This window comes from Pempheris klunzingeri, chromosome 5 (genome assembly GCF_042242105.1).
Source record: "Pempheris klunzingeri isolate RE-2024b chromosome 5, fPemKlu1.hap1, whole genome shotgun sequence".
Taxonomy (NCBI): Eukaryota; Metazoa; Chordata; class Actinopteri; order Acropomatiformes; family Pempheridae; genus Pempheris; species Pempheris klunzingeri.
Window position 1 is genome coordinate 27,757,638 of NC_092016.1, and position 134,863 is coordinate 27,892,500.

A 134,863-nucleotide genomic window follows, 5' to 3' on the forward strand; every position below is an offset into this window, starting at 1 on the left:
TTATTCCCGATGGATTTGTTGGTCAGGGGGCCTTGCGTCAATTGGGCTGCTGTCATTGAACGCAAATCAGATTTTCTTCTCCTGACCACATCGCAGCGGTCAATAATCCGATCCACACACTGATGTCAGATCTGTCCTCATTCACTTGCGGCGCCCCTTCCGCGCCTTGTCGCATGTTGATGACGTTGAGGTAATGGCCGTTCTCGCTGTGCCGTGCCGAGTGTTTTATTTTCTCTACCATAGCGGTTAAATTAAACCATATAATATTTATTATAGACTGTACAAAACAATACCAACGGGAGAAGACAGTTCCTAACGCAGCAGTGCCGTCTTTAAAGAGCTCCGGGTCGGCCAGGTGAATGAAAATGTGTGGTTGTTGGCAGCTAGCAGAATGTAGCTCCGCTTTTAGCTTAGCTTCAGGAACGACTGCATTGTTAATTGAAAGACTGGCGAGTAAGGTACATTGTCCGCTCATTGCTAGCGCCGCACTGTCCGATCGTTATTTCTTTAACTTAACCGGTTTATTAGATGACATTCGCCCGGAAAGATTTGCTGCTCAGTGAAGGCAGTATGCTCGTTAGTTAGCCAGCTTTCTCCCCATTTCCAAGTTATGGGCCTAGCGTTAGTTGCCAACTAGCGCGACCCAGCTCTTAGAAGTGATACCAGTAATGCTACGCTTTAGGTGAACTTGTGTAGTATTTACAGACTTTGACATGTTGTCTCATCAGGTACAGACCCGCACCTGATAACTTACACCACAGAACCCTTCCGAGATATTTGAACATGAGCTTATTAGCTCCTACCGTTGACAAATAGTTGGTAGCTAGCTTGCTACGGCTTTTTTTGGCTGTTGAATTAGCAGCGCCGGAAGCTAACTTTAATTATTCAAAAGTAAAGAAGTTCTAGTCTTCTCCGTTTATGTAGTCAGATTGTTAGAAAACGTGTCAGATTTTTTTTGGCAAAGTCCAAGACAACCAAAAACAAAAGTTAGCCGTCTTACATTTTGTGTGTTGTCTAGTCCAATGTGTGTCGTACTGTACTATGTAGTCTTGTATGCTCCTCTTTTCTCCTTTTTTAAATTAAAGATATGTGTAATATTAAGTTGAGTATTTGAGAACAGTCATGAATATGGAGCACCTTTACTGAAAATTGTTTGTCTGTTAATTTCCTCTGTATTTTTTTCTCATGCTTGGTCTCAGTTTGAAACTTCTAAAATGGGTTTTTATCAAAATATTTTCTTTGGGTGAGTTAGTTATATTTTGGCTTTAGACTAGAGACAACGTTATTGCTTGGTTAATGTTCTGAAATCTTATTCAACCTGGTATGTAACCTGGCTGATATGTTGAGTTGTGTTGTTGTTGAATTAGCATATGACTATTTTACTGTTTCTGACTGCTGTTTTTCTGTTTTCACCAGAATATTCTCTAATGGATACTCCTGAAAGCCCCACCCAGTCCCCTCAGTCCCCTGAGGAGGAGGAGAGGGCCTTTTCTGACAGTGAACTGCTGGATTCTCCTGTTGATGAGGAGGACAGGATCATCTCAGACAGTGAGATAGTCCATGAAGAGGAGAATGGAGAGCTAGTTGAGGAGGATGAAGATGAAGATGCTGTGGAAAGCAGGGGAAGAGGTTCAGAATTAGAGGATGATAGGGAAGAGGAGGATGAGGTGGTCCCTGATTTTGTCTCTGATCCAGAGGATGAGGAGCTTGTAGGAGGGATGGAAGGGATGGTACAGGAGGATGGGGCCATTATGCTGATGGAGGGGGATGAAGATGGTCAGCAGGACCAGTTGGACCAGGAGGAGGAGGATAAGGAAGGAGAGGAGCAAGAAAATAGAGTCATTGACACTCCACAGTCTCCAGACTCAGATCCAGAACAGGGCAAGAGCTTCATTGCTGAAGAGGATGGAGAAGATGGGGAAGAAGTACATGGTGGCTACCGACAGCACACGTCAGCAGAGCCTTTGACAGTTGAGGCTGATGATGATGAAGAGGAAGAAGGCAAAAGCAAGGCTGAGGAAGATGAAAGGATGAGAGCGGAGGAAGAGAAGAGGAGGAGAGCTGTCGCGGTGAGGGAGATGAGGGATGACTCGGTGTCTGTTTCCCGGGAGCTGGATGAGCATGAACTGGATTATGATGAGGAGGTCCCTGAAGAGCCCAGCATCCCTGCACATGAGGAAGAGGAGGATGAGGAAGACACAAAAGCAGAGGGAGAGGAAGAGGAGGAGGAGAGTGAGGAAAAGAGCAGCAAGAGGAAGGAAAAGAGACCAATCCTCCCCCCATCTCCTAAAGACAATGAATTCAAGAGGGCAGAGGACTCCAAAGGGCCTGAGAGGGTGCGCAGAGATTCCTTCAGAGACAAGAAGAAGGATGAGGATGACGGAGAGATTGATGAAGGAGAGATTGATGTAAGTGATTATAGTTTGGCTGGTAATAAAATGTTAATCAGTGTGAGGTCACATGATTGGCTGGGCGCAGGTGAATGGGGGAGAAAATGCCTTGCATAATTGGATGTTTGGAAGCCTGGAACAGCTTCTTATTGTGTTTTTATTGTATTTGTTAAATCAAAACTTCGTAAGACAGAAGTTGTTGAATGTATAGACTGTATTTATTACTGGATAATCGAGAAGATCCAAGTCCATCCAATGGATCAGTGTCTGGACAGATTTGACCTTAGGGTCAAGGGTTGTTGTCAGCTGATGTAGCTGGAGTTGATCAAATGCTGATCCTTTCTTTACTGACTTTTACTGAGTGTGTGAATGTGAAAAATTCTTTATGTGCACTGGACATCTGAAATCTGGTTGGCAGTATATTGTTCCAATTTGCAAAGGTTTGACTAAATCTCTCTTTTGCATTAGCTAAGAGCTCTGCAAAATGTTCAGGTAGCAGCTTCTCATTCTCGGCCTGCACTGATGGTCACTTTTACTGGTTGAGATGACAAACATTGTCAGCAACAGGTCTCATCAGCAGTTGCTAATTAAGGTTAATTTGGTAAGTAACATGCTGACAGGCTGAAATTAAACATTGATGTGTTGATGAGTTGTGCACTATCTGCAAGCGGAGTCTCCACTGCCAGGGAAGAAGCTCCACTCTCTAACACCACTGTGCAAGTGTGAGTTGATTGAGTGTTTCTATAGTTCCCACAACCCCAACGGAATCATTTGTCTTCTGTTTAAGTGATAATGTCGTGTTAATTTCGGTTTTATAGTTTCCTAGTTGAACTTTCATTACTATTATATCAATAATTTAACCACATAAACGTAGTAGTTTTGACCGTGCACATTTGATATTTGGATTAAGTAGGTTGTGTAAATTCAGTTTTCTGGTTCTGGTCCATGCATCGTGTCCATGACATGGTAGTATCATCTGCACATTTGTCAGCTACATGTTTATGCTGTAAACCTCCAGTTCCACCACAACTCAAAGGTCCTCTATTGAACTAAGATCTGGTGACTGTGGAGGCCATTGAAATGTGCTGAACTCGGCTTAAGATGATGTGTCTTCTATGAAACGACACGTTATCCTGCGGGAAATAGCTATTAGAATCAATAATGGGATGCACATGGTCAGCAATACGCAGCTAGCCTGTGGCATTCAAACAATGTTTATTAAGGGGCCTAATATTTGCCATGGAAATATTCCCCACAGCACCACCACCATCCTGAACCATTAACACAAGGTTGGATGGCCCCATGGATATTGTTCAAACTGAATTCTGACCATAGTCTGTATGTCACAGCAAAAATTAAGAGCAGGCAACATTTGTCCAATCTCCTACTGTCCAGTTTTGTAGAGCCTGTGTAGACTGTAGCTTTATTTACTTTACTGTCAGTCCTGTTCTTAGCTGACAGGAGTGAAACCAGGGGTGGTCACCTGCTACTGTTGCCCATCCACTTCAAGGTTCGACGTGTTGAGCATTCTTCTGTATAGCACTGTTGTATCATGCTGTTATTTTAGGTGAGCTGGAACCAGAAGTGTGACCACTCATTTGTTAATTTCAGTTCATGCTTTTCAAAATGATGCAGTCATTTGGAGAGGAGTGTGAATTCATTTTTAAAAGAAACAGTGTTTCACCTTTCGCTCTGCTGCACATAGATTTAGATTTGATTTAAAATAGCTTGTTCTAAAACTGTTATGTAGGCTGACCTAATGTAAAGAAAAATGATTCAAGGTAATGTAGAAAGTGCTTGATTTTATTTTCCATTCCATTCTTACTGCAACTTTCAGACTAGTTGGGAAGTTCAGGGGAGACTTTGTTTTTGTAGCCTCCTTCACTTAACCTGGGAAGCAAGACGCAAGTATTTCCTGGGATCCTGGTTAGCTGCAGCGTTGCTCAGCCATCTAGGTGCAGCTGTCTGCAGATGATAACAAAAAAACTTAGGTGAAGCAGAGTTAGTATGTTAGTAGTATGAGTTAGAGTGCAGACTTTTCTGTTTGATGTGTGCTGAAACTGAAGCATTTGGTAGTGACAGTCCATAGCTGTGGGGTATTATCCTGTCTTACACTTAATGTAATGAAAACATGTTGATACAATTCAGCATTTTGCAGGAAAATATATCAAAATTGTGAATCAAATCCATTTGAAAACAATTGAGATTTTATTGTTTTTTGCCATATTGCAAAGTGCTGAAGTAACTACCAGACCTAGCTTGGAATTGTCCTAGGTTTGTGAAAAACATTTATAAAACTCGGCGGCTGCTCGCTGCTGTAGAGTGGGTCGTCCATTAATCGGAAGGTCGGTGGCTCAATCCTTGGCTCCTATGAATCCAAAGGCCACTGTTTGATCCCCAGCTCCTATGGGTCAGCATGTCAAAGTGTCCTTGGACAAGACACTGAACCCCAACTTGCTCCTGAAGCAGCTTCAGTGTGTGAATGTGTGTGAAAGAACAGTCTCCTCCAACTTCAATTCCTCCTGAATGAATGATGTGTGAATGGGTGAATGAGGATGTGATGTAAAAGCGCTTTGCATAGTCGAAATGACTAGAAAGGAGCTCTCCAAATACAGACCTTTTACCATTTGATAGATTAAAGCTTGCAGTCTGTCTGTGAGCTGTAGGTTTCCTGATTCCCCACCCTCGCTACAGTGTCAGTCAAAGGTTTTGACCTTCTCACTCAATGGGTTTTCTTTATATTCATTATTTTCAACATTGTACAAAAAAGTGTTAAACAAACCAGAATATGTTTTATATTTATAGAATCCACCTTTTGCTTTGATGCCAGCTTTGCACACTTGGCATTCTGTCAGTCAGCTTCATGCAGCGGATAAGTTCATTAGAGTTACCAGCCTCAGAAACCACAAATTTACAGAACATCAGATTAGTGCCCACATAAATGCATCTCTTGCTGCAAAGAAGTCATGTCAGAGGAGGAGGAAGAGAATTGTATGGGGCCAAAAAACACAAGGAGTGGACATTAGACCAGTGGAAATCTGTACTTTGGTCTGAGTCCAATTTTGAGATTTATGGTTCCACCCCCCATGTCTTTGTGAGAGGCAGAAAAGGTGAGGGGACGGTTTCTACATGTGTGGTTCCCACCATGAAGCATAGAGGAGGAGGTGTGATGGTGTGTGGGGGGGCTTTTGCTGGTGACACTGTTGGTGACTTATTCCAAACTTAAGGCCCACTGAACCAGCATGGCTACCACAGCATTCTGCAGTGACACACCATCCCATCTGTTCGTGCTTAGTGGGACCATCACTTGTTTTCCAACAGGACAATGAGCCCAAACACACCTCCAGGCTGTTTAAGGGCTATATGACCAAGAAGGAGGGTGATGGAGCGCTGCATAAGATGACCTGAACTTCACAATCACTCGACCTAAACCCAACTGAGATGGTTTGGGATGAGTTGGACCCCAGAGTGAAGGAAAAGCAGCCAACAAGTGCTCGGCACCTCTGGGAGCTCATTCAAGACTGTTGGAAAATCATCCAGGTGACGAGCTCATGAAGACGACTGGAAGAACGTCAAGAGCGTGTAAAGCTGTCATCAAAGCAAAAGGAGGCGACTTTGAGGAATCTAAAATATAAAACATGTTCTAGTTTATTTAACACTTTCTTGATCACTACATAATTCCATATTCATTCCTTCATAGTTTGGATTTCTTCAATATTTATATACAATGTAGAAAATAAAAATAAACAAAAACCATTGAATGACAAGGTGTGTCCAAACTTTCGACTGCATTCCTTCATCCTGGTGGAGGTAGATTAGTCAGCTGCTGCCCAATCAGTTCCTCAGCCGCCCAGAGGCAGGATGCTGTTTATGGAAGATGGAATAAATGTGGACTGAAGGACAGACCGCTTACATGCCACTCGTGTCTTGTTTTCTATGTGGTTTAAGGCAGACTTTGGTTTTAAATCTAGCAAAGAGCATCTTAGTCATTGAATGCTGAAACTACTTGCTTCTGCTGACCAGGAAAGGTTCATTCATTCAGCGGGCTATCAGTAAACATATTTTTTTGGATGTACAGATGACGGTTATATGCTAATTCATTCAGTGAAGAAGCTCACAAAGAAGAACACAGAGCAGAAGAAGAAAATGTTTTGTTTGTTGACAATGCAATGTAGCGGTGGAATACTCCTCCACCCTGTAAGGACACGGAGCAGAATAAGTTTGAATGCTCTAGAGACTGTATATGGTATACAAGCAGACAATCAGATAATTATTCCACCACTACGCTAAGAAGAAAACGTGTATTTTGACACTTCTTTTACCCTCTGTTCTTGTGGTCGCTCACATCAGTCATTCCCTTCAGTCCTCCACTAGTAGCAACTTGCAGTACTGTGGCATAATTAAAACATTTAAAAAAATGGATTCAAAAAAAAATTCTCTTCATGAAAGTAACACCAACAATTGTCTGACCAATGTGAATTTAGTTGGGAAAGAGTGTATCAACCAACTGTCCGCAACACGCCTGTCTTACAGGTTAGATATGAGTGTTTGGAATGAGCTGTACAAAGGTTATCCTGTTTGTTTTTCATATGCGGTTCTGTTTTGCCACAGTTCGTACTCAAAGTTGTGATGATTCAGCAGAGTTATTCAATGAAAATCACTGGATATGATCTAGGGTCATATCCAAGGTTGGTTAGAGTGGGTCGAGTTCAAGGGCTGTCACTAATATCATTTTGGCCTCCACAGCTTCAGTAGTAGTCAGCCAGACATCTCTCTGTTCTCAGCTGTGATGGACGGTATAGCACCAATAATATTTGGTAGAATAGTAATGGCTTTTGACAGTTTTCTTATGGATACAGTATAAACCAGTGTAATAACAGGCTCAGAATCCTAGACACTGAATGACAAACCAATGTGAAACAAGCAAAGAAGTGATCAACCTTGTAAAGAATTCACTTATGGTATTCAAGTACAGGGTTTTCTCTCTATTTTTTTTTTTTTTTTTGAGGCGAAGGTGGCAAAGGTTGGAGAACAATTTCACATGTTTTTGTGCTTTCAAATCTTAAGTTGCCATTGTACTTCCGTAACACCCCCATGATATGGTAGACCCTCTTGTATGTCTATGCAGGGTCATATGCTGTCGATGGTTCCTGATTTGAAGATTAGGGTTAATTGTTTTTTACGTCTAGATGATGCCAAATGCCTGCCCTAGAATATTGTGTCAACTTTATAATATGAAATACAAACGAGATGCTCTCCAAATGCCTTATTTTTAGCATGATTAGTAGGTAGGATTCAATTCTCTAATGTGTCTAATCTTTCTATGTGTGGGCAGGATGATGACCTGGAGGAGGGGGAGGTAAAAGATCCATCAGACAGGAAGATCAGACCACGTCCCATCTGCAGGTTCTTTATCAAAGGTGAGTTGTGAAGAGCAGATCCAAACCTAGAATATATTGTGGCTAATATTCTAGCTCTTATGACGTATCGGTATTCGTAGGTAACGCCACATTGGCAGAGACATGTTTCAGGTGACTTAGAAACAGTGTACATGGCGCCTGTGTGGCTCACTTGGTGCAGCACGTGCTGTTGAGTCCTTGCCGCAGCGGCTGGGGTTAGAATCTAAAATAAAATATCCTGTTTTATTTATGATATAGTGGATATTAATGTAGATCAGAAGTGTGTGTTCACACATATCATGAAAAATGACATTTTTTAACTGTTTGAAACACGTTGGGCTCAGGGGATCTCTGATGGGATGTTTGAGTTTCCTTATTTTCTGAGATTTGTCATGATATATTCCAAAGGAGGATGTTGCCATGGGGCTGTTGTGTCATTTTATTTGTGGTGATAGCCTTGACTAGGATAAAGGTAAAGATATCATGCTTTGACTTGTTTTGATGCACTAACAGCAACACAAATAATGTTGTCGATAGGTCATCTGTCTGGTCACTGACTAAATTTGTTCAATAATTATTGTCATTGAACTATATAGCTCTAGAATCGAAAATAGAAATAAAATTCTAATGTTGAATTATAGAGGTTTGACAAATGGACGTTAGATTGTAATAATATCTGTCTTGTTATCAATGTGAAGAGCATATGTGGAATGTTACCTTATTATGTGCTTTTACTATGTGACATGTTCTACAGCAGGGGGAGACATTGTATTTCTGTTCACTGCTGGTGTTTTATCAGTTGTGCAGTTTGTTTGCACCTTAGTGTGTCACCTAATTTGCAAATGGATTTTTACCAAGATATATACAATAATGCATATTTGTCATTTAGAATATCTCCTATTGTTGCATCCGTAATAGAAAACATCGATTGGACTTTTGCTATTTATTTGAAAAGTACAGTTGTACTTCTCATTTTATGATGTAATACAAGAAAGTACCACTGTTGACAAAAAAAAGAATCTTCTGCTACTCTGCTTGTGTTACCGACTGCCTGTGTATGATATTAAACCATACTGTTACATTTTTTCTCTCTAGGAAACTGTACTTGGGGTATGAACTGCAGGTTCATCCACCCCGGAGTCAACGACAAAGGTAACTATTCTCTCATCAGTAAGCCAGACCTCTTCCCACCTAATGGAGCACCTCCTGGAGGACCACACCCGCTCATACCCAATAATCCCTGGGTAGGTTTCTCTCCCACTACTAATGATTTGAAGACGCTATCATTTTCGTACCTTTGTGAAACAGTAAAAAATGTGTATAGTATCTGCATGCTTTTGAAGTAACTGTGTACAGACTGCTGTGACATTGTTACAATACATAAATACTTTTAAGTAACAGAAATTTAAAAAATGGAACCGAGTACAAATGCTTGGGAACTGGATCTTCATCATCTGCAACTCTGCTGACAGTATCACTGGGCCTCTGCATCTCTGTGTGTGCCTGGTTACAAATATAGAGAAACTAATGAACTAATTTGTCACTGTTTCAGGCTGGACCTGCAGTGGAAGAGCTCCCTCCACCCCCTCCTCCAGTGGAGCCTCCTGTGGAGAGCGCCTGGGAGAGAGGTCTGAGGCATGCCAAAGAGGTAAACACTTCCTTTGCTTCACCTGTTTGACCCGATGACAATCCAGATCAAATGGAAGAGTGATTTCTGCTCTATTACCTTTTCCTTTCACCAGAAAATTTTATCCTGATATATTCTTAAAGCCTGTCTTGCAAACTAAATTGGTTTCAATCTCTATCTTGTCACAAAAGATTCTCGGATGTTCACTAAAATAATTCTGTTCTTTCGCCCAACCTCATTGACATAAATCGGGTGGACAAAATAATAGAACCACCCATGTATTTACACACACACTGAAATAATACTGAATTAATGGAAAATGAATATTGTTAATGAACAACACACATTAAAAGTAGCATTGCGTGCAACACAGACACCTTACTTCTTTTCTGTTCTTGGATCTGGTGTGGTGTCCCATAGGTGCTAAAGAAGGCCACCATCCGTAAGGAGCAGGAGCCAGACTTTGAGGAGAAGCGTTTCAATGTAACTATCGGAGAGGACGAGAGAGACTTTGACAAAGAGAATGATTTCTTCAGAGAACGCAGCTACCGCATCATCAGAGAGTATGACCAGTCCCACTGAACACATTTTGCCAGTTTTACCCCTGCCTCCCCTGTTCTCCTCTTATTATTACTGCATGGGTCACTTTATTTCTCTTTTCTGTCTGTCTCTCTCACACTACTGATTCAGATGTTTCTTCTCAGAAAAAAACGTATCACTGCACCCACTGCAAAGATGGCATCTTTTCTACCAGCAGACCATACATGAGACGAACACCACTATACCTTTGTTATTGTGTTGTTATATTTGATTAGCCCCCCATGTTACTAGGACCAGTTTATCTGCAATTACTGATATTCTGAGATAAAATGTGCACATGATTATTTATAATGCTCATGCCCTGCATTCTTCCCGCAGCAAAAAACATATAAGTTTGTCTATTAAGTATAGACAGTCTTGATAGATAGTGATTTGTTGGATTTGTTGATACTAATCTATTTTTCTTTTTTAGTGAAATGGACTTCAGAGATCCTATATATGGGTAAGTGTAGACTAACTTACACAGCATTAATGAGATGCTCAATTTCAGTCAGGTTTTTGTTCCTTATCAGAACCTGAATCTTTACTAGACCATAGTGTAGACAGAGATAAAAGTATTACCCATCTGAGTGATATCATTCCTAAAACAGTGTTTTATAATGTCCCTTTTTAAAGTGTTCCAACCCTTATATGATAATAGCAAAACAATAGCCCCTTTTCCACCGCAGGAACTTTTTTCATTTACCCGGGATTTTGAAAAACCTTGGCGCGTTTCCACCGAAATTACCCGGGGAAAAACTTTCCGTCAATCCCAAACTTTCCCTGAAAAAAGTTCCTAGAAGGGAGGTAGAACAATTCAGATTACCCAGAATTCTTGAGGTGTGCTGAAGAACGCTGATTGGTGGAACACACAGCGTTCTGCACTTCCGTGTTTAAGCCAGTGTGGCTGCAAACTTGTTTATTTAATTTCTACAAGCTTCACTTTGTTTGTATTTTGATCAGTGTTTCCCAACCATTATATTAGGGGGGCACCCTGCCCCCCAACGGCACCATGGTCTACATGGTGGCGGTTTACAATTCCCCTCTGCTCTCTGTATCACGCTACAAGAAGTGGACAGACGGCGAGGTCCAGGCAATTTTGAGCTTATTTGTCGAGGAAGAAATTCAGTCTCGATTCGAGTCAGCGACCGAGTCTACGGAAGAGTAGCTGACAAGCTGGTGGAGCTAAATGTAGGGCACACGCCGAAACAAATTTGTGAAAAGTTGAAGAAACTTAAGCAACATTAGAAGTGTGACGATCACTGATAATTAATTTGCATTCACTGGCTTCAAATTTGAACAACGGAAAGCATATCTACACGGTTCTGTATGATTCTGTGACATGTTAGGTCTTACAACACTTTGTAAAAACACCATAACAAGGATATTAACAATAATAACAATTTATTTTGCCCAAAGTGCTTATTAAACATCTTCACATTTGTAAAACGGGAATACAATTTCTACAATGTTTTTATTTCTGCAGTGACCCATATGCTGATCCATACTATGATTATGAAATGGAGGCCCTGTGGCGAGGTGGCCAGTATGAAAACTTCAGAGTGCAGTATACAGAAGCCCCTCTTCCTTACCACTACAGTGTGAGTATCATCCACAGTCTGCTCAGTTAATGCTGTCCAAGGTTTCCATCACCAAAATGAGCCCTTCGACAAAAATAAAGTAAAAGTCTAAGAATAAAGTCCAAGCAGAGGACAACCCTTGAACAGTGTAGTGATTAGCGGAAAGACACAGTGTCATTCCAACACAGTGGTAGGTCTTTCATTCTATGTTGCTGAAAGAGCATATGAAAGCATACAGTACCAGTCAAAAGTTTGGACACACCTTCTCACTCAGTGGTTTTTCTTTTATTTTTCCTAAATTGTAGATGAATATTGAAGGCATCAAAATTATAAGATAAGATAAACCAATACCACAATTCACTTGTCACAGCAACTCAATAGTATGATAAAGAGTGACATAGATGACATGAATGTACTTTAAACATAAATATTACTATATACAACCTCCATATATACAGATATAGGATAAATAAACTGCAAATGATTCATATGAATAACTGAGATAAACAAATTGCACATGATGAATATGAATAACTAAATTGTCACATTGTGGATTATGTGAAGTAAAGTAATTATAGTAACAAAGGTGACAAATGGTGATGATAACCAGTAGTGCTATGTTATGTAGAGTGTTATTGGGGTTGGGGTGAAGGACCTGCGATAGCGTTCCTTCTTGCACTGTGGGTGTAGCAGTCTGTGGCTGATGGAGCTGTTTAAGGCCCCCGTAGTCTCATGCAGGAGGTGAGAGGTGTTGTTCATGATTGATGTCCGCTTGGCCAACAGCCAACATCCGCCTCTCACCCACATCCTCTACAGAGTCCAGAGGGCAGCCCACGACAGAGCAAGCCCTCTTAACCACTTTATTGAGTCTGTTCCTGTCCCTCTTTGTGCATCCTCCATTCCAAACAGACCACTGCATAGAAAATGGTAGATGCCACCACTGTGTCATAAACTATTCAAAGGACCTCAGTCTCAGCAGATGACGACAACTTTGGCCCTTCGTGTACAGGACATGCTTGTTGTCTTAACAGGCCAGTTTATTGTTGAGACAATGTCCAATTTCTGGATGTTCACCGGTGCAGGGGCTTCTTCCCATGGAAGTCTTCTAGTTTTACTGCTGTTGATGTCAAGGTGGTTCTGCCCACACCAGTCAACAGAGTCCTTGATAACCCCCCAATATTCCTCTTTGTTCCCTTCTGATATGCATCCGATGATGGCTGTATCATCAAAGAACTTCTGAAGTTCTGAAGCTAATTAGGAGAATACCAAGAGTGCGCAAAGCTGTCATCAAAGCAAAAGGTGGCTACTTTTTCTCATCGTCCCCACTCGGGGGGTGGTGGGTTGTCTTCCTCAAGCTCGAGTCCTCTACCAGAGGCCTCGGAGTTTGAGGGTGTTGCACAGTATTTTGGCTGTGGGGTTGCGCTCTTCTGGACAGAGACCTCACATGTTTTACCTGGAAACTGCTGGAGTAGTGGGTCACAGCCCTCAGTGCTCTGATCACCTGTGGCACCACTGTTGCCTTTACTCCGCACATCTTTTCTAGCTCCTCTTTCAGCTCGTGGTATTTTTCAAGCTTCTCGTGTTCCTTCTTCCTGATGTTGCTGTCGCTCAGGATTGCTACACCTATCACCACTGTCTTCTTCTGTTGCTTTCTGTCGTTTGTCAATCAACACGATGTCTGGTTCGTCAGCCATTACCAGTTTCCCAGTCTTTTCACAGAATCTTGGTACAAACATTCTCAACCACTTTGGAAGGTGTCTTGTATTGAAAATGTGGGACTTCCAGCACATACTCTGCACAGATGTTCCTGCACACCATGCCAGCCAATTGGGTATTTCCCAAGGTATTTGTGGCTGCCCTGAATATTTGGAATATTGCCTTCTGGTAGTTTGACGCCCTCAGTTCTGATTATCTTTCCTGTCTTTGATACTATCTGATACCTCCAACTGCAAAACCGTATCCCTTTGTCTTTTTCCTCTGTGCATAGAGCTCCATTGATGTCAAAGACCTCACTGAGACAAGTCATTGTAATGGCTGACATTCCCTAACTCACAACTGTTGTTTATTTTGAGCTGCCAGAAATAATCAGTGGAGCACCAAATGTGTGTTAATTAATTGCTGAGAATAGTCCCCACAAAATTTTCACTTTACCCCTGTTGAAGGTACGTTTACTAAAAGCTACAGTCCTGCATATCTATTTTTTAGAAGATATCTGAGCCTTTTCTTTCAAAATGAAACAATATATTTGAGTTATCGGAGTCAGTAAGAATTAAAGTAATGCTACAACAGGGTACGTAGGTCAAAGTAGTTCTAACACATTTTTGATTTTAGAGATTTATTTATCATAACAAAAATGAAGAACAATGTCAGTTGGTTTTGTGCCATCATAGCAAATTCGTCAGTAAATAGCAAGTTTATTGCTAGAAAACTCAACACATACATGGTCAACAGGAACGTGAACATGACCGTGACCCTCGGGAGCGGCACCGGGACAGAGAGAGAGAGCGGGATCACCGTGAAAGGGAGCGCCGGCAGAGAGAGAGGGAAAGGGAGAGAGAGCGGGAACGTGAAAAGGAGAGGATGCGGCGGAAAGAAGAGTGGGAGAGGGACCGGATGAAGCGAGACGATAAGGAGAGGCCAAGGATGCGTCCTCCTCGAGACACCAGGGAGAAAAAAGACGAGGAAAAACTGAAACCACGCTCTCCCCTTAGCCTGCCACCCAAGTAAGTGAAATTTGAGGTCGCTTTAGAATATGATTGTTTTATTTGCCGAATTTTTTGTCACATCTTGCCAATACTTATATCAATGTTTGGGCGTTTAAAATTCTGACAACTGTATATCAGCTGAAGATGTATAAGAATTGTGACCAAAAAAATCCATAACATTTTACAGTTGAAAAATCTACCTGGCAGTACTAAATCACCAAAATAGGAAGTGGTTAACAAATGGACTCTAAATGGTCAAATCAGCACCGAACTTCACGTTTGATATGAGTTTAGCCCTGAAAACGTCTACATTTCAATATTCAATTATTAGCATAGTGCCACCTACAGGCAACAGGAAATTACACATTTTATGCTATGGTGTCGCCGATTTAGGTTGACCATATCCACCTCAGAAATCGTCAGAAAAGCCTCAAGACTTTGATTATTCTTCACAGTGGAAATTGTGAATTTTTGTCGAAGGCGTCGGTGTGGCGAATTTCAACTGTTGTAACTTGACTACATGGTCAGATCAAATTTCACATGTTTGATGGCAGTCCAGATCTGAAGAAATCTACCGGCCAAGTTTGAAATTTTTACGCATTTTTGGCCATTTACAGGGGTCGTAAAGGAACAAACTAGTCAGAGGGGTTTAATCAGACCTTAATGATGAGAAGTTGTTGAAGTCCTTTACAAAACACAAACGGCATGGCCGTGGCAAGGCATCGACTTTTCATGTTTCGTACATTGTCCCATCTCCCCAAATTTCAGATTTCAGATTCTCTGTAGCACCCTTTTAGTTTTTAAACACCTGCTCTGTATTGTAAAAACAAACCGTGGGTTTAGGTTCAAGAAACCTTCAGCTCCAGTTTGTATAATTGACTGCACCCCCTCCCACCAGACAAGGTTATGCTTATCCTGAAGGCACTTCAGGCTGATTCATTAAACCTACAAAGGTCTGCAAACACTGGATTACATTACTTTCTTTTTTACTCAGTGGGCCTTCTTCCCTCAAAGGAAACACCCTGGTGTGATTACATATTAAGAGCTAATGCCTAGCTCCACCCTTCACCAGACAGCCACTGACATAGAGATACGACTTTGAAGCATTCATTCAAAGTTTTGTAATACAGGACAGTTTTATTCACTGTGGGAATATCCGCTGATGATGTTCATTTCCTTCAACAAATATTTGGAGACCGACTTTAAGATAAACACTTGAATCTTGCTATCTTTTTTTTTTTTCTTAATAAACATAAACCGATCTACTGGGGAAATACCTACATGTTGATTGTAAATGTCGAAACTGGATTACTGAAATACGATTCACTGTAAATTAGCTCCTGTATGTGTCTGTAATGTGTCACGTCAGGAGGTTATTACTGTTAATCCTTTGCACTAGGGTTGAGTGATATGGGGATTCATAACTAAAGATTATAGGAGGTGAAACTGTCAATTAATTGATAGAAAATTATTCAGCAAATTTGTCACATTTTTAAGCAAAAATGCCAAAAAAAAATACTAGTTCTAGCTTTTCAAATGTGAATAGTTGGTGTTTTGTGTTGTGCTGTGTTAAAGAAAAAAAGAAGGGCATAAAAAACATTTAGGAAATTGAAAAAATAATTGTTTGTTCACAAAAAAGCACTTTAGCCTCTGTTTCTGGAAGGGGTTTCGTTCTGTATTGTCTGACCTTAAGCTAACCTCTGTATGCTGTAAAGTTTGTCTTAAGTCATTGATGTATGCAGAAGAGGTACGTGGCTCTGTGAGTTACATGAGACAGGGACAGTCCTAAAAATGTAGGTTACATTAGCAGAATCATTTTATGATTTTATTTTTATCTTTAATTTACTCTTATCACCTGCTAGATTTACATTTATTATTGTTATATTATTCCACTATCATGAAAACTATTCCCATGGTTTGATGCGTTAAGAAAAATGCAAAAAATGTTGATAATTTATCAAGAGAAGAGGAATGAGCACTGGAAAATGAGTTAGAAAAAGGATTCTTGTATTTTATTAAGTTCTTGGCTGTACCGCAGCAGAGTCAGCCCATAAATGTGACAGTCTGTCCCTGGCTGAACACAGTTATTTTATTGGTCATTGGAGTGTTTGAGGTTCCCTATTGGCCGTTATCGTATTGTATTTGTGATAACAGGACAATGGAGATGGGATTGAACATGTTGGTGCCCTACTTTTTTTTCCCTTTGGATTACCCTCAAAGTGAAGAATTTTCAGGATTTGGATGCATTTAGTAATATTAATAAGTATATGAATAAAACTATATAAACTAAACTCAGTCTTAATCACCAGTGTCTGCATGAAGTTAAAGAGTGCTGGCAACTGTGAACGTGTAACTGACAGAGCAACTGAGGGCGAGTTGTCCAAAATCATTGATACTTACTTGAAAGAGGCTAATCTGAACTGGAAGGACTGTGTGGGGACCTGGACAGATGGGGCTCAGGCAATGGCTGGGAAACGAGGGGGCTGCAAGCGCGATGCCCCTGACATGCAGTGGACGCACTGCATGAGAGAGGCGCATGCCTGTAAACAGTTGAGTGCCGAACTGAACAATGTAATGACAGACGTCATTGCCACAGTAAACTACATTACAACAAGACCCATGAAAGCCTGGATTTTTTGCCGTACTGTGTGAGGAAATGGGATCCGATCACACAGCTGTTTTGTTCCACAGCGAGTCCCAGTGGCTGTCACATGGTACACACACACACACACACACACACACACACACACACACACACACACACACACACACACACACACACACACACAGAGGGGGTCGCTGCAAAAAAAAGTTTGGGAACCACAGGCTTAACCATTTAATGTGATATGCTACCTCAGTACATTTCAAAAAGGTTTCTTTGAATTGTTTGGAGTGGGGTTATATGAGTTACTTATCCATAGTCAGTGTATTACCTACAACAGATGGCAGTCAGCATGCCATTAGTTTGGAGAAGCTGGCAGGATTAGCCAAAATTTCTCAGTTCTAAACCAATGGATGACATTTACCACAGTTTCTCTACTGTTTGTACTCCATCTGCCCAGTCTGTTTGAATCCTGGAAGGTCTCCCTGCAATCTTAACTGCCGTAGGAGTAGATATGATTACCTGGAATGGTCCAAGCCAGCGTTCCTCCCTCCACATACGTCTCTGAATATTCTTAACAAAAATCCAGTCCCCAGGTTTTAGTTGTGGTTTTGGCTGGTCCTCTTTTCCTGGAGATACAACATGGAGACGGAGAGTTTGAATGTTTTCTTTTGTTTGCAAAGTTTGGAGCATGGAATACAGAATTAACTTTGGAACACACCCCTCCTGTCGACACGTAACATATAAGAATATTTCCTTACATGTAGATCAAAAGCCCATGGAGTGTTAGAGCGAAAAACCTGTCTGGCAGAACAATCAATCTTTCTGGATAGGAAAATTCTCTTACGGTCCCGCTGCCCCGGCGACCGCACTATGGCACTCCCAGAGGGTCACAATAATGTCAAAAATTAACTGCACACAAACAGTACACAATGAGAATAATAGCTGTTGTCTACTCTGGAAACTTTGAGTGTGGGAACATCTACAGAATGCAGGATAGTTTTGGAATAATTAAGAGGGGTGGGATTGTTATTTAGACAGGAGCGCGTAGCTCCAGAGTCGCAAAGAAACTCTACGTCATTGCCTGCTACAGTCAAAGTGATCAGAGTTTGACTGCAGCATGCATTGAATACCTCCAGTGGTGGTTCAGGGTCATGTCTTTGTCGTCTGTGAGTCATTGCTTCCTCCAACAGTCTAGTCTGTTCATCCAGGGTCGCCTGATCTGTTGGGGAAATGTCACTAACGGCTAGTCATGTTGACTTATATTGATTTGGATAGAAAACTTTTAGGACGGTACTGCGTCCACGGAAAGGTAGAGGACCATAGATCATATTTCCATGTCTCTGCTCTTGCCTTTTAAGGGGACAGTCTCTAGCAAAATGTCCAGGCTGACCACAGTCATAACACACCTCTTCCTGTCTTACATTCTGTTGACCATAATTGTCACCTGCCTGATCCCATCTACGTAGTCCTCCACTACCTCTTCCTCGGCCTCTGCCTCTACCTCTGTCTCCCTGGCTGTGATAAGGCCCTCTCTGTTCAGGACCACGGTAAAAGAGTTCTTCAGAGCCCAGGAAAACCTGAATAGGCTGCTGTTTTGTCTTTTTTTCCTTTGCCTTTTGTTGTTGACCATGAACACGGATTGCATGACGCAAATGATTGCAGAAAACATCCTCTTCACACGTGGGGAGTTCAATGCATGTGGTTTCAATGGTTTGTCTCACTTGTGGGTGTACTGTATTCATGATAGCATTTTTGTAGAGCTGCAGTCTGGCAGGGTTACCTGCAGCCAGACCACTGTTGTGTGCGAAAGATTGATTAAATCTGTGTTCGTCTGATTTCATTTTAAAGTCAGTGATCGCACCCCAATCTTGTTTGGGTGTGAATGTCTGTCTACAGCGGGTGAGGAAGTCAGCCCACTGTTGTCTGAACTCATTAGTTTCTCGTGCTAGGGGGTCGTCATTAGGGTCTCTATCAGTCAGTGGTCCCTGCACTCGGTGAAGCTGTCCACCGAATGCACGGCGACAGATCCTAAGAATTTCAGTGGGAGTCAGAGTCATTGAGGCACGTAGTCCCTCCATTTCCCCGATCCATCCCTCAACATCTTTTCTGCTGTTGTTGTGCATCTGTTCTCTTTTTAACATCCATAGAAGCAGTGGAAGCCCACATCATGGCACACTGAACTTCAGGATGAGCACCACCTTTCTTCTTATGCTTATCTTTCAATTTAATGAGAAGCGCATCGCATTTAGGTTTATCCAATGTTCCATCGAATGGAGTGTTAGGATCTTTTATCCATGGTTTATAATATTTACAGGCTTGCGCACCGTATTCACTTTCCATACGGTTACGGTCATGATCCTGTTTCAATTTTAGTATATGTGTTACATGTGTTCCAATTTGGATTTTTTTTTTTTTTTTTACTCTGGTTTCTTATTCTTTCCCGTTTGAGTTCCCCATTACAACTGTCCCATGTTGAGTTCACTGGCACGAGAGAAGAGGAGGTTATTGATCTGGCCTTCTACACCGCAGACACGGTGCAAGATCAATTTTACGGATTGAAACCAACCCCAGGCAACAGCCGTCAGCCCTCTTCTCACCAGTATAGAAGTCAACACAAGATAAAACAACAAACTGTAATTCCGATACCACCTATTGTGGCTTCAAACCTCAAGGAATTACCACATTTACTCTCACATTTACTCACAAATGTATGTATGTGTGCAGGCCTTTGTTGTATTCTTAGAACACAAATCTCAAATTAGGAGGTTATTCCCCTGTCCAACTTGAGAGGTTGGAGTACCTGTTAGGAATCAACACAATTATTAGGAGGCTATTCCCCTGTCCAACTTGAGAGGTTGGAGTCCCTGTTAGGAATCAACACAATTATTAGGAGGTTATTCCCCTGTCCAACTTGAGAGGTTGGAGTACCTGTTAGGAATCAACACAATTCACCCGGTAAATTCTCCTAAAATTCTCCTAATCAGCGTATTCCTGTCCCGGCGTCACTGCGTCTGCCGGACTCACAAACTATTTTATGGGACTCAAACCCTTCTAGGAATTTCAACCTATCTTGCGTAACTGCAGTATCAAATCTTCCATGTGCTGTGTCTTTATGTGTCTCTGTACTCACCATCGAAGTGGATGTGCGTCACCGGGCACCCTCAGAGAGCCCTGTCAGCCATCGTGGTCCCAGAAAAGGATGACCAATACAGACCGTAGTCTGACCGTGCACAGATTTTGTCCTCTCAGGCTTCCAGGGCTTCCTCAGGCGTCCAGATATTGCACATCCGGCTCGAAGGACCAATTATGTCAGGAAATTATTTCTATAAGACAAGAACTGTATTTTCGCTGTTAGCTCGTACCGCAAAATTTCCCAACACACAAGATAAACTCTCAGAGACAGAGATCTCAGTTCAAAGTTTTACTTGCAACAAGCAAGGAGTACAGGCAAAGATCTACATCTGCACTGAGCAGTCTCAGTGTCTTTCAAGCATATATGTAACATGTATAAGCAAAGTTCCTCCTCTCAGCAGTCCTCCGCCGCACCCCGCTCCCTCTCCTCCTTGCAGGGGCGGTTGGTGAGAAATGCAGGTGCACTGACTTCTCACTGTTCAAGGCCTTCTCAAACTCTTCTTTATCTCAAGAATCCAAGCACAGTCTGATACATCATACACCAACACACATCTCTTTGGTCTGTATAAAGGTCACAGCAACTATCACACAGTCCTGCATCAGGCTAAAACTTAATGATAATAAAGCATAAATGTATTAACATAAAAATGTATTAACATAAGCGTGCCTGCACATTTTCTATTTCCTAACACCAAGGTTCAGGGAATATTGATTTGAAGGTGTGAGGAAAATGTCTACAGTAGTTTTTCGAGTCATACTCGTGTTACATGTTGCAAGCTCAAATTCTGATACTTTTTCCAGTTCATATCATAGTTCATTCCAATCATAGAATTACTTGTTCCAGGTCTAAAGATGTTAAAAACTTCAATTCAATTCAAGGGTTTATTAGATGTTGATCATGTATTTTAATCTTCTCAGCAGGCCGATGGAGCCTCCATCAAAGAAGGATGTTGTTCCAGTCATGAGGCGACCAGATGAGTGGAAGGACCCATGGCGTCGGTCCAAATCCCCTCGTAGACGCCCTGGGCTGGGGTCACCACCACGAGGTCGCCGACGACATCGACCTTCAGGCTCCTCTGTCTCTCTGTCCAACTCCTCTAGGTAGGAGCCTCCTTCAAATCAGCAAATCCACTGTAATCAGTGGGGAGAGAATTTTTCATTCTTTGATCCCCGGCTGCTCTAAGTCAGCATGTTGAACCCCTTAGCTTCAGTGTGTGGAAGAATAGTCTCCTCCAACTTAAATTCCTCCTGTATGAATGATGTGTGAATGGTTGAATGAGGATGTGATGGAAAAGCGCGTGTCCAGTTTTCCACTGGGCACTTGAACAGCTCTTTTCTCAGCTTCCATCTCTGAAGTGACTTATGCATATATGACGTATTTTGTTTTTATTGAAATATAAACAAAATACGTCAAGCTGATCGCAGCCAGAAGAAGCTGTCTAATAATCTTGTGCTGTGTGTGTGTTTATGTGTTGCAGATCTTCGTCTCGCTCTTCATCCTACACAGGCTCCGGGTCGTCTCGCTCACGCAGCCGCTCTTCCTCGTTCAGCTCCTACTCCAGCCACTCTTCCCAGCGCAGCTCCTTCAGTGGAAGCCGTTCAAGGTACACAAGAGTGTGAGTTGTGTGTGTACGTGTATCCCTTTGTGTGTCTCACTCGAGCTAGCGGTTTGATTAAATGGTATAAGTACTTTCTTGGCATTAGATCATAAAAAAAATTCAGTATAATTTACATTTCTGAAGCATCAATTCCAGCAGTATGACAATATAATCATGTCATACTCAGGAGCTGTGTTTTGACGTTTGGCAAATAAACCTATTGTTGTTGCTGCGAGTTTGATGAGAAGATCAATACTGCTGTCAGCCTAAATTTTAACCATAGCCTGTTAGCAGTTAGCTCAGCAGAAAGAGGGAAATAGCTAACATGTAAAGGTATCAGGAATCTCATTGTTTAATCTATACAAAAAGAGAACTGTAAAAAAACAACAATGTGCTGGATTTTTGTCTTCACTGTGAAGTAAGCGGGTAACCATGTGAGACTCCAAGACGTTGCTGCTCCTGGCAAGTAATCGATAACAGAATCATTTTCACAAATTAAATAATTAGTCAATGGTATTAGTCAAGTAGATGGTAAATGGATTCCATAAAACTCCCAGATTCCTCACAGTGGAGATGGAGGCCAGAGTAATGCTGTCCAGAGTAGCTATATTGTTAGAAAATGTGTCTCTAAGGTGTTATGGCACGCTTGGAGTTTAGTAAACTGATTTGATTCATCTGGCTTTATTGATAAGTATAATTGAGTATCATCTGCATAACAGTGGAAATTAATGGAGTGCTTCCTGATATGTCAGAGTACTAGACTACCTCTGATCAGAACTTTTGTAGTTTGGGCAAAACCAAAGCGCCTTACACATAAAGGAGATACTGATGGATAAATTCAGTGTAGGTTTGTAGATTTAATTTAGATTTAAAAATTAGCTGCTTTCCCAGTAAAATACCAATTCCAATAAAACAGTGCATAGGTTACATATATGTGGTTATAGGAGAATGCTTGAAATGTTTCTGAAGGAGCAAATTGTTTTTATTTGACACCCAAGTTTTAGAGGACTTTTATTAGAGAGAAATAGTAACACACAGGCATATCTTACTCACTAGCCACTAGAGTTGGGCCAGTGGATGATGCCAACTAATAGTATGCCTACCTAGACACATTGATACTCCAGCTACACTATGTATTATGTAAACATTAGGATGTGCAAGTAATGTTCACATCAGCTCACAGGAAAGAAAAACAACATCAACCACAGATGTATGTGTGTAAATGCTACTCGGGAGTTTGCCCAGCAATGCTCCAACCTGCTGATTAAATTAATAGATAAGCAAGTATTATTATTACGGCCCTCATAGGATCATTTTCGGCCACTGCAGGCACTGAAAAAGCTCTAAATACCCACTGTACACTACCTGCTCAGCAGACAGCGGCAGAAAGACATGTTTAGCAAGTAGCTGCTTTACACTGATCATTTTAGCAGCAAAAAATATTTTTCGTGCAATAATGGGACTATAACTTGCATTTCATTGAGCTACCCTGTGTTGTTGAAAGTCAAATAAATGAATCTTGTCCCTAAAGGATGTCTCATGAGTTGACAGTGACTAAAATCAAAGCTAAAAGAAAGTACATCGATCAGGTGTCCTGAAACATGACCCCAAATGAATGATAATGTTGCTCTGTAACTGCCTTAAGTGTAAATCAGCCTGTAACTGTTGGACATTTAGATAAGCAATTGTTTGCTAACAAGTTCAGCATATTAACAGCAGTTATTTTTATTAACTGCTGGTATGTCAGTGTTCTGCTGTCCCCAGATGGCCAACAAAAAAAAAAGTTATTGCAGGTTTAAGACTTAGCAACATCTCCAATGATGTTAAGGAATTCAGAGTGTTATTTTTGAGTTCTGTATTCCTCCACTCATTGAAATACAAGTTGTAGATAACAAAACTGCACTGCAAAAACATTAAACTGGACAATTTTCTGTTGTCAGCATTTTTGTTGACGACACACGAGCTATACTTCCTAGATTGTTTTGTTGCTCATACTTAAAAATGAAAACATACCGAACTGTTATGTTCTGTCTTTTCTGAATAACACAATGCAGCATTAAAAAACAAATGCATAGCTGTTTGATGTGGTCTAATTTTGAAATTAAGATGCAAACTAGCATTTTCATGACTCCTGTTGATTCGTAGGTCTCGATCATACTCTACATCTCCCTCACCGAGTCCTGCAGCACAGAGGAATGCTAAGAATAAGCCAGACCTTCCTCCAGTGTTAGCTAAAGGGTAAATTTTACATCCATTTAAACCATAGTCAGCCATGCTTATTTTATCTCTTTCCACCCTTGTTTTTTCTTAAAACACATAATGTTCAACTTTTTTCTTTATAGTAGTAAATAGATCTATAGATAGTAATTAATGTAACTCATACATACATTGTAGAAACAAGGCAGTTAAAAGACTTTGGACTTCTGCCAGCTTCACATTGTATCATGTCTATTTACTGATGTTATTAGTTATTGATCATTAGCTAGAACATTGCATATACTCTGCTAGCATGCCCATCACTGTCTGCATGCTTGAAAAAACAAAAAGTGCTTTTTTCCTCCCTAAGCATGCCACTGAAGCCGGGTGCCATGCCCCCTCCTCGCAGGGACAAGCCTCCCTTAAAGAAAGCTCCCAGTCCTCCTCCACCTGGTGGACTGCAGGGCAGGCCGTCCAAATCTCTGCCAGAGGGTGGGAAGCTTCCCACCAATCCCCGGGAGCCCGGAGGTGCAGGTAGTGGTGCAGGCAGCGGCAGTGGAGCAGGGAGACCCCTGCCACCACGGGAACCTGGAAAACCTCCAAACCCAAGGGAAGACAAACGGAAAGAACGGCAGCAGCATCTACCCCGGAGGTAGGTGTATCCCCTTCAAGTGCTATAAAAGAAAAATGATACATTCCATGTTAAATTAGTTGCTATGAGGGTCAGCTTTGACTGAAAATCCGTTGGATTATATTACATTGGAGAAGGAATTTGACTTATGGCTATAATCAGGAAAGGGAAAAGGTCTGTTCCACTTTGTCTACTCAAACTTGAGTTTGAAGGGTTTACATGGTCAAAATGCCAGTCTACTGTGAGATGTTAAACACAACACCTCTTAAAGGCATTCTAAAGATGTGACACTGTCACATTTTAGTTGTCATTCATCTCATATTTGGTAGGAAACCAGTTACAAGAAAGTAGCCAGCGTCTTCTGGCAGTAACTTAGTCAGTGTAGATGACCAAACGAAGAACCATCCTCTCAACACAAAATGTGATAAAGCTTGGGTTTTTAAATACAAGACAGTAGTGTGCATTAAAGAACTCTTTAGGGACTGCTATGGTTCATTGGTGAAGAAGAATTTTATTTTCAGGGAAAGTAATCAAAGCTGTCAAAGTTGTTGTTATATGTAGAGTTTCAGGAGGATTATTATTATACAGTGTTGTGTGAGCACAGTGTGGGCATAAAGGAAAAGTGTCTGGATGCTGTCCAGCAACTGTTTGGGCGTGTGTCTGTGGGTGGGAGAGCACTGGCAATGGATGACATGTTTTGCCAGATAAATTTGCAACAAGCAGAACTGACACAACACATGTACATTTGCATATCTGTGTATGTGTTTGTGCCTGGAAAGTGAGACTGCAGGTGTATCCCAAAGCTGGGGGAGAGCAGATATTGTGTGAGAGAGTGGGTGGATTGCTAAACTGCACTTTTGTGAGTGTGTGTACACATTGTGTGTGTGTGTGTGTGTGTGTGTGTGTGTGTGTGTGTGTGTGAGTGTGAGTGTGAGTGTGAGTGTGTGTGTGTGAGTGTGTGTGTGTGTGTGTGTGTGTGTGTGTGTGTGTGTGAGTGTGTGTGAGTGTGTGTGTGTGTGTGTGTGTGTGTGTGTGTGAGTGTGTGAGTGTGAGTGTGAGTGTGTGTGTGTGTGTGTGTGTGTGTGTGTGTGTGTGTGTGTGTGTGTGTGTGTGTGTGAGTGTGAGTGTGAGTGTGAGTGACAAAGAGCCAAATCAGCCAGAGAGGAAGAACAGGTAAAGGGCAGGGAAGAACAGTAAGGGTGTGTGAGACTGTTTTATCTCAGTGTGTGGGTGCGAGCGTGGGTAGATTGGGTCACACCGTGGAAACTATCAAGGAAAACCAGTTTGTTATTCTGTTTGGAAACTACTTCCCTCTGTTTGTCAGATATAATGTGATATGATATGCGAAAGGGTAGTGACACTTGCTGAAGCAATGCAAGAGTGGACATTCTGAACATGTTTGATGAGAGAGCTGTAGTCTGGTAGTGTTTTTAAGGAGTGGTTCACCACAGTGTTACAGTCCAAAAATAAAAATTCATCCACTGTTTTCTTAGCCTCATGTTAGTTGAAAGAACACTTATTTTTACAGATACACAAAACACACAGTGTTGCCAGGACACACATGATTGCTCCATCCATAAAGAGGGATAAAGACCATGGCCTTGCACACCCATAATTGTGATTTCATTCATTCTGGCTGGTTAAACCTCTCTCCAGCTTGAAGTCAGGCAGAGCTGTACCAGTAATTCAGATGTCTATTCACACAGTCAAAGCAAGTGAAAACCCTTGTGTAGGTGAGCAATGGGTGAGCAGGAGCCGCTTTGACATCTGTCTTTCCAGTACTTTTTAAAGTCATGGCAATGTAACAGTTATCTTTTATGAACATTTTTCAAGTAAGTCATTTTTGTAAGATACTGCACTTTCTACACTGTTATAGTCTGGATTGTATCTCCAGTGTTGCAAAGTGCTGATAGAATGATAGAATATTCTGGTTATGTTTGCTGATTTTCACATCACCTGGATAAGACATTATCCATCTAAGTGTTAGTTGGAGCACCCTTATTGAAATTGGGATACTGGCATGCACCTTATGCAGATTCTCTGCCATGTTTGCAGTAGTCACATACTAGTTAGTCAGTAAAATCATGAGATTATATTATAAAATATAAGATGATAAATGATGAAACGATGGTCTACATTCTGAACTAAAAGTGAAAGTCTGACAATGGAAATGCAAAAGCCACTCGCCAGAAACTAGATTAAGATCATCCTCAATTGTTGAGGAAACTCACTCAGTACAAGAATGTCTGATTTCCTGTCACACCTACACCAGTACAGACAAGGAGACGCGTGGATGCTGTTGTTGTCAAAATGTTTTTGAATCATACTGAATTTATTTGATTTGACAGTCAGTTATTGATCACATGCAGACGTTGATACAACCACTAGGCTACATCTATATACATCACACTAACTCAAGTTAGACATTCTGATGTTCCGGACCTTTGCTTTAATACATTTTCTCTGACTGGACCTTTCTGAATTTTAGTTGAATAACCCTGTACTATAGGTTTGACACGGCAGCCAGTGTCTGCCGTGCCCGTGATGGCACAGCCTCACCCATCCCCCCTTCCACCACGCCATCTCCTCCACTTTGTCACAGCCCCAACAGTGCGGCTGCATCTCCTCTCTCACCTAGGCCCTCCCTGTCCCTCACAACAGACAAGGATGGTGGTGAAAAGCACATGCACTTCACAGGTTCTATCTCTGTTCCAGTTCACCCTGTGCGACTTTAGTGAGAACCTTTAGTGACTGCCGTGAGAAGGATGGCATCCTACTGAACACCTTAAAGACCAAGGAGATGGTCATGGACTTTCGCAGGTCTAATCCCCCAATTCATTTATTCAGCATTTGTTGTTGCACCTCAACAACAAACTGGGCTGGTCCCTGAATATAGATGCCCTCTACAGAAAGGAACAGAGCGGGATATTTTTCCTCAGGAGGTTCAGGTCCTTGATGTCTGCAGTTAAATGTTGCACATGTTCTACTAGTCAGTTTTATGCTGCAGTCTCCTTCTCCTCTCCTGCTGTACTATGCCTCAGTTGAAGGCAGTGGCTTACTCTCTCTGTCTCTTTCTCTGTCTCCAAGCGCTCCACTGGACAATGTGCAATATGTCAGTTATTTCAGTTTTGTCTGAAGGGGATGCCATAGTGTCAGACTTGAAAACGACCTGGTGTAAAGCTGAAATGTTTTTTGCTGTTCTGATTCAGATATGGCTGTGATCCTTGAAGCTTCCTTAGTGGTAAATGGTCTGTATTTGTACAGCTCCTTTCTTGTCATTTCGACTACTCAAAGCGTCTTTACATCACATCCTCATTCACCCATTCACACATCATTCTTACAGGAGGAATCTAAGTTATAGAGGTTCGTACTGATTGGTCAGGGCTCCTGCAAAGTAGAGCACTGTTAAGAAGCAGCTAGTGGCGTCCCCCTCCGGCTACAGAAGAGATGTGATGCAGAGGGCACTGGACATTTAAGTTAGGAGAGAATGGGGCATGTAATGGTTTACAAACCTTATGGGTTAATACCTAAAGCTCATATTTATTATTATTGACTACTCACTTATCCTTTTTATTTTTTTGAAATTTGCTGATATGTGTGATAATTGCTGAACAAGGAGGTGGGTAGTACTACCCACTGTGCTCTCAGTTCTGTGTCTGTCTCTTCCAGGCGAACTGTAAGTGGGAGTGTTAGCGGCAGTGGTAGCAGTTACACTGGTTCTAGCTCCAGATCCAGATCCTCCTCCAACTCCTTGTCACGCTCTCGCTCAGGATCCAGAAAATCCAGGTACTTGCCTACCTGAACATCTCATCAGAACAGCAGCTTGCCAGAAGCTTCCTTTTAAAGAGATTGTCAAACATGTGTTACGTTTTGTTGGCTGTGTGTCCTGTGGAACAACAGGTTTGCAACCTTTCTTCTGCCCTCTCGACTCCTGCTCCCTTTACCTGTAAACTTTCCTCTCCTTGCCTCCTCAATTCTCTCTCCTATCTGTCACTCCCCAAGTTCTCCTGTTTTCTACCACCCCATGTCCAATCCATGCCCCCCTGTCTATCAAGGTAACCAAACACTTCAGATTTGTATGAATTAATATTCTTATTTTTTAGTGACCGTTATAACAACTTTTTTAACAAGCTAGATTAGTACACCTACTGCTTAACTGCTCCTGTCTTACCTGTGTATTTCACAAAATCTAGTCTCTCCCAGGATGTGAGAGAAGAACCAACATTTAAAAAGACTTTTTAGAGACTGTGATAAGCTAGTTGGCAGATACGAATCAGTTTAAAAAGTTCATTAGAATATCCTAAAACGTGGTCTCCTAACTACGATTTAGAGTCCCTGATCTGAAAAGGTAACATATGCAACCACTTAATGTAGGCCACATGATTTTCTCTCTCCTGATATTATATGTATATATATATGTACCTCGACTGCTTTCCTTTTCCTGGAAAACATCAGTTATAAGCTAATTTTCTTAAGTTAGTGCCGTGAACTTAAATTCTGTAATTGGGGGCGAGGGTGGAAAGGCTTCCCAGGAGAGGTGGATTGGATGATTGATCACGGAGCCTTCCTTTTTTTGTGATCACAAAATGTTACCAGGGAAAGCTCTGGGGTGGCATTTATTTATTTTCATAATGTTATTTATTAATAGGAGCTTTTTTTTTTTTATCTACAGTAACATCACACTTTTGAAAAAAAAAAGTATATACATGATATAACTAATAAGTCATCTCAACATCTGCCCCCATTTTCACTTTTTGGAACATTCCATCTGGGAATGTCTCTTTTTGTTTGATTTTATGAATCTTGTAAAGAGCTTAGATCTTGTGTGAAGGACGGGCATTGTGACCCTCACAGTGATGGCAATTACAATTGGCTGCTATTAGGTTTTGGTACTCTCAGAATTGTAGCTTATTTATCTGTAGCATTCTACAGTCATTTTGTTAGTCTGTAAGCTAAATATCCAAAATATGAAGGTATTTAAAATGTACATATGATGGGTCATTGCGATTAAACTGATTTCATCTCTCTTGCTTTCATGTACTGTCTCTGTTGGGAAACCCTCCAGGAATTCCAGCTGAGATAGTTATAGATATTCATGGTGTTTGTGTGTGACTGACAATCAGCAGCTCATGGTCAGACTTTTGTTTCTCGCCACAGATCGTTGAGTGTGAGCAGCGTGTCGTCCGTGTCATCAGCGTCATCCAGCAGCAGCTCGGTGCGCAGCGCAGACTCAGATGATATGTATGCTGACCTGGCCAGCCCAGTGTCCTCTGCCAGCTCCCGCTCACCCACACCAAGTCATCCCCGCAAGGATCGAGGGGCTCCGCGGGACCGGCTTCCACATGGCAGAGACAAGAACAGGGGTTAGTGAGGGCAACAAAGCTTACAGCACATAGTTGATACACAACAGTTAACATAGCTAGAAATTCTCAAATAACTTGGTATTGAAGAAATTGGAAAGTCAAATGATAGCCACCGCATACAGTTGCACTCAAAACTATTCAACCCCAATTGCAAATTAGGTGTATAGGCAAAATTTACAAACTTGCAGCTGAGTTCAATAAACTCAAACATGAACAATTGTTATTGGTCAACACAACTGATATTACAGGTGTTTTTTCCAAATTCAACACAATATGCTACTTTTAATTACTACTGCTGTCTCAAAATGATTCAACCCCTTTTTGACAAGCATCTTTAGTACTCAGTAGAGCACCCTGTTGCTGTTCTGACCTGGCACAAACGTGATGCATATCCAGATACCAGTTTTGACAGCGTTCCTGAGGAATCTTAGCACGTTCATCATGGGCAATGGCCTCCAGCTCTCTAATATTCTTGTTTTTTGTTTTGTACTGTAACTGCCTTTTTCAAAAAGTTTTGGGTTTTGAAGTCAGGTTTCAAGTCAGGTGACTGTGATGGCCACTCTAGTATCTTCAAGGACTTTTTCTGAAGTCCTGCTTCAGAGAACAGAATTCCAAAACGTCTGTGCCTTATCTATATGGCTTCAAGAATATTGGAGCCAACATGCTTTTTTTTGGCCAATACATCTCATTTGCAATGGGGGTTAAATCATTTTGACTGCAACTGTACAATAAAGGTTGGGTAAAGAAGTATTAAGGGGGGTGAAATTACCTGTATCCCTTTATGGCTCATGGTAAATTCAGCACAAAGTGTATTTCCCTAGCACTAATTCAATCGGTGCAACAGGAGTCATGTAATACTCACCGATACTCACTGTTTCTCTTTTTAACAAACATACTGGTTTCATTTACCAATTACTTCTAGTGACTTCTAGTTTCCCAAGAGGGTTTTTTATGATTGCTGTGATTGTATAGCTATTGACAATAAAACTTGTTTTCTGTAGGTGTTTCAAAGTAAATGCCTACTAGGAAAGGTACTGTAGCAATTATTGCCATTGCGCTACTGGAGTACCTGTAATATAGAATATCTTTGAGGAACTTTGAGTTTCACTGACAATAACTTGACAGAAATCAAAAGACAGGAAGAGATTTGACACACAATTAACGTTAGGTTTTTCTTGGCTTAAATGAAATTAAAACTACCATAGTTGTGTATTGAAGACACATACTTCCACAATTGTACTTATAAAAATGCCAAGGCTTTATCTGAGTACAAGTTCCTTTGTTTGCCTGTCGTCATCACAGAGAGACCATCAAAGAAAGACGAACCTTTCAGGGACGACCGCAGGAAGCTCGACCCATCTGGTGCCCCACCTAGAGGAGGAAACCCTATGCCCAGATCAGGACCAGCTAGCAGGGGTGCCCACCCTGTACATCCCCCACCCAGCACCATGGGTCCCCCGGGAAGCTACGGAGGTTCAGGTTCCCACAAAGACATCAAACTCACCCTTCTCAACAAGGTTACTATGACTCCTCTTTCCATTTTTCTGTTCAGGTGTGTTCATCCAAGTCAAAAAAAACATTTTTCTCACTTATGTCTAGTAGTGCCAAGCCTTGCAGATGGTTTTGATTTTATGTGCTCGAGGCATGAAACTTCCTAGAGAAATTCATTGGCACCTTTTTTTTGTTAAAGTCATGAACTGACCCTTTAACACTGATCAAGGTAATATATGAATATACAATAAATCACAGTGAGTATTAACTCACTCAGATTGCCTGAATCTAAGGAATAGCCCAGATATGTCCAGTTATATCCTCAGTAACAGCTGAACAGCTGACTAGCATCAGTAAAACAGTCTTGTTTTGAGTGAACGCTAACTAGACAAACGTCAGCATATTTAGTTTTACAAAATGTGAAAACTTTGACCCACTGAGATCTATAAAGTCATTGTATAACAGAACTTGCTTGAGAATCATCATAGGTTTTTTTCAGTATCAAAGTAATCTAGTGATCTCTGTACAGGAACTTCTGATAGTCTATTGGCGTGCTTTTAATGGTGCCAATTTGGCAAAATGTAAACATATGAAGGCTAAAAAGAATCAAACTTAAGTTTTAGTCATCAGCTACTAACTCTCACTATTGTAATGCTATACTTCCTGACAACAAGGCTAGCTGTGCACTAGCTTTGTATTCAGCATAACTCCCTGAGAATATCGATCGTGCCACAGCAAATTTGTGTATTTCCTAAAATGTTACACGGTTCTTTTTAATGCTCCCTGGGAACTTGTATGAAGTAGGGTTTTACATCACTTAGTTCCATACTTGCATGAAACAGTGTGAAGACGTATTTCCTCTGAAAAGCACCAGGTAAATCTAACTGCAAATCACTAATTGTTATTGCCAGAGTGATTTTTTTGCACTCGGATGTGAAATAAATCATTTGGCCGCTTTTCCAGCAGCAAGGAGATAAGGGCAACAGGAAGAGGTACCTACCTTCAGAGAAAGACAGGCCAGGCTCCCCACTCAGCAAGAGAATGGCCATGTCTCCAGACAGAGGTGAGTAATATGTTGACAGCATCAGCTCCTGTCCACATCATTTGCGGTTTCCTCACAAAGCTAGAACAACGTATGGGAACGATGCTTGGCTTTTTTTAAGAATCAGGTAACTGCTCTAGTCCTTCGCTGACATGATGGACGTGGTGCAGTTTGTATGATACCTTCAGCATACAATATATATAGGAACGTCTTCCCCTTAATTAATTGTGAAATTTTGGTCAGATTCCACACCAACACACATTTATAAGTATTGTTAGTAGTGTCAGTATTATATTCTGGATCAAGAAACCTTTGTAAACCTCAACATTTTGATAACAGATCCCATTTCTGGTCATTTTTGTATGTTGTTTGGTGCAAAATTAATGCCAGATTTGTGTTGAAATGACTATTGGATTGATCAATAAGATGGTCCACAGAAAATGTTAGCAAGTAGGGCTGAAACTAACTATTATTAAGTTTAATTATATTAATTAATGTGTAGATTATTTTTTTAAATGAATCAATCATAGATAAAATGGCATCAAGTAGTTTAAAAAGGGGCAAAGCTGAAATGATGGCATTGCTTGTTTTGTCCAACCAGCTGTCCACATTCTAAAATACCCTATACTACAATATAATACTATTGAAACCTAAGAAAAGCAGCAATAGAAAAAGCTGAAACCAGTGTATTTTTGCTTAAAACTCATATTAAAAGGCTCATGCACACCTTCAGTTTCTTGTGTACAGGTGTGTAGGAGATAATGTCCATAGGCAAGAGAAGAGAAAGCTCCCACACACACTTCTTTGATTAGCAACAAACTTTAACAGCAAAACACACACACATCAGGGTGGAACTCCGCCGTGCACGATCCAGAGAGCAGAGGAGAATTGTAAAAGCTATTTAGATTGTTTAATAAAAGAAGAAGGTACAGAGCTATTCTATAGGAAAGGGAACCGTAAATGACTTCTGTTGTGATCTGGCTCTTTATGGAAAATAAAATTAACTTGACCTTCAAGGGGAGGAGCGGGGTGCCCCCCTAATATAATGGTAGGGGAAACACTGAATATTAAGTGACTCATTGGGGGGCGCAAAGAGCTGTACATATGAATCAGACAATCACGTCACCAAGGTCTCTGTGGTTAGATTACTTCTTGTTCTATTTCTCATTTACATGTACAGGTTTGTTGTGAATAATAATGCCATTCTGTCCTTCATTTTTATTACAAAGACACAAGTTCACATTCTAATTTACCTAGCCCAAGGTGAAAGTTGAGACATTTCATGACAACTTTAAGTGTTCTTAAAAGAGACAGCTTTTATGCTTTTAAAGAACTATTCTTAGTCAGAAGCTACACATCAAAACCATTCATTCTTAACAGCCTCACTAACTCTGAAATTGGTGTTTTTCAGGCCGTGATAAGAGGATACCTGGCAGACCCCCGCTCTCCCCTCGTATGGATCGCCCCAGAGGTCAAGGGCCCCGCCCCATGCCCCCCCAGGGAGACAGGTTGGTACAATATTCAGTTTTCAATATTGTCTCCCTCCCCCAGGGAGACAGGTTGGTGCAATATTGAGGATGAGGACAGTGATATTTATCCTATAGCACTTAATCAGACACCAACAGTTGTCCAAAGTAGAAATGAAAAAAGGCATTCAGTTGGAAGTCTGGAAATTCTTCAGTCAGCTTTTCTTTCTCACGTCATTTTTACCACCAGCAGTGGCCGTGTTACTCAGGACAAACACATCAGGGTTTTAGAGCAGAGTGGTTTGCCTAAACACAACTGCATGTCCAAAATGAGGAACATGCCACACAAGTGGAAGCACATACAGTTGTGGTCAAAAGTTTACATACACTTGTAAAGAACATAATGTCATGGCTCTCTTGAGTTTCCAGTTATTTCTACAATTCTGATTTTTCTCTGATAGAGTGATTGGAACAGATACTTCTTTGTCACAAAAAACATTCATGAAGTTTGGTTCTTTTATGACTTTATTATGGATCAACTGAAAATGTGACCAAATCTGCTGGGTCAAAAATACACATACAGCAACATGAATTAGCAATTTTGGTGACTTAGAAAGTTGTGTCAATGAAATGAGCTTCATAGCATGGCCTTCTTAACTTCTTGTGAGTGATTATGAGTGACTACAGCTGGTGACTTCTCTGAGGCCATTTAAATAGGGCTCATTGGATACAAACGCCCACAAACGCTACAATGGGAAAGTCAAAGGAGCTCCGCACGGATCTGAAAAAGCGAATCATTGACTTGAACAAGTCAGGAAAGCCATTTCAAAGCAGCTGCAGGTCCCAAGAGCAACAGTGCAAACAATTGTTTGTAAGTATAAAGTGCATGGCACTGTTTTGTCACTGCCACGATCAGGAAGAAAATGCAAGCTATCACCTGCTGCTGAGAGAAAATTGGTCAGGAGGGTGAAGAGTCAACCGAGAACCACCAAAAAGCAGATCTGCCAAGAATTAGAAGCTGGTGGAACACAGGTGTCAGTGTCCACAGTCAAGCGTGTTTTGCATCGCCATGGACTGAGAGGCTACCGTGCAAGAAGGAAGCCCTTGCTCCAAAAGCGGCACCTTAAGGCTCGACTGAAGTTTGCTGCTGATCACATGGACAAAGATAAGACCTTCTGGAGGAAAGTTCTGTGGTCAGACGAAACAAAAATCGAGCTGTTTGGCCACAATGCCCAGCAATATGTTTGGTGGAGAAAAGGTGAGGCCTTTAACCCCAAGAACACCATGCCTACCGTCAAGCACGGTGGTGGTAGTATTATGCTGTGGGGCTGTTTTGCTGCCAATGGAACTGGTGCTTTACAGAGAGTAAATGGGATAATGAAGAAGGAGGATTACCTTCAAATTCTTCAAGATAACCTAAAATCATCAGCCCGAAGGTTGGGTCTTGGGCGCAGTTGGGTGTTCCAACAGGACAATGACCCCAAACACACATCAAAAGTGGTAATGGAATGGCTAAATCAGGCTAGAATTAAGGTTTTAGAATGGCCTTCCCAAAGTCCTGACTTAAACCCCATTGAGAACATGTGGACAATGCTGAAGAAACAAGTCCATGTCAGAAAGCCAACAAATTTAACTGAACTGCACCAATTCTGTCAAGAGGAGTGGTCAAAGATTCAACCAGAAGCTTGCGAGAAGCTTGTGGATGGCTACCAAAAGCGCCTAATTGAAGTGAAAATGGCCAAGGGACATGTAACCAAATATTAGCATTGCTGTATGTGTATTTTTGACCCAGCAGATTTGGTCACATTTTCAGTTGACCCATAATAAAGTCATAAAAGAACCAAACTTCATGAATGTTTTTTGTGACAAAGAAGTATCTGTTCCAATCAGAGTTGTAGAAATAACTGGAAACTCAAGAGAGCCATGACATTATGTTCTTTACAAGTGTATGTAAACTTTTGACCACAAATGTAAGTATTATGCCATCGCTGCACGTGTCATAATATTCATGTGCTCTCGCAAAAGTTCCCCATTATGAAACAGGGCTTTGTAATATCAAAGAAAGTTTATTTGTCCCATGTAATCATATGACGTGAGTGTCCTTCAATATGTAGATAAGAAAATATACGTGTGTGTGTGTGTGTGTGTGTGTACACGTTTTAGGTAGGTGTGAAGAAATGCTGTAAACTAAGAATGCTTTCAGAAATATAAAATTGAAGTTGTTTATTTCTATCAAGTGAGCGAACATCCTTGTTCTTCTTTACGCTGAAGACAGTTCCTGATGACTTTGGCTGGGTCGTTGTCCTGCTGCAGAATACATTTGGGGCCAATCAGACGCCTTCCTGATGGGATTAGTATCTGCCTGTATTTGTCAGCATTGAGGACACCATTGATCCTGACCAAATCCCCAACTCCATTTGCAGAAATGCAGCCCCAAACTTGCAGAGAACCTCCACCATACTTAACTGTTGCTTGGTGGCACTCAATATTGTACCGCTCCCCAGTCGGTGGGGGGGGGGGGGGGTCGGTGAACAAACTGAAATATTTGGTTATAGCAGAAGGCAAATTTTGACTCATCAGTCCAGAGCACCTGCTGCCGTTTTTCTGCACCCCAGTTCCTGTTGTCGTGCATAGTTGAGTCGCTCTGTATGGCTTAAAGTGCTTTTACTTCACATCCTCATTCACCCATCAGTAGGTTGGAGGAGACTTTTCTTTCGCACACTGAAGCTCTGCTTCAGGAGCAAGTTAAGGTTCAGTGTCTTGGTAAGGACACTCTAAACCTTTTAAAAGCCATGGATCAAACCACCAACCTTCTGATGGAGGGACGATCCGCTGTACCTCTGAACCACAGCCACCCCGTACCTGGGTCCTTACCCGTGTCTTTGTGCTTTTCCAAAAGAGCTTGAACAGCACCTCTTGAAACCCCAGTGTGCTCTGAAATCTTTGCCTGGCAGAGACCTTGCTGATACCGTGTAACCACCTTGTGTCTTGTTGCTGTGCTCAGTCTGAACATGATGACCTGTGCCATCAAGCTGTCTTCCACAGCCTCACCTTGGTAGCAGAGTTTGGCTGTTCCTCCCCCACCTTAAAGCCTCCTGCAGCTCTTTCTGTTTCAGTTAATGACTAATTTAAGCTACATATGAAATTATCATCAGCACCTGTTTGGTATGTAAATGCCGTTAATACAATAGTTAGTGTGAACAATGGTCCTTTCACACTTAAGCACCCAAATCTGACATCTTATTTTGATCCTCATGGCGTTTATAATAAGTCCTTTTCTCTTTTTGTTTTTAGTCTCGTCATGCTGTCTGCTTAGTTTTGTCATGCTATCTGCTTGTATGACCCCAACTCTCACTCCTCTTCCTCAGAAAACGTCCTCTGTCACCACCCCCGAAGTCATCTGGGAAAGGCCCAGCTCCACCAATGGGCAAGCCAGCCACCCCAAGCTCCGCTTCAGTGGCTGGCTCTGGCTCTGGCTCTGGCTCTGGTTCTGGCTCTGGCTCTGGCTCTGGCTCTGGCTCTGGCTCAGGGTCCAATAAATCCAGCAACACACTGTCCCGCCGTGAGGAGCTGCTGAAGCAGCTGAAGGCCGTGGAGGACGCCATCGCCCGGAAACGTGCAAAGATCCCCACCAAATAAACAGAAGCCCGCTCCTCGCCTGTTCGCCTGCCTGCCACTCTGCCTGCCTGTTGGCCTTGTGAGCCAGAGAAACACTGATGGAGTGTTTTTCCCCTGCCTTCAATGGACGTATAAAAATGTTGTATGGTTCATGTATAATGGCTATTGTGTAAGTGAACAGGAAGTGGCTCTTACAAAAACCATCTTCTGCTTGTTTGCCCTCAGAGGAGGTTTGGCTCTGCTCCATTCTAGAGTGTTGTTCACTCCCATATGCCCGACTGTAGCGCCCCTTAATAGCCTTTGAATGTCTCAGCTGCAGTTTACCTCATCAGTGAGAGACAGGAGGAAACCTTTAGGCATTTGGTGAGGGAGGGACGTCTCAGGAATGGAGTGTGTAGGCTTTACAGTACAGAAACAGAAGAGTAGTAAGGTACACTCGATCCCTTGCTTCTCACTCTGTTCCTTCAGTGAAAAGGAAGCATCTTCCTCATTCGATGTGATGAATAACAGATTTATACACATTGAATCTACTACTTTCTGTCTTTCTCTGCCCCATTGTCTCATCTTGTTCTCTTACATCTTTTCTTGAGTTTCCTGTGTGTGGAGCGATGTGTGCTGGGTCAGCTCTACAGGGTTCTGACAACCAGGGTTTCACAACGCTTATTTGTAAAAATCAATACAATTCTTGATTATTCGTATTCAGCCCCTGTAAGCAATCACAAGCTTTTTTCTCAGCGGGCCCATCTTAAACCAATGACTCGTCTGCATTCTGTGTTTTAGGGCAGTGTTCAATGTCACTCCTTGTACAATAATAGTAAGTCATCAGATTCTTTCAAGTGTATGATTATAGACAACAGTGATGTGAAGTATTGCTTTTTTTTTAATCTACAGCATTTTGTTTTCTTCTTAGCTCTTCTCAAGTGATAAACCAATGTTTTATTTGTGTTACATTTTTAGTTGGATGAGTATGAGAGGTGGAATGGGGACACTTAGAGACAAGATATGTCTTGCTTTTGACAAAAGCCTTCTAAATAAACTATTTTGATAAAGAGGTCAGTTGCCTTGTTTTTCTCTGGTGTTGTGGGTGTTTAAATACTGATGTCATGTTTGTGGAAGCATTCAGACAGTACAGTTTGGCACAAAGAATTTGGATTCTATAAATAATCAGTGTGACTAGGGGCTCTTTTAGACCCCTGTAATATGTTGAACCAGTCCTTTGTGCCAGCTTTGAATGGTTCAGTCCAAACCTTCGTAGCATTGCAGCAGCGTGGTAGTATTATAAAATGTCATCCACTTTACAACCATCTGGTTTCATAATAGCACCCAGCAGTAGTTTCCTTTGGATTTGTCAGTGTTGCCACACTTTGGCCACAGCAAGTTCAAATTTGATCTTGTAATTTTCAGCCATGCTAGCAGCATCTGCCATGGTACCGGTCACTCAGTCCAGACTGAAAATGACATTCATGGTCCTCGGAGGATGAACGCTCATGACTTTGGTGGTCCTTCGAGACTTCCTTTAGGCCGTCGTGGCGTTTTTACTCAAGTCACTTTACAGCTACTGATTGGATTGTCATGACATTTGGTTCAGAACTAACGTTCTTTGGAGGATGAATTATCACTTTGATCCCCAGACTTCTCATCTAGTACTGTTCTTGTCAAAACTTGAGTTTGTTTAGCACTTTGGTTTAAGACCATACACCTGCAAAACTAATAACTCATAAGCCTCATCTGCTAAAAGTGCAACAGGCTTTAATGTGCAACATGTTGAATATTCTATCTGTTTAACATCAGCATACTGAAAAGCATTCTGGAGTCTCCACACATCATTTAAGGAAGCAGCCAGCTGAGGACCAGGAAAGAGTGTTTCTCAAACAGCACAGTCTGGTGTTCTTATCCTCCCAAGCAGAGGTGAATGTGGACCTTCCTCTTCTTTTGTAGAAGACAACTTTGGATCAAATATTTGTATATTTTTATATATTATCTGATTTGTCACACTTGAGCACAAGTGAGTAGTAATTTCTGCTGAAATGTAGCCAAGCTTTGACCTCCGTGAGGATCTCCTGTAGTCAAGCTGTATTCCAGGGGGGAGACGAGTAAACGTCATGTTTCAGTCTGTCAACTGGTGGAAGGGAGGAACAAATTAACATGCAAGTGAGGTATAATCTAAATGCACAAGGTGTTTTGCATTTAGGAATTCCTTTCCCTCTAAACTGTGACATTTTATATGAACCAGTAATTTGCTTAGTTTTCCATGACTTGGACATGACTGAATAATCATCCCCATCAGAGCAAGCACACTATTCCTCCACGGAAAGATATATTTACCTGCGGGAACACAGTTGTTCTAACATGAAGAAATGTTACTTATGATATTTAAAGGAATCCTTTGGGTTTGGAGGACAGTGTTCTCAGCAGTATGCCGGCTTAGAGATGCAAACCAAAAAGCAAATGTGTAAACATCACTGATATTTAACAGCTAAAATGGTCCTTTTTAGAGAGATGGTGGAAGTAAGGCGTCACAACTCTGTGTGTATGGAAAGAAACCAACAGATCTACTGATGCTAATTGCTAACCTACCTAGGGCTCAGTCATACCACCATTTCTAAAGGGTTTGCCCCCCCCCCCCCCCCCCCCAGTCAGCGGATTCTTTGGGAATGTGCAGTAAATTCATGCTGTGTGTTTGTGAAGTTCAACGTTGATGAACTTTGACATGAAAATTTGGAACACTGGACCTGATCTGGAACTGAAACTGTCTTGAGGGTCCTGTCGTTGCTGACTCAGCCCGTGTGACTGATTCTGATTATCGATATGTGACATTATTAGATTGTTAATACTGATGCAGCTTCTCGAGGTATGACTAATTGTAATTACTTTATACACATTTAAGTATTAAATCCAATGGTTCTCGATCCATGGGTCAGACTGCCATATTAAATTCATTTGTACAGCACCTTTCTAGTCATTTCAACTACTCAAAGCGCTTTTACATCACATCCTCATTCACACATCATTCATTCAGGAGGAATCTGAGTTGGAGGAGACTGTTCTTTCACACACTGAAGCTGCTTCAGGAGCAAGTTGGGCTTCAGTGTCTTGCCCAAGGACACTTTGACATGCTGACTCATAGGAGTCAGGGACTGAACTGCCAAGCTTCCAACTGATGGATGACCAACAAGATGCATCTTGTAGGGTCGTGAGATGATTAACAAAAAACAAAGTTCTGCTAAGCAGGCTTATCTTCCTTTTACACTTGATAATTTTACTTCTTCAAGTCTCAAACTGTTACTTTGATGGTAAGTGGTCTGTATTAGTATATTTCTAGGCATCTACATTCCATCCTCACACATTATTTATTCAGGAGGAATCGTTCTTTCAGGAGGAACTGTTCTTTCACACACAGTCACACACTGAAGGAGTGACTTGGGGTTCAGTGTCTTACTTCGACACGCTGACTCATAGGAGCAGGGGATCGAACCACCGATTGAGGGACGACCCCCTGAGCCACCCATGAAATCATGTGAGGATTTTTTTTTGAGGACAAATTGCTCTTTGGTGTAACTGCTATACATTTTATTGGCAGAACTCAAAGACACTTTACAAAAGGTTAAAAATACACATTAAAAGCTTCGGTTCTGAAGAGGTGAGGTTCGATATGTTTTTGCGGGATCGGTGCAGTCTCTAATGGGATCTGTTGTTGGGTGGAGAGTGGAGGTTCTGGAGGACAGGGATGATGTGGTCTCATCAGGTTAATTGGCGACACTAAATTCCCCGTAGGTGTGAGTGGTCTTCTGTCTCTATGTGTCTGCCCTGGGACTGACTGACTCAGCTGGGATTGGCTCCAGCTCACTAGGCTAAGCAGTGTAGACAGTAGATGGATGGATGGATCACTGGTACTTGGTGTAGTCCAGTGGCTCCCAATCTAGGGGCAATGAGTCAGGCTCCACCAAAGGACCCCCAGATAGGAAAGAAGAAAAAACAATGCTGTCACACTACTCCTTTTTTGGACTTTTCTCAGGCCCAACCAGAGACTGATTCTCTGTACGGGATCACACTCAAGTGTTTTTACACTACAATCACTAGTCATACAATGATGAGACTGTCAGTGTGCCATCAGGAGGTTAGTAACCATTCACTCACACTCACATATTTTGGGTTTTCTGAGCCACAGCCACCACATAGCAATATATTTAAGGTATTTTTGTTCATTTTATGAAATCTTGTCATCAAGTGTTTGGTCAGATATTTTGTCAAATTACTTTTTACTTCAATCAAAATCAAATGTTTCTCCTTTTTTGAACTGATGGACTCAAAACAGAGGGTGTACTGCACTGTCCTGGACATTCATTTTGGCCGTGGGTATCCATGATCTCGTTCTTTTGGTTGTTACCCAAAGTTCATGACGGTGTTGATGAGGATTCAAACAGATTATATATAATATAATATAATATAATATAATGGGTCTCTCTCTAATTAAAGAGTTTGGTCTAGACCTGCTCTTTATTCAATTCAATTCAATTCAATTTATTTTGTATAGCCCAATATCACAACAGAGTTGTCTCACAGTGTTTTACAAAGTTCACTGAAATAAACAAGAAGTTTATGGAAAGAGTCTTGAGATAACGCTGTTGTGAATTGGTGCTATATAAATAAAGATTGATTGATTGATTGATAGAGATTGAAAAGTGAATCCCTCTCCACCACAGTGATCTGGTAAAGTGCCAGTATGACTGCTGAAATCTGTCTGACCATCTCCTGCTCTCTCTAGTTTACCCTCACTCGTGAACAAGACCCCGAAATACTTAAACACCTTCACTTCACAACTCATTCCCAATTAGGATGGAGCCATCCACTGTTTGAACCACGGCCTCACACATGTAGGCGCTGACTCTCATCCTGACCGCTGCAAACTGCCCCAGTGCATTCTGGAAGTCGCGGTCTGAAGGAGCCAATAGAAACCCATTCTGTGCAGAAAGCAGAGACGGACCCTAACACTCCTTGAGATCCTGTCCATGAATATGAAACAGTTACAAGAAGACTGGACTGCCTTGACAATGCTAACTGATTTGAGCCTGTTAAATCTGCTTTCCAAGTCTTGCCTTGTGTTGTGTGATGAACTTGCAGACTAGCGTAATAACTGTTATAACTTGTAATGTATATTATTACTAAAACTTCTATCGACATAATCCTTAAATGTGGTTTTCAAAGTCTGATAAACTAGAAGGTTTGTTCTCATGAATATTCACAAATAGTCACATTTTACAGGAAGGAAGGAAGAAATATGTCACTAGTCCAACTGTAACTTTAACTATATTAAACCATATTAACCATAACTATGCAATTGTTTCTGAGAAGTCCCGGTTATGCATAGAAGCACAAAGATGTTGGTGTTCACACCTGCAGTAGCTTCGCACTGTTGAACACACTCAAAGGGGACTGACCAGTGGAAACTTAATCGTGAATGCCCGACACATTCCTGCTGATGAGAGGACATTCCCCTCTGTTGAAATTTAAAAGTTACGGTGCCTTTTTATCCTATGTAAATACATTATTAATCAATAAGCAATAAAGCTATGCTGAGATGAATTTACTCATACATACACACACACACACACACTCATGCACACACAAACATGCACACACAGACACTGTAACACCACGTCACCGAGCAACAACAACAGCAACAACATTTCTCTTAGTTTTCTAATCTGTAGTTTTCTACTAAAATCATTAAAAAACAACATGTAATATGAAAGGAGCCAGGAGCAGGGATAAGTTAATGTTTCTTACTTTATTCAGACATGAAGGGACAAGTTTTGAAAGAACCACAGTGCTGGAGGACGACAGCATTTTGGATTTTCAAACTATTATGTTGAGTTCCAAATTAATCCGTCATTGATGCTCACACCTTTCTCCCCATGTGTCCACAAATGAATTTGCAAATCGAGTTCATCGTTAACATCATGACATAAGAAAGTCTGCTCTCTGTTGAAGAATACACCTGAACCATTCTCATTCCTGCACAAGGCACACACAACCGATGTCCTTATTTTGACCCAAACCATCATCCTGCTTTTGTTGCAACCATGTTGAACCACGTGTTCATTATTGTTACCATGACAACAAAGGTGTGGGATGCCTGCCGCAATACAGTCAGGGGCCGTTGCGTCTCTTGTAGACGTGATGCCTTCTCCCTCGTTATCAGACTGAAAAGCCAATGACGACCTCAGACCAGGTTCATCATACAGCGGCCAAGCTTCGAACGGCAGGATATCAGATTGCCTCTTTGTTGATGACATGATGTGGTCTGTATCATGCATTGTTTGGGATATTCATCTTCGCAGTTGGCCTCCGTTAAAATAGAGACTGAATTCTTGTCAGTATTATTTTGATTGTGCAAGGATTTTTATTTCAAGCTTCTCTGCCATGAACCACCATGAAGGGAACAACCCTTTCTACAGGCTCAGAAGATTTTAATGTCTTTGTACATAGAAATGATTTTTGAGACAACAAAGTAATTACAGTGATCTCAGAAAACGGTTCAAGACACACGTTTAGTCTCTCTGCATGTTTAACTTAGAGCTGCTGCAGCCGGCACACTCTTATTCTCAGCACAGACTGAAGCTTCAGTGGGTGAGCATGTAAAAGCAGGACCTTTAGACCGTGCTGACCTACAGTAGTACGGAGTACAGCAGCTTGCACACTGGCCAGACACATTCTAATTTGAGCTGTTTTTATTCCATTGTGCTGGTGTAGCAGGTCTGTAGTCCTGGTTGTGTTGCTAAGATACAGCCCAGGCCTCTGGGTATAGCTAACCTGCTAACAGGATAAGTTAATTAGATCATTTCTGTTTGCATAGCGGCATCATTCATGTTGTTAATGAAACCAGCTCATGAGCTTCCATCATATCCTGTGTGCTCATGCTTGTTTTAGTGTGAGCTCACCGTGACACTGTGAGATTTTCTGTTGATAAAGTTCAACAGTTGGCGGCACGCTTTCCGCCGGCAGGTCAGCAGTGCCGATTGTTGGTATTCATGGTAACTACACAGATCTTATCCTGTGCACTAACACTAAACAAGACTGCGTGGAATCCTCGTACATGGGCCATATGGGAACTTAGGGGTAATTCCTGGATATTAAATGTTCATGTGCACTTTTCTGCAGGTGTCCCAGTGATATTTTATCATGAAGTGTACTGAAGTAGATCACGTGACATGATTAAGCGATATCTTTCTAATGCTCATCTGCTGCTCAGTGCTGGACTGTCACAGCACATTCTGCCACAACCAGAGACTGCTTCTCTGCGAGGGGTCACAAGCTAAAGGAGTCAGGAACCACTTGTTTACTCCTGAACATTATATGTTTTTAATGTAAATTCTCAACCTACAAATGAATTAGCAAGAGAGCGGTAAGAGGTGCTCCCTGTCTTCCTCTAGAGTGTTACAGTGTGGGACCACACAGCCGTGGGCTTTACGCCTCGTGCCCTTTTAATCAGTAACATGCGTTGTAGTGTTTCTATGTAGTCTGTTACAGAATGACAGAGTCTGGACTGGACAGACATCCTTATCTCTCACCCTTAGGGAAACAGAATACATTGTAGAAAGCAGTGTTGGAGGTACACTCCACACTTTGAAGCTTGCACATTCATCAGTACTTTTGTTCCCGTGTGACAAAAGAGTTGGTTGTAAAATTCTGGAAGTTTTACACAGATGCCTTGAGACTTCTCTCGAGGTTTCTAAATAAGGGGAACATTGGAATACACTGAGCCCATGTTGGCGTGTACTCTCTGCTTTCTCTGTTCATTCACTGTCTATGGTTGGGCTAGGGGAACGAGTCCAGGTCACCCTTTGGTGGGTGAAAGTGTGTGTATTAATAACATGACAGTCAATAGTGCTGGAACAATCGCTGGGAGCAGGATACAAAGACAACAATGAAGACTCTCCTGAGCCTTGGTGCCACTGAGCTATAATCATAAAGGTTGTTTAATAATAGCTGTCATTCTATCTCTGGTATGTCTTTTATCTTTGGGATAAACTCAGACAAGTTGCATTACCTCATCAGAAGTGGCCTGAGTCAGCCCCGGAAGGGGGGGGGGGGGGGGGTGGACAGACCTGGAATTTTTACTTTCTTTCTTGATCGTACCCTTGAAATGTTTTCACATTTCTAGTCATTTATCTACAGCATCTAAAGAGACTGCACACAGCACTGTGCATGTAGACCTGCCATACAGAAACTCAACAGTGGTGTTGTTGTTACCTTTTCTATGTTTACACTGTGTGTGTGTGTGTGTGTGTGTGTGTGTGTGTGTGTGTGTGTGTGTGTGTGTGTGTGTGTGTGTGTGTTGTCTATGGCTAAAACTGTCATGTATGTTTCAGAATGAAATGAAGACAGAATAGAGCATTCTGACACAAGCACATTTCATTCTGTCCTTTTGTTTCTAAATGAATGATGTAATTAGTATGATAATAATTATTAGGATCTGTGCCCACACAGGAGTAAGAAGTACACACACACACACACACACACACACATATTGAGTGTGAGTTTATTTTTCTATTGGTGTGTGTGTGGAAAACTCCTGGGCTGTGTGTGTTGTCTCCTGCACACACACACACACACACAGTTACTTGCATTAGAAAAGAGGAAGTCCAGGAAATAAAGCGCGTTTCCATTTCCTCATGCCACTGGTTTTTCCCAGGGAGGCAACACCGCTCAATAAATAGTGGACATGTGAGCATGATGGCAGGTAAGAGCTCAGTAGATCCCCTGGTTGGCAGACTGTCCGAGGAGAGACACAGAGGATGGACGTGAAGCAGGTGAGTGACACCGGACCGGACCGGACCGGACCGGACCGGACAGGTGCTGGTGCTCTCTGCCTTCTCCATCGCTTCAGCTGACTGTCTGTCTGACTGTCTGTCTGTCTGTCTGTCTGTCCGCCCCTCCACAGATTCTCATCTTTAGCCTGTTCTTCGTGCCCGTGTGGAGCCGGTGCTATGATGCTCAGGAGCTGGGGGAGGCGGCGGGGAGGAAGCTGCGGAGCCACTACCCGCAGCCTCCGCAGCCTCCCTCTGCGGCGGCGCCGGACTCAGCTGCGGTCTGCCCCGTGGAGCTGTACCTGCAGCAGCCCCCACCTCCGCACGTCAGCGGCAGGTCCCTGTCCCCCTGGAGATATGTGTGAGTACATGGCGTTGCGAGGAAGGGGGGGGGGGGGGGGGGGGGGGGAATACCTCCTTGTGATTGGTCAGCACGGCAGCGTCCCAGACCGTTGCTATGGGCAACAGCGCAGACTGTAGTGGGTCCTCCTTTTCCAAGTTCCTCTGCTGTCACTAACAATCCATCAGTCCAAAGAACTTCTTCAGTGAAGTAACCTGAACGTTCTAACTGTGTGGAGGTGAAGGGTGTCAGTGTATCACCACCATGTTACAGGCAGCACTGACAAACATAACCTTCAAGTGCTTTAAGTGTCGATGACGTGCTCTGAAAGAGGAGAAAGTCCCCCCCCCCCAGCACCTCTTGCTCTCCAGTGCCTAGATGTGAAACTGCACTTCCATGGCTGGTCTGACCTGTCTAACCTGCATTGTTGGATATTAAACCAGTCATCCCCATCTTTCTTGGCTGATTGGACCGATGTTGACTGAGAGGCTGTCTCTGGGAGGGAGGGGCCCTCGTCATGTCTGAAATGTCTATGAGCTGCTCGCAGTTTCACCACAGACATGATTTCATTTAGATACATGTTTGATGCCTAAAGAGGTGAAATGATCAAGTCCAAAGGAAGGAAGGTAAATAAGTGTAGCAGTACTTTATATCACTGGATTCATGTAGTGACTCTTCACCGGGGGGGTCTGAGCCATAGAGCCACTGGGTTTAACACCTACTGGCATTTAGGCCTAAACCAATTACAATTAGTTGACTGGCTGAATCTGTAAAAGACATTCACTTATCAACAAAAGAATTTTATATTTACAATACTGTGTGAATCAAGTGCATTTTCAGGAAAGCGTAATTTTATGGGATGTCTTTGGAGAAGCCGCTCACTGAGTCGTCTTATTCCCTTCCAGACTTCGAACAAAGCAGGATCACTTTCCTTCCACCTATGCGGAGGCCCAGTGCCTGTGTTCAGGATGCATCCTGATTCAGGACAGCTCAGTCCAGCACAAGAAACTACCAGTGGAGAGCCACAATTACAACTCAGTCCCCATAAAGCAGAGCCGGGTGTTTCTCAAGAGGGAGCTCTGCAGCGATGGAAAGAAGTACCAGCTGAAGCCGGTGACTGTGGAGGTAACTGTGGGCTGCACCTGTGCCAGAGTGAAGACCTCCGCCTAGAGGGGATCTATCAGAGCCACGCTGCAGTCACTGTGGTGATTCTTCTTCCTGAAAAGTCATTCCAAGCCGGTCCAGCTGGTCTCTGAGAGTTTCATCTGAACACAGCCGACATCCCTTCAGACGTCACAACAGCCTCTTCTTATTTATCGTCCTAATGATGACATCATGGGTGATACATGTGTATGTGTGTGGTAGGCCCTTAGAGGCCCTTTATTCTCATTATTACGACCTCTTACAGCCCTGCATAGTGCAGCTAAGGTAAAATGGGTATTTACTATGTACCTCTTTTCACATTGATGGCCTTGTCATCGAAAAAAATGGCTATTGTATAGTTCTTGTATAGTTTTCTGCTTTTATTTAACTACTACTATTTAACTATTACTATTGTAATAATTATCTATTTATTTGGTTTGTTCTGTCATGAGTGGAGGAGGACTTTGTATTCATTTATGTTGGATATCTTATCACTTTGTCCCAGTGGGACTCAAAGACTTAAAAGTTCAGCTTCTTTGAAGCAAAATAAAGACAAATGTTTCGTTTCAAAGTAGTGTGTTTCTACTGTGATGAGACGTGTGAGCATCCCAGGTTCACTGATCCATCTATCATCTATACCGGTGCTCTGGGGGGGGGGGGGGGGGGGGGACATGGCTAACATAATAAAGTCTATAATAAAGACTTCTACCAAATGTACCAAAGATTCACAATTTAATGACTTGGCTCCAAGTCCGGAATCCATTTTAGAAACTATTGTGGTGGGTACATATTGTTTTACAGCCATAACATGTAAATACACTATAGAGACACTACATAATATAGTAATTGTGAATTATGATAAATACAAGTGAGAAATAAAAAAGTATAAACACAAACTAGACTGAACATTGTAGCCATGTGGTTGCTTTAACGGTGGCTAAAGGTAAAACAGAGGGTGGAACTGCCAGAGTGGAGTCCTTGTGACGCGTGGATCTTTGTGTAAAGAATTATGTGGCAGTTAAGTTGAACCTGAGACCTGAGAGTATAGTTCAGCATCAGCAGCTCATGTTGTGGTTCTGTCTTGCATCACGATCCACTGATTATTTTCATTACTGGACTTTTTTCACATAATATTTGCTGACATGTCACGGGTGTAAACGTAAAATGAGTAATAGCTGAACTCTGGTCAGCCGCTTCTGTTTTTAGGTTTCAGGGTCCTGGCAGTGTGCGTGCTGGCTCCCCTGTCACCGTCATGTCGTTTTAAGCACTTGTGTTTTTCCTACTGTGTACAAGTCATAAACGTCTGTCACGTAGAGACCGTCAAATGATGCAGCGGTCATGAGCAGTCTGCCACGTGCAGCATTGTGTGCTGATGTGAACTTGTGTACATGCACAGTGCAATGTGAGTTACAAGATCAATGGGGGCTTCCACATTTCAAAAACTTCCCCTGGGTTTAGACCTGGTGACTGGAGATTCTGGACATAGGATCGGGTTCCCTTCTAATGGAATATAGAGCTCAAAATCATTTAATATCCTTGCTATATGAGATAAGATGGGATCCCCAGAGAAATCTGATCCTATTTTGCTTACTATGACATTCAGAACATGTCTGTTGATTTGAACGTGATGGCTTTGTATTAGTTTGAGTGTAGTCTTCATCACCACAGATGAAATGAGGCAGCAGCTGTGTAGATATAGAGGAGGCTACTCACACCAATCAAAAAGGTCCACATTTATTTTAAGCTCGTGAAACTGTACTTTGTAGAGCTCTCTATCATCCATGAACACACTCTCTAAGTTTGTTCTTGGAACACAAATTAAATACACCTGTTGGTCGAACATGAACGACAGTAAATGGTTCTATTTATTATGTCGATCAAATCACTTTACACAGAGTGGTGACACACTTTTAGAGAATTATTTCAGATGTCGGAGTACCAGTCAGTTAACACCGTACAGTCCCTTCCTCCAACATGAGCATCTGGGCTCCAGCACCTCCAACACCTCCAACACCTCTTCACTTCATTTATGTGGCAAACTTCTTCTGCCGGACAGGTGCAGGCAGCTGAGACATGATGTCCAGCAGGGGGCGCTCCACCACAACCAGAGAATGGTCCTCCAGTAACCTCACACACAGGAGATGCTGGGGGACAAATCAGAACACATCACCGAGATTACTGGAAAAAAATTTGATTGAAAACATCTGTATCATTTAGTTAAGTGTGTTCTTGACGGGTTAGCGTGATAACAGTCATCTTATACAGTGCACCACAACAAACAGACTTTGGATAATGAAGAAAATAGTGAGTAGGTTCCTGACCCCCCCCCCCCCGCCCACTGTCCTGTTTTAATGTACGCCTCTTCTTCATCTGAATCCCCACTTTGAAGCAGTGCAGCAGTTAACGTGGAGCATGGATGTGCTCAGACTCATCACGGTACCTGGAAATTCTTGCATATCTTAAAAGCGTGGCTGTGTGTGCTCCTCTCCGCCTCAGGGAGACTCCTCATTGTCATCTGGTTGTACAGCAGAGTCTTTGCTTCAGGGAGAGGCTACATATGGAAAAAGAGAACAGAAATATAACCATCACCGCTCTGCTTTCACTGAGAGCAAGAGAACGAACACACGCGTGGCACTGACACAGAAGCTGGTGTCACTAGTGTTAGCAGGGCGGACCGTCGATATACTGATCACATACCAGACTCTGGTCAATGATGCAGAACATGTACATGTCGTGCAAAATGATGTGAGCGGGGTTTTTAGGATTGAAGGCGATGTGGGTGACCGGTGTGTCTCTCTCCAACCACAGAGAGTGCAGTCCTCGTTTCTGCAGGTTCCGACTCCAGTCGGTATATTCCCTCTGCACCAGAGAGTACTCAAAGATCTGCACCACACACACACACACACCAGGAAATACATTGTAATGATATCTGTAAAGCATATCCATCTCAGTGTTACAGAGAAAATGTATGCTACGCTGGTCTTGTCTCGGCCATTAGAATGGTATTGTAATGTAGAGTTTACCTGCTGGTCAGCATACACCACCACCAGGTTGCTGGTTGTTGGGTGGATGGCTATGGCGGTGGGGCATGAGCTGTACACTGGAACTGTACAGTGAAGCTGCAGACATACATTACAGAGGCATTAGGAATTTACCGTTGTTTTGGCTTTTTACTTTCTAAGAACTATCAGGAACCGACAGACGAGGAAAACATGAACGCCATCCTCACCTTTAGCTTGTGAAGGTTGTAGATGTGAATCTCACAGCTCGTGTTTGCCGTAGCGAGCCACCTGCCATCGTCACTGACAAACAGCAAGTGGACTGGCTGTCTGGAGCCTGGACATCACACACAGAGACTGTTTGTGCACTGACAAATACAAGAGCTACAGGATGGCAGGTTAAGGTAGGTGTGTGTGTGTGTGTGTGTGTGTGTGTGCGCACATAAACATACATGTCTTTTATAGTTATGAGAACAAATTGTTGCACACCATTGTTGTGAGGACAGTTTTAAGGTGAAGTATATAATCAGGTTACAGTAAAGGTTGGGGTCAGGACTTAGTTGTGACGGTCACAAAGATAGAAAGTGTGTGTGTGTGTGTGTGTGTGTGTGTGTGTGTGGGGGGGGGGGGTAAGGCTTTGTCTGACAACATCCTACTGAAGTCCTGCTGTCTAATTAGCAAAGCAGGCATGGAAATCAATCAGTCAATCAGTTTCCACCCTGTAGTTTGGTAATAGTGGAGTACAGTGCGGCATCATAGACAGAATTACAGGATTTTCTGTGGAAAAGGGGAAATTGCTCCTGTTGCAGTCAACAACATAAACAAGAACCACGATCAACTGATAGTACAACACAGTGACTGAATATTTAATGTTCTTCTAAGGCGACTGTCTCAGTGGAATTCGCTGCTCACAATTCTACAATATCTTTAAAAAAAAAATCCCAGGAGCATTCTGGACTTGGACTCGGACTGACCTGACTTGGATTTGAGAGTTTGAAGGTATTTGCACTCCAGGTGGCTGAGGGCAACAGCAACGACTGAAGAATGGTTGGAGGAGGCAAAGAGTTTGGAGGAGTCAGAGGAGAAGCAGAGCTGGTGGGCTGAGCGGAGTTCTTTAGGTAGTTTGGGCACCTGGGGGGAGTAAGAGGGAGGAGACGGGGGAGGGCTGAGCGTCATGGTCGTCATTACCGACACACAAACCGTCTACAAGAACGGAACACCGAAGCTCTCAAACAAACCCCAAATGTTTACAGGACTTAGCTCGTGCTGTGAGCTGATCTAGAATGAGTGAGCTGGGGATGTTTTACTGTCTGTCTGAGCCAAGTGGCTCACTAAAGTTAGAGAACTCATATACACAACATGATGTTAGGGGACAGTGTTGAGGAGCCCACCTTGGTGATGTTGATGTTGTTGTACTGTAACCTGTAGAGATGGACCCTGGATACAGTCGAGTATGCAAGCCAGCCTCCACATGGAGACAAAGCACTGCAGCAGATGTGATCCTCTCCCTGCAAAAGTCGGCACGCTGTCAGTTCAAAGATTCAATAAACGGGCACAACATGGTGAAATGCAGTGAGGACAGCTGGCAGGTAATATGGACCTCCTGCAGCACTGACACACACACACACAGGTCAGGTCTCTGTCGTCAGAACACACCTTGCTCTTCAGCTGGATCAGTTTCTCTGGCTGTCTCTTCACAGGTAGACTTTCCCCAGGCTTACCTGTCAACACAGTACCAGCCAGCACAATGACGACACTATACAACTGTTCAACAGGACATAGACGACGTTTCACTATCAGATCTCCTTTATTTCACACAACAAGCTTTGCTGTGAATGTCTAGTATCATAAATGCATCTCTAGGATTCTGTGTGTGTGTGTTTTCCTCACCATGACCATCACTCTCCCCTACTCTCCACAGCTCTAAGTGATCGGGGAACTGGAAGAGCAGCAGCCCTGCTTTCTTTGCACAGCAGACCAGGTTTCTCTACATGAGACAGGCAGAGGTAAGCATGTCACCACGACAACAGTCCTGCTCTACAGTGGCCTTACAAGGAGCTTTCTTACACACTAAATAACTAATACATCAAATAAGACACATCAAATCACATTTTAAGCCCTTTTCCAAATATTGCTCATCAACTCTAATGATCTGTTTAAGGTCATTTCTTTTCACTAAATGTATAATTACATGTGGGAAAGCTATTCTGCGCAGCGCTGCCTCCTGGGTATTCTTCTCCACCTTGTCCAGCAGGGGGCGCACTACGAGCTGGGTGTCCATTCCTGACAGGATTACAAACATCAGCGCATGATCACCTTCACATCATGTAGAATAAAGTGTGACTGACTGTATAACTACAGCAGAGTACAGCACAGACTCCTGCGTTCTGGACACACGGGATACAAAGCGTCTGGATTAATACCAGAGATGAGCACTTGCAGGCATCATTGGATTAGCCAATGAGTTTTTGCGTGGCATTGGAACATATTATTGCACAAGTTGAGCCAGGTTCAACTTTTTTGTCAGAGCACTGTTGTGGTCTCACTGAAATGAATGAGAAGGATGTGATTTTGCACGCAGTTCTATCGCTGGTCTAAATAAAGTCTTATAAAGAGAAAAACCAAGAAATACACAATAAAAGAGTGTGGCAACTTCCCCCCATGATGCAGACTCAGACTCTTTGTATATCCAGCTGAAGACAGCACTGTTTCACTGCAGCGATTACAATATTATCCAGTATAACACTATGTTTCATGGTGCATGCAGACAGCAATGGCTTTGCATTAAAATACCACCAGATAGAATTATCAGTGTCATCTTGAGTCTTAATGCTGAGAATAGTGTAAACTAGACTACAGGCATGCTAGCAGCTCTGTAAGCAATATGTTCACAATGACAACGAGTGCAGTAACTGTAACATTTACAAAAGAGCACCATGTCAGTTTAGCTTTAGCCTAACAACATGAGCACTCAACACAAAGTAAAGCTGAGGCTGATGCAAAGACTGCAGGTGTTTGATTTGTCCGGTTCTTGGCTTCATGACCAAAGATTTGACGAGGAAGGAAATGTTAAGGGATCACCAAAGTTATTCCAAATTCACCCAGAGAGGAAGCACGAATGTCGGTGCCAAATTTCATGGCAATCCATCCAAGAGTGGTGATCGAGTGACCGATGAACAGTTACTGAAAGAGCCACGACTAAAAACATGTAACATGGCCGACGTCACTTCCTGAAACAAGAGCTGGTTAAAAACCAGACGGGAAGGATAGAGCGGTGAATGTGTCTTGTATTTCGTAGATTTTATTAAAGTATGACTTCAGGGCTTACTTACTTACTTTGTTGCCACAAAATTTATCACAAAAAACAAATGGCAAATCCAACACTGACCTCCAGACACCACAGCAGTGTCGGTGTGGGCGAGGGCCCTCACATCATGTGTGTGGTTTTTAAAGGTCCTTGTTCGAACCCATTCCTTATCCTGCTGGCCCACAGTGGAGGAGATGAACTGGAACTGGATGACGGTGCCCTCAGATGTCCCAGCTACCAGACTGCTCTCATCCTGTTAAAACATCACAGACGTGCACCTTAAGCCGCCTTTAGCCTTAATGTGAGCTGTGACCTACTTCTTGGTTTCACACTTACCTGTGAAACAGACAGAGCCAACACATCCCACCTGGTGACCAACTGAGTTCTGACCAGAGTTCCCGTGAGTCCATCCCAGAACTGGACCTTTCCTGCAGAGTCAGTACTAACGATGGTGTAGTCAGACAGGAAGGCAACGCTCCAAACCACCACCTCTTTGCTCTTGGCTGCTCCAACACCTCTCTCCACCAGCAATCTGTGTGTTGCGTGGCCTGAAATAAGCAAAAGCAAACAGAAAGATCTCGATCGTATCATTGGGGGACATGAAGTTATAGATCTAACAGTCACCAAACTCATCCTCTGGTGTTCCATTTGAATATTTTAACTGATGTTAGGTTCTGTGCTAATCACTTCAGGATTGAGCTGCAACTGCTTACCTGTCTCAGCATCAAAGATTCTGATCATGTCCATCATACCAGCAGAAATGAGTCTCCCAGAGGGATGCCAGGACAGACATATAATACGACCTAGAGGTTGAAGACACAACAACAAGTTTTGGACTTCAAAATGTGCCACCCACAGCAAAACTGATCAAATCTGGAGGAAAACAATCATCACCAAACAAAGTTCCAACCACTCCAGGCCACCAGACCGTCTGAGCATGAACACATCTCTTCTTTAGTTTTCAGATTTTCATATTTTTCCATTAAACATGTGATCCTACAGTTACATTGGTCACATCAAGGAAGTCAAATACTAATATAATAAGTGTCTGTAGGACACAAAGTGCTGTAAACACAGGTACGTATTTAGGAATAGAACTGCCAGTTACTGCCAATAACTTGGAAACAACTCGCTCTCATACCTTTCTGCCTGTTGAGATTTCTCTGAAACTGAATTCTCTCCTCCAGTATTTCAAACATTTTCACTGTCCCGTCCTCACACCCGACCTGAAAGAGAAGACATTCATGTCAACATTCAGAGAGCAGCTTCAACACCAGGTTCTCTGTTCCACAGCCGATCGGTTTGTTCTATCAACTCTGAGTCTGTTGAACGTGACAGAAGCGTGTTCACAGTGAACAGAAGAAGCAATCAGTGGAGCTCTGATACTACTATTCACCATGCTAACGGGGGAATCAGTTTAACCAGGTTTAGATCCAGTGGACTTCAGAGGTATTAATGTATGTATATGCAGACGGTCACTTTGAAAAAGAAACAAGTTCACACAACATTTTATTGTGTTATCCATTCATTCATTCACCACACCTACATTTCCTTTAAAGATCGAGGATCAAGACAAAACAGAGGCCAGCACCTGAAGAGTTTAAAAGATCAGAGACAGAGACATGACTTTAAGATGACAATCTGATCCAGTAATAATGTGTTTGGTGATTTGTATTTGAGGGTCGAGGGAAGGTAGGCACGCTCTGTGTTTGGTGTTCGACATCCTGTGTTTGTAGCCCTCTAAGGCTGTGGTGGTTTAGTTATCTCACCTCTCCAGTGTTTCCCCTAGATTTACAGAGCGAGTGTTTCCAGCTTCACCACCCTGGGAGTGATGAAAAACGCAGATATTTTTCTCTGCTTTTCATTGGGTTGACGTGACATACTTTCCGACACGTGCTGTCTGTCTGCTGGTGGGAGTGTGCTCACCTGTGTGTGTGTGTGTGTGTGTGTGTGTGTGTGTGTGTGTGTGTGTGTGTGTGTGTGCATGCGCACATAGGGTGGAACTCCACTATGCGCGATCCAGAGAGCAGAGGAGAACTGTAAACGCGCGACCATGTAGAGACAGAAATGCCGTCATGTAAATAAGATAAATAACATGAGGCTATTTAGTTTGTTTAAACTACCTGGTGCAGGGTGCAAAGAGACATTGGTCTCAGTGGTAGAGTGGGTCGTCCCTCAATCAGAAGGTCGGGGGTTCGATCCCCAGCTCCTACATGTCGAAGTGTCCTTGGGTAAGACACCGAACCCCAACTAGCTGGCTTCAGTGTGTGAATGAGTATGAAAGAATAGTCTCCTCCAAATTACATTCCTCCTGTATGATTGATGTGTGAATGAGGATGTGATGTAAAGCGCTTTGAGTAGTTGAAATAACTAGAAAGGTGCTATACAAATACAGACCATTTACATATCCACTTTGTTTACTGCCACTGGAAACCATAGTTACAATCTTAAACTCTAACTAGTCACTAAAATGCTGTTAAAACGTGTTCGGATGCAGCCTATTTTAAAAAAAGGAAAAACATCACATTCAGACTCACTCAGAAATATGAACAAAGTGCGACCACTCACATCATGAGTGAGCTTCAGAGCGATTGTGTCAGCAGATGTATTCAAAAGCAGTGCCTATAGATAGTCCTGAGTAACAAATATCCAACCAGGAGTTTGAACCTCCACTAATGATCCAGACTAAATCAGTGAGAAAATAAGAGGAAGGAGACAGACAGAAACATGCAGATGAGCAAGTTAGATTCCTGCGGTAACTGATGGAGTTAGTAACCATAGCAACCTCTTCCTGCAAATGAAAACCGAGAGTTTCTGCCATCTCAGGATTAACAAACTAAAGCTGCAGGGCCCGAGGTAGATCAACGTTAGCATGTTTTATCTACTCAGTCTTCACCCACCGCCAGCAGTGTTCCCTGGCTGTTGCCACTGATGGTCCAGAGGGGTCCTCCATAGGCCTCCACAGTGTACCTGGGCCTCAGGTTCTCCAGGTCGTACTCTGTGATCTCTCCATTCAAAGCAGCACTGAACAGACGCTGGCCCACCCAGCAGAGAGCCTCCACAGCCCTGCCGTCCTGTCCTGGGATGACCTGTGCAGCAAGACAAGGGGGGGGGGGGGTTATCCCTCCACATCTTGAAGTCCTGAGTACTTCATCTCCTGCCTCAGAGCCTCTTCAGTAGGGCACAGTTTGACTGTTCACCGGTCATTAAACTCTTACTACCACAGCTTTCATCAATCACAACACAGCCCTAGTGAGTGACCCACGTGTCTCTGAGCTCTTACCTTCTCTTGGAAGTAGTTGTCAGAGAAGTTGAAGACCTCCAGAGCTCCATCAGCGCGGCAGACAGCCAGCCGCTCCGTGCTGCTGCTGAACGCCATGGCGGTGATGGCGCTGGGCATGTAGTCAAAGAAGCGGACACGGTGCACCTTAAACTCCCCCATGTCTACCGTCCAGGACAAGACCCACACACGGAGGGTCCGGAGCAGAAGCCCAGCTGCTCTCCGTCACTAGAATGTGGAGGTGTGAGGTGAGACCCTGGAGATAAACAGGTGAGAATGTGTTTAACAGCTTCTTTCACTACTTCCGCTCCCTGGAAACACTGTTCACCTGCTGGTTGCTAAACTCTCGTTGCTGTTAAGTCCACACGCTGGAAAACATCACGAGCCACGTTGGGAACCTTTGAACCGGTAATGATTACCAGGCCAGAGGAAACGGAAATACGTCATCCTACTGGCAGCATGACAACTGGCGGGAAATCTGGAATCAACGCTACACTCACAATCCGAACGGAGACAGCGCGTGCTGGCTGCTAGCAGAACTGATGTGGTGGAAGCTTTAGAGCATTTCTCCCACTTTTAGTTTGTTCATGTGCAACGACCACTTTGGCTCTCTGACAGGACGATGGTTCAAATTCTGCTACGGTAAGACTCACTTCATCTGACGTCACCGTTACTGGTGCTGTCACTGTTACTGTTACAGTCACTGTTACTGTTACAGTCACTGTTACTGTCACTGTCACTGTTACAGTCACTGTTACTGTTACAGTCACTGTCACTGTTACAGTCACTGTTACTGTTACAGTCACTGTTACTGTTACAGTCACTGTTACTGTCACTGTTACAGTCACTGTTACTGTTACTGTCACTGTTACTGTTACTGTTACAGTCACTGTTACTGTTACAGTCACTGTTACTGTCACTGTCACTGTTACAGTCACTGTTACTGTTACAGTCACTGTCACTGTTACAGTCACTGTTACTGTTACTGTTACAGTCACTGTTACTGTTACAGTCACTGTTACTGTCACTGTCACTGTTACAGTCACTGTTACTGTTACTGTTACAGTCACTGTCACTGTTACAGTCACTGTTACTGTTACAGTCACTGTTACTGTCACTGTTACAGTCACTGTCACTGTTACTGTCACTGTTACTGTTACAGTCACTGTTACTGTTACAGTCACTGTTACTGTTACAGTCACTGTTACAGTCACTGTTACTGTTACAGTCACTGTCACTGTTACTGTCACTGTCACTGTTACAGTCACTGTTACAGTCACTGTCACTGTTACAGTCACTGTTACTGTTACAGTCACTGTCACTGTTACTGTTACTGTTACAGTCACTGTTACTGTCACTGTTACAGTCACTGTTACTGTCACTGTCACTGTTACTGTTACAGTCACTGTCACTGTTACTGTCACTGTTACTGTTACAGTCACTGTTACTGTCACAGTCACTGTTACAGTCACTGTTACTGTCACTGTTACTGTCACTGTTACTGTTACAGTCACTGTTACTGTCACTGTCATTGTTACAGTCACTGTTACAGTCACTGTCACTGTTACAGTCACTGTTACAGTTACAGTCACTGTTACTGTCACTGTCATTGTTACAGTCACTGTTACTGTCACTGTCACTGTTACAGTTACAGTCACTGTTACTGTCACTGTTACAGTCACTGTTACAGTCACTGTTACTGTCACTGTTACAGTTACTGTTACAGTCACTCCTGGCGGCCTGTCAGCAGGCTACTTAGAGTTAATAATGTCCTCGTTGTCATTAGTAGTACCTATATTAAGGTAGCTAACACTGACTGGGTATCAGGGGAAAAGTGCTTCTAAGAACGGATACTGTGCTGAAAAGTATCTCCTGTGATTCTGAAGTGTTTCATCGTATTGTGCCCACTTTTCTGCTCCCTCCAGTATGGGTGGTGTACATTGTGGAGGCTAAAGCTTGAGCTGAGAGCCCCTCTCCTTCAGTTTTGACGTGTTTCCACTATGAAGCCTTCTGTGAATGTGCCCCTGCAGAGGCAGTGCGGACGGCAGCAGTCCTCCGGAGTGGCTGCTGGTGGAGCTGCAGGGAGAAATGGTGTCCAGACACAACTCAGGTCTGGGAGGAAATGTGATGGGAGATCTGCTTTACACCAAGGAGGTAAACTAAAGCCATAGGAAGAGAAAAGAAATACTGCTGCTTTCCAAATAGAGTTTGTGGCCAAGCGCAGTGACTAGTTTACTTCGGATACAACAGAGTTTGTATTTGAGCTGCAGCTAACAACTATTTGATCAAATCATTTTTTGGTCTATAAAATGTACAAATGGTAAAGATGCTCATCCCAGAGCCAGAGGTGATGTCTTCAAATCGAATGTTTCATCCAACCAGTCCAACAATTGGAAATACAAAGATGTAAGATTAACACACACTTCTCATTAGAGAAGCTGGAACCAGAGCCTTTTGGGTGTTGTTGTGTGACTTAAATGATAAATCATTCATTAAAATAGCTCTCAGTTAATGTTCTGTTAATCAACTGTTGAGTATTTCTACTGTCTATGTAGTGTAGAGTATATCTACCCTCCTCTAAGAGTGGGCTGTGGATTTGTATTCTCTGTAGACTCTAGATCTTGTTTGGAGAAACTTTACCTCAAAGAAAACTATTTAACTTTTGACCAGAGCCCTGATCTAAAGAGGCCAACAGGGTAATTTGCAGTTACTCTCAACGTTTTATGTCTGCTGTTAATACACTGAGTAGTGATTTAATATACTGCACTGGGCAAATGTTTTAGGCAGGTGTGAAGAAATGCTGTAAAGTAAGAATGCTTTCAAAAATTAATTATTTTTATCAGTTTGCAAAATGCAAAGTGAGCGAGAAGAAAAATCTAAATCAAATCAATAGTTGGTGTGACCTCCCTTTGCCTTCCAAACAGCTTCAGTTCTTTCAGGTACACTTGCACACAGTTTTTGAAGGAACTCAGCTGGTAGGTTGTTCCAAACATGTTGGAGAACGAACCACAGATCTTCTGTGGATGTAGGCAGCATCAGATCCTTCTGTCTCCTCATGTGATCCCAGACAGACTTGATGCTGAGATCAGGGCTCTGGGGCCACACCATCACTTCCAGAACTCCTTGTTCTTCTTTACGCTGAAAATAGTTCCAAATGACATTTGCTGCATGTTCGGGGTGGTTGACCTGCTGCAGAATACATTTGTATTGTAATCAGACGCCTCTGATGGTATTGATGAGGGATTAGTATCTGCCTGTATTTCTCAGCATTGAGGACACCATTAACTCTGATCAAATCCCCAAACTTGTAAGGAACCTCCACCAGCTTCACTGTTGCCTGCAGACACTCAGTATTGTGCTGCTCTCCAGCCCTTCAGTGGACAAACTGCCTTCTGCAACTATTTCAAATTTTGACTCAGTCCAGAGCACCTGCTGCCATTTTTCTGCACCCCAGTTTCTATGTTTTTGTGCAAAGCTGAGTCACTTGCCCATGTTTCCACATCGGAGCTATGGCTTTTTGACTGCAGTTCTTCCTTGAAGACCACTTCTGGCCAGACTTCTCCAGACAGTAGGTGGTTACCTGGTCCCACTGGTTTCTGCTGGCTCTGAGCTGATGGCACTGCTGGACTGCTTCTGATTTTAAAGGGAAGAAAGTATAATAAGTTTCCTGTGGTCTACAGCCCTCAACGTTGCCCGTGTCTTTGTGCTTTTCCAAAAGAGCTTGAACAGCACCTCTTGAAACCCCAGTGTGCTCTGAAATCTTTGCCTGGCAGAGACCTTGCTGATACCGTGTAACCACCTTGTGTCTTGTTGCTGTGCTCAGTCTGAACATGATGACCTGTGCCATCAAACCACAGCCTCACCTTGGTAGCAGAGTTTGGCTGTTCCTCCCCCACCTTAAAGCCTCCTGCAGCTCTTTCTGTTTCAGTTAATGACTGCATTTCAACCTACATGAAATTGTTGATCATTTGGTATAACTGGTTAATCATACACCTGACTATGATCCTACAAAATCCCTGACTTTGTGCAAATGTACCTGGAAGAACTGATGCTGTTCTGAAGGGAGGTCACACCAAATATTGATTTGATTTAGATTTTTCTTTTTTTGCTCACTTTACATTTTGTAAATTAATAAAAATAAACAATTAAATTTTTATATTTTTGAAAGCATTCTTACTTTACTGTATTTTTTCACAGCTGCCTAAAACTTTTGCACAGTACTGTACATACATTTTTACACATAATACTTTCTGTACATATGGTGATTTGATAAAATGGAAGGCATGTGCACTTTGACCTGTTTTTCACTGGTCCTTCCAGAATGCAAGGACCTCCTAGCTGTATACTATATTGATAATCGGTTTATTGTTTCTATGATTTTTCAACATGCCAAATGCTCTCTGCTTCCAGCTTCTCAACTTATGAGGCTTTTCTGCATTTCCCTTTCTTATGTGATGTTAAACTGACAAGCTTTAGGTTGGACAAAACAAGGAAGTTGATAAAGTCACCTTGGTTTGTTGTGTCACTTTTTTAGAAAATGATGGGTACACTAATTGTTAATAAAGTAATTGTTAGTTGTAGCTCTACTTGTACCAATCAAGGCTCAATAAGTAAGTGGTCCTGTGCACTTCATGGCACAGAATGAGTAGGCTACACGTGTAGAGGTTTGATAGAGCTGCTGATCAGTAATTCCTAGATTAGAGTATTTTAAAAACGTTGCTGCAGATAAACAGCTCTGTAGGTGAAATGTCATACTCATGTCTAGTTCAAAATCTAAAGTAAATCAATCTAAGGTGTAAATTGAGTAAAGCTCTAAAATACCATAATATCTCTGCCAAACCTTCCCTGACATGTGTTTCTTCTTCCGTCCACCAGGGGGTGCCGGTGCTGATTGTAGGACATCATATTCTCTATGGGAAGCAGGTCAAACTGGAGAAACCTTTTGCTGTCCTCACCAAACATTCGAGCCATTCACAGGATAGCCTGGGCAGCCACGATGGTGACAATAATGATGTCTCGCACGTCCCCATGGAAACAGCAAGACCACAAGGACCTATCTCCACTTCTTACTCTGTGTCTGCCCTCATCAAAAAGAAACTGATCTTTAAGACGCGCCCTAAACCCATCATCACTAACGTACCCAAGAAGGCGTAGCGTGACTATATTTCCTCCTCCTGTATGCGATGGGAACAAACTGATCCATCTGTAGTGGCCTTTAAAACTGAATTACACGTAGAAGTTATGCTACTCAGTTCGCTTATACATTTGTTGTTGTACATTGTAGTTGATCAGTACTGTCGACCTTTAACTTCCTTACAAGTATGAAATGTTATTTTTCTGAGATTCATAGAATCCCATTCTGATTGGAATACTGAATACTACAAAGCAAAAATGAAAACAATATTTTCGGACTGTAAGTAACTGGAAAAGTAAACTGACTGTTTAATAATTACTTTATTATTCCACAAGTCTTGTGATGGAGTTGTTTGATTTGAAATAGGTGTACCTGATCCATTTACCCATTAATAGTTCTTCATATTTCCCAGAATGCATTTGTCACAATTGAATTCATTTCAGTATCATCGAAAAAATGATGATGATAGTTGAATTATTATTTCTATCTGGTATGTAGTGGAAGGACAGCTGATTAAAAGAGTGGCACAAGAGTGGGATGTTGTCTGTTGTCTTGTCTGCACACCTTTGACATTTTCTCAGCCAGCTTCATGAGGTTGTTTGTTGAACACGACTACATAATTGTACATAATGTGTTCCTTCATAGTTCTGATGTCTTCACATCTACAATGTAGAAAATAATAAAAAATAAAGAACCATTAAATGTAGTATTTTGGGTCAAGCTGCAAAAACTCTGGTTCCCACACTTGCCTTCATGAAACTCCATAGCAGCTCTTTCAACAGACCATCACTGCCTGGTGAACTCCACAGCTCTATATGCCAGTTGGTCTGCACATGCCTGGACATGATGGCATCCATGGATGAGCTGCCAACGTGTGTGCAGATGTCTTCACATTTTGTTATCTCTCATTGGTCCAGCCTGACTGTTTATCAAATAGCAGTTAGTCAAAACTTTCATCACCTCCTCTCTTCCTGACTCCAAGGACCCAGTTCAGTTCACATGCAAGTCAAATAGATCGACTGCTGACGCAATGAGCCCAGCCCTCCACAGAGCCCTCTCCCACATGGAGCGTGCTCTTCAGTGACTAGAGTTCAGCATTCAACACCATGTTACCTCCAAGCTCGTCATCAAGCGCAGAGACCTGAGATTCAACACGGCTTTATGAGACCAGTCTCTGCAGATAGGCACCGCCACACGGTTGCCCCTCAGGGTCGTGTGCTCGGCCCTCTTCATACTCCTGTTCACACACGATTGCACGGTCACCCACAGCTTCAACACCATGTTTGGGCGGCCGTGGCTCAGAGTTAGTGGGTCGTCCATCAATCGTGTCCTCAGGCAAGACACTGAACCCCCAACCTTCAGGCTGTGTGAATGAAAGAACAGTCTCCTCCAACTCAGATTCCTCCTGAATGAATTATGTGTGAATGGGTGAATGAGGATGTGATGTAAAAGTGCTTTGAGTGGTCGAAATGACCAGAAAGGTGCTTTACAGATACAGAGCATTTATCTTTATGTGTGCTGATGACACAACTGTGATCAACCAATGATGAGACAGCCAACAGAAAGCTGAGACAGCTGATTGACAGAGATGGACACAGCACTGTCTCCATCAGTGAGACTACAGTGGAGAGAGTCAACAGTTTTAGGTTCATCAGGGATCACATCACTATTGGCATCAGAAAGACAGCAGGAGAGCTATCTGTTCACCATATACAGTGTATATATATATATATATATACAATCTGTTCTCTGTTTATGTAGTACGGATACACACACTACTACACATTCTTTTTACAATAGGTTTTCCTGTTACTTACCAGGCCACCACAGTAATGTATTTTACTCTAAATCTAATTTGATACTATTTTATTCCTATATTTTACAGCAGCACTATTTTATGTCCCACATTATTTAATTCATTATGAGATTCATCATTTAGATTTTGTTCCACTTGCGTGATATTTCTTTCTATATTCTTTAAAATATATTTGTGTACGTGACAATAAAAAGAACTTAATGATACAGTAAAGCAGTGTTAAGAACAGCACTGCACACAGTAATGACATAACCAATAACAAATAGTTACAGAAAGACAGTGAATAGCTGGGAGATCATTCTTCTAGCATACAGTATTTACAGAGTATAAGAATGTGTGTGTGTGTGTGTGTGTGTTTGATGAGGGCAGTTCCCAGGTTGAGGTGTATCCTCAGAAGGAAAAAGCCCTTCTGTTCCAGTATGTGGACACTGAAGGGACCAATTCATTCAGATGTTGTAAACCTTCTGTCCCCTCTCCTCTGCTTTAACACACGTCCCACATACACACCCACTTCAACTCATACCTAGAACCATGTTAAAGTAAAATCTGAGCCAATCTCAAAGAACTGAAGGAAACAGCTCTTCATCTGTATTCACTCTCCATACTCGTTTGGAATGAAACACAATGATACATACAGGATACAGTGAGATATAGCTACCATAGCTTGAAGAGGTAAAGCAGTCTTCTTTCAGATCAAGTAAGACTGTTCATGGATGTGGGCAGTGATAAGATAAGATAAGATGGACTTTATTGATCCAGCAGCAACTTAGATATGCCATTAATTTGTAGATTCTCAACAAATTTCTGAAACTTTGGCAAAATAACACCCTCAAAGTGACACCATTACATGTGTGTAAGTAGAGGTGAAAGGAAATGTAAGTTTCCTCAAGATGGCATAATGGCCCAAAGAACATGGGGGACCATAAATATTAAGGAAACAGACCAAATGGTCATGCTCAGTGAACCTACAGGAGATCTCAGCTCTGAGCATGACAAATCATCCTCTGGGGACCATTACACATGCAAGAAACTTCATAAAGACCTAGTCAGTAGTTGCTGGGAGAGTTTGTTCTGAAGTGCACACTGGAGTGAAAGGTTGGGTTAACTTAATTTTCCAGTATGCAGTTTCTGAGATGCTGTATATTGGGGTTTCTTTCTGTTAAAGGTGCAGTGTGTAGGGTTTTGTGGCATCTAGTGGTGAGGTTGCAGATCGCAACCACTTGAATACCTCTGCTCACGACTCCCTTTCCAAACTTGGAGGAGAAACTACAGAGGATTCGTGCTCCCTTGCTTGACGAGTGATGAGCCCAGGGTGGACACCACCTCTTGTCCAATGTCAGCAAGGATTGACTATAGTCCCCGCGACCCTTAAAGATAAGTGGAATAGATAATGAATGAATGCACCTTTAAGCTGAGGCTGCATCTCCTAACAGAGGCTCTTTCAAAGCCACATTAATGGAGCAGTTGCTGCCACATCCCAGTTATGTACAGATAGATACAGTCAGGTCCATACATATTTGGACATTGACACAGTTTCCAGCATTTGGGCTCTGTACACCACCATGATGGATGTGAAATGAAACAATCTAGATGTGCTTTAAGTGCACACTTTGTGCTTTAATGTGAGGGTGTTTACATCCACATCAGGTGAACAGTGTAGGAATTACAACTCATTTTATATGTGCCCTCCACCTTTTAAAAGGGACCTGACTGTATACACACACATCTTATTCATAATAGGAGGTTCATGTGTAATGTGAAAACATTGAAGCTCTAGTCCAGTTCATTCTTGAAAGTTTTCTATTGAGAACAAAAGATATAATCACAATATTTAAACAGATGGGATGCATCAATGCAGCTATTTAAATGATGGAGACACTCTCTGTTTGGAATGAATGGGAGGCTTGTGTTTACAACAGGAAGGATTTTTAATGACTTCGGAAAATTCATTCCAGTATTCTGTGATGCCGAGACATGGAAGCAGCAGAAAATCAAGAAACAAGACCTTGCATTGCTGGTTAACCTTCAGAAAGGCCAACTGAGCCTATTAATACTTTAATGTATGTGTGTATGTGTGTATGTGTGTATGTGTGTGTGTGTGTGTGTGTGTGTGTGTGTGTGTCTTTTTGAACTTTCAAGTTTAAACTTATACAACCGACTCAAAATAAAACAAAAGGAACATAACTTAAAAGACACAAAGAGGAATTGCCCACTGCCAAAAGCAAAAAGCCAGCTGTCAGTGTTGGCACAGATAAACTGATGATTTTAACACTTGACAAATGGAATAGGTGTTTGGTTTTTGAAACATACTTTTTAGAATGAAATCTGTCTGAAATCATATGAAATTTAAAAACACGAAAGCAAAGCTCTCAAGTCTGTCACTTCAGGAGAAACTTCTTTGGTCTTGAGTCTTTACATTGTTGTTGATGGGATGAATAAACAAAGGCTACTTCTAGAATAAAAGGACACAAATGTCCAACGTTGAGAGAATAGTGTCAGGTATTAAAACTTTACTCTGACACAAACAGAATTTGGCACCTTAACAATATATAAAAGTGACCCCACAAGAAATCTCTGAATTAGTAAATCAATGAAACTATGACCCATTGGTTACTGTAAACTGAGAATTGGCCACGTACATCAATAATCTACTCATTTGCCACTGCTCAACAGCACCAAAAATACAACTGCATGTCACATGTTCAGAAATGGTGGATTGTCTGTTCTGGTAAATCATACCTGCTCTAAAAACACAAGTGGAACAGATGATTGTGCTGTTCTTGGCTGATAAAAGTCCATCAGGACTGGTCTCCATGCTGAGGAATAACCACACAAGCTGTCTCAGTCTCTGCCCTGAATACTTCCACACCATTACATCAAACATTACAATATTGTCACCTTTAAGCAGCAGTCTGTCATAGAATGTACACTAATAAAACATAGGTTCTTATTTTTCAGGTATCTTCATACATTACTCACATGCCCATATGTCAGTGGACAGAGTTATTGGTTGCTGTAATCAACCCTCCCATCCACATGGCTGCCAAGCAATACGTTCTTAACGTAACGAGATGTGGGACAAGTATCCCAATGATTCCAAACTTGTCTTATTTACATGTCGTGACTACTTTCAGGAAACCGTAGTCTCACTTTCTGTTAAATACAAAAGATGCAATGTATGGGTGTAAATGATTTAGAGTTGATTTAAGGCATGTAATGTAACACATTACTTTGGTGCTGAATAATTAGTAACATACCTCTTTTTGAACATTGGAATTTTGCGTTCTAATGTTCAGCATCAGACTGACCGATGCAGATTTCCTACCGAAATGCTTACGAGATGCATTAAAAAGATATCAGACTGATTACAGCAGGCAATAAGTCTTTCAGTGTACATATGGCATGTGAGTATTGCATTAAGACAGACTTGTAAAAATCCTAACCTACACTCAGCTGTAACTACCTGGGAGCTCATGCACAAGCAGAATGGCTGTGCTTGTGTATCACCTCTGACTACGAACTCACCAAGGACTCTGTGCTCTTTTCTCTTGTCTGTACTTCTATGAAGTGGACTCATAAAGAGCTATGTCAACACATGTTTACACTCAAGTTGACCCATCTTTAACTCGTATGGTCATCATTTTCAAATTGTCTGTTTAAACTTGACTCTACAAGCAATTGCACCTCTTCTATAATATGCTTTGTAGAGCGCCTGGAACCCTTTAAGATACACTTGAATCTCTAAATCCTCCTGAGGTTTTCACCTTATCTGAAATAGAGGTTCTTTGACTAATTTGAGAGAATCTATTTTATTTGTTATTTATTATAGAAGCCCAGTTCTGTCACATTTTATCCATTCTCATCATTATTAACATAAAGGACAGGAAAAACTGACCAACCAGTCAGTAAGACCTTTATGTCCTAATTTGTCCTTTTTCTTTATAATCATTAAAAGCAATGTACTGCATTCTTGTGCCACAGTTTTACAGCAAACCCGTGCCAATAAACTACCTAATATTCCTCTGAGCATGTCACTATTACAGTATGAAGCACCACTGAGCATGATGTAAATGGGAGAGTTGTCATTGGACCCAGTCATTGCAGAGTCTGACCCAACTGGATTAGATTCCTGCTGCTCAGATTCATATTCACACCTTTTTAGCACCAGTGATGAAGATGTAGGTGTGTTCCCGGTTCACAGCTTATCAATCGAGCAGTTCACAGGGTCAAAGCAGACCATGCTAGAATCATACCGCAGTGAAACCCGGCAAAAATGTCCCACGACTCTCTCTGATAACAGGTTTATGCCTCTGCATATGGCAGGTGATACTGCTCTTCCCTCTTGTTACATCGCTTGGCTACGATTGCCAGGTAAAGCACTAGCAGAATGAGCCAGTAGCAGGCATATAGTATCGTCCCTGCTATCAACAAGGCTTTCTCTGTCTCACTGAATGGTTCCTGTGTTTCACAGTAGATTGTATACACCACACCTCCAAGCAGCACTACAGCCCACACTGTGACAGGCACAGCACCGATGAAGTTGATCACGATTTTCCTGCGGCCTGAAGTGCCCCATCCAGCCTTGTTGATGGTGAGCAAGGCAAATATTTTGGCAGGGAGCAAGCTGGACATGTAGAGCAGAGAGTAGAGTGACATGAAGATCATGACCAGACTGCCACGCAGGAAACAGGCGTAGGTGGCCTTCACCATCCCAACCAGCTGGACTGTTAATAAGAAGAGCAAGATGTTCCACAGCCTTCCACGGTAGAAGAGATGGATGACTGTGGCAACCAAGAAGAAGGGGAAGAAGCCGGTGACCACAGACTCATAGGTCATCCAGAGGCTGTGCTTGTGGAACCACAGGGCGTTGTAGAGCCACTCGCGAAAGTAAGATTTGCTCCATCGAGTCTGCTGGTTGAGCCAGCGCAGATACTGGGTCGGCGTCTCAGTCTGGCACTGCGATCGTGCTGTGAATTTTGTCTTGTAGCCAAAGCTGAGCACCCGATTGGTGAGGTGGCGGTCATCACCGAAGCTGCACTTAGAGCCTAGGAAGGTCTGGTGGTACCAGGGCTCTAGAAAGCGCTGGAGCAAGGAGTTTCTGTACATCCCCAGAGGTCCACTGATACACTGGACACATCCAAAGTAGGACTGGCAGGCCCGTTCGATGTTGAAGGCCATCCAGTAGCGCACACTGCTGAGGAAGGAGATCCACGAGTCATACTTGTTCAGGATCTGGACGACAAATGGGTTCAAAAAAGAACAAAGAAAGGAAGTTTCTATGGGTTAATCTCATTTTTACAGCATCTTGTAGTGAGCTCTCAGTCACCTCTCTTGGTGGCCCCACAGTTTGTAAGCTGACTTTTAAGTCAAACATTTTAGCTTTGGGCCTTCATTATACTGACAAAAGAGTTTTGTGTTTTACCTGCACATCTCCACCGACCCCCCCCACCATTGGATCTTCCTCAAGGATCTTTAGCATTTCTATGGTACATGCTGGGTCTAGAACTGTGTCCGAGTCACACACCTGAAAAACAAACACACCGGGTACAATAATGCTGAGAGCCAGACACAGATTCAAAAAGGTACAGCCATTGGTTAAATGAAGCCTGCAGGTGTTGCAGAGCATTGAGTATTATTGCTCAAATTCAGGGGAGAAATGAGAGGCTGCTGACAGAGAGCCCAGCTGGTTCAGTGTAACTGCACAGAACTGGGTCAGCTGTGGATATGACCTATGGCCCATAGCAAGGATGCAGAGTTCATGCAACAGCTGCACTGGCCATGAAGAGTGCGTTGGCTGTTCAACATAAGGCACATGGTACCTTATTGTACAGTTTAACCACTAGTCTTAACAAACACAATGGTACTGGTATTTCTGTAACATACAACTTACCAATACAACATAAGCATTTAGAGCATGTAAGTAATGTTTGGTTTCCTGCTTAAAATTAATTTTATTCAACAGAATGTTGACATCAGTATGCACCAGCACAGCAGCAAGGTAAATATCATTACATGATATCTGGTTGGAGTGTGCAGATGTATATGAATGGCCTCCACTGATGGCCTGTTACACACACAGTATGTTCACAGTTTTATTGGTTGAAATGTTTTTGTGTGGGACCAAATCTGTTGTTAACTTAATATAAGAAAACTTTCTAGGAGATGGAAATACTCTGAAGCCACTGCAGTAAACAGAACAGTGGGAATTGACAGGTGTCCTTTTAATAGCAGCTAAAAACTATATAAGACCAAAAGGTATACACCAGTGACATGGCAGTATAACAAGCTTTTATTACGGCAGTACTATATAATGAGCCAAAAAACTGTTGTACCTGATCAGGATTTTATATATATATATATATATATATATATATGTATATATATATATATATATATATATATATATACACACACACACACACACATACAACTGGGGCAGAGAGTTGATTTTATCTTGCTACACAGATTACAGGAGGATTCCTGCAGCAGGATGAACTTTGAGAGAAAGAGTTCCTTCATTCTTTCAGTGTTGATTTTGTCACCTTGATGGAAGAAGACTGAAGCCATGACAAAAAGTATGCATGTATGTACTGTATGTATATTTGGGTGCTGATAATTCTGGCTTGATTTTCTGAATTTTGAACTCATGTTTTTAGAATACAGATTTAAACTCTGAGATTAATTTTTGACTGAGTTGTTGTTTCATGGATTTAGGGCTGGCAATGCTGGTCTGTCTGTCACCACTTTTGTACACACTGAAGTATCTCAACTATTGGGTGGCTTGCCATGAAATTACCTCTACTATTTAAGAACTAAGAACTACCATCATTTAGAACCACCATAATAATAATAATGATAACTTTAATCATATAGCACTTTTCTATGTTTCAATGTTACAAAGTTCTTTACAAAACAAAGTAAACCCAGACAAGACGGTTCAAATTAGACCAGAAAGTCAACATTGTCGCTTCCCCTGTGATGAAGTGGCACTAGAGGAGAAGTCCTCTAGTGCATCAACTGTGACACACATGGAGCACACAGGTTTCTCAAAGTTATGCGTGGAAGGGCAGTGACTTTCTAATTTCACTTTCATTGTTAAATATTGGCTGTCAAAGTTTGCAGTGTTGCATCAAAGTAGTTGCAGTGCCATTTACTCGTGTATCAAGCGCCAAACAGCAAATATGTCTGACACACGCTGAGCAGAGGAAATCGAAGGGAATACACCTGCATGCCATCGAACACAGAAGAGGATGCATGGGAGAATATCGGAAAAGATATTAGAACCTATGGCTTTCAACTCTACATCTAAAATATTGTTTCACTTGGTCCTAATTCTTTTCTGTACTCTTTCAACACAGAGATATATGCACAGCACTTTCTGTATCTGTGGCCCTCACCTGCACATAATCCACGCTGTCCCCCAGTGCTTTAAAGGCAGTGTACATCACCTCTCTTTTCCCACCCCACTCCTGCATGACACAGGAGTAGCGGCAGCTTCTGACAAGTCGAGCCACTCTTGCTGCTTCCTCCATGTGCACTGTTCTTCTCCCACCACCTCCAACACCTCCTCCTCCACTCCCATCACTGTGGTAGTTCCCCTTCCACACCATACTGCCAGCCTGGTCAGCTCCACCCATCACCTCCTGGAAAATGTCCATCATATATCGGTCCTCGGGCCGGTTGCCGTCCACCACCAGCACCACCTTTAGGCCGGGGAATGAGATTCTGCGGATGCTGCGCAGGCACTTCCTCAGGTAGTCAGGGTCCTCCTGGAAGGCGGCGATGCAGAGGGCCACGGAACGACGGAGGTGCTGAGGCCGGGCGGGGCTTCTCATCCGCCGATGCTCCAGGAAAGCGAAAAGGCTCTGAAGGAAGAGGTGGAGGGAGAGGAAAGCACCATAGAGGCCGAAGGAGAGGTGGTGCTGTTCAGTGTGGATGAACTGGTAGCCTTTATTAAAAAAAACACACACAATGGAAACAAGTTTTAAAAAAACACGATCACTTTGTTTTTTTGTGTCAGGTGCATGTGTCTCTATGTGTGTATCATTGAAGTTCACAACCTGTGACGTAGGCCAGCAGGATGGTGAAGAGGACCACCGCAGCAAAAAGGGTGGTGACCACGATGTTCAGCGCATTCTTGCAGCGAGAGGGCATCTGGAGGTGGAGGAGGTGGATGTGACAATCAGGGGGTTAAAGTGGGTTTACTGGAGTAAAATTAATTGTAATGTTTCTGAGCATTGCACATCATTTGCTTCTTAAATACATGTATAGAAGAACACAGATGAGGAGCTTCAGCATGTTCTTCAGCACATGAAAGAGGCAGCATCAACACAGGTGACGTCAGGGGAGCCAGAGCGGGGCCTCTGCACTCTGGAGTCCTACTGAAGGCTCCGACAGAGAGAGAGCCTGTAGCTCCTCATTAGTTGACCCAAGTGCCATTTCCTGTTTTTTCCCCCTGTAAAACCTCTCAGCCATCAGAAGCTGAAAATACACCAGCATAAGTTACTGACATCATGGTGGAGACACAGTGCCGGAAACTTCTACTTCTAGTATTACTATTACTACTAAGCTCCTGCTGCAATTAGTAGTACTACTCCAACAGCTAATATGATAATAATAATAATAGAAACACTGTTACTGCTACAGCTGCTCCTTATTAGCATTACTACTACTGTTGTTGATGCTATTAGTACTACTATTACACCACTAAACCTTCTGCTATTACCATTAGTGTGGCTGCTGTAGTAATACCACTAAACTGACTACTACTAATGCTTCCACTGCTAGTACTGTTGCTGCTGCTGTAGCTGTAAGAAACACTGCTACTGAACCGTTACTGCTAATATTATCACTGTCACTACTACTGTCTCCGCATCTGCCACATCTTTAAGAACCTACATTGAAGACCAACAGCCTGTCAGTTCTTCTCTCTTTCATCCTCCTACTGCCTTCCTCTCCCCTCACCCCTCCTCCCATCAGCCCCTTTGGCGCTCCCTTGTTCGCTCTCTCTGAGTTAATAGCTCTAATTAAAGGCCAGCTGAGGTTTGGCCAGCACTCAGGACCAGTCAGAACGAAGGAACAATTCTGTCCTTTCATTCATGAAATTACCTCTTTCCCCCACCCCACCTGGCCAGGCCCATGCAGACAGACTGATATTTATATTATTATATTCAGCTCTGTGGAACACACAGGCACAGACAGGTTTATCTGCCTCTCTTGGTAAATGTACAGATTTACATCCTGCTAGTGAATCACACTTTCTCAGCAGATCTCCTTCTACATGGAAGGCAGGCTTTCCAGGAGAATCTGTCTGTGTGATACTCAGGTACTGACAGAAAGGGGACTTCTGTAAATCGAAGTTTTGGGACACATTCTCCAGCATTGTTTTTTATGTGTAACCTCTATCATGTAGATGTTCTTTAGGCTCATCTCTAAACTAGAACTTTCCACTGACAGTTCTATTTTCTCAAAAATCTCAATCCTCTCCTTTCTCTCTTATGTATTTGTTATTCTGGTAATATTGGTATTATAGTTAATAACATTGTTGCACTCAGTTTCATTCTGAATAAGAGTCAGTCAGTCAGTTGATGATTTGAAAAAAAAAACATACACATTAAGTAAAATATGAAACCTAAAATGTTCAGGAGGTTCTGTGCAATCTTCAGAGGTTTGGGACAACAAATGGTTTACTCAAATAAGAATTGGTTTTATTATCTCCTTTACTTTGCTCAGGTTTTAAGATATCTGTCTCTGAGATCTCTGTTTTCACCTCAGTACAAATAAGGTGTCATTTAGTTTGCAATGTTCAAGACATTGAAAATAGTATTTAAAAGATCTCAGAATGTAACAAACACTGTACCCTGAATAATCGACACAACGCACCGTCAACAATAGGGACTATTTCTTTGGCAGAAAGAGTGCTATAAGGTCATATAGTGTGTCCTTTTGATATGTATATGGATCCCATTTGGCCACTGAAGGCTGCAGAGAAAAGAGGTGCCCAACATGTGATCCATGGTGGATTATACCAGCAGGACAAGGCAGCGTGGTTTGAATGCCCTGGGGCCACAGGCCACATAACAAGCAGACAGGAACATCGACTGCTTGATTAGAGGGTCACAGTCACCAAAGGGGGTTGTTGGTGAGAGGGGAGCTGGGATTAGCCTGGGAAGGGGGGACAGTCGCAATTAGCCCCAAGGTGACATCTGCTGGGCTTTCCTGACTGCAGCAAAATAGCAACTTGGTGTTTTACAGGATGAATGTTGGATTCTCAAATATGACTGTTGATTGCCATGCACTACAAGGAAAAGTGTACTGTCCACCTGTCTCTTTCCAATAAAAGTGATCAAAACTAAAGGTTTCTTATATATATGCTAACTAAGAGAAGAGAAGAGACCATATTTCTCCTGTACTGGCTTCTCTTCATTGGCTTCCAGTAAAATCTAGAATAGAGTTTAAAATCCTTCTCCTCACCTACAAGGTTCTTAATGTTCAGGCTCCATCATATCTTAAAGAGCTCATAGTACCGTACTACCCCACTAGAGCACTGTGCTCCCAGACTGCAGGTCTACTGGTGGTTCCTAAAGTCCTCTAAAGTAGTGATGGAGCCAGAGCTTTCAGCTATCAGGCTCCTCTCCTGTGGAACCTCCTTCCAGTTTGGGTTCGGGGGGCAGACACCCTCTCTACATTTAAGAGTAGACTAAAAACCTTCCTTTGTGATAAAGCCTATAGTTCAGGTCTGGATCAGGCCTTGGACCAGCCCCTAGTTATGCTGCTATAGGCTCAGACTGCCGGGGGACTCCCATGATGCACTGGGCTCCTCTCTCCTCCTCTTCCTCTCCATCTCTATGCTTCATGTCCCTTCAATGTCTGTTACTAACTTGGCTTCTTCCCTGGAACATTTCATATATTCATTATTGCCATATTGCTGATTATTGGTTGGTTGGTTGGTTGAATGAATTCCTCTGATCAGCACAGTGAGGCAGAATTGAATAAATGGTAAATAATGCTGTCTGGAGGCACAATCTAGCTTGTGTCTGACTTCAGAAAGGATGTGTTTTGTCTATGTCAATGGGGACAATGGCAGTAACTTCAACGTCCCACATTGCACTGGACAGCTGCCGCGCTAGTCAAGACCTGTACTGTTCAGCCCCCCCTAAAATAAATGGCTAAGGAAAAGTGGACTTTGAACACAGACTCTCAGCAGAGTTTTACCTGTTTGTCTATTGGAGGTGAACCTGTGTGTCCTGTTTGTGGAGCTGATGTGGCCGTAATTAAAGAATATAAATATAAGACGACACTATGAGACAAAACATGAGGATAAGTACAAAAAAGAAAAAAAGAATTAAAAATTGTATTGAGGAAAAGTTGTTGGAGTTTGGCTGTTTAAATTCATATTTCTGAATAAAATATATATTATTATATAATATACTATAATAGAATAGTCACTTTTAGACTCGTGACTTAGACTGTGTTTTAAATTTTGGCCCCTTCTTTGATTGAGTTTGACCCCCCTGCTCTACAGAAACCAAACCTCATGAAATGATACATCAGCAAAATTGTGAAAGATTAAATGTAAAAAAAAAATCCCTCTGGAAAAACACTGTCAGTGTGGTAAACATGAAATATCTACCAGTTTTACAGAACTCACAGTGTAATAGTAAGTAAAACCTGAAGCTGAATGACTTTGTAGAGATACTGACCACATTCACCTGGCCTGTGTACATGTGGTCCAAGTCTATGTCCAGGGCCAGAGTGGGATCCATGTATGTCAGAAAAGCTTCTTAATTTCATATTACGCAGGTTCAAAAAAAGCCAAGGAAAAAAAAGGTATAGGAAGAAATCAATCCAGAGGTCATTAGCACCAGGTAAAAGTCATGTGGCCCAGGCATGGCAGTGTCACATGACAAGGATTTTCTGCATCTGGGCCATCTGACTTAGTGGGCTGGGAGTCCAGGTGAGGAAGTGGGGAGTTGTTACTGAATGATGGTTTTGGCGTTGGGACAGGGACTTTTACCCAGCTGAGGTAGAAGGGGGAAGGGAGGGGTAGAGAAAATTGTTTGGTTGAAGCGTGAGAAAGAGGGAGGGAAGTTAGGGAACAGGACATGAAGGAGACAGACAGTGTTATTGAACAGTAACATGCACTCAGCACACTCAGTACCTTAGGAAGCACACTCAGTACCTTAGGAAGCTCACTCAGTACCTTAGGAAGCACACTCAGTACCTTAGGAAGCTCACTCAGTACCTTAGGAAGCACACTCAGTACCTTAGGAAGCACACTCAGTACATCATCTCACATCCTGGGATATTTGCTGTGATTCATTGTAGTGCTGTTTGTACTTTACAAATGTAAAACTGCATTGTTTTGAGAGAACCAAAACAGTAAAGCTGCAGTTCCAAAGCTGGAAGACAACAACAAACTGAAATAAGGGGAAGTGCATTATTGGTGATAAGTCTCTGCAGGCCAGCTTGGTTACAAATAGTCTCCATCAAGTCTTTTATCCACACTTTATTTCACATGTTTGTTATGTATTACCTTCTTTAGACTTTATTAAACCTATTTTTATTGAAGTGAAAATATGTTAAATACATTAAATTTCATTTAGAAATATATCTAAAAGAAATAGAATTTGATTTAAAAACCAATTTGATCATTTTCACTCATCATTACTGAGTGGCCTACGTGCACCTGTCTGTGTACAGGTGTCCAGAGCTCACATTTAACGCAGAGGAGTTTATTGTCTCTTTAGAGGTATGCTCAGTGGGAAGGTAGGGGGTTGGTGAGCACCCAAGAAGGGAATTATGATGTCTGAGTGTCCAGGTGAACAGACTGAGGGGAGGACAGACTCTGCAGGATCATTTTCCCTGCATGAACAAACTTCAATATGTGATGAATCACAACAGCTCCCAACAGCCTGAACATCTGCTAATGTGAGTTCTGTCATCAACAGTATCAGTCTGGGTCGTGGCTGGACAGTGCTGTTATGATATGATAATCAACTGTTAATGTGTGAAACGTGGTTAAACAGAATCATTTGCCAGTAGAGGGCTCTCTCAGTGCCTCCCTCTGAGGAGTGTGGTCTGTCTGATGGCGAGTCATTTCACACTACCTGCTGCTGAAATGGGCCTAAAGTAGCCTGTGGCCATCCATTCATATTTGGTGGGGAGCAGCTCAGTTTAACAGTCCTTTAACATGTGATACAGAGTTATCCACCTTGAACCACCTAAAGGCATACATCTCAATATTCATCATAGGTCCTAAATACGGCGAGGCCAATATAATTCAGTCTGTGTTAAACTGAGAGTAAAACATCTGGTCATGAAATTAGCTGTATTATCCTCCAGCACCACCCAGACCCACTACTGGCCAGACTATTAGAACAGAACATTAGTCAACATGTGTCCTCTTTTGTTCAAAATATTTGTACTGGGTGTAGAATGAAGAAGGCCACCACTAGGAGCCCTTGATGTGGCTCTTGACGTTTGAGTGAGACTAATGAATCACAGTTGATGTGTTCAGCATGATAGGAAACTGGGATAGGACACAGAGCAAGATTAACATGAATTTAGAGTCAAGGGCGAATGATAAAGTCAAAAATATCTGTCTCTTTAGCTGCCAAATGCTCCATTATGTTCACCTGCTAGTTGTCATCTTTGTCTGTGTGCTGATTTGTGTTGGGTGAATAGTGTTTATCAGAGCTTTTCCTCTCAACAGCTGTCTGCTGCTGGGCACAATGTGAATGAGAGTGATGAGACTGAAAAAACAAAGCTGCAGGCCTATATAGTTTTATGGCTAAACCACTTTATAAAAGTAGCTAACATTAGCCACCAGAAGCTACTGGTCATACCAGACCAAGTAAAGCTGCAGCAGCTTGACCCCTTGAGTGTCCTGCAAAGAGCAAAAGGTGTATTTTATTTCTTATGAATTAAATTTTTCATTTGAAAGAGCAAGAAAAGTTATAGTGCTGCTTTAATTGCATTACTTGTAGTTCATTATCTCATGATACCTGTCGGCTGAATGGTATCACTTAACTGCCCTCTTGACTGGATGAGAATGCATTGTGGATCTGCTTCACACGAGGTCTCTCTGTATACAAGTACCCTGTCAAATACCGGCAGACTTTGTATAAAAAGCCACCACAGCAGACAGGTCTGGCGTGGCGATGATGCCATGGAAAATCAAACAAGCCAGCGTTTTCGTTGGAGTCTCCAGAAGCCTTCAGTGTTCCTGTAACTGTTTCCTAACGGTCGCTGTCTGCCTCCACAGTGGGGAAAAGCAGCACGTACATACGCACACACCAAGTCCTTAAACAACTTCAAGAATAAAAGAGCAGCACTTCTAAATCTCCTTAGTCCCGTTCAAGTCGTTAGTTGACTGACTCATTCACTCACACATGGACACACACACACACACACACACACACACACAGGAAGGCAGGAAAAAATATTTTCTCTACCTCATATAGCAAACACATTCACCACAGTGCCAACATACTCAACTCTTTGTCTGACATTATATGGCTCAGCTTTACTGTTGCTTATTCCAGTTTTTCACAAACTTTCCACATACTTTTAGTGTCTGTAGAACATGTTTGTTCTCACCTGTGAATAATCTAATTCATTCAACCTTCACATCTGCCCAGCAAACCTGAGGCATCACTCATATCAGACCTTAGCGTAGATAATCTGGTGAATCTCTTCATCCTAAACCCAAGTTTAAATGCTAACTACCTCTTAGAGGAATGGAGGACTAGCCAAAGACTGATTTATGTTATCTGCCTGTCCTAGTGGGGGCACTACAACATAGTCTCTTAATGCAAAACATTATCAAAGACCTTACCTTCCTGATCCAGTGGACCCTGTGTCTTCGTCTCCCCCCAAGGACTCCCCCCAGATCTCCGTCCGCTTGGTCCGTCCGTCAAGCTGGGACGTCCAGCCCTCTCCTCTCCTCTGCACAGCACTCTCCTTGTTCTGTCCCCCTCCTTCCACCAGCTCACACTACATCTCTATTCCAGCTTACCCACTTAATTCAGGAGATCCCACATCCAAAAATACAGCAGGCAGCTTAGACCACTACCCTCTCTGACCCAGCCTCCCTGCTGCCTGCTCCTCCTCCTCTACCACCTCCTCCCTCTATCTTCCAGGACTGTCCCAGGGCATGAAGCCCCCCAGCTGAGATGTGATCAGAGGTGCTCAGCCAGCAGCTGATGCTGGTGCAGTCTTACATCTGTAGATCACAAGTTGGGGGCAGCAGCTACTCTGTTCTGTGCCTCTGGTGCTCTCCATTCTGGCTCCTGATTACCACGATGAGCATGGGGCCGAAGTGATGACGATTGCGAAGATTGAGGGCAAAATTGGAAAGCTCATCCTTGGTATTGTCCTCAAGTCTTTGCTCCCTGCTATGAATCATCCCAAGGTTTCCTCACCTCCTCTTCCTCTGTCCTGCGCTGCAGTATAAACTCGTCTCCCCTGTTTGCAGCAGAGCCCAAATCCTTCTCCCCCTCTCTTCCTCTGTCACACTGTCCCTCCTGGTTGGCTGGCTGGCAGACCGACACTACTGAGCGCTACTCCACAGCTCCTCTCTCTGTCTCCTTTAATCCCCCCCACCCTCCTTGCCTCTCCCCTCCCTGGACACCCCAGCTAGCTCTTTAACTCTCTGCAATGCAGCCAGCAGCCTCCAACAAGCCTGTGGACTGTTTGACCGGAGCCCCCTCTCCTCTCCACCTCTCCGCCTCACTCAAAGCATCCTTTATGAGCCTATTTATCTACCCTCCCTCCCTCTCCTCTTCTGCTCTGAGAGGAGCTGCTGACGTCCTGCAGGTTCCACAACCGTGGCTGGGTTGGCAGCCTGAGACAAACTGCAGTACGCCCCTGAGAATCAATACACAGCTGCCAAAGCCACTCAAACACATTTCATTTAAGCCAGGTTATAGAATGCACATCACCTAAAACAAATTCTGAGGAAATAAGGCCAAATTTTCTCACTACTCTACATTTATACTCTTTCTTCCACTCCTCTCTACATTATCCTCTCTGGCTGACTGTGACACATGGTGAAAAAGAGTAATTACTGTAATAGACCTCTCATGGCTTCAGCAGTCAAAGAGACTGAGGCTTCAGCATTCCCTCCGTCCCTCTCTCTCAGCAGGAAAAAAGAGGGCAAAACTAACCACGGATGACCACAGTACAGGTGTCAGGCCAGACTATCAAAGATACAAACACTCACTTAGCAGGTAACCATGGTTGAAAATGGAAAAAAAATGGCCTTAAAGGAGTTCTCTACTTCACTGAGTTAATACTGCATTCTCTAATAGTTGTATTAAAAAAAGAATGGTCAAAATCAAAGCAGCACAGATGAGAGAGATGTCCTTGGTTTTAGCCCTTAAGATCACACTTCCCATTATGCAACTTGACAGTACCATCGCTCAAGCGGTGTATCTACAGAAATACACTTCTACACAGCTAATTGGTTGATCCCACATCCTGTCCAGAGGTTTTCTCTTCAGAATTAAAGCAAACACCTCAGCATAGTACTGCCACAAGCTGAACAAAGTAAACTCAATTCTTCTTCATGGATCCTAGTATGGTTGCCCAGCTTGTCATTGGCCCTTTCCTAATCCAAATTCTTTTGTGTTCAAACATGGGAAGGCAGAACCAGCGTCCACTGCCTTTAACTAGACCTCTCCATGTCCGTTAGCAGATAAGGCTGATGGGTCAGAGAGCCTCGTATGAGGGACTGCATCGATTTAATGCAGTTTGAATTGGTTTTTTAATTGCTGCTCATTGTTTGATTTGTGCTTCTTCTGTTCTTGCAGCTCCTGACTTGACAAACTGTTTATGATACAGGTGGATGTGAGTCCAGCAGGTGCTGGGGCTGCCCCTTACACAGAAAATGGAGGGGAGTACTGAACATCCTGTCTGCTTCTTCTTGCATAGATTGATTGATAGAATTATTCAGTTGTTATATACAGTAATTAACTTGTGTTTCTAAAATGCTTAAATTGTCTTTTCATAGAAGCTTACTGTACCTAATACCTAAGTTATGGATATTTGTTGTCTTATTTTCAAATGCTTGTACACAGCATGCCAGAAATGAAAAGCTAGTGTTCAAACCATAGATATTGTATAAAGCATCTGCTTCTGCAACAAATGCAGCTTAAAAGCTATATTGAAACAGCTGATGAGGATTTTTGAATGAACAACAGTAGCTGATTTACTGTAAGTTTTATAAAATAGACTGAGCACAGCTGATTCCAATTTCAAGCAGAGACATAGTCGGGTGTCAACATTCTTTCAGTTACTTGGACATATACAGGAAATAAATGGAATTTTCGGACTGATTTTGTCCAGTTTAGATGCAGAATAGCACACAGGAGCAGTGAGAGAAATGATGACAACAGGGAGAGATGACATACGACGACATGACGTGGATGAGAAGATGTGACCAAATGCTGATAATCATACACTGTAAATTGTAAGCAATGACTTAAAAAAGCTAGGAAACCGATTTCCCCATATTTCCAAGTAGATCTTTATTTTTAAGTAGTTAAAGCTGAACTCGTGTCATGGCAGTGAACTTGAGTACACGGAACTCAAATGTTGAATAAACAGTGCTTCTAAAAAGTTCTCCTGTTACTATAACTATTCCTATCTTTAAAATAAAGTTATCCCTGGAGCTCTGGGGGCTGTCTCATAACAGCAACAAGAATGTAACACAACACACACAACCCAAGTTTACTTACCATACATCCATTGTCTCAAAGCATGCTGGGAAGCTCCGCTGGGTCTTGCTGATACTTTTATTTAACGGTTACTTAACCTTTTAACCTTCTGCTCAGCCATGTGGTAGAGCACATTTTGACTCACTATATCTTATTGAAAACATGTTTTACTTACGACATCTCAACCGTTTGGTAGAGGCCAATATTTCAAAAAATGTGGGGTCTGTTCATAAAAAAACATAGATTTTTGTAATTAGTGCCCCAAGGAAATAAAATATATAAAGAATACATTTTTTCACTGCTTTTTTCTTGGTGAGGAGGTTAAAGGGTAAAGCTGATACGTTTATTTCCTTTCCACATCTTGAAGTTTAATTCATTAGTAAGAAGAAATTGTTGGTATTTAACGAACAAAATGTGGTTTTTAGCAGAAAATACATTGTGTGACACAGGTGTGCCTCTGACAACCGTCTGGTGCTACGGTCATCCAAAGCTGGATGCCGCCCACCCCCACCCAAACAAAACTTATTCTGGTGTCGCTGACTATGAATTTGCATCTTTACATTTCACATAGTCATCTGGGGATTCAGGGTGCTAATACTGCGAAACCAAAAGCACTGACTGTAGGTTTAAAGCTTCTAGTTTTGATGTTTCTCCCCATTCAAAGAACAGTTGATTTATATGAATTCAGAAAGATAGTGGAAACAAACCGCAGTATAAGGATAGATTTACTATTCTTCCAAGTCTGTCCTTAAACAAGTCAGGCGTCCATGTGTACATAGAACCAGGTGTCGCTGTAATCATTTCTCCTCACCATTGAGAGATCAGTTCAAATACAGTTGTCCTTAATTCAACAGAAATTCACTATGCAACATGCAAATGACGCATTAGACTTTGGCAGACATATCTTCCTGACCCTGTTAAAAACCTCTCAGCGGGTTATTTGAGGACCGGTGACCGCTGACAGGAAAATACAGAACCTCCAGAGTAAACACAGGTGTGACTTAAAGCCATAGTTTGCTGTGGAAAGGCCTAAATCTGCCACCATGATGAAAGAGCCTGCGTCGCTACACCGCCTGCCAGAGAGACACCTTGACTCCGTATTGGGGGGAAACATCCATGGATTGCAAACAAGGCTGAAGCTCCTTATGTTTGCTGGCTGTATGTTCACACAGAGAGGCAGAGAGGGTCACGCCTCATACAACAGCCTACTAGATGAAACAAAAAGAGGAATGTCTCATTGCTGGTCATTTGACCTTGTTCACATGGAGTAGTCTCACAGTTATCCAGTCTCAACTTGACCTAAGTGTTGTGTCAAAGAAGAAATAAAGAGGAAATTGTTTGCTTGCTAACATGTTTTCAAAGACGTAAAGATGGAACCCCATCTTTCAAGTCTGAGTTTAGTTTAGTTGTAGACAACCGGAGTAACTACACCGTCAGATTTAGTGTAACAGCTTGTTAAACCCTAGACTTTGTTCTGTACTTGACTCAAAGAGATAGAACATCGCTTCACCTACAGTGGAATGTTTTCCCACATGCATCTCAGTAACTATCATGTCTCCTTGACTGCCTCATCCCAATCATAAACCGTTTTATTTAGAAATTCCCTCTTTATTTCTCAGCACAGCACTACTCAGATGTAGCATTCTCATTTTCTTGCATCCCATAGTTCACTTACTGACCCAGCTAAACATCCTGACAGCACTTAAACTGCCACAGTCTGAAGTTCCTGGTTTTAAGTTTTGAATAACATTTTTTGAATGAAACTTGCCCACATTACAGATCTATTTCCACTATTAGTATAGATCTATTTCAAGTAGAACAGTATTCACAATGACCAGTAAATGGACTTCGACACATAAATCAGCAATTCCTCTTTAAGCTTGAAATCCAACCAAAATATGAGTTTTTTGGTTTTGTACGTCTCACACAAGGCAGAAACATTCTGAAAGATCTGTGCAACTGTTAACCTTAAACATGTGATATTTGATCTTTTACTCTGGACATTAGGAGTGAAAATAATTGATTTCAAAAACATGCAGCCTCTGTCCAACATGACGTTAGTGACCAAGTGAGAATAAACACTTTGCACCTGTAAAAAGAGCAGCGGTGGACTGTTCCATTTTTCTTTTTCTTTGTCACTGGTGTGAAGTGTCCATTCTGTCTTTCTCTTACACCACCTGATTTTCAGCTCTACACCTCTGCAGCTGTATCGCTGTTTTAGTTTCTTCTTCTCCTAACATCACCCTGTGGACTGAGCGGTCATCATCCACATCGTCTTGCTAACTGGGTTGATTTAGAAAGCTTATTGGCCTCCTCGACTAAACTAATTCTAAACTTACTGTCGCTTTTAACAGCAGCGCGCAGTAACCTTCATTCCTCCTCCACTTCTGTGATCATTCCTTTACTGTCAGCATTGAAGGTGTAGTTATTCTTTTGGTTTTGTCCTTGCTGTTGCCATTGTCTGTTAATTTGCCCCTTCCTGCCCTCTCAATTCTTTTCCTCCATCCAAGGCTTAAATTTGCCGCTACATACTGGGAAAACAGTGGTGCTTTCAATAGAAACAGTACGTTATGTGCGTTTAAAACTTTATTTTGGATGTGGGTTGTTGATGGTACTGTAGAGATGATGTAGGGTTCCTTTTTCTAAGGAAAGACTTGATATACGCAGTACACATAAACAAAGTCCTCTAGAAGTCCAAACTATGAAGGAGTTCCCCTCAGAAATAACATTTGAGCTCTATGGCAGGACAACGATCTTCTTCTCCAGCCTCTGCTCAGGGAAGATGAACTTCCTCATTATGTCATCAAGCTCATCCAGAGCAAGCTGAGCATGGAGGACGGCAACATCATCCGGGTCGGAGTGAACTACCCACTTTAGAGCTCGGTACAGGTCCAACAGAACATCACTGAGAACCTGGAGAGGAGAGAGATGGAGATTATACTGTTACAACACTTTAGTCTGGTCTGAATATCAAATCAGAATCAGCTTTATTGCCAACTAAGTTTTCTCAACAGCTACTCAATGTATTTACTTTCAGTAATTATCAATCACTATGGTAGATTCTATCTAGTGGCGGAGTCCGCCATTCCTTCTCTGAAATCTTGATGATGATACAAATTTAGGCCCTCTAAAACCCTCAGTGGTGCCGCATCTAATCAGAAAAACTATATATCTTTAGTTTAGCAGTGGTTAGTCCTGTTAGCCCTGTTGCCTCACAGCAGGAAGGTTCCAGGTTCAAATCCTCTGGCCGGCAGGTTCGTGGTTTGAACCGGGGGTCTTTGTGTGTGGAGTTCCCGGGTTTTCTCAGGGTACTCTGGCTCTCTCTCACGGTCCAAAGACAAACAGGTTAGGTTCATTGGTAACTCTAAATTGCCCTTAGGTGTGAGTGTGAACATGAATGGTTGTCCGTCTGTGATTGATCCATGGTGTACCCCACCTCCAATGGGACTGGCTCCAGCCCCCCTGCGGCCCATAAGTACAAGTGGTGTAGACAATGGACAGACCTTCAGTCTCCATTTGATTCTCAGCCACCCAAACACCTGGCCAGCTCCTCTCCACTTTGGCCTAACCTTTGTGCTCCGGTCTGCCAGGGTCCGTCCCTCTCATCGGTTTACATGTCACTGTGTATCATTAGCCACGCACAGCTGGTGCTGCCCTTCTCCAGCTGTTCCAGTAATGACAGGACCGGAGCTGACCTGACCTGGGAGCAGAAGCTGGACAGCTGACTGTAGTCGTGGAAATGTCGCATCACGCGTGAGCCAGCAGCAAGCAGCTTACATTCAAGTGCGTTCCCACTGGGCAGCCACGGAATCAAGAACAAATGTATTTACCGTTTTCAGTGCCACTGGGAAGACTTTCCATAAAACGGAATCTAAAGATGAGGATGTATTCATTAGGTATTGACTGAGAGGATAAGGCTAATGTTAACTTAGCTTTTATCATGAGTAAACCAAACGACAATTTCTGTCCCTTTGATTGGCATCTGTCTACTGATCTAAAGGGACAGTGAAAGTAATCTGGATCTGTGGAAGCAGCTTTACTGTCTTTCATCTCTCAGGTTCTGTGGACCGTGGTCATGGTTCTCTGGCTTGATGATCGTCTGGATCGTCTGCCATCGCCACTTTATGTGTGTATGTTATTATGTGTTATATATTATTTTATTCATATGCATCTTCATGTTATTCACTATTACCATATTGCTCATTATTAGTCATATTCCTATCATCAGTAATATACAGTAGTTACTGTAATTCCTTCATCCTCACATGTCTTTCTCACATGATTAATAATGTATTGGAGGACGGGACAGGCGCGCTTTACCCTCCCTTCCACAGATCAGCTGATGATCAGAGAGGGTAAAGCACATCAAGTTCCTCTGCGTGCATCTAAATGATGATCAAAAAGACACAGCAGCGTCTCCACAGCATGTTATTCCACACAGATGTGTTGCACTAAATGTTTTACTTGCTGGGGTTTAGGAAAACCTATTGATATTATTTTGATTCATCTGATGTATTAATCATTTAGCTCGTATCCAAAAACAAGGATTTCACCTGATAATACAATTTGATATTTTATTTCATTAGTATCATTAATTTTTGTAGGTTTCTTCATAATGTTATTATTACAGTACAACACCCATATTGCATTTGTTGGGTGCATTTGCTGAAAATGTCTTCTAACACTATGAATACATAAGAGTTAGAGTCAGTGTCATCATGTACCCTCAAACCTACAATCAATTAATTTAGAAATCCCGTCACTGATCCTGCTTCACTACTTCCTTACACTACTTAGGAGGCCAAAGAACCGAGGCGTTATCAGCCTGGGCCCTCTGGCAGATGATCTAAACACATTCCTTTGTAGATCAGCTGTTTAATACATTCCTTACGGGGTTTTCAAAGTAGAACACTGTGGTGACTTGTAGGTGGCAACAAAGTCAGGAATGACCTGTGTCATTAATATTCATCCTGTGGAGGCCAGGAGAATCTGAATAGAATTTAATAGTACTCCTATGATGTGGTAAATATAATATGATATGTGGTAAATCAACATGTAGAGCAAGAGATCACTCCCAGAGCCGTGCTGCTAACATGGCCAGAAATAAAGCAGGTGGCTCTCAACTGTTCCTTTAGTGCCAGCAAATAATGAACAGCGCCAACATTTAGAGACTCTAAAACACTCACAGGCAATTTAGAGTCACCAATTAATCTAACCTGGATGTCTCTGGACTGTGGGAGGAAGTCGGAGTACTCAGAGAAAACCCACATAAGCACAGGGAGAACATGCAAACTCCACACAGGAAGACCCCAGGTTCAAACGTGGATTCAAACCTGGAACCTTCTTGCTGTGAGGCAACAGTGCTAACCACCACAGCACCACCATGCTGCCCAACCAACTCACTCATATGAAAGATTGCAATCAAATGCTTCTGTTGTCTCTTGATCAAAACATACCGTTTCTCTGATTAGGGATAAAACTGCTTTGAAATATTGCTAACATTTCATCATATAGCCTTCCATCCCTGGAATCTTGGAGACCATTTGAACTTATGATACATCCTGTTGGATCAGCTATGAAACTTTCAGAAACACCAGTTATCTCCTGTTGTTAGACAGAGGAGGATGTGGGTACTTTGAAAATCTTGATCCTGTTTTATCTGTAGGTCAAAGGGAAAATGACCGGCTCCGTCGATGTTAAGTTCAGGTCATTAAGTCTTTGTGAAACACTTTAATATTTTGGTGTACAACAGATAGAGTGCATGGTTTTCATCATTCAGTTGTGAGGGTGTGAGTGTGTGTGTACCTGGGTAGTTTTGTCACAGAGCCCTCGGAGGAGCAGGGTGATAACATGGACAGCAGCTCTCCTCACTTCAGCCTCCTTTTCTGTCTTTATCAGGGCAGTTAGGCAGGAGCTCAGCTACACACACACAGACACACACAGACACACACAGACACACACAGACAGTGGTATAAGCATGAGGATGTATGCAAAAAGCTAAAATGCGGTTAATTAGTGATCCTTTCTAGATAGCAAATACAGCACAATCTAGAGCTGTAATTTACATGACACGTTTCACTCCGCTGCCTGCACTGCTGAGGTCAATACCAGAGAAAAAAGGAATCGATTGAGGTATTGGTCAGACATCGAAATGAAACATGGGCCCTCCATCTCTCACACACAACCACACAGTCAGGGTGAAAATGTAAAACTGGGCAGGTTCATGAATAAGCATCCCTGTTCCTCCAGCTGACAGTGTAGCTTATTCATGCAAGCAGGGTACAGTACACACACACACACAACACACACAACACACACAACACACACAACACACACAACACACACAACACACACACACACAACACACACAACACACACAACACACACACACACACACACACACACACACACACACACACACACACACACACACACACACACACACACACACACACACACACACACACACACACACACACACACACACACACACACACACACACACACACACACACACACACACACACACACAAAACCTCTGACCACTGCAGCTTAAGACACACACGTTAGTGTGGGCTCAGTTTCTGTCAAATCAGACCTTGATCAAAACGAGTGGGCATGTATTTGTGTTTAGGCAGCCCACACACATGCACACAGACCAACCCGCACACATGTGCACTCAGTTTGATTAGATGAAATGTCAACGGTCCATGTTAGGAAAATCATTCCTTGTATCAACAACACAGCTGTAGTTTGGTCTGATTTGCTCACTGCTCACTTAAAAGCGGCACATCATTACCTGCTACTCTGTGACTCCTGACCTCACTCTTACTTCTTTGATAATGAGAAGGATTGGATGGAACGTGGTCGACATGGTCACTTCTCTTTGTTAAAAGTCTGACGTGTCCTCCACGTAGGAAAGACAATTTCTCTGATGTCTATGTGTGATTAGGCCCTGGCACTGCATGTGTACGATGAAGTAACAGAGGACCAAGAATAAACCCCAGGGGAATTCACGAAAGTATGGAGGGCGAGAGAAGGAGGCATTTCGGAGCAAAACAGAGAAGGTCCTGTTTGACACATAAAAGATGAACCAATGAAGAGTGACTGGTGCCAGGTGGTCAGACTGCCGATTACATTGTAGTGACACTGTGGTCTGCTGCATCAAAGGCCAGGTTGAGGTCAAGGAGAATTAAAATGTAGTACAGGCCTGCATTGGTGACAAAGAACATGACCTGAAAGAGGCACTCGCCACTTCCCATGAAAAAGTTAGGATCTATAAAAACAATGATGCAGATGGTGAGGTGGTAAATTGAAGCCAGATTGTACAAATTTAATTTGAGGCATTTAATTTCACTTGTATCACACTTTACTTCTAGATCAATTTTCTCTTAAACATTCAAACCTGCAGTGTTAGTTGTGCTATTGTGCTAGCGAGCCATAATATTCATAAGCGTCTTGCAAATGTAAAAGATATAAACAAACTCAAATCAAATTCTGCTCAGTATTTTCACCAGTGCTGTCTCACCACCCCCCCTTCCCGGAGTGCAGATGAGAAGGCCGGACTGGTTGCTACTGACAGAGGTGGTCAGTTGTGCAGCACACCGCAGCTATTGAAATGCTCAGAAGATGCCAGGATGTGGCAGGGTTCAGGAAAGTCTAGCGTGCTGTTCCTGAATTACGGATGAAGTCTGTGTCCCTGAGTACTTTCACCTGAGCTCAAACTAGGCTACCTGGTAGAATTATCAGCACCTGTTGTAGAAATCCAAGATAACGTCAAAGAGTACTAAAGTACGGAGCATCAACAGTTCATTGTAATAATGGGCATCCATCACCAAATAACATTTGAGTTTTCTGGCCACCACACACTCTGTGAGCCTTTACTATTCACCTCACCCGGCACACCGTCATCGCTCTTACCTCCACCTCACCCACAAGCACCATTACTTTGTACTGACCATTCATGGTTGACTGTAGGCATGTAGAAGGGCAGATCCTTGAGCGTACATTAACAGGTGCACGGTGACTTATAAAGGGAACATTGCCTGTTGGCATGATTGCTCGCAGTTTTGTAAAAACTGATTTTTTCTTCTTTTTTTGGCACACACACAGAACAGTCTCAGTGATACAGTACTGTGCACAAGTTTTAGGCAGGTGTGAAGAAATGCTGTAAAGTAAGAATGCATTCAAATACAGAAAATCTAAATGTTTATTTTGTTAGCGCAGTACTGTATGTAGAGAGTGAAAACTAGATTGAAATTGAATTTTTATTTATAAATGAAATCAATTGTGTGGTAACCTCTCTTTCTTTCAGAGATCAAAGCCCAATTAACAATGAGTAAAATCCACTGAATCCACTGGATCCACTGAAATAGGGTTTTAAGAAACCAAGTGGGAATGCAGTATGAATGACAACTGGATTCATCTGAAAGGGCAACAGTGCCTTCCAGGGTTGACCTGTATGTACCTTGTATCACCTTTGTGACGGCATGAATGTTTCACATATTGAACAAGATCTAAGAGTTTGATAAAAGCACACGGAAGAGAAGAGGAAGAGAGACAGCAAACAGGAAAAACTACTACTAAATCCACCAAGAAAAAATAACTCATAATGACTCATAATGAGTTCTGAAAGTTTGAACTAACTGTAGTTTAAGCTAGTTAATCACCACACATAACCATATGATCTAGTCAAACATGGAAATGTGTAAGCTAGTTAATTGCTGCATATATCTTTGACCTACATGATGTTCTAAAAATGTGTGTACAGCTTTCTTCACACAACCTGCTACACATTTCTCAGCATCTGGCCTGTTCCAGTACTGAAACTGCATTCAAGTCCCGTATAAAAGCCAACTCCACTTAAGCCCCATTTATACTCATCATTTCTAGTGTTTTGTATCCCAATAAAATCCAGATGAGATTTAAGATACTTTCAGTTCCACTTTGTGACATGCATGTGTCTCTGTTGGCCAGATAACTAATCTGATGTCTGGCTCCATGAAAATCAGGGTTGGCCCAGAGACTGGTAGTAACGCACCTAATAAAAACATCAGAACAAGAATATCCTCTGCACTTTAGTAGTTTTGCTACAACAATAACAGTTTAGCTAGCATTACCTAACAACTATCTCCACATAACCTGAAACAACAACAAACACACGAACGCTCTAACTCACACTGCTCCCTCACCTCCCTCGACTTTCATCGATGATCACATAAATACTAGAGCAGCTCTGGTGCCTTGTATTTAACCATGTGTGTGGAAATGATGTCGCTTCAATTAGACAGAGAGCAACAGCTAATTTCATTCATTTTAATGCAACTTTAGCTGCCACAGTGAGCTGCTGTTCTCCAGACTGCTTACTGATGTAGTTACACTATGTGAAGAGTAAAGATTACACATGCATATCCACTGATTCATCTCTGGAGGAATTGGTTTTCACTACATTTACACTTGACTTTTTTAAGATCAGATGGCAGACAAATGAAACCACTATGCATAAGTGGAAAAGTAAAATATGAAACTTTTTGAAAGGCCATGAGAATTTCCTCTGCCAGGTCACATAAGTACTTCTAGTACATAGTTAATATTGCTTTAATGGCAGCTTTTACAAGCATACAATACCATAGCTGAAACATGTCTGTTGTCATTGTATTTCTATACTAGCTACGATGTCAAATACTTTCACTCATGCTCTGGTCCCACCCAGTGTTACATCTAAAGCTCATGCTTCTTTCAGAAATATGGATCAGAGGGAATCCAAACACTGAGTATCTTTGGTGTTTCCATTTATGCAGCTTAAAGCATTGCATTGCAGTTGTGGTGATTTGCTCTGTAAAATTGACTGGGCTTTCATGAGCGCTATTTTGTGTGTTTTCTGTGTGTATGAAAGAACAGTCTCCTCCAAATTAGATCCCTCCTGTATGAATGATGTGTGAATGGGTGAATGAGGATGTGATGGAAAAGTGCTTTGAGTAGTTGAAATAACTAGAAAGGTGCTATACAAATACAGACCATTTACCATTATCATTTATTTTGTATACTACTAGATCGTTGGCTGCCCCCCCCCTCGCTGGAGGAGCTGTGTTTTGTATTGTTTGATTGTGTTTTACTTTCACATTTTGGAGAGCAACACTAATCTTGTTGCATTGTGTACAATGTAATGATAATAAAGGCGCTTTGACCTCTACTATTGACCCAGCTGCCTTTTACTTTGTACCGCTGCACAGAACCAGCTCTCCCAGGTGAATCACTCAGCTTTCATATCAGCATGGGCCCTCTCACCTCTTGAGCAAGTGGTCCTAGGGCATAATCCAGTCTCTGACAGAGCTCCCCGAGGTTGGACAGACTGCTGGCCCGGACGCTTTGGTCTGGGTCCCTGGTTCCTTGCAGGAAGACGCCCACCAGAGGACGGCCAAAGTGGGGTGCTAGTTCCCCTAAAAGAGGAATAAAGGGGAGGAGGACCCGATTTAGCTTCCATGTTGTACATTTAAGATGCATTCTCAGCAACAACATACAAATACCTAATTATTTTTCAGGTTAAACAAAGATGATGTCAGCTCCCAGCCCCCCCAGCTGAGAGCGCCCGTCATCTCCTATGGAAAACACATTCTAATAAAGCTTCTGTCATGTTACATAAGACACAAATGCAAGAACAAGCAGTTAAAATCAAATACATTTGTTGTGTGGCCGGTCTTAACAGCAAAAAGCATAGGGTCTATTCAAACTTCAAGGGAATTCTGAAGCAAAATGTGATCCAACAATAAACAAACAATTTAAAATCCACCATCTACTGCATGGATTACCAGGGATTGATAATGAATCCTACAGACTATGATTAACCCTCGACTTTTCCTCTAGCACTACCAGCAGATTGACATTGTTGCTTTTTATGAAACATCTTGATAACTATTGACTGGACTGCAATGAAATTTGGTACTGCATGGATGAACAGACGTTACTAACCCTACCAAGCTTCCATATTTGTTCTGACATTGAAATGTTCCCTTCTACAAAACAAACTGCCAGTGTTTTCATGCGCTGACTCAATCATATCCTAACACTTCTTACCTCGTTGTGCTAGAAGTCTTAAATCCAAGAGGAAATACACAGTTCACATCAGTTTAGTAACACACCAAACTATTCAGAGCCAAAAAAAACAAGAGGGACAAGGTGACCTCTGTAGAGGGGGAGGGGAGTTCTAGAACAGTAACAGTTTTGGGAGAAAGAGATTTCTGACAGCAGCAAGGATACCAGACAAATAGCTCTGAATTGTATCCAGCCATTTAAACCCATCCTGACACAAAATGAACACTGTTGTTTCCAGTCTAGTCATACTCGGTTTAACCAGCTGTGTGTGGGCGACACCGTCACATAGGCAGACATACAAAGAACAGAGGCAGTTGCTGACTGCAGCTGCTCCTGCCAAGCAGCAGAGAGGAAAGCCAGAGGCCTCCATGGAGAGGAGACAACCAGCTGACAGCATAGTAGTAGTTGAAATCTGCTTGACCCTAATGAGAGTGTAGTCTAGGGCCCCCTACGCTACAATGCACACACCCCCAAACCAGATCCATTTGGTTTGTCCTAGATTACCCTAGAATCATGAAATTCACACCCAGAACACACAGAGCCAGACACTCAAGACACAAACATGGAATAGCATTACATGCATGTATTAATCCACTAAAACACTCATGGAATAACTGATGCAACACTTCCACACATGCTTCCACATTTGCTGAGCTGTGTTTAGTCTATACATCCCCATCTTATGTATGTAAATAACCTGTATGTCTTGGGAACATCATTTGGCACAGAGTTCTTCTCTTTTAGCACATTTTCTGCCCATCAGTGCATGATATGGGAGTTCACAGGAGTGTACGAGTGCAATAAGCCAGCAACTGGGAGCAAACCAAAGCAGAGCCAAGCTTTAATTTATTCAACATTTACTCAACCAGGCCAGTCAATTAAGAAAACCTTATTTACAAATGGCAGCCTGGCAAAAGGCAGATCTTGGCAACTCAGGGGGGTTCAAGACAAGCACAGACACTCTCTGGATTACTGTGCAACAAACTGAAGGTCTATCCAATCTCTCAGCAAGAATATAAACCCCCTGATTGTCTCAGGGAAGTGGTACGATGGCAATCTGGCAAATAAACCCCAGAGCAGAAAAAGAAGGTTTTTTTTTTTGTTTTTTTTTTTAAATCAGGGAAAGGTTTTGATACACAGGGTCCCCTTCTGAACATAGATCTGCATGGAAAACAAGCCTGCACTGTGGCATTTGTGGTGTGGTGCTTTCTGATAGCTTTCCACCTCAGATATGTGTGCAGTGTTTTTATTTATATACTTTCTTATATTTTTATATTTCTTATTTAAGGAAAATGCTGTTGGAGAACAGATGCAACGAAATCTCGTTCATACGTGCACTGTGTGTATGTCGTGAATGATAATAAAGTTTTTGAACTGAACTGAACAGATAGAACATAATGTATATAAATATGGAAACAAGCAGACATAAAAAAGCATGTATTAGAAGAATAGAAGAATCATGATGATTATCATCATTATTATTAATGTCATCATCATCATAAAACACTTTATATAGCACCCAACATAAGGTTAACAAGTGCTTTACTGGAAAAAACTAAATCAATTTAAAAGACAAGAATCATAAAACAATGGGGGTTAAAATAAAGTTAAAAATGTATAAAAAGCAAACAAGCAAAAGCTCCATACTTAAACAGAGATGAAAGATGCACCTGAATAACTTTTCTCACCACCATCCCAAAAACAACAAGTGTCTCGAGATAAATGTAAACCATCCCAAGATCCAAATCGTTGTTTCTTTACTTAGCTGAAGGTTTGATAGATTAGAATAGCAGTGTTCAATGAACAACTCAAACAAGAACAATTGAAATAACTCAAGTCAACTAAAACTTAAAAGTGGTTTCTCCACATTCAACATAATCTGCCACTTTTAATGACTACTGCAGTCTCAAATTATTCAACCCCTTGAATAGAATCCCTCATCAGAGCACTCATTTTGCAAATCAGGTGTTGTCTCCAGCACACCTGATGCAACTAATCAAGGTGTGCTTGAGATAGAACACATCAAATACCTGGACTGACTGGGGGGGGGTTTGTTCACAGTGACATTTGGCTGCATGTTAGAAATACGGGCAAGTCAAGAGAATTGTCCAAAAAGTTAAGAGAGGAGATCATTGCTTTGCTCAAACAAGAAAAAGGATACAAAAAGACAGCAGTGAATGTCGCTGAAGATACTGTTGGAAGCACAGTTCGCAGTTGAAAGCTAAAGGAACACTGGCTGCACTACCTGGACGTGGCAGAAAGAGGAAGCTATCAACAGCTGCCACCAGATTTCTGAGGAGGCAGGAGGCCAAAAACCTTTGAGTGACTACAAACGATCTGCAGTAAGACTTGGTGGCAGCAGGCACTGAGGTTTCAGTTTCTACAGTAAGGTGCATACTAAACACTGAAGGCCTCCATACACCACTACTGACCCAAAAGCACAAGACATGTTGGCTACAGTACGATTGAAACCATATAAATAAGCCACAGACGTTTTGGGATTCTGTTCTGTGGAACGATGAAACAAAACTGGAACTTGTCATGTCTGTGGCTCAGCGGTATGTCTGGAGGAGGAAAAGAATGAGGCATACACTGAAAAGAACAGCCTGTCTGCAGTGAAGCATGGCGGGGGCTCAGTGCCTCAGCGGTACTGGAAACCTGCAGTGTTTAGAGGGCAAGACGGATTCAATCAAGTATCAGGAAATCCAGGAGAAAATGTCAGGCTGTCTGAGGTATGCTTGGGAGGTCCAATGACACCCAAGCTTCAGCTTCCTCAGAGTCTAAATCTGTATTTGTAAAGCGCACTTTGACAACTCAAAGTGCTTCTACATTAAAACATCATTCATTCAGGAAGAATCTAAGTTGGAGGAGACTGTTCTTTCACACACTGAAGCTGCTTCAGGAGCAAGTTGGGGTTCAGTGTCTTGCCCAAGGACACTTCGACATGCTCATGGATCGAACCACCAACCTTCCGATTGAGGGACAACCCAGTCTACCTCTGAGCCACAGCCGCACACCAACCCCACAGTCCACCAAGGCTTTGCTTCAGAGAAAGTCCTGGAAGATACTAGAGTGTCCGTCACAGTCGCCTGATTTGACTTCCATAGAAAATCTCTGGTGGGATTTGAAGAAGGCAGTTGCAGCACACAAACCCAAGAACATCAGAGAGCTGGAGGCTGTTGTCCATGAGGAATGGGCTCAGATCCCTCAGGAACGCTGTCAGAACCTGGTGTCTGGATATGCATCACATTTGCAGCAGGTCATAAAAGCAAAAGGGTGCTCTACTAAGTACTAAAGATGCTTGTCAAGAAGGGGTTGAACAATCTTGAGACAGCAGTAGTCATTGAAAATTTGTAAATTTTGCCAATACACCTAAAATGCAATGAAGTACTTCAGTCCCTTTATTTACTGTAAACTTGTGGCGTTGTCACATTAACCTACAGTTCACTGTTCAACACTTCATCTTTCTCTGAACAAAAGCTCTTAGTTGTGATGTGTGTTTAGCCCTGTTAGATGGCTCTGTTATCTCTGATAGCTCCACTAGCACATCACACATCATATATGCCATTATAATGACAGCATGAGAAGATGCACTCCACTGTAGTCAGTGCTCAGTTCAGTTTATCATTTGCTAAGAGACAGAGATGCATACAAAAAACATTTTTATTATTCAAGTAGAACATTTTACACTCTCACCACATGAACTGATACCTTCTTAGGGGTTAGGAAATGGTTATATTTGTACAAACAGCGTATGATGCTCACCCATAGCCCTGCTCGCTCTCATCAGGACTTCTCCCACTTTGAGGCGGGTTTCCAGGGAGTGCTCCTTGTTGGATGTAGGGAGGGACGGACCATATTGGAAGTCTTTTAGGAGCCTTTCCAGAATCCTCTCAGCGTAGGAATCAGCCAATATAGCCAGGCCTACACACAGTTTAGGCTTAGTCAGTTTCAAGAGTTACTGGCAACTGTTAAGCTAGGCAGTTAATATTACTAGTGGATTAAACATTAAACAGACTATTTCTAAAGATAAGATCTCATGAAAAGGTATCACAACATCACATTTGGCCAAGCTGTACCATGATATTACCTTGAATGGCCGACAGGTAGACGAATGAGTCTTCGTGCTCCAGGTTTTCTAAGAAGAGCTAGAGAGGGCAGACCACCACCATGAGCAATCACCACATAGACACGTGTAGAATTATACAAGCTCCTTATTGAGAACGTTCTGCTATAAAAACATCAAAAACATTACCAATGTGGGTCTTGCCAGTAGAACCAAAGAGGACTGACAAACAAAGCAACCACAGAGAATAATCCAGACATTATCCCCAGATACTACGAGAGGCCCTTGACAGTTGTAGTTTTACTGGGTGAGGAGAAAATGGGGTAGTGAAAAAAGCTGAATAGAATGGACCAGCCCAGAGTGTAAAGTAAGGAGGGAGAGGAATGGATAGCACGTATGAAAGGTGGGGAACAAAACCTAACCATGACACAAAAGGGAGCAACATCAATAAAAAGGGTTTCTGCTGTAACGTCGGGGTGTTGAAGTATATCTAAAGTGCACACAGTGGGGGCCTTCTGATTACAGAGAATACAAAATGACTTGTACCCTTTCATGTCCATACCACCTTAACAAGCCCCTAGAGTACAGCATTGTCCCCTCTGGCTCCCCTGGGGAGGAGGTGCAACCGCCTCATTTATTATACATGTTTGCTCAGAATGTCCCACAAGGCACCAATGATACCACTACCTCCACGTTCTCAATGCACACATGCTGTGCATGCAACAATAGCACACAATGGCAACGTAGGTCCTGTTTCAACCAAGCAACCAATGTCAAAATATCTTGACCCAGCTCCTTTTGGACCGTGAAATCCCTAATATTTCAAAAATATGAAGTCCACACGCAGTCACACACACACACACACACACAGAGTAAGAGTTGAGAGCAAGAACAGTCATGGATTTAAAAAAATGAGGGATTGCATTGGTGTAATAATGAAATATAATGCATGGGTTGGGGCTAGTTTGAAGGTTGAAGACACTAAAATCTTGCCCAGCTGTTCTCCAATACTGTGAGAAAGCATTTAACTTCTCTGAAAACCACAGCCACAAAACCACAACCACTGTAAACGTGCTCTTATGATCAGCTTTTTCAGTCTCATTATTAAAAGGTGCACCTTTAAGGAAATTACCCTAATGTCAGTATAGTGTTATTTAAAATTAGAAGCCATCAAATCAATTATTACATGTGTTTTCATAATTAATGTTTATATATTTACTAAGCAACAAGCTTGGCTGGCTACATTCAACAAGACATACAAGCAATGGCTAAACATGTTTCTTCTCTAATTCATTTCATATTCTACATTTTAAAAAGGGTCATACTTTGCATCACTGTGGACGTACACAATCTTGGTATTGTTTTAATATACTTTTAACTTACATGATGAAGGGGGAAAGATCAGAATGTCATATTTTGGAAAACTCATGACCTTTATTTAATATTTTTTTCCTATATTTTAAAGGCCATAGGTTCTCAAACAAATAATGATGAAACTTGTATTTTCTGAGCATAACAACTGACTAAATCCTAAAAACAAAAAAGAATGAAAACATTTAAGTATACAACCAAGCAACCCACCATGAGGACTTTCTCCTGGGCCTGGACAGCCTCTGGGCTTCCCTGGTGCACCAACTGGGTCAGGACCCTCAGGGCAAACGCTCTGTTTGGCACGTCCGGGTCACACGCCTCTAGCAGCCAATCAGAAATGGGCTTGGTAAGGGGGCAACTGTCACTGGTACCAGAGGTCCTCCCTCCACCTTTTGGACTAATTCCTGCAGCAGACCCTACAGAGGATGCCGGATGTCTGATTTGGGTGTTGCTCGGTGAATTGCTGTCCAAGGTAGATGAAGGAGGACTGCTCTGTAAGTTGTTTGCTTCAGTGTGCATCTTTTGCTTTTCTCTACAAGACACAGAGTTATTCTTTCCTGTTGTTTCAGGGTTTCTGGAGGGCTGAGCAGTAGCTGTGAAGTGTTCAGGCTGGTAGGCACCGTGAGTGGCAATGACAGCTCTGAGGTTGGATGCCAGCTCCTGGATGACCACATCAGAGTGCATCTGAGACAGCGTCTCCAGTGGTGGGAGGAGCCTCGACATAGAAGCGTAGTCTGCTGCACTAAGCTGCAATATCAAAAAGGAGAGAGGGTGATTTGGAGAGAGCAGAATGTGCTTAACACCCTCTCTGATACATTTCCTGGTGGAACCCCTGAAGCGTATATGTTTGACTCTTAAGATGCTTTCAGACAGCCAGTAGTTACCACAGCGCCTGCCACCTGGGATATAAGTGTTCTGTGTTTTGAATGGGTTGCAGCAGAGAACAATTCCACCACAGCTACTAGCTTTACTGGATGCTACTCGAATTTCTTTGTACAGTGAAACTTGTTTTTATCTGTGCATATGAATGGATTGGATTTTCCACAGCGACACTCCCAGAGAGGCCAACCCAGGTCTCAGTAAGAAGTAAGAATATTGTGATCAACGGTATCAAATGCAGCACTTAAGTGTAATAGAACTAGGACAGAGACCTTGTTGGCATCAGTGTTGAGCGGTCTCAGTGCTGTGATTTGCCCTGAACCCTGACAGAAACTTTTCATTTCTCTTCAGGAAGTTGGTAATTGGTTAAGAACAACCTTTTCTAGTACCTTACTTAAAAAAAGATTTGATGTAGGCCTATAGTTATTCAAGACATCAGTATCAAGGTTTGTTTTTTCCCCCCAACAAGGGTTTTATAGCAGCAATTTAAAAAGGACCCTGGAAAACATCTAGTTTCAAGAGACGTGTTAATGATCTTTCTGATGGGCTAAAACAGTGTCAAGGCAACACATAAAAGACCAACTTCCATTCAAAAGTTTATATAGTTCTTGATCAGAAATAGATATAGAAATAGAATTTCCACATATTTGCAATATTTTTGCTAGATTGATTGATGTTAACAGCAACTATGGCAACTGCTGCTCTTATTGAGGTAATTTAGTTGTTAATGAATTCTGCAATTTCCGTAAATAACAGCACAGAGGACTGGGCCTATGTTGCAAAATGTGAAGAAAAGTACTTCAAAGCTTAGAAAGTCATTGACAAATGGCTGAATCCATTCATAGCACTTTTTGTATATAGCTACTAGTCCAACACCACGGTCATTGGGTCTCAGCAGGCTGAAAGTGTCATACTCTGGAGGCCTAGTTCATCAAGCTGGCTGTAATCATTTGATTAAAAAAAAATCATTTAGGATAAAAATGTTGTTGGTGAGTGATGTATGTTGCCAGGACTGCAGAGGGGCTGTTGTTAAATGAATTGTTTTGTATTCTGTAAATGATGTTCTGTGGGTAATACCTATGACAGAATGTTCCCTCTTTAGATTCTACACACAGGATTCTCCCATTCAGGCCAGCTGTGAAACCTACAGTTGTACAAGCCCTGCCTCTGACTTCGGAGCCCAGTTTGCCTGTCTGGTTGTTTGGGTTGGTTGCCACCCACAAGATAACAAGTGGCGCTCTGTTGTCAGGGTTACCAATGCTGCAAATGACAGCTGTGCTGTTGGAGAAGTGTGTGGACGGTGCCCCAGGGATTCCATACAACATGATCTGAAGTAACAGTTTCTTGTTTAGACAACAGGAAAAAATAGTCTACTTTCTCATATCCTTGGTATGTGTATAATGACCTCATCTGGGCATGCAGTAATCTTGGCACGCCGAGCAGAGGTTGAAAGAGTTGCATTGTGCTGCGACTGTCTATGTTTTCAATAAAAATTGCTGCGGAAGATAAAGGTTTCCAGTAAGCTTTTCCTCAGTCAGAGCAAACCAAATAATGACACAACAATGACTTCTATTGCTGCATCAACATGATTATGTCAAGTGAGGTGGGGGGAAATGACTTTATCTAGGGTATATGTCTTATCTGGTAGAGAGCTAGAAGTTTGGGCAGGCCTGGCACCATTAGTCAAAATAGCCTGTACATGACACAGTGGCAGGATAGACCGCTCATGATCTTCTGTATCTGTACTGAACACACTACCTTAGGGGGCACTGTAATGAAGTAGACTGTAGTTTGCCCTCCCTTTTCCTGAGAAGCGGCGGGCTTGGTACTGACAATGTGAGGAGTCTTTGCATGAGAGTGGGGCCAGTTAAATGTTCCAGGATAAAAGATGAGAGCCATTATGCTTAAAGAACTCAGGTTAGTTGAAGAATTAAAGAGCAACTTGCATGTTAATTCATACAGGACATTTTATATCTAACCATGTCTGAAAATGCCAATTTTAAATAGTAATGCAGGATTTAATGTTTTATGTTATGTGTCGTGTTAAGACATAAGGGCGGGAGTTGAGAGGAGAGAGTGGCTGTCAGTATCAGTGGGTTTTTATGGCATTTTACTATACATCATCATGGTTAAGTATTATGCAGGTTGCACAAATTCTAACCTGTCAGCACATGGAGTCCACAGTTTTCCCAGCAGGAAAAGAAAAGCTGCTTGCTTTGGTGCCTGAGTGTGTTTTGTGCAGGATTATCTTCCCGGCGATGAGATGGAGTTTTAAGACTGAAACCCGCTGCCGTTCCTGCCACTCTGCACACAGCAGCTTCACGGGAAGCAGCGACTTGTGCTGCAGCTGCAGGCGGTGGTCACAGTTCAGTTTGATGAAAACATGCTCTGTGCACCCCAAGTCTGGTTTTCTAACTTTTGCTAACTTCCAAATTCGTCAGCAGAATGATTTCACTAATGAGATGCACCTTGTGACACGAAGTAATTGTAGTCAGTCAGCGATGTCTCTCCCCCTCCCACTTTAAAGGGTTATATCAGGCATTATGAGACACGATACAAGCGGATAGTAGCGCCTTACTTTCTGTTATGTAGTAAGTAAGTATCAACACTCCCGGCTGGTATTAGACAACCAATGCTTTACCAATGTAGTAATGTGAACACAGAGTTAGCTGTAGCCCACAGATATATACGTGTAGTGTTATCGATCTATAAGCTGATGCTGATCACTCAGCCAGGCACCTGTCCCGTTCTCCACTGGTTCTCCTCCCACCACAACTCCATTCCTCTTCTCTGACTGTTCTTCTTTCTAACCCTAGTCTCATCCTGATCCCTTGGACGTCCAACAGGTTTCTACGGCTGTGGTCTGTCATAGTTGTACAAATAAACATTTATAACCTCCTCAGTATCAAGCTTAGCTTCAGATCCATTGATCTTTGTTGTCTGAATCTACCGCTCTCCCAAATGTTACGTCACTTCTGGTTTGGCTTTTTCAGATGTGGAAGTCAAATTCTCTCAAAAGTCACTGTAGGGAATATATTTTTATGAAAATCTAGGTCCTAGATCTTTTCCCTACACATTGATTGGATGAAGTCTCTAACCTGCAAGTTGCACTTTAAGTAAAATCCTCCACAAAGGGGATGTCCCTGCTGCTACAGTATTCTTTCAGCCAGATGTGTAGCTGGTGAACACAGCTACATCTCATGTCTCCAAAACAGGGGTGTGGTTGCAGATTAGAAATTGCACACCGTTTTCCACATTCTAGCAAATAAGGACTTTAGCCATGACAGCACAACTGTTGTTTGGTGAGGGTGAATTCTAATACATACATAAATGTATTATAACGTATTATATTGTATTCTATAATGTAAGTAAACATCAGAATACAGTACATAATCATTAGGTAGATGTGGTTTTATGAGCAACATGTTGTGAGTACCTGTGGTCCAGACAGCAGAATGGCCACTAAGCCCATCCCCATGCTCAGCGCCTGGCTCTCTACTGGATTCCCAAGACTTGGACCAGTGGCCATATCCAGACCCACACAGGTCCTCTGAAGCAGGGAAACCATGTAGTCCACTATCTGGAGAAAGGACAAACAGAGCCATGGACACATTATACACACAAAGAGATTCAGGGGCTCAAAAATGGTAAATATAGATGCTAAACCTCAAAGTGGAATTAGAAAAGGAAGAGTGGGAAGAATGGAATGGAGATGGAAATTTTGAAAGAACACGAATTCCTTATAAAGACATCCAAAGGGAAGACATCTAAAAAGAAAACATTATCCAGTGAAATAAGACCCATTTATCAGAGACCTTTCTTAATCTGAGGGAATGTTTGTTGGCTCTACAATAGCAGCCAGCCAGCAACCCACCCTTTCCTCCAGAACCCTTCCAGAAATGAAGCAAAAAGGCTATTTTTGTATCACAGCATGACTCAACATGGCCTGCTTTCATTACAAGAACTCCCACAGGAGCACAGGCTGATTTTAAAATATGCTAGAGAAGGACAGACACAATCCCAGGAAGATGAGGCAACATATTAGAGAGGGTGGGATATGACGTTTCAGGGAAGTCACACTTCCTCTAAGAGCACTTTCAACATAAAAGCCCAACAAAGTGCAGTTTGCCCTGCATCATCTGCCTCATTTAAAGTAATCCCTAAAAAACTACTCAAAATGGATTTAGGACACGTGCTGCTGAAACAAGGCCAGGTGCAATATACTGCAAGCAAAGTCTTCTGCAGTATATTTTTAGGGTTATGCCACCAGTGTGGGCTTGTGTGGGCAACTTAGCATTTCTGCTTCTTATGCGGGGTGCACATCGCTCCACTCACCTGTGTGGTTTTTCTCAGCAACACAGTATGCTGCAGAGACTCAACCATCACAGCCAACACCTGGAGCAAAGCCAGTCTCTGGCCTTGACTCGCAGCTCGGCTCAGCCGCTGCTGCTCCGCCTCCAGGAGTGTCATAGCTGACACGTCCACTTCCTGTTCATCTTTCTGCTCTTCATCTTCTGCAACTGCCCAGCTGGTCAACTCCTGCAGGAGAAGCAAATGATGAAACATTGACTGAAACAGTGACATTTCCACCAGGAGGAAAGTAGAACAAAGTTCTCTGCCAGAGTCTCAGCAAAGCTAAGCACAATGGCAGTATTTATTGCCCTGGACTGAATGTAGTTGTGTTTTACAGGGGTTAATAAGTGTGTACTCCTTACCTGCAGCAGGTCCAGGAAGAAGTCTCCAGGGAGGTCAGACTCTTTGAGCTCAGCCAGCAGCTGCATTAGACACTCCAGCTCCCACTGCTCATCTGACAGCTTCTCATACAGAGCATCGTCCTCACCACTGGGACACAAGAACAGAGAAGTGAGGGAAGCCACTCAGAAAACCATCTCGGAGAAAAAAGGAACGAAAGGTAGAATGAGGGAAATAAAAGAGTGACTCTTTTACTGCTACTGACGAGCCAACGACCCCTCTGACAATGATCAGTGGTGAGAACATGTTAGTCACCTGCAGCTCTCTCTGGAGCAGAGTCTGGCTCCTCCGTCACTGCCCGGAGTGAAGTGGAAGTCTGCTGCCACCTTATTCTTCTGTCCTTGCAGGCCTGAAAGCTGCCTTAGTGCCGACAGGGCCGCAAACGTCTCAGTGTGGCTCAGATACCACAGCAAAATCTCCTGACAGGGGGCGCTGTGGAGTAGAGCACGCACACACACAGCTCATTGTCAGTGTCCCCTTCGCTACAATCCATGGAAGGTTTACATTTTCCAAACTAGATATTTTAAAAATGATTTCCTGCCAGGCAGCCTTCTGTGCCAGTTGCAGTTTTAAGTAAGCACTAAAAACCACTTGCCAAATACAGGTAATCATTTATGTTCTTATTTATTCATTTTTGACTCTGATGTTGTATTATCATCAGAAAATGCAGTTTCAATCTAAGAGTGTTTTGAAATCTCTCCGACATGGAGAGCCTGCTTGAAGGATAAGGCTGGCTGTGACTGGACATTTTTAGTATCGCCAAGCATTAACCAATATTTGACTTCCCTACCCTGTCCATGGCACTGTAGCTTATTGGTTTGTATTCAAGACATAAATCTTAATAGTTATTTCTTATTCCATTGTAATTCACAGCGAATGTGAACCAAACAGAAGAAAACAGTGCATTTGTTGGAGACACATTTCAGTGGCAGATTATGCACCTTTGTGCTATCGTGAGCATTTCTGGAAGCAGGACGGGGCATGTTGATCGAGTCAGTTATAAAGGAATATGATGTCCAATTCAACAATAAGGCACATTGGTGTGTTTATAATAATAATAAGACAGGCTTTGGATTGACACACAATACTTTGTATTGTATTTTCTTTTCAAAACAGTCCCAAAGCAGCACACTTTCAATATTCAGGTTTTCTTCCTCTTAATTCACAGTTGGAGTCTGAGTGAATCACCAAAAATCAATCCGAACTGCATTTCCAGAAATGAATATTAGTAGATATAACCAAGTCCAACTGAAATCAGATTTTTGCAGTCAAAACTAATGTAATGGTATTGAAGAGTGGGGGCCACACCAGCATCTAACTGGGCCAAAGTGACATTAGCAGGTAAGTGCACATGCTGAGCAGCTCGTTAGCCATCTAGCCTACGAACTGACATTAGCATTGCACATATTAGCAGCTGCAACTTGTTGTTTCTGACAAGTTAATATCTGCACAAGGCAGATAATATATATATATATAAATTGCTCTTCCATTAGCAGTGATTGGCGATCATATTAGAGTTTAGGACAGCAGTCGGTAACTTCAAAATATCTTATTGTATCTATTGTTTATCCTGAAAAAAATAAATTAATACATTTAAAATTTGTGTCAATCATTGTTATTTTAACAAGCTGACATTCAGCCAAATTGTGGGCATCTATCCACCTAGTTTATTCATACAGTATGTTTGATCTGTGCTATATATATACTGCATAATTGTAACAGTAAACTCAGCCACACTACATCAGCCGGCTGAACAGCACTTACATCTGTGTTGTGCTCTCTCAAATCTTGTGTCGTGAGAATATTTCCATACAGGACAACACGTCTGTTCATGTTTGTAAGTCAGATAAGAAGGAGACTTTAGCAGGAAGCTAATGTGGTTATTAAGTCTGTGGCTCTTGTGTTGTGTGACTGTCTGTACTGTCTATGATAGAATGTTCAGTATTCTGTCTAATGAAGGCTAAACTAGGGGGCACTATCATGAAACCAAGAACTACATTTACATTTCTCCCTTTTTTTTTATATCAAAAGGGAGTTTAATTGGACTTATATTGTCACACTGTACTGAAATTAATTAACTACATTTATTACAAATTAGTGATTGAAAGTTGGAAAATCAACCTAGAGAGCACAATTGTCAAACTGTCAAAATAACTTTAAATGTTAACGGGTACACTGGTACAAACTTTACTTTGTGGAAGTTAGGTTGTTTCAGCATTGTGCATGAAAATCCCAGCGAATAACAGAGAGAAACATACCGTAGATTACACACGTTCTGCTTGGTGAAACAGAAGAGTGTGAAGATAACAGGAAGAACTTGTTGTAGAGCTTTGAGAAGAGGCGCTGACGTACTGTTTCCAACCACCCATATCTGACAACACAAGAGACAAGAGCCATTGACACCTGTAACACTGTGAGAGACATCATAAGGACGAGAGACAGTCTGAGAATACAGAGTTAGCTGGGAACAACTGTGTTACTGCAAATCTTCAACCAAAACAAGAAGGATTAACACAACCATTATTATTCAGTTTTTGTTGCTCTGTTGTTATTGCTAACACCTGTAAAAGACCCTCAAGGCTTGACAATAATTAAATACTGTTGTGTAATCTCTTCTAACAGAATCCTATTTTGGAATTATGAAGGTTTGAGCTCTGATCATTACGATGATTCCAGGTGCATTATTGTAGTGTCACCTTGTACACGTCCTCCACACAACACGTCAGCTCCCACTCCTCCACTGCAATTTGGGAATGAACTTCGTCTGGAAAACACACATATGCACCACAGTGTTCAGCCCTTTTGGTATTTGACTTCTCATCAATCTGCTGCTTCTGTGACAAGGTGATGATAGAACATTCAGGCAAACACAACATGCACATCATGCCAGGTCGTCACTGCAAATGAGAACCGGTTCTCAACTGACCTACCTGGTTAAATATGGGTTAAATAAATAAATAAAAAATCTTGAGTATATATAATATACTGTATGTAACATGTATGCTCAGCCTTTCAAGTAGGAATATGGCATATGTTTTCTGCAGACTGACTCAACTTTCCTTAATTATCTAGTGTCTCATACACTTTATTTCTGTAAAGGAATTTAAACAAAATTGTAACATGTGAAGAAACAGCATGGAGTTTGGGTGACTCACTTGAGTAAAAAGGACTGTTGCCATGACGAAATATTTCACTGTACATTTAAAGTATATTAAAGATTTCATCAAACTGATCTGTGTGAACCATGGAAAATGTTACAACATTTTGCAACTGTGCACTCTGGAACCACTTTAACATCCAGTACATATGGATAAGATGGCCGTGTTACTGACTCGTAGCAGTGGTGCAGCGATGGAGAGGTGCGAGCAGAGGAGTGAGCAGGCACTGCTGGGCAAAGCTGGGCTTCTCCTTCACCATAGTGAGCACAGCTCTAGTGGCCACACACTGAAACTGTCGGGCTGTCAGTTTGTCTTTGAAGTGTAGGAGATCCAGGATCTAGACAACAACAGAAGCAAACATATGCACACAGAGAAACACGTTTTTAGATTTGGTACACATACTGCTGAGTTCTGGGATGACAGCAACATTACGTACTGAGTTTAGCGTGTATTCCACTGTGTATGTGTGTGTGAGTGTGTGTGTGTTTTAAGCTGACCTGAGGACAGACTTGTCTGTAGTAGCTGTCTGCTGAGGAAGACTGCTGAGGGCAGGTCACCAGGATCCTGGCCACACTGTCACATTTCCTCCAGTCTGACTCATCGCCTAGAGGACAGAGACAGGTTCTATTTACACATCAAATGAAAGTTTTATTCTATGAAAAGATTCAAACGTAATATAAAACAAATTAAGCAAATGATATAATCGAGGCAAACAGCGTGATGGAGACATAAAGGAGGGAAATTTATGAAATGGTGATGTTTCTGTGCATGCAGTATGTAGATTACATTTGAGTGAATATTCGAGTCTCTCCTTGTTTCAGTCACACTGTGCTCCTCACAGTCCTTCCTCTATAACCTCCCTTCTTACTCACCTGTTCCTCCACCCAGGATGGCTCTGACTACAGCCTGGACACCATTAAGCTGTATGAGGCGCTCAGAAAGCAGCTGACCACACAGACGCCTCAGCCAGGCCGGAGCTGCCCTGCTGCTGGATCCGCTGGAACTTCTCATTGGACCACACTGGAAGGAGAGAGAGAACATATCAGACAAGGCCTCACAGTGACCCTTATAAACAACTAGATTGGGAAATCCAAATGAAAACAAAACTATGAGACCACCATTAATAAACCAACGTGTTTTTTAAATAGTTAACTTGAGAACAGAGAATTATCATCCAATGTTGAGCAGCCTGCAACTGTATTGTTCTGGTTCAGTCTCACCACTTTCATTACTCTTGTTGTTTCCTGCTGCAGCAGGCAGCTCTTTTCAGCAAAGAAGCTCTGATAAACGTATGCACTACCTGTCCCGTACCAAATGGAAGACAAGCAAAGTTAGCAACTAGCTGGTGAACACAGTGGAGCACTTAGCAGCTAAAGAGCCAGAGAGCTAAAATGAGAGACAACAGACAATATCAGATGGCCAGAAACCAAGTGAAAGCAAATAGCGCTCCGTTTGTGCTGGATATGTTAACTGTTTGCCAACATGCTCAGCGTATGAACTTTATTAGGAAATAATAGGCTTGTTAGAGATGAGCTAGGCCTGTGCAGAGTCACCGCACAATGCATGCCACTTAGACTTGTATTCAACTTGATCCCAACGTGCTCAACGCCGTGAGATCAAGGCGGATGCAGTTTTTAGAGCCAGGCATCGCATTAGCTCTCCACTGAATGCATAACCCAGGGCATGATAGGAAACACCTGGATGTCACATGATCAAAGAGCTGGCTCGTAGCTATGACCACAAATAGGTAGAAAAATCCTAATGTCCTGTGTAATTGAAATATTTAATGCTAGTGCCTTAAGATACATTTTTTGTGTAGGCTGACATTCAATAAAACATGACCTCCTTCTCTCCTCAATTATAACAGCAGCATTCTTAAACAAATGAAAAGTCCAACTGACAAACTCAGACCAACGTGAAAATTTGATTTATTGCTGTGTTAAATCTACTAGGATAATATTTCTGTGACTTCCTGTAAATTCTTTGAAGGATGCTGGAAACTGCCGCCGCCTGATCTCGTCTACTTTGCAGGCGTAGCGTGGTTCATCTCGACCAAACCTAATGTTAGTGCTGTGCTTAGAGCTTGTTGCCCCCAAGTGGCCAAAGAAAATACATCAATTTAGAAAACTTGGATGTCACGTTTCCTTTGATTTCACTTGACCAGATAGAACTAAAACATCTCTTTCCAAGGATCAAATGCTGTAAATCAGACTTCACATCTCCATGCTACAATTTCCTTTATCAATGTCACATGGAAAAATAAAGCTATTCCCTATTTTGTAGTTGGTATTTAAGTGAGTTCAGTTTAACTGAAATTGCCCCTTTTGTCTCCAGAGATCATCAATTTATTCTTTAAGGGATAAGATTTGGGACACTGACAACCTCTAACCAATATAATCATTTCAAATATTAATCAAAATGAAAAGCACACAATTGTCCCTGTCACACATTCATACCTGTTTGGGTCCACCTTGGAGGATCAGCAGCTCCTTGATGACCATTGGCTGGTAGACTTTTCCTACAAGGCTTTTGAGGGCCTCCTTGCAAGTGTGACGTTCCTCAACACTGATTCCCTGCATCAAAAAAGTTTGACATTAATGTAGAAAAAACCAAAGCCTTTTACTTCACTTTACCACAAGCATTAAAAACATACTCAACACTTACCTGCAGGGGTTTACTGTAAGTCATGTCCAGGCCTTTACACCAAGGCCTGGACCACACCAAGATTTCAAATGATTACCTCACCTGCGACCCAGTGGTGTACCGACTCCAGGGCCCCAGAGGAACCACAATGTGAAGAGCAGTGTGTGTCTTCAGCTGGGTGACACTAAGGACATCAGGGGGACCCATCTCAAGGGTGACTTTACCTCACTTCCCTGCAGGGGTTTCATTTAAATCATGTCCTGACCCTCAACTCTGCTTGAAACTCCAGGCTACATTGGCCACTAACAGCATGACACACATGACCAACTAAACTGTCTGCGGTACAGTTGTATTGTGGGTAAGGTAGGTGACAGCCTCTGATAAGGAATAAAAAAAGATCTTTCCAGATAAGTTACCTTCTGCTCCTCAGTGCCGCTTCTCTGTGGCTGGTAGCCAAGCTGGCACAGTGCTGCCATCACATCCCCTAGATGCCGAGTGAACAGCACTGTTGCGAGAGATGACAGCTCTGCCATCTGCAACAGGACATGTATGGTGATAAAAAGGCGGCGTCCCACCGCTGGGCCCGGCCTACCGCAGACAGTGTTCTCCACCACGGCTCCAAATGCTGACCTGCGACCCAGAGGTATACCAACTCCAGGGCCCAAGTAGGGACAGAGCCCCAGAGAAACCACAAACTGAAGAGCAGTCTCAAGTGTCTTCTGCTGGGTGACACTGAGGACATCAGGAGGTAAAGCTGGAGCCATCTCAGGGGTGAGTTTAGCTGCAGGAGGAGCAGGGGTCTGCCTGAAAAGTTCAAGTTCAGCAGAAAGGTGTCGTGCTAAGGTGAGGAGCAGCAGGAGACACTCCTGGACAAAGCCCCATGTGGCATCTACCGGATCACTGGAGAACCAGTCTGCCCCCGCCATCACCTCCCCTCGCAGCCTCCTCACCTCCTCAAAGCTGGTGCGGCTCTGAAGCTGCTCCAGCAGCAGGGCTCTGTTGGCACGCAGCACTTCCAAGAGAGCCTGCTGGTGTGAGGACGGGGCTCCATGCAGAGGTGACTCTACAGAGAACACAGAAAAACAGCGTGGGGGTTCTATGCAGGACTGTTGATTATGTCTAGCCGGTTTTACCAGTGATGCTGAGTTGTATCGCACTTCATGTCCAGTAAAACACTGTGCTCATCAAGCAGCATCAGGACAGACACACATGGACAGAGCTACCAGCAGTTAGAAACAGTATGGAACAGAAATGTGTTCAGTAAGTTAGCTCATAGACTCGAGCAGCTCCCTTCTATTGCCCATCAAATGCATTGTGCTGACTATATAAATATAAATATGTGCTGAAGCTCCAGATGTTCAGGGGACTGACGCAGACTAACGTTAAGCTGCTACTGTCCGATAAAGGAAGCAAGAGGTACCAGGAGAGATGTTTTCCTAAGTTCCTATCACAGTTCCTCTCATTAAAGGTCAGGTCAACGATGAGTTTTAGCAACTAAAATGAAGTGCTACAGACAACCATCCAAGCCATGCTGTACTCACTCGGTAGCGTTACCGGCAAACTATTCACTTACCGCCAACAGGCTTTGTGAGAACACTGACCGCGGAGAGAACAGCAGAAGTCACCTCACCGTCACATGGACGGCGGACTGTGTGCTCATGTACAGGTGTGGACATGATTTCATTAGCCCAACATGGTTTGTCATCGGTGTTTTCGGCAAGGATGGGTTTGTGTTCCTGAATACTCTTCAAAATGGCGCTCAAATAATACGTCATCAACCATCGTCCCGGTATCGTGGGATTGGCTGATGCGATAAGCACGTCATATGTCATAAGTGCTACTTTTATAGTGCTGTTGGAAACTGTTTAAATTACTGAAGAAGCCGAATTATTCAGATTCACTAAAGAATTAGCCTTCATGTGCTAACACATTAACTAAAAGCTTAGTAGTGATCTGCAGAGGCAGATGTGTGATGTTTGAGAAAAATGGATTCATATGTGGACCCAACAGTAGCAGAAACACAATGAAGGCATACTAATTTGATGTATTAAGAACCCCTTCCCTATTGAGAGTCTAGGTCCACCTCTGGCCATCATCTATGGACCCGACTTAGTCACAAATATAATACATGAATATGCATGTTGAGCTACCGATTGAATTAACTGTAGAGATTCAGGTTATCAATTTGATACATTTAATCAAATGTGAAAGCAGAAAGAAATGAAAGTGATAAAATAAAGTGCAGATTTGAGAATCATGATTCTCGTTTGACAACATGTCTCAACTACCATCAGTTTCACAGAGTCACTGGTTAACTTCATGCATTCCAACAGAAAAACCTCAGAAACTAGAATGCAAGAGAATCATTTATTGGCATCTGGTCAACAACAGTCACCTTGGAGCACTGGGACCTGAAAAAGCAAAAGTTGTCAGTTAATCAAACAATAAAATGCCAAAAAAAAAAAAAAAAAAAAAAAACAAACGTTACATAAAGTGTGCCTCACTTGAAAGATCTTTAGAAGCCACCTTTGGTGTGAGCTTTAAGAGGGCTGCTTTGCTTTGAAGCTGGTTTGCTGATGCGTCGGGATACTGGCATGAGTGGGGGCCCTCCTGGGGTGTAGTGAGTTTGAGCAAAGATAGCTCTTCCTCGCTGATAGCTTGACCGAGAGCTGAAGGAGTAGACTGGATCGAGATCAGACTGGTCGCTGAAAACTGGCTTAGGGTTCTCTTCACCAGTACCGTAGCTGGGAGCAAATCCATAGTTTGACTGCTCATGAGCGGCCGCAACAAACCCGTAAGGGCCGTCCCCATCATAAGCACCGGCTGACATGTCATAGCTGCCACCTGGAGCACTGCCATCATACCCACTAGACTTGGCTGCATAAACAGCTCCATATTCGTCCCCAAAGCTAGCATAACCACTGTCAAACTCTTGACCCTTGGCCATGTTTGTGACACTGCTGGAAACATCAAAGAAGTTGCCGTAACTGCCAGGGTCAGCACCGGAAACAGCATCGTAAGGAGCAGGAAGTTGAACTGCTTTGTCAAAGCTTGGGTTGGGTTGACTTGGTAGAGGGAAGCTGCTGCCTGGGTCAGAACTCACCCCTTTTCCACTGAAACCATACCCTGGAGAAAACTGCTGTTGCACAAATGTATCAGAATTCGATCCATAGCCTGAGGAGAAATAAGGGGTTTAGTAGGAACCAGCATTAATTCAATTCAAGTAAGCACTTGGAGTTCTTCAGAGCTTCAGTAGTTAATCATTAAATAAAGACAGCACATCTTACCCTTTCCCACAGGGCCACAGGTGATGCTTCCAATCAGCAGACATGAAATCCACAACACCCTACAGACACATTTTAGTTTTAGATCATACGGTTCTTAAAGTTTGTCCTTTTTGGTGGTGCTTTCATAGTTACCTCATTCTGTTGCAATTAAGAGGGTCAACTCTGGATGAAGTTGATGTTGATGTGTGACCTGTCCTAAGAGACTACCCAACTACAAAACAGGAAAGTTACAGCCAGCAATGAGGTTAGATCAATACCAACAAGGAGCCTTACAGATGAAACAACATGCTCACAAACCTGCAGCTTTCCACAACAGGACTCAGTCTGTAGTGTCTTCAAGGGCTAAGAGCTGCTTTTAAATGATTCTCAGTGCAGTGGAGACTGATTGCTCAGTAGTAACAGCTGCTAGTAAAGGAGCCAGGGAGTGGTTGATTGCTCTCCTCATTAAGAAGGAGACAATTGACCAGGATGGGCTTCTTAAAGGCTTTCTTTGCTAGGAAGTGAAAAGGAACATTTATGTATTTATTTGTCGATGATCATGAGAAAAAGGTGTCAGTTTACAGAGTGATGGTCTTTGCTCTCCTTCCTATCGCTTTGTAACTCAGTGTTTTGTGCTTGTTTAAAATGATAACCCTGCCTATAACTCTTATGGTTTACAATCCAAGACCGAAACCCACAATGAATCGATCCTACTAACAAGTACTGTCTGTGTATCCAAAGCCTGATGTATCATGTATTCCTATAGAGCTCCATTGTGGTCCAAAAACTATTCTAAACATAGTAACAATAAGCCGCACTATTGCATCAGTCAGTAGCACTATTTTATGTTGCAGTCTGCTGGAGAGGTAACATGACAGCTGAGAACACCAGGCGGCTGGACGAGCTGATTAAAAAGTCTGGTTCATTGCTGGGCTGGGGCCTGGATTCACTGGGGAGGTGGTGGAGACATGCACACAGAGCAAACTGCAGGCCATCATGGACAATGCCAGCCACCTTCTTCACCACACCTTGGCAGGACAGAGGAGCAGCTGCAGTGGATGGCTCCTCTCCTCTCAGCTCCTCTCCTTTCCTCTCTGATCCCCACTGACTTTTTATGAGTTTATGCCTTTAGTAGGAAATGCCTCGTATTTCCGTATTGCATTCAGAGCTGTCACCATGGGCCTGCACACTGGTTAGTGTTCCACCTCCATAGTGATCAGCCTCTAGAAAGCCACCCTGTAATTCTCATAAAATTGTTGCACTAAGGCCAGGGAGGCCTAAAAACATGTCTTCCATACATTTCTAGCAGTACAAAGTCACAGACATTCCCCAGTAAGCCCTGACCTCCTCACTCAATATAAACTTTTCTAACACATACTAACGGTGCTGGGTAAGCAGGTCAGGATTCTACTATTCCATTACCCAATTTATTTCCTCTTAATGTCAGTTGTTGAATTCCTATTCTGTTCTTCCTAAAGTTTTTTTTACAGGAGGGGAAAGAAAAGAAAGTCTGCAAAGGTCTGAGCTGATGCCACATGCTTGTATTTTGACCCAAATTTTGGTGTTTCGTGCAGTGTATCATTCCATTTTTGGTAAAACGGTAACGAGTTCCCTCATGCCAGCAAACTCAGCCCGTTTCCATTTCTAGCACTGGGTTGTCCAACATTTAGCAATTTCCTCACATAACTAACTTTTGTTTTCAGCACCAGATTGCCAGTCACTTACTTGATAATTATTCTATTCTATTTCCTCATTTTGGCAACCTCCTGCTATTTTTGTTTCTTCCTAGTGCTGCATCAATCCACCCGTCCATCTCCTGCTCCATCTTATCCTCACTCATGAACAAGACCCCATACAAGACCAGGATACTTGAGCTCCCTTCCCTTGGTCGGCACAGCAACTCACTGTAATGTAAAATGACTGTTTTAATGAATGGAGTCTGATGGTTTTAAAGATACTCCCCCAACAAATCGCCACCTTATCGTGGTGAGGCAGTTTGTGCGCCCCTGTGAACCTGGGAGCTGTGTTGTTGGGGGGTATAGACCTTGATAGGGTCTCCCAAGGCAAAGTGGTTCCAGGGGTGGGGCCACACTAAGAACTGTTCAAAAAACCCTGTATGAAGCTGAGCCAGACGTTCAGTGTTCCCTCGCCCAGGTTAGGGAAACCGGGGCCCCCTCCTGGAGCCAGACCTAGGAGGGGAGCACCGTGGTCTGGTGGCTGGGCCTGGTATCCACAGGGCCCAGACTGGCCACGCCCGAAGTAATGACATGGAACCGCCGTCCCATGGGCTCACCACCTGTGGGGGCCATTACAGGGGTTGGGTGCATGGCAAGCCGGGCAATGGGCCAAAGCGGGGTCCTGGGCGTGTGGACCCCCGGCATCGTAGACTGGGTTATGGAACGTCACCTCTCTGTCGGGGAAGAAGCTGGTGTAGGAGGCTGAACGCTACCCGTTAGATATAGTTGGGCTCGCCTCTACGCATAGTAATGGTGAATGGTAAATGGTAAATGGTCTGTATTTGTATAGCTCCTTTCTAGTTATTCCAACTACTCAAAGCGCTTTTACGTCACATCCTCATTCACCCATCATTCATTCAGGAGGAATCTAATTTTTGGAGGAGACTATTCTTTCACACTCATTCACACACTGAAGCTGCTTCAGGAGCAAGTTGGGGTTCAGTGTCTTGCCCAAGGACACTTTGACATGTTGACCCATAGGAGCTGGGGATCGAACCCCCGACCTTCTGATTGAAGGACGACCCACTCTACCGCTGAGTGTCGGCTCTGGAACCAAACTCCTGGAGAGGGACTGGACTCTCTCCTTTTACGAAGTTGCCCAGGGTGAGAGGTGCCAGGCGGACGTGGGGATACTCACAAGTCTGCAATCCAGGAGTGGGCTACATCTCAGAAGGCGCTTGCCATAGTGAGATACCTCCCTCAGTTCTCAGAGAACCGGGGTTACCATAGTAACCTTAAGTTCCCTGTTGACAGGGCTGTAAAATGGCAATGTAAAGCTGTGAAAATACTGCAAATATTACTCACACCTAAAGTGATTTTTTTCAGGTGAGCTTTTGGATTGGCTGAAGTATGTTTTTCTGCCTGCTGCTCCAATTTATGGTGTGCTGACTGCATTCTACTGTAGGTAATAGACTAATTGTGAATAAATTCCTCATACAACCCCTCTCCAAATAAACCAAGATATCCCTCTATCTCAAGATGGATGTAGCCATCACAAAGCCACTTTTGAAGTTTGTTGAAGGTAATTGTCCTGGTGGAATACCCAGTTGCATCCCAGATTTCCACTTTCTAGCAGATGGTTTAATAATAACTATAGTTCCTTCTTCTTTATCCTGCACACTTTTTGGCAATGCACCAGTCAGCAAAACAACTCAAAAGCATAATACATACCCCTACCGCGCCTGATAATACAGTAGGTACAATGTTTGTAGGATTGAATGCCCCACTCTTTCTCCTCCAAACCTACCGCTTGGTATCGTGGCCAAATAACTCCATGTTTGTTTCATCCGATCATTATATGTACTGAACTCTTTGGACTTCCCTATTATTATGTTTCTGTCTCAATCTAATACGTACAGACAAACAAGCCCTGTTCATGCAGGCACAGAGAAGTTATCAACTGTAGTAAATCATAATCACTGACAGGAAGTTTAGAGACAATCTCCTGAAGTTAAATGAACTTTCTATGCCACCAAAATTACACATTGTGTTAATATACAGTGCTGTAAATTGTTGTATGTATATTATATGATATTCACAGAATACCTCCTAAAAATTCTAAAAGTAAGGAAAGAATTATGAGTGTGTGAGATAAACATTTCACCACAAAAAAAGACAATTTGAGAACAGTCGTGTGAATACTCTGACTCCATCTATTGCAATCCACTTCTGTTAAGTCTATAAATAAAAGATATCTGTAGATATTTAAATATTATGTTTTATATTTAAATCTCTCTCTCTCTCTATATATATATATATATATACATACACACACATATACATACACAATCTGCGTAACTTAATATAAATTATAAATATAATTCTGCAATGACTTCCATTTTTTTATATGGCAGGTAGTTTGCTCATGGTGGTGCAAGTTTTAAGCTAAATAACACTGTCCACCACCCAGAATATCTAAGACCAAATAAAATATGAATCTAAAATCTGCAGACTGTTTGTATAAACACACTCCATGTGACAAATTATCATGTACAGGTTTGGACATGATTTAATCAGCCCAACATGGTTTGTCATTGGTGTATTTAGCATGGATGTATTTGTGTTCCTGAATACTCAAACAGTTGCTCAAATTATACAGCGTCATGCATCATCCTGGTATCATGGGATTGGCTGATGCTATTGTCATGAGCACTACTTTGATAGTGCTGTTGGAAACTGTTTAAATTACTGAGGAAGCCAAATTATTCGGATTCACTAAAGAATAAGTAGCCTTCATGTGCTAACACAACATGAACTAAAAGCTTTGTAGTGATCTGCAGAAGCTATGAGAATCCATCAGAAAAAGTCATAACAGAAAAATTCAAGCACCACGCTTTAAAATTGTGAGATGTATTAATTGTTTCACAAGTTTCTTTGCACCTTTTTCCTTCGGATATAAAATTGAAATTAAGACATGCGAGCCATACTTGCACAATAGTAGGCATGTAATGACTCAAAGCCTCACTGTTGATCAGAGATCACCAATTGTTGGTACTATAAAGCACAGATTGGTCATGTGATTCGTATGTGGACCCAACAGCAGAAACACAATGAAGGCATACTAATTTAATGTATTAAGAACCCCTTCCCTATTGAGAGTCTGGGTTCGCCTCTGGCCATCATCTATGGACCTGACTTAGTCACACACAAATATAATACATGAATATGCATGTTGAGCTACCGATTGAATTAACTGTAGAGATTCAGGTTATCAATTTGGTACATGTAATCATGTGTGAAAGCAGAAAGAAATGCAAGTGTGATAAAAATAAAGTGCAGATTTGAGAATCATGATTCTCATTTGACAACGTGTCTCAACTACCATTAGTTTCACAGAGTCAGTGGTTAACTTCATGCATTCCAACAGAAAAACCTCAGAAACTAGAATGCAAGAGAATCATTTATTGGCATCTGGTCAACAACAGTCACCTTGGAGCACTGGGACCTGAAAAAGCAAAAGTTGTCAGTTAATCAAATAATAAAATGCCAAAAAAAAAAAACAAACGTTACATAAAGTGTGCCTCACTTGAAAGATCTTTAGAAGCCACCTTTGGTGTGAGCTTTAAAAGGGCTGCTTTGCTTTGAAGCTGGTTTGCTGATGCGTCGGGATACTGGCATGAGTGGGGGCCCTCCTGGGGTGTAGTGAGTTTGAGCAAAGATAGCTCTTCCTCGCTGATAGCTTGACCGAGAGCTGAAGGAGTAGACTGGATCGAGATCAGACTGGTCGCTGAAAACTGGCTTAGGGTTCTCTTCACCAGTACCGTAGCTGGGAGCAAATCCATAGTTTGACTGCTCATGAGTGGCCGCAACAAACCCGTAAGGGCCGTCCCCATCATAAGCACCGGCTGACATGTCATAGCTGCCACCTGGAGCACTGCCATCATACCCACTAGACTTGGCTGCATAAACAGCTCCATATTCGTCCCCAAAGCTAGCATAACCACTGTCAAACTCTTGACCCTTGGCCATGTTTGTGCCACTGCTGGAAACATCAAAGAAGTTGCCGTAACTGCCAGGGTCAGCACCGGAAACAGCATCGTAAGGAGCAGGAAGTTGAACTGCTTTGTCAAAGCTTGGGTTGGGTTGACTTGGTAGAGGGAAGCTGCTGCCTGGGTCAGAACTCACCCCTTTTCCACTGAAACCATACCCTGGAGAAAACTGCTGTTGCACAAATGTATCAGAATTCGATCCATAGCCTGAGGAGAAATAAGGGGTTTAGTAGGAACTAGCATTAATTTAATAATTTAATAAAGACAGCACATCTTACCCTTTCCCACAGGGCCACAGGTGATGCTTCCAATCAGCAGACATGAAATCCACAACACCCTACAGACACATTTTAGTTTTAGATCATACAGTTCTTAAAGTTTGTCCTTTTTGGTGGTGCTTTCATAGTTACCTCATTCTGTTGCAATTAAGAGGGTCAACTCTGGATGAAGTTGATGTTGATGTGTGACCTGTCCTAAGAGACTACCCAACTACAAAACAGGAAAGTTACAGCCAGCAATGAGGTTAGATCAATACCAACAAGGATCCTTACAGATGAAACAACATGCTCACAAACCTGCAGCTTTCCACAACAGGACTCAGTCTGTAGTGTCTTCAAGGGCTAAGAGCTGCTTTTAAATGATTCTCAGTGCAGTGGAGACTGATTGCTCAGTAGTAACAGCTGCTAGTAAAGGAGCCAGGGAGTGGTTGATTGCTCTCCTCATTAAGAAGGAGACAATTGACCAGGATGGGCTTCTTAAAGGCTTTCTTTGCTAGGAAGTGAAAAGGAACATTTATGTATTTATTTGTCGATGATCATGAGAAAAAGGTGTCAGTTTACAGAGTGATGGTCTTTGCTCTCCTTCCTATCGCTTTGTAACTCAGTGTTTTATGCTTGTTTAAAATGATAACCCTGTCTATAGCAGTTTCAGTTCCCTGTCTAATGGCAATGCAAAGCAGTGAAAATATTGCAAATATAACACACTCCCAAAGTGATTTTTTCCAGGTGAGCTTTTGGATTGGCTAAAGTATGTTTTTCTGCAAGCCTCTCCAATTTAGGGCGTGCTGACCTCATTCTAGCATTCTACCATTCTACCAAGCTATCCCTCTATCTCAAGATGGATTTAGCCATCACAAAGCCACTTTTGAAGTTTGTTGAAGGTAATTGTCCTGGTGGAATACCCAGTTGCATCCCAGATTTCCACTTTCTAGCAGATGGTTTAATAATAACTATAGTTCCTTCTTCTTTATCCTGCACACTTTTTGGCAATGCACCAGTCAGCAAAACAACTCAAAAGTATAATATAATACATACCCCTACCGCACCTGATAATACAGTAGGTACAATGTTTGTAGGATTGAATGCCCCACCCTTTCTCCTCCAAACCTACCGCTTGGCATCATGGCCAAATAACTCCATGTTTGTTTCATCCGATCATTATATGTACTGAACTCTTTGGACTTCCCTATTGTTATGTTTCTGTCTCAATCTAATACGTACAGACAATCTCCTGAAGTTAAATGAACTTTCTATGCCACCAAAAATGTTAATATACAGTGCTAGGCATTTTAACCCTGGTCTACACCTCACTCATTGAATCCATCCTCACATTCAGTATTGCATCCTGGTACAGCTCCCTCTCCACTAACCACAAAACAAAACTCTCCCGTATTGTTAATTAGGCCAGCAAAATCATTGGTTCACTCATGTCTCCAAACTGTATCACCGCTCTGTGATCAGGAAAGCCACCCTGATCACAGAGGACCCCTCTCACCCCCTCCATCACTCCTTCCAGCTACTTCCATCAGGCAGACGTTACAAAGTCCCACTGGCCCGCAAAAGCATCTATAAAAAATCCTTTATTCCCATAACCACCCTGAACAACATGAAATAAGACACTGAACAGTACATATATTTGGCATGTATTGGCTGCTGTTTCCTTTTAACATTTCACTTGTCATCTGTGTGTGTGATATGTGTTGTATTTTATTGTTGGAGCATTGTCAAAGGAGAATTTCTGTCACCATCTGGGGCAGACAATAAAGTCTATCTATTCTATTCTATTCTAGTGCAAGTTGCTGTATGTATATGTTTGACCAATCAGATTACATCATATTTACAGAATATCTCCTAAAGATTCCACAAGGAAGGAAAGAATTGAGTGTGTGTGATAAACAAGTACATTTCCCAATCATTTCACCACAGAAAAAGAACAATTGTAGAATTCCTGCCATGACACAAATGAGCACTTTTGCCTGATGATTGTTAATAATAACAAACAGATATTTGAGAACTTAAAAATCGCAGTTTTTATTTGCATAGTTTGCAAGTATTGAGCTAAATAACACGGCCCATCACTCGGAATATCTAACACTGTTCTGTAAAAATGATCACATTCTATCTTAAATCTCCTCGTAAACGTGAACCAGCGCTCTGCTTTTGCCAATTAACCAATCAAAGTTCTTCAGTTTTATAATTCCTGTTGACGTTTGAGAGTGTGGCCAATCAGCGAACAGACACGGGATAATAACATAGCGGGCCGTCCACGCCCCCTCCGTGTTAGTGTTCGTTTGACAGCCAGGGAAGTTTCTTGGTAGTCTCTGAAAGTGTCACTGGTTTCGCCCTTAAATCTTCATTTTTTGGCTTCATTTCGACCGATTCCTTTGGATGTTTTTCTAATAATGGACTAAGAAGTAGTCATGGTGGTGAATTCAGTGCACTGGTTTCGCAAAGGGCTGCGGTTACACGATAATCCGGCGTTGCAAGAGGCCCTGAATGGAGCGGACACAGTGCGCTGTGTTTATATCCTGGACCCGTGGTTTGCAGGCGCCGCTAATGTGGGAATCAACCGATGGAGGTTCGTGACTTAACTTTATCCGTGACAAGTTTGAGTTCCGTGAAATGCTGGTATATTAAGAAAACTATTTAGCAGCTCGCGGTTTATATGATTCAATACCTTCTAGCGTGAAATGGTCAGCGCTTGGAGTCCAGGCTCGGGCCTCCACCCCACGACAGTTAGCTAGCGCTAGCTTAAAATGGAGAGGATGCTATGCTAAGCACCACAGAGGAAACCAATCAATTAGATATTATCTTTGTATACTGGCAAATAACCCCCACCCACAAGACGACCACTTTTTTTTAACGAATCAGTACGGCATACACATGAGTTACTAATCAATTGTTAAATAGTGTTTTAAAAAGCGTGTGTGTTTCTGAATGAAATAAGGCTGCTAGATTGTATACAGCAACAACAACCATGTCCACTATGTTGACAAGCGGCCAACGTGTCTGGCAGAGGTTTGATGAAAAACAGCTGAGAGATCATTATACGCAACTAGTTATTTAAGCTAAGAAACCCCAGTTGATGGCCTGTTGCCTGAAAGAGTTTACTGAGCACCTACATTAAGCTGGGCTAAAGATAGCTTTTCATTTTTAAAGTAATGCAAATGTTGATTGCAAAAATGTGATTAGAATGCATTTCATGCCAAAAATTGGGAATTGGCGTTTTTGTTGTGTGTCTCATTCCCATTAGAGTCATGGCAGGATGCACAGCCAACTTTCATCTTTTTACCCCAGGGCTGTGGCTCAGAGGTACAGTGGATGGTGGTTCCATCCCCAGCTCCTCTGAGTCAGTGTGTGAAGTGTCCTTGGACAAGACACTGAACCCCAACCTGCTCCTGAAGCAACTTCAAAAGTGTGTGAAAGAACAGTCTCCTCCAACTTAACTTTAGAATTTCCCCCCGGGGATCAATTAAGTATTTCTATCCATCTATCTTAGATTCCTCCAGTATGAATGATGGTGAATGAGGATGTGATGTAAAAGCGCTTTGAGTAGTCGAAATGACCAGAAAGGTGCTTTACAAATACAGACCATCTACTATTTAGATCCAACAACCACCAACAGGTTTTTGAACCAATCACTGAATACATCTGCTGATATTTGTCTGACAGCCTCTGTTGAAGTGTGTCCCAGTTCTATTAAATATACAGAGTAAACTCTGCACTAATGCTTTTTCATTTTAAAAGACATTACTATGAGGAGATGGGGATCAATATCTCAAAGCACTGGTGTATGAAACCAAACATTTCTGCATAGCCTGATAGTGGTTGGTGTTTTGTGATTTAGCTGAACTGACAGAGCATTTGACGCTAAAACACAGGATTCCCATCTTGGTTAGCTTTTTTTCCTGGACGTTCTGTGTTTTTTCAAAATATTCTGAATTTAAGAACACTTTCAAAGACAACAAAATCAAAGAGGCTAAAATATAGTATTATTATAGATAGATTTGAGTAATAGTTATTCTTTTGTTATCACATTAATCCACCAGTAGCGTGTAGAAGAGTGTGGAGTGGCATTATTAATACTATCTACTGCATTTGAATTTGTTGTTTTACTCTCAGAAAGACTGACTAGCATACCCATCATGCACCTGACAGCATCACTGCTATACTGCATTAAAACATTGTAAATAAACTGAAAATGTATACTTTTTGAGCAAACTGAATGAAAACCTTTATAAATCAGGTTACTCGGGGTCCTGTTGGTGGTCCTGATGGCATTTTCAGAAAAAAACCCATGTGAGCATGTGGGGACAAAAATTCAAAGGAATCGAAACTCCAGCAGAACAGTTGGGAGATCATGAGCCAGCAGCTGGCAGCTGTGCTCTCTGCAGTGTTAGTGTGTGCCACGCACTTGGTGTACCCACCTGGCCTCTTCAGTTGCCGTGGTTAGCCTGTGTGTGTATGACAGCCTCCTCTGTAGTGTAGTAGGAGTAAGAGTAGGAGGGACATGGAAGTGATATCCTTTCAAAGTCCACACTATTCTCAAAGCTACCCATTGCAGCTTAAATCATCCAAAAGCTCTGCTTCTGACAAGATTTTAATCAGTGATGTTTGAAATTGGTGCTTTTTTATTCAGCATGGATGAATGAAAAAGAAGAAACTGCAGCAGTAAGTTGATTAAAAGCTGCACACAAGTGTAACAAGTACTTCAGTTTTGGTGAACCATCATGGGTGAAACATCAGACCACCTACACTTCATCAAACTATGCATCAAGACTTTTATTGTTTTGTTTTTGCTCTTTGGAAAAGCATTCACACAGTGACCGCTGGAGTCAGTGTTATTTACCCATACAGGTTGTATTCGTGGCTGTGAACGATGATTTGATGACGGTGTTCTATCACTGTATTAAGAAACAATCAAGAAGAGCTCTACGCCCGGCTGCTTTGTAGTTGGGTAAAGTTTCTTACCAATGACATTTGCTCCATATGTGTGTGTGTATGAACAGATTCCTGCTGGAGGCTCTGGAGGACCTGGACCACAGTCTGAAGAAGCTCCGCTCCCGATTGTTTGTCGTTAGAGGGCAGCCCACTGATGTTTTCCCAAGGCTTTTAAAGGTCTGCATTCTCGCCCACCACTTTTCATTACACAAACAGGAAAGGTCTTGACCAAAACGACTCCACAGTAGAGGCAGAGAGTGTTTTAAAGAAAGCCTTAAATCTTGACCTGTTGCCAAACTGTCTCTGCTGACTATTATGTTCACTCAGAACAAGAGCTGTGTGTGAGATTACAGACTCCTGTTTAAAGAATGTTGTCCTGCTTTTAGATGTCATGCCAGTCAGAACCATTATCCATATTTCGAGAATAGAAAATATCCCAGTGTTGGCTGAAGCTTATATTTTCCGTTTACTGTGCAGTTCTAGGGGTTGAAATACACACATACATTTGTCAGCTGCTCTCATCGTTGTATTGGCATTGGCTGTTTTTTTTCCAGTTTATAGGCAACAGAATCTAAGAGACACTGTATTTGAAAACCCTCCTTTCCACTTAGAGTAGCACTGTAACGTGATGTGATAATAAATAATTCCAGGCCATTTTTTTACCTATTGGTTTGCCATCATGCTTTGGTTTGGATTCAATGTGTCATTAAAAAGGTCTTAAAAAGTCAATAATTTAACTTGCCTGCCAACTCACTATCTGTCAGCAGCTAGTCTCTAACTTTGTGTGTCTACTGTTTGGTGCTGACTACACTGGGCCAGCTGTGGGCAAACATGAGTGAAAACCATAAATCTCTCTCTCTCTGTGTGTTTCTATTTTTCTGTCCGTACCGCACGACAGGAATGGAAAGTGACAAGGCTGACATTTGAATATGACCCAGAGCCTTATGGGAAGGAAAGGGATGGGGCCATTATCAAGATGGCTCAAGAGTTTGGAGTGGAGACCATTGTCAGAAACTCCCACACCCTCTACAACCTGGATAGGTTTGTAATACACACTCATTCATTTTTCAGTGTGTTCAAATTTTGTTGGTCAACACTGACGAGAGATCGTTTGACTTAATTTAGAACCCTTTACATTGAATTCACCTGCTAGAATTCTGGCCGTTGACAAAGGGTTGAGGTCACCAGCACGTTTAGGACCCCGTTTTCATGTTGGTGTAACAATCAGCAGTGCAAAGTGAGTTATTGGTGTTTTGATGGAAATTGGTTCTTAGACGTTACTTTGAGAATAGCGTGCTACAGAATAAACACACACCCCTCCACAAATAATTGTACGGGCCTGCTATAATTTAGTATTCTGCTGCTTATGCAGCGGACATCGGATTGCCGCAGCTCAGCCAATCGTAGCTGACATAGTGTGTGAGGCGGGGTACTCCCTGGATGGGTTGCTTACACATGGAGACAAACAACACACTCACACCTACGGGAAATTCAGGGTCACTAGTTTATCTAAACCACATGTCTTTGGACCATGGGAGGAAGCTGTAGTACCTGGAGAAAACCTACGTAAGCAGGAGGAGGTCAGGCTCCACACAGGCCCTATTCAGACAATAATATGATTTCCTGAAGCAAGCATGTCTTTCCATTGGTTCATGGTCGCGCAGGTGTTTTACAGCAATGAGGCCAGATATGTGAGTGTATTTACTAATCACCATATCCTCTGAACTATATTCCACTTTGAGCTACTTGCACATACCTGAACAAAAATAGCAGGAGACACCAACACAGTCTGTGAGCCCAAGACCAGTTTGGGTGTTGTGCTTGTGCAATGAAGATGGGGCCCTTGGTGTAAAGACTGTAGTTCTATACATGCACTGCTTTAAATGCTGCTTCTTAAAAGAATAGTTTGGGACATTTTGGGAAACAAGCTTATTTTCTTTTTTGCTGAGGTTTTGATGAGAGGATCATAAACACACTTAAAACACCCCCTTAATGAGCAAAGGGACACGATGTCCTGCTTCAGGTAAATTGAAAAACTCAGCGACTATCATTCTCTCATTGTCTTGTTGGAACTTGTCAGTTTGAGAGATTCTGGCCACTAATAGTCAACAACATCCAAGAAGATGCTGAACAAAATCTGAACAATCTAAATCCCCTCTTACAGCATCACATACAGCAGAGCCCTCCAATGGTCATCTAATGTTACTGCATGTCACACCCCCGTCCATGTGCTTGGACCAGGTGGTAGAATGAGTAAGAGCAGAGGGAGTACCAAAGGGCTTTCCCCATGTATAAGCCTGGCTGTGTCTTTCCTTCTACAGCCAGATCAACACAGTATTGCATAATGAATCGGAGTGTTACTGGCCTGCTTGTGTAAGAATACTGTATGAGTGGATACAGCAGCAGAGGTTTATGTTTGTAGTTTGGACCTGTTCAGTTTACTGTGTTCACTCATAGGAGTACCAGTGAATTGACCAATAGGAAGCCATCGTTGCTGCAATTCCACCAACCAATGATGCAGATATACATCCAGTTATACATACAGCTATACAACTTGTCAAGATTCTTTATTGTCTGTAAGATTACAAAGCTGAAAACTATCTGAAAAGGAGCCCTTAACGGTGAAAAACAAATTGAGATGTCTTCTAAGTCCTTGTAAAGGTGCACTTCAGTTAGAGATTTGGCAAAAATGGTTCACTCCTTTATTGCATTTCAGAAGTACAGTAGGGTACTTTCGGTTTGGCCACATCAGTCTGTCCTTTTTTCTGTCCAGAATTTTGGCCCAGTAATAACTACCAGCCAGATTGTCATGAAATGTTGCAGCAAATATTGGTGATTCTTTGAGGACAGTTGCTTTTGACCTGTGAACAGCTGACCTGTGCTACCTTGTCTGAGGGCACCAACTGTATAAAAGAAGTAGATGTAGCTTCCAGGTCTGAAAATTTAAGCCAAAGCGGAAAAAAGTGCCTTAAACCTGCCTTCTTTGTAATGGCCAGCAGGGGTCGACTCACTGGCTTCAAAAAGGAGTCTGATGCCCATAAAGCCAAACTCAAGACTTTAACAGGGGGGCACACTGTTTGGCTTGCGAGCTACTTTTAAAATGACCAGGTCAAAATGATCTACCTACATTAAAAATGCTAAACATATATTTATTTCTATATATACTGAGTATACTTTATATATGTTGGTGCACACTGCATACCTGCAGCTAATGTAACCCTTGGTATTACACATAAAAACTGACAGCAGTAATGCACATAGGTGACAAACAGTGATGGAACCATCAGTATTGCCTCTCACTACCTTCCTCTGATGACTTGCACTGAATGGAGTTGAATATCCCTTCCTATCCTCTTCCCCATCCCAGAGTATCTCTTCTTTAGTAGATATAAATTGGAAGGCTAACTAGGTCACTTCGCTTGCTGGAGTTTTGCAGTAGCTAGTGTGTTTGACCGCTCATGTCCCTGCCCAGGACCCGTAGCAGAGAAGATCTCAGTCACAAACTCCATAGGGAGGAGACATACATTCATTCATTTTCTGAACCGCTTTGTCCTAATTATGGATGATAGATGATGGACTAAAATCTTTTTTTTTCAATGTCACGCGATCTCCCCGTCGATTGCAATCGCCGTGTTGGACACCCCTGTTTTAAAACAAGAGTCCACAAACCAATGGGTGATGTCACAGTGGCTACGTCCACTTGTCATATAGACCCTGGAATGTGGAAGGCTGCCATCTTGTGCAGCACTGGTGACCTGACACGCCCCTGTCTGTTGAGGTAGTTTTTTGACCTCACCATGACATGCTTGCCTGCTCAGCCGTGCAGCTTGACTCCCACCTTAACCTGTTAGGGAGACAGTCGTGACAACGCATGAGGAATGCACCCCAGCCACACATCTTTGCAAAAGCACCTGGAAGAGTCCCAAAACACCACTTCCCTCCACACTGATGCAGGGACATGGAGCTCATATGCTTGTATGCTGTAGCCACCACCAGATGAGAAGTGACATGATGCTTGGCCACTGCTCTCACAACCATGCAGTCATGGCGCTAGACTCCAGAGGTAGAGCATCTTATAACTCGGTATGGTTGATGGCGACGCTCAACTGCGTGATTTACTGAATAACCAGCACTGTGTGGGCTTTCACCTCCTGCCTGGATGTGGTGAGAATTAGCCTGTCAACTATGTAGGTCATAATGCCCATGCCTCTTTCTCTGAGCGCACCAGTACTGATAATTCCCTTGTCTAACTGCAAAATGCAGATTTGGCTTAGAATGAGGTTGTGGAGGTACGCATCAGTCAGGTCAACTAGTTGTCAGGCTGGATACATTAAGCTTTTTGTCAATCTGATTCTGCAAAGTTAATAGTATCTTAAGCTGATAAGTGAGTGTAGTGGAGTACAAAGTATGATATTTGCCTTTGTACATCAAATTTCTACAAGTACAGTGTTTGAGTAAATGCACTGACACAACACCCATGGCTGCTGCTTTCTTTTAAAATGGTATAATAGAAGATAACTTATTATTATTATTATTATTATTACATATTATTAAGCACTCTTTGAGGCAGTGAAACTTAATATTCAGAGTGAAATATTTTGGAAATGTCAAGTCACTGTGAAATCTTTAATCAATGCAAAACCATAACCATAACCAAAGCATAACCAAATGAAGACAACTAGTCATCAGTATGCAAGGTCATTGGTTAATAGCATTCTGTACCAGAAAAAATGTGTGACCAACTGAGAAAGTCGCAGCAGCAGTGCTACAAATGAAAGACAGACCGACCAACAGACTGACTTTGCCACCCCTAAACAATTAAGAATCATCTGATCGTTCATTTTTCAGAATATACTAATACCATGTTAGTGGTTATATGGGAGCTGAGAGTTACATTTTTAGTTTTAGATACTCAGCCAAAATATTGTTTTGAACAAAACACACACATGAATGTTAAGGTAGCATTTTAGAATACAAGTAAGTGGAAGAAACAACTGCAACTAAAAGGTTTGATCTTGTTATCGTTTAATAAAAGCACACCCGCTACAGGTAGTCAGTCCCTGTGGGGACACTGGAAAATATCATGCTCTCACTTCTGGTTATTCGGACCTGCTCAAGGCCACCATCTGACCAACACTGTCCTCATTTATCAGGCAGAATACCTCAATCTACTGAGCACTTCCATGTTCACAAGAAAATAATTAATTTGATTTTCTAATAATCCTGTTACCTTTCTTCTTTCACTGCCCTCAGGATTCAACCTCTCTATGTCCATACATCAGTTTAGTATAGTGGAATGGGCATTTTAGATTCAAGGTGACCTTTTGGCTTCAACCTGATGATATTCAGTTTTACATTAAATACAGTATTTAATGAAATTACACATTTCCAACTTTTACCTTCTTTATATAACATTTTGTACAGTTGGGCTCCGTGTATTAGGTTGTTTCAACAGAAAACTGCCTCTGACATAACCTGTTACATAAATTCTGCTGTATATTGCTCTACTTTTCTGTATTTGTCACAGGATAATTGAGATGAACAACAACAGTCCTCCTCTGACCTTTAAGCGGTTTCAGAGCATTGTGAGCAGACTGGAGTTGCCCAGGAGACCTCTGCCTCCCATCACTCAGCAGCAGATGGATAAATGTTGCACTAAAATAGCTGACAACCATGACCAGCTATATAGTATACCTTCACTGGAAGAACTAGGTATATCTTTGTTTTATTATATTTTCAGAATGTAATGTGGCAGCTGTACTGTATGACTCATAATGCTGATGAGCTCTTTATATTTTGTTGTTCTCTAGGTATACTAAGGCACAACATCAAGAGAGGATGTGATGGGATTTATTAATGAATGATTTGATAAATAAATCCATAGTGCTGTATTTAACTGAGTACTAGTGTCTAGGACGCCTTGCCTAACTGTACTCTACACATCCTGTCAGACCAATTGAACATTTAGTAAAAATATGCGTTAATCTGTTTCGCCAAGATTACAGTTACCATTTTTATCTGTTAAAACGCACAACTCCCAAGGACTTTAGTCAGACAGTATCAGTCAAAAAATTGGACACACCTTCTTATACAATGTTTTTTCTTTATTTTTTATTATTTTCTACATTTTAGATTAATATTGAAGACATCCAAACTAGGAAGGAACACGTGAAATCATGTAGTAAACAGAAAAAGTGTTTGCATTCTCTATAATCAAAATCATCATGAGGTCGTCACCTGGAATGGTTTTCCAGCAGTCTTGAAGGAGCTCCCAGAGGTGCCTGCTTTTCCTTCACTCTGGGGTCCAGCTCATCCCAAACCATCTCAGTTGGGTTTAGGTCGAGTGATTGTGAAGTTCAGGTCATCTTATGCAGCGCTCCATCACCCTCCTTCTTGGTCATATAGCCCTTAAACAGCCTGGAGGTGTGTTTGGGCTCATTGTCCTGTTGGAAAACAAGTGATGGTCCCACTAAGCACAAACAGATGGGATGGTGTGTCGCTGCAGAATGCTGTGGTAGCCATGCTGGTTCAGTGGGCCTTAAGTTTGGAATAAATCACCAATGGAGTCACCAGCGAAGCCCCTCCCCCACACCATCCGCTCACATTCTCGTGACTGCACTTGAGGATACATTCAAAGTTCTTAAAATTTGCACAATGTGCACAACTTAAAGTAATGTTGGACTGTCGAGGTTCTTGCCATAATATGGATTAGAACAGTAGTCAAATAGAACTATTCTCTGTATAGAACTGTGTACCAACCCTACCTCTGCACAGCTGATGGTCTCAAACACATTAAGAAAGCAAGAAATTCCACAAATAAACTTTTGACAAGGCACACGGGTTAATTGAAAACCACTCCAGGTGACGGCCTCATGAAGCTGACTGACAGAATGCCAAGTGTGCAAAGCTGGCATCAAAGCAAAAGGTGGATTCTATAAATAGAAAACATATTAATAATAATCATAATTCCACATGTGTGCCTTCATAGCTTTGATGTTTTCAATATTAATCTACAATATAGAGAATAATAAAAATAAAGAAAAATCATTCAATGAGAAGGTTTGTCCAAACGTTTGACTACCTTATTAGACATTCAGTTGTTTTATTAAATAGCTGCTTTGTATTTGACCTTGTCTCCATGTGAATATGCGTCCAGGTTTCAGGACAGAGGGTTTATCTCCAGCTATTTGGCAGGGAGGAGAGTCAGAAGCCCTGGACAGACTGAACAAGCACCTGGACAAAAAGGTAAACTTGACATTAAAACTACATTACTGGTATAGGAGTTTTACAACTACAGAGTCTTATACTCTCTAAATTCCGCCTCTCACCATAGAAGCCATACATTTTATTTTTTATATACATATTTGTGTATATTTTATATACATTTATTTCCTGTCTCCTCTACTTTACTGTTTTTTATCACTGTTAAGTGCCTGCCATTCAAAACCAACATTTCCTGCAGATCTTTGACATTGAAAGCTGTCAGGAAGGTTAGTATTGTGCTCTTTGAGCACATTTTTAAAATGAGACATTTGTGCAGGAGGTATTGCAAAAGAACTGCAAAATAGAAGAGACTGGAATTCATGTGTGAATGCAAATCTAAGACAGCAACTGGGTCATGAATCTGACTCGGTGTTGAAAAAGTTCGTCAAGGTGAATTTAATGACAACTGTTATGTAATGTTAATAAATGGAAAATATTGTATATTGAATAATAGTATACAGATATAAGAGATGATCCCTTGAGTGCCCTTACTGTGTCTGTCCTTACAGGTGTGGGTGGCCAACTTTGAGCACCCTCGGGTCAACACATGCTCTCTGTATGCCAGTCCTACTGGCCTCAGCCCATACATACGCTTCGGTTGTTTGTCCTGTAGGGTTTTGTACTACAACCTCAGAGAACTCTACATGAAGGTATTGTGGACATCCCAGACACTCAAGAATGTCAGCTTAGGCAGTACAAACACACACTGCTGCCTATTTCCTCTGCTCTCCAATTAAGATAGTTCATTACTGCCTTTGACCATCACATTTGGAATGATAACTTTTTGCAGCAGTTATCTTCTCTTCTTCCCTCATTGTTCTTTCACTCTTTCTCTCTTGTGCTCTCCATCAGCTGCGTAAGCGTTGCAGTCCTCCTCTGTCCCTGTTCGGCCAGTTGTTATGGAGGGAGTTCTTCTACACAGCTGCCACCAACAACCCAAACTTTGACCGCATGGAGGGAAACCCCATCTGTGTTCAGGTGAGCCTTTGCATTGCACAGTTCAAAAGAAGAGGTTCACACTTTAGGGGGGAAGGGAGGAAAGTCGAGAACAAATTTGATCCCATAATGATGTCAGCACTCTGGCACGTAGATGTGAGCATCTGTCTGATATATAGGTGTTTGTGAGTCAGATATTAATATGGGCATTTTATATGAAAGGCAACAACTTGCCAAGCACCACAGTGCATATGCTAAATGAATTTGAAAATGTAAGGTTCCAAGATGTTGTAATTAATAATTATAAATGTGGTTCAAGACATATGCTACACTTGCATACTGCACTGATGACAAAACACATCAGAGACTCACTTCCTAATTACACCTAGTGTAACACTGAACACTGAATAACAGTGTCACCAACTGCCAGTTTAGAAGGTAGTGAACCCAAAAGAACAGTGTATACGATGCAGTACAGTTCAATGTTTTTCCATGGGCCCAAAACCAACTGCCCCCAACAGCTTGACAGAATAAGAACCCAGGGATCTTCAGCTAGAGGCATTATGTAAGGAATAAAACCACGGAAGAACTTTTCAGGCTTGGCATTGAGTGGTTCTTAACTTCTGCGTCATCCATTACAATCACAGATTGTACAGACTTGAAGAGTATTATCTTGCTTCTACCATGGCCACAACAAAATGCCAAAAATAAAATGACTGATATTTTATTTCATTACTTTTCTGTAATAAATACTTTAATATTTATGATTTTCAAAAGAATTTGTTGCACAAATGGTGAGCCTGATCACTTTTCAGTTTGATTTTGGACCTCTGGGAGTTTAGCTTTACAGGCATCACCATTTAGTTTTTATCTTTATTTATATAATTCATAACAGTGTTATCTCAAGACTCTTTCCATGAAGAGCAGCTCAGACCAAACTCTTTAATGAAGAGACCCAACGATTCAGGAATTCATATTTAAGGATTCAAGAATCCCCACATGAGCAGCATCAGATATTATATTAGGAAACAGTGGAGGAAGAACTCCCCTTTAATGGGAAGAAACCTCGAACAGAACTAGGCTCAGAGGGGGGGCTTTCTGTTGGGGTCCAACTTGGGTGGAGGTTGGACAGAGAGAGAGAGCCAAAATACTAACAGCAACTATAGTACTGACAATAGGAATATGACTAATAATAATTAGCAATATGGTAACAGTGACAATAGTTAATATCTGAATAATAATAGAGTTATTAAGGAGAGGTAGACAAATGTATCTGTTCCTACAGAGAGAAAGAATTGGGTCATTCAGTTACACCACTGAGCTGAATAATGAGTGGGAGCTGCTGCTCAGCTACACACTCTCATTCACTGAGCTAACGCTGTAATATTAGCATGGTACTGTACTGTACGCGAGGTTGGTAGTCGGCAGTTGTGTAGCATAGACCCACAGTGCCCCCAGCTTCATTACTGTTCTAGAATCACTGCCACTGTTTTATTACTGCACTGAGCTAAAACCTCAGATAAATGATTAGTCTTCAACGATGCTCAGTGTTGACTAGTGGTTTTGATAGGAGACTATTTTGTGAAACCCCCAGTATATAGCTAATATCACTCTCTTGTGTCATACATGCCAGATCCCATGGGACCAGAACCCAGAGGCACTGGCCAAGTGGGCTGAAGGTCGGACTGGTTTTCCATGGATTGATGCCATTATGACCCAGCTGAGACAGGAGGGCTGGATCCACCACCTGGCCCGACATGCTGTGGCCTGTTTCCTCACCAGGGGAGACCTGTGGATCAGCTGGGAGAGTGGCATGAAGGTAGGGCAGAACAGTTTTTAATTAAAGCTGCAAGCAGCATTGAAGGGCCCTCGCACTTCTGCACGTGTCGGGGCGTGTCTACAGTGTGTCTGCATCCGGCTGCAGTTTGGGCGACGCTGCCTGAATTTTTGCTGGAACAGAGATATATTTCATGTGTATCACATGTACGTTTCATATAAATCACATGATCTTTGTCACAAGAGATTGAAGTCCTGTCGTCTGCAGCTGTTGCTGTGACCATGAGGCAGTAAGGGCATGTAGATGGTCGTTAATCCTAAACTCTTATCCAGCATTTGATGTGTGGAAGAATTAGTCAGTCAGTAAAGATATACACAAAACGCATATAATTCAGAGAACACATGTGTTCATATGATAAGATATTCCGTTATTAGGGTTACAGTAGAGTAACATACACTGAAAACACATGTTCAGCTTCTTCCAAAGAGGTTTACATCCATTACAAAGCCAGTACTGCTGTGTGGTGGCCGATGAAATAAGTGCAGAATAAATGTTGGAATTTCTTGTGATTTTCAGCCATAATTTGTCCTTCACCATGCATATATTTACACTGAAACAAGAAAGATTCCCAAAGAAGCATCTTGAAGGATTTAAAGGTTAAATTTTCCACAACTCAGGTCAGTGTAGTTTGTCTGCTTGGACAGGCATGCAGCCTATTTCTTTTTTACAAAAGCTCAAGAGCTTCA

The 134,863-nt window shown here is 42.3% G+C and overlaps 7 protein-coding genes and 2 long non-coding RNA genes across 14 annotated transcripts in view; 4 read left to right on the plus strand and 5 right to left on the minus strand.

Annotated features, from left to right (window-relative positions):
- The first annotated feature begins 205 nt into the window (after positions 1 to 205).
- zc3h18 (zinc finger CCCH-type containing 18) lies at positions 206 to 38,473 on the plus strand. Of its 4 annotated transcripts, XM_070830809.1 has the most exons (20): positions 206 to 355; positions 1,417 to 2,408; positions 7,726 to 7,810; positions 8,885 to 9,033; positions 9,342 to 9,437; positions 9,837 to 9,979; positions 10,429 to 10,458; positions 11,482 to 11,596; positions 14,027 to 14,298; positions 20,936 to 21,118; positions 21,496 to 21,621; positions 23,761 to 23,853; positions 24,182 to 24,463; positions 28,112 to 28,228; positions 29,600 to 29,805; positions 31,108 to 31,322; positions 32,260 to 32,359; positions 33,750 to 33,846; positions 37,173 to 37,291; positions 37,334 to 38,473. In XM_070830809.1, the coding sequence occupies exons 2-20, from the start codon at positions 1,428 to 1,430 to the stop codon at positions 37,441 to 37,443; spliced, it is 3,519 nt and encodes a 1,172-aa protein (XP_070686910.1). In that variant the 5' UTR covers positions 206 to 355; positions 1,417 to 1,427; the 3' UTR covers positions 37,444 to 38,473. The 4 variants fall into 4 exon arrangements, with proteins under 4 accessions (XP_070686910.1, XP_070686908.1, XP_070686909.1 ...); XM_070830807.1 differs by having other exon boundaries at positions 37,173 to 38,473; XM_070830808.1 differs by having other exon boundaries at positions 32,263 to 32,359; positions 37,173 to 38,473.
- Positions 38,474 to 46,155: 7,682 nt separating this feature from the next.
- il17c (interleukin 17c) lies at positions 46,156 to 47,742 on the plus strand. Its single transcript, XM_070830825.1, is given in 4 exon segments — positions 46,156 to 46,212; positions 46,215 to 46,235; positions 46,367 to 46,593; positions 47,478 to 47,742. Coding segments are annotated over 4 exon segments (570 nt in total).
- Positions 47,743 to 49,546: 1,804 nt separating this feature from the next.
- On the minus strand, positions 49,547 to 57,685 carry utp4 (UTP4 small subunit processome component). Of its 3 annotated transcripts, none has more exons than XM_070830816.1 (17): positions 57,630 to 57,685; positions 57,305 to 57,529; positions 56,922 to 57,110; positions 55,163 to 55,247; positions 54,735 to 54,824; positions 54,358 to 54,569; positions 54,103 to 54,274; positions 52,906 to 52,997; positions 52,605 to 52,701; positions 52,371 to 52,435; positions 52,106 to 52,222; positions 51,689 to 51,845; positions 50,945 to 51,051; positions 50,739 to 50,834; positions 50,413 to 50,598; positions 50,156 to 50,266; positions 49,547 to 49,859 (listed from the first exon to the last, which is right to left on the minus strand). In XM_070830816.1, the coding sequence occupies exons 2-17, from the start codon at positions 57,461 to 57,463 to the stop codon at positions 49,743 to 49,745; spliced, it is 2,052 nt and encodes a 683-aa protein (XP_070686917.1). In that variant the 5' UTR covers positions 57,464 to 57,529; positions 57,630 to 57,685; the 3' UTR covers positions 49,547 to 49,742. The 3 variants fall into 3 exon arrangements, with proteins under 3 accessions (XP_070686917.1, XP_070686919.1, XP_070686916.1); XM_070830818.1 differs by having other exon boundaries at positions 49,547 to 49,682; positions 49,721 to 49,859; positions 57,305 to 57,638; XM_070830815.1 differs by having other exon boundaries at positions 57,305 to 57,637.
- A 124-nt stretch (positions 57,686 to 57,809) lies between these two features.
- chtf8 (CTF8, chromosome transmission fidelity factor 8 homolog (S. cerevisiae)) lies at positions 57,810 to 62,948 on the plus strand. Its single transcript, XM_070830826.1, has 3 exons — positions 57,810 to 57,943; positions 59,332 to 59,455; positions 62,177 to 62,948. Exons 1-3 carry the CDS (start codon positions 57,924 to 57,926, stop codon positions 62,453 to 62,455), a joined length of 423 nt encoding a protein of 140 aa, XP_070686927.1. The 5' UTR covers positions 57,810 to 57,923; the 3' UTR covers positions 62,456 to 62,948.
- Positions 62,949 to 68,509: 5,561 nt separating this feature from the next.
- has3 (hyaluronan synthase 3) lies at positions 68,510 to 72,405 on the minus strand. The gene is made up of 4 exons (XM_070830820.1): positions 72,312 to 72,405; positions 71,649 to 72,199; positions 69,674 to 69,775; positions 68,510 to 69,483 (listed from the first exon to the last, which is right to left on the minus strand). The coding sequence occupies exons 1-4, from the start codon at positions 72,403 to 72,405 to the stop codon at positions 68,554 to 68,556; spliced, it is 1,677 nt and encodes a 558-aa protein (XP_070686921.1). The 3' UTR covers positions 68,510 to 68,553.
- Positions 72,406 to 84,583: 12,178 nt separating this feature from the next.
- On the minus strand, positions 84,584 to 111,629 carry tango6 (transport and golgi organization 6 homolog (Drosophila)). Its single transcript, XM_070830811.1, has 18 exons — positions 111,505 to 111,629; positions 110,348 to 110,994; positions 109,745 to 109,861; positions 108,161 to 108,308; positions 107,786 to 107,892; positions 107,463 to 107,625; positions 106,827 to 106,894; positions 106,389 to 106,501; positions 104,386 to 104,562; positions 104,094 to 104,220; positions 103,714 to 103,917; positions 102,815 to 102,958; positions 98,710 to 99,246; positions 97,153 to 97,210; positions 96,828 to 96,986; positions 92,259 to 92,410; positions 87,777 to 87,890; positions 84,584 to 84,884 (listed from the first exon to the last, which is right to left on the minus strand). The coding sequence occupies exons 1-18, from the start codon at positions 111,605 to 111,607 to the stop codon at positions 84,708 to 84,710; spliced, it is 3,315 nt and encodes a 1,104-aa protein (XP_070686912.1). The 5' UTR covers positions 111,608 to 111,629; the 3' UTR covers positions 84,584 to 84,707.
- A 1,588-nt stretch (positions 111,630 to 113,217) lies between these two features.
- Positions 113,218 to 113,596, minus strand: LOC139201500 (uncharacterized). The gene is made up of 3 exons (XR_011584316.1): positions 113,516 to 113,596; positions 113,351 to 113,429; positions 113,218 to 113,277 (listed from the first exon to the last, which is right to left on the minus strand). It is a non-coding gene; the product is annotated as an uncharacterized lncRNA (long non-coding RNA).
- Positions 113,597 to 119,199: 5,603 nt separating this feature from the next.
- LOC139201499 (uncharacterized) lies at positions 119,200 to 119,578 on the minus strand. The gene is made up of 3 exons (XR_011584315.1): positions 119,498 to 119,578; positions 119,333 to 119,411; positions 119,200 to 119,259 (listed from the first exon to the last, which is right to left on the minus strand). It is a non-coding gene; the product is annotated as an uncharacterized lncRNA (long non-coding RNA).
- Positions 119,579 to 121,512: 1,934 nt separating this feature from the next.
- The window catches only part of cry2 (cryptochrome circadian regulator 2), a 16,893-nt gene continuing 3,542 nt past the window's right edge, over positions 121,513 to 134,863 (plus strand). Inside the window, exons 1-8 of the mRNA XM_070830814.1 lie at positions 121,513 to 121,778; positions 124,210 to 124,318; positions 125,040 to 125,182; positions 129,669 to 129,853; positions 131,298 to 131,386; positions 131,914 to 132,054; positions 132,257 to 132,382; positions 133,974 to 134,159. Of these exons, the coding sequence (XP_070686915.1) occupies positions 121,621 to 121,778; positions 124,210 to 124,318; positions 125,040 to 125,182; positions 129,669 to 129,853; positions 131,298 to 131,386; positions 131,914 to 132,054; positions 132,257 to 132,382; positions 133,974 to 134,159 (1,137 nt within the window). The 5' untranslated portion in view covers positions 121,513 to 121,620. The remainder of the gene's footprint in view (positions 121,779 to 124,209; positions 124,319 to 125,039; positions 125,183 to 129,668; positions 129,854 to 131,297; positions 131,387 to 131,913; positions 132,055 to 132,256; positions 132,383 to 133,973; positions 134,160 to 134,863) is intronic.

What these genes read in the sequence shown, in the direction of transcription:
- zc3h18 (XM_070830807.1), top strand. Translation starts at nt 1,428, where the DNA reads ATGGATACTCCTGAAAGCCCCACCCAGTCCCCTCAGTCCCCTGAGGAG. An exon ending in TTCAGTGGAAGCCGTTCAAG is followed by an intron (nt 21,622 to 23,760) that starts GTACACAAGAGT and finishes GTTGATTCGTAG; the next exon opens with GTCTCGATCATACTCTACAT. An exon ending in TCAGGATCCAGAAAATCCAG is followed by an intron (nt 28,229 to 29,599) that starts GTACTTGCCTAC and finishes TTCTCGCCACAG; the next exon opens with ATCGTTGAGTGTGAGCAGCG.
- utp4 (XM_070830816.1), bottom strand. Translation starts at nt 57,463, where the DNA reads ATGGGGGAGTTTAAGGTGCACCGTGTCCGCTTCTTTGACTACATGCCC. An exon ending in AGGGGAGAGTGATGGTCATG is followed by an intron (nt 52,436 to 52,604) that starts GTGAGGAAAACA and finishes CTGTGTTGACAG; the next exon opens with GTAAGCCTGGGGAAAGTCTA. An exon ending in ACAACCTTCACAAGCTAAAG is followed by an intron (nt 50,835 to 50,944) that starts GTGAGGATGGCG and finishes GTATGTCTGCAG; the next exon opens with CTTCACTGTACAGTTCCAGT.
- chtf8 (XM_070830826.1), top strand. Translation starts at nt 57,924, where the DNA reads ATGGTTCAAATTCTGCTACG. An exon ending in ATGGTTCAAATTCTGCTACG is followed by an intron (nt 57,944 to 59,331) that starts GTAAGACTCACT and finishes GTGCCCCTGCAG; the next exon opens with AGGCAGTGCGGACGGCAGCA. An exon ending in ATCTGCTTTACACCAAGGAG is followed by an intron (nt 59,456 to 62,176) that starts GTAAACTAAAGC and finishes TCCGTCCACCAG; the next exon opens with GGGGTGCCGGTGCTGATTGT.
- has3 (XM_070830820.1), bottom strand. Translation starts at nt 72,405, where the DNA reads ATGCCCTCTCGCTGCAAGAATGCGCTGAACATCGTGGTCACCACCCTT. An exon ending in CCTGCTGGCCTACGTCACAG is followed by an intron (nt 72,200 to 72,311) that starts GTTGTGAACTTC and finishes TTTTTAATAAAG; the next exon opens with GCTACCAGTTCATCCACACT. An exon ending in GGGTCGGTGGAGATGTGCAG is followed by an intron (nt 69,484 to 69,673) that starts GTAAAACACAAA and finishes TTTGTCGTCCAG; the next exon opens with ATCCTGAACAAGTATGACTC.
- tango6 (XM_070830811.1), bottom strand. Translation starts at nt 111,607, where the DNA reads ATGTCCACACCTGTACATGAGCACACAGTCCGCCGTCCATGTGACGGT. An exon ending in TCCAAGGTGGACCCAAACAG is followed by an intron (nt 108,309 to 109,744) that starts GTATGAATGTGT and finishes CTCTCCTTCCAG; the next exon opens with TGTGGTCCAATGAGAAGTTC. An exon ending in CATCCTGGGTGGAGGAACAG is followed by an intron (nt 107,893 to 108,160) that starts GTGAGTAAGAAG and finishes TCTGTCCTCTAG; the next exon opens with GCGATGAGTCAGACTGGAGG.